The 127,003-nt window shown below is 40.5% G+C and overlaps 4 protein-coding genes across 7 annotated transcripts; all 4 read left to right on the forward strand.

The window, feature by feature from the left end:
* Positions 1–4,350: 4,350 nt before the first annotated feature.
* Positions 4,351–9,949, forward strand: LOC121700719. Its single transcript, XM_042083921.1, has 7 exons — positions 4,351–4,369; positions 5,251–5,426; positions 5,897–6,034; positions 6,607–6,817; positions 7,828–8,057; positions 9,479–9,518; positions 9,654–9,949. The coding sequence occupies exons 1-7, from the start codon at positions 4,351–4,353 to the stop codon at positions 9,947–9,949; spliced, it is 1,110 nt and encodes a 369-aa protein (XP_041939855.1).
* Positions 9,950–10,102: 153 nt separating this feature from the next.
* On the forward strand, positions 10,103–106,664 carry LOC121700720. Its single transcript, XM_042083922.1, has 50 exons — positions 10,103–10,118; positions 10,300–10,566; positions 11,265–11,531; positions 11,667–11,933; positions 12,313–12,579; positions 13,278–13,544; positions 15,291–15,557; positions 15,693–15,959; positions 16,339–16,605; positions 17,304–17,570; positions 17,706–17,972; positions 18,352–18,618; positions 19,317–19,583; positions 19,719–19,985; positions 20,365–20,631; positions 21,330–21,596; positions 21,732–21,998; positions 22,378–22,644; positions 23,343–23,609; positions 24,391–24,657; positions 25,356–25,622; positions 25,758–26,024; positions 26,404–26,670; positions 27,369–27,635; positions 27,771–28,037; positions 28,417–28,683; positions 29,382–29,648; positions 29,784–30,050; positions 30,430–30,696; positions 31,395–31,661; positions 31,797–32,063; positions 32,443–32,709; positions 33,406–33,672; positions 33,808–34,074; positions 34,454–34,720; positions 35,419–35,685; positions 35,821–36,087; positions 36,467–36,733; positions 37,428–37,694; positions 37,830–38,096; positions 38,864–39,130; positions 39,514–39,780; positions 39,917–40,183; positions 40,540–40,806; positions 75,178–75,444; positions 78,395–78,661; positions 90,875–91,141; positions 95,556–95,795; positions 95,957–96,205; positions 104,854–106,664. The coding sequence occupies exons 1-50, from the start codon at positions 10,103–10,105 to the stop codon at positions 105,081–105,083; spliced, it is 13,017 nt and encodes a 4,338-aa protein (XP_041939856.1). The 3' UTR covers positions 105,084–106,664.
* Positions 106,665–108,633: 1,969 nt separating this feature from the next.
* syt5b (synaptotagmin Vb) lies at positions 108,634–121,190 on the forward strand. 4 transcript variants are annotated; one of them, XM_042082404.1, is made up of 11 exons: positions 108,634–108,874; positions 113,838–114,012; positions 115,719–115,883; positions 116,390–116,401; positions 117,459–117,640; positions 117,971–118,063; positions 118,272–118,439; positions 119,037–119,204; positions 119,476–119,593; positions 119,998–120,131; positions 120,270–121,190. In XM_042082404.1, the coding sequence occupies exons 3-11, from the start codon at positions 115,724–115,726 to the stop codon at positions 120,477–120,479; spliced, it is 1,245 nt and encodes a 414-aa protein (XP_041938338.1). In that variant the 5' UTR covers positions 108,634–108,874; positions 113,838–114,012; positions 115,719–115,723; the 3' UTR covers positions 120,480–121,190. The 4 variants fall into 4 exon arrangements, with proteins under 4 accessions (XP_041938338.1, XP_041938339.1, XP_041938337.1 ...); XM_042082405.1 differs by lacking the exons at positions 108,634–108,874; positions 113,838–114,012 and adding an exon at positions 114,212–114,341; XM_042082403.1 differs by lacking the exons at positions 108,634–108,874; positions 113,838–114,012 and adding an exon at positions 114,212–114,336.
* Positions 121,191–122,441: 1,251 nt separating this feature from the next.
* LOC121699883 (serum amyloid P-component-like) lies at positions 122,442–123,956 on the forward strand. Its single transcript, XM_042082422.1, has 3 exons — positions 122,442–122,752; positions 122,882–123,025; positions 123,230–123,956. Exons 1-3 carry the CDS (start codon positions 122,509–122,511, stop codon positions 123,859–123,861), a joined length of 1,020 nt encoding a protein of 339 aa, XP_041938356.1. The 5' UTR covers positions 122,442–122,508; the 3' UTR covers positions 123,862–123,956.
* Positions 123,957–127,003: the final 3,047 nt, after the last annotated feature.

A 127,003-nucleotide genomic window follows, 5' to 3' on the forward strand; every position in this document is an offset into this window, starting at 1 on the left:
TCATCGTGCATGGCTTGAAATGTTTTATATTTCACAGGTCATTGAAGACCATGTTAATGATAATATTCACATGCCCATAATGCATGTTTGGCATAGCGCCACCAACTGGCAACAGAAAGAATGGCAATTATGCTGATTTCACATGATCAATTTGAACATACTCCTCCTAGACGGTTTGTCAGATTCATGTGAAATTTGGCAAACATTATGCCAAGATGTCGCTGATGTTAAATTGTGAAGGGATTTTTGATATGTTAATATCTCACCACAAGAGGAAATAGAGAGGAAATGTGTCATAAATCATTTGATATAATTTTAATATCTCACCACATAAACAGGAAATGTGTCATAAATCACAGTGCATTGAGTGAATGGTCTGAAACTTCTCAGGTTAATAGATATCATGATTATGATGATATCCAGACACCCAATGGGCCTGCCTGACATAGCGCCTCCACCTGGCCAAGCAGGAAATGTGCCAGAAATGGACAATGCCTTAAGTGATTGATCTGAAACTTTATAAAATATCAGATATCATTATTGTGATGATATTCACATTCGTAATTCACAGACCTAGCATAGCGCCACCATCTGGCCAAGCAGGAAATGTGCCAGAAATGCTCTATGCTTTGAATAAATGGTCTGAAACTTCTCATGTTAATAAATATTATAATTATGATGATATCCAGACACCCAATGGGCCTGCCTGGTCAAGCAGGAAATGTGCCAGAAATTGCTAATGCCTTTATTGGTTGATCTGAAACTTTACAAAATATTGGATATCATTATTGTGATGATATTCACATGTGTAATTCACATGCCTAATATAGCGCCACCATCTGGCCAAAAAGTGTATCAGAAAAGTTCTTTGCTTACAATGAATAATCTGAAATTTCTCAGGTTAATATTTATTATGACCGCCGCGCAGCGAAGCGGCGGTCATATAGGTTTAGTCAGATTTTTTTTTTTTTTTTTTTTTTTTTTCTTTTTCGCATGCCCAAATTTCCGTCAATGAGTCCCGGGACACTGAAAGACCGGGGTACACGAAACTTGGTGGGCATGTAACCCCACATGGATAGCATGGAACCATCGTTTTTCGTTTTGATCTGTAGCCCCCCCGCTGGACTAGACCCCCCGAAAGGAGGGTAGGGCAGACACAGTTTTCTGTGAATATCTCGAAAACCGTAGGGTTTAGGAGGACCATTTTTTTTTTGTATGTTGATCTCAAGGGGCCATGTCAACCCATTCCATAACCACTCATTTCATGTATAGCGCCACCTAGTTAAACACAAAAAAGTAAAAATTAGGTGTTGTAATTGAAGGTATCTGTGACCTAACATAGTCAAAACTGCACGAAATTGGAAGTGTAGGATCATTATGACACCCTCTGTATGCACGCCAAGTTTCGTGGAATTCCGTTCATGGGGGGCCACACAATAAATTAATTTATGTTACTATACACCAACTGGCCTGTAGGTGGCCGGAGACAGTTTTCTGTGAATATCTCGAGAACCGTAGGGCCTAGGAGGTCCACCTTTTTTATGTATGTTGGTCTTAAGGGGGCATGTCAACCCATCCCATTACCACTTATTTCATGTATAGCGCCACCTAGTTAAAAATTAAAAAGCAAAAAATGTGGTGTTTTCATCTCAATATCTCTGGCTGACAAGGTCAAAACTGCACGAAATTAAAAGTGTAGGATCATTATGACACCCTCTGAATGCATGCCAAGTTTTGTGTACTTTCGTTCATGGGGGGCCTTACAATAAAATAATTTATGTGTACATTTAGTGACGTACACCAACAAGGATTCCCGGGACACTGAAAGACCGGGGTACACAAAACTTGGTGGGCATGTACCCCCACATGGATAGCATGGAACCGTCATTTTTCGTTTTCATCTGCAGCCCCCCCGCTGGACTGGACCCCCCGAAAGGAGGGTAGGGCAGACACAGTTCTCTGTGAATCTTTTATGGTATGTTGGTCTCAAGGGTCCACATCAACCTGGCTCATAATCACTCATTTGTGATTTGCCCCCCCCCCGGTAAAAAATGAAAATCAGTAGGATTAAAAGAAAGCCAAAATAAATATTCATCATCATCATCATGGCTGCATTTTCAGTATTGGCGAGAAGTAGTCGTTTGTCCACTAGATGGCGCATCGTTGCAGTGAGACGTAATTTTGTTGTAAGTTAAAAGTGGGTTGGAAAAAACAATGGACTCTTCATACAAGGACTGTAATTTACCGCAGCGAACATCTAATAAGGATAGGACGATGTTCACATGAAGTGTAATTCCCATTTCTTCTTGAAGCCGAAATAAATCTGAGGATGTTTATCGGACATGCTTGGTTTTTACTGCAGGTACGTTAATCTTGTAATATCAATAAGGACCTAGGTAATGTTACCGTTAGCGTTGGTTGAGTGATGGAGGCATTTGATTTATTGCATTTGTAGAAAACTATAAATGCGGTTATACCAAGCAAATGTATAGCAGCACTGTTTGTATCTTTCGACTGTCATTTGTTGCACGTGCTACAAAATCATTCTGTGCAATGGAAGATTTACCAACGTTACACCGGTCTGATACAGTTTTGCCTATACATGTGTGAGACTGAGACGCCTGTTTATTTTGTTTTAAGTGCGTGCAGGGTGTGAGAGGGGAATCGATGTGCTTTGATTACAGCTTGGTAGTTGTAGTCTGTGAAATTAAAAAGCACGTGTGTGTGAAGTATCCAAACAATGACACCTTCATTTCATTATGGCTGCTTTAGCAAAACACCTTAAGCTACTGTGTAGTGGGTCCCATTTAGAAGTGGCTACTTCATTCGCGCTTTCCTTGACTCATGGAGCTGCGTGAATGTTATTACAACTTTTCGCCACGATATGACAGTTTAAGTCCGCTTGATACTGTAAGGCGTAAGCCATTGGTTTCCAAAGGAGATTTTATTTGTGTCGCCAGCATAGCCTATTGACAATTTATGTTGTAAATAGGCCTACCTTATAATCCTACCTGTAGCTTAGGGAAGCTTTCTATTAGGATCTAGTTTGTTAGTTACCGTTTTGTCATAACTCCCTGATGCATTTTTGCATTTAGAATAGCCAGAGCGTGTATATCTCAATCGGAAAATTAAACAATATCGGGTGCCTATGGACTAGGCTGGGTGAACCCAGCCTGATCTGCCCGCTATTTATTTTTTGATTTCTTAAAAGATTGAGCTTGGTCTGATGAAAGCCAGACTAGCCATGGACCTCAGTTAAACAATGCAAGGGAACATGAATCAGCCTATATTTGCACTAACAATAACGGACAAAAGCTCTTCAACTTTGGCCCGTTAAAATGTGTATGAACAGTCTAGCGACGCATTTCATCAAGGCCCATTTGGACATGTCAGTTATTTGCACCACTGGTTAGATGTAAAACAGCATTTCGTTTCAGACTAGGCTACTGTTACTTAATTTGTGCATTAACAATAACGTTTCAGACTACTGTTACTTAATTTGTGCATTGACAATAAAGTATTACATGAACTAAAGATGACTAAAATCTTATGTAGAAGAAGAAACATTCACAAAAAATCCATCCATCCAAAAATGACCTTTGTTTTTGATAGCTGTTGAAAACGGCATGGAACTGACAGAGATGTTTTTGTTTAAAAATACATAAAAAATAAATAAATAAATAACATTATGCTGATACCTTTTGCTTTTCCCAAATACAATGTAGCCTACAGGTGTAAGTGACCTTTCATCAATCCAGTTGCAATGGATGAACTGTGATGAACTGCCCTACTTGAGATTGTTTAGAGATTTTAAAGGTTTTATAACAATTCTACATCTTCTTTGGCTATTCTACAATCTATTCACCTTTTCAGCACCAGTAGGGTAATTTCTGTGCAGCCGCACACACACACTCAGGCATGCCAAACAAGCATACACAAAAGTTTCAAGAGTGGGGGATGGAGTAAAATATGGAGACAAATTGAAGTGTGATTTATTTTCGCGGAACGGATGTACAGGACTGAGCGGCGGTCATATTTTGTACCGCTATGCGGTACATCTAGTTATGATTATGATGACACACAATGGGCCTGCCTTGCATTGCGCCCCCACCTGGCCAAGCAAGTAAATGTGCCAGAAAATAACATGCAAAAACAAATAGCACACACATCAAATATGTAAATTTTACAAATGCACCACGTTGGTACTTTGTTGGATTCTGAAATGTCACGGGTTGCGGCCCGCAGGTGCTCGGGCCCGCCATTGCCGCGTGCGGCTATCATTTACATTTATTTTTGTGAATATTCTAAATATATTCGGTCTAATTATTTATTAGATAATGATTTGACAAGATGCATTCCATGGGTCACCGTGAGTGGCGATATCTCAGGACATTCCCACCTGGGAGCTGTTAAATAAAAGCAATATGGCACTCTTAGTTGTGGTGTTGGTAACAGATAGCACCATGGCTGTGATTACCTGTGGCACTCGGACTTTGAACTTCATCACAGCCAAGGCAATATCTGCTACCAATGCCACGCTCACTCATGCCAAATAAAGGTATTTGATAAGAGTGGTTTGTGTTACTCACCACCTTGTGAAATCTGAATGATCAATTCCTCAATATTTATGCTGTCACAGCAATTAGTCATATGACAGAAGTCGGACAGAAATCATGGGAATTGTACGCACGCCTTTGATACTTTGATCACGTTTGATATTATCGCAAGTCATTTTAGTCGTGGCTCATGCAAATAGTGACGTGAACAATATAAAAACCAATAGTGACCTCTCTCCAACAACCAAACAGAAAGGGGCAAAGTAGGCAACTACTGTAGCCTATATGATTATTTGTCATTTCATTTCTTATAAATTATTAGTCGGCTATTCCACGTGACAGAACAACTCTATATCTGTTAGGGATGTCACACATGAAACAATGCTGCAGAAACAAGAAAAAATTACTTCGATATGATTAGGCTATCATACGAGTTCCTGACTGTTGATATGTAGTGGAATGGAAATGGAAATAATTTAAAGGAATCTAGTAGCAGTCTTGTAAATAGTGACACTGCATGATCCCTAGTTGTTGCAAAATCATAGTCTGTGACTCAACAACTCTATCACTTGTCTTTGGATGTGAGAGGGTCTGAGACTGTAGTCTTTCAAAAATATTTTTCAAATCTATGCAAAGTCTTTCAGTGTAAGGAGGGCATATGTTGCTAAATTTGTATCCCTAATTCCTCCTGCAGTCTCCATTCTCCATCCTTCAGCTCCCCCTGATGTTACTCAGGTAAATGTGGTCACCCGCTCTGAGACTCAGCTAGAGCTGGAGTGGACCAAAGTCAACAACAACAATGACTATACCTACATATTGAGAGACCGCAATGGAGAGGCCAACATCACTGGATCAGATGCAGGGACCACAGTGAAGCACACAGTCTCATCTCTCTCTGCTGGGACAGATTACTCTTTTACTCTCTTCACTGTGTTTGAAGGAATGAGCAGCACGGGATTTACCTTCTCAGCAATAACAGGCATGTTCCCTCAAGTTCACTTCCTATAAAATGCATCACATTTCCCGTCTTTGCTGAGCAAAGGTCTTGTGTGAAAGGAATTGATGCCTGTCTCAAATATAAGCAGGTTGAGCTTGGTAATTGATCAAATAAAAGCCTGATCAAGTTTTTACGGATTTCATGAAGAGTAGTTTGTGTCACTCATCACTGGCATTAATTAAACAAACTCCTCCATTTTCATTCCTCAATATTTATGTTGTATTTAATCCAAAATTCCTTCTACACTCTGCAATCTAAATGCAAATCTCTCTCTTGGTGTGACCATCAACTCATCCAAGTTCACGTCTGCTTCCCCCATTCAGTTCCCTCCGATGTTACTCAGGTAAATGTGGTCACCCGCTCTGAGACACACCTACAGCTGGAATGGACCAAAGTCAACAACGACAATAACTACAATTACACACTGAGAGACAACAATGGAGCAGAGGTTGACTTCACTGGATCAGATGCAGTGACCACAGTGAAACACACAGTCTCATCTCTCTCTGCTGGAACAAACTACTCTTTCACTCTCTTCACTGTTTTTGAGGGAGTGAGCAGCAGAGGATTTAACTTCTCAGCAGTAACAGGCATGTTCCCTCATGTTCACTTCCTATGAAATACATCATACATCACATTTTCCATGTTTGCTGAGCAAAGGTTTTGTGTGAAAGGAACTAAAGGCCTGGCCTATGATGTCCCAAATACAAGCAGGTTGATTTTATGTGATTGAAGCAAATATAAGCTTGAGCTATCAATCAAGTTTTTAAAATATGGATTCAATAAGAGTTTGTGTCACTCTTCACTGTCTTCAAACTGAATGAAGTCCATTTTAAATTGCTTAATATTTATGTTTTTTTATCCTAAATTCCCCCTACATTTTGCAATCTAAAGGCAAATCTCTGTATTTGTGTGACCATCAAATCATCTGTGTTCACATCTCCCCCGAAACACACACACACACACACACACACACACACACACACACACACATCAGTTCCCTCTGATGTTTCTCAGGTAAAAATGCGAACCCGCTCTGAGACTCACCTACAGCTGGAATGGACCAAAATCAACAACGACAACAACTACAATTACATACTAAGAGACAGCAATGGAGCAGAGGCTGACATTACTGGATCAGATGCAGGGACCATAGTGAAACACACAGTCTCATATCTCTCTGCTGGAACAAACTACTCTTTCACTCTCTTCACTGTGTTTGAGGGAGTGAGCAGCATAGGACGCACCTTCTCAGCAGTAACAGGTATGTTCCCTCATGTTCACTTCCAATGAAATACATCACATTTTCCATCTTTACTGAGCAAACATTTTGTGTGAAAGGAATTGAAGGCCTGGCACTTATAGTTAACTGTCCCAAATATAAGCAGGTTGAGTTTGCGATTGATCAAATAAAAACCTGAGCTATCAATCAAGTTTTTACGGCATATGGATTTGGTAAATAGTAGTTTGTGCACCTCATTACTCTCATTAATCTAAACAATCTCCTCCATTTTCGATTCCTTAACTCATTGAATGCCAAGCTATTTTCGGAAGCTTTGTCCTAGAGTGCCAGCAATCTAGACCATTGTTGATGATTTTTGTACAGCCACAGCATATTCTGTGTTATAGCTATGAATACATACAATGGCTCGTTTGAAAGGTGAGACTTTAAGCTCTCAGTGGATGCAAACCATGTATTTTTACACGCCTCTGTTCCTGAAAAATCCCAAGCTAAACAGTGGCTAGTTTTCATCAAAATTGCTGTTTTTTTCTAGAAATGGAGATATAACGTCTTTCATGAAATATGAAGTGTTGCCTGTAAAGTTTCCGGGAAGTGACCTGGCGAGACTGCCACCTAGTGATAGACCCACGAAAATGGCCTGGTTTTGAGCTGACGTGCATGCGTCACTAATTCGACCCAAAGCGGCAACCGAGTTATGATAAAATGTTCAGATTGTGCGTTTTCATGACTTTTCGATCGTCATATATTTCATTTCCATTCATCACAGAGTTCCCAAAATCACATATAAGGTGTGTTAGAGTGTCTAGTTTCGTAATTTAAATAAAAAGCTAAAAAAACGTAATATTACGTTTTTGGCACTCAACGCATGGGAAGAAAAAATTTAATATTACGTTTTTGGCACTCAATGAGTTAATATTTATGTTGTTTTAAATCCAAAATGTCTTCTACATTCTGCAATCTAAATGCAAATATCTCTCTTGGTGTGACCATCAACTCATCTAAGTAAATTCATGTCTGCTATCCCTATTCAGTTCCCTCCGATGTTACTCAGGTAAATGTGGTCACCCGCTCTGAGACCCACCTACAGCTGGAATGGACCAAAGTCAACAACGACAATAACTACAATTACATACTGAGAGACAGCAATGGAGCAGAGGTTGACATCGCTGGATCAGATGCAGGAACCACAGTGAAACACACAGTCTCATCTCTCTCTGCTGGAACAAACTACTCTTTCACTCTCTTCACTGTCTTTGATGGAGTGAGAAGCACAGGACACACCTACTCAGCAGTAACAGGCATGTTCCCTCATGTTCAGTTCCTATGAAGTACATCATACATCACATATCCCATCTTTGCTGAGTAAAGATAGACTGGGTAAACCCATCCCAATCTGCCGGCGATTGTTTTCGCCCTGCAGCTCAGGCTGGAAACCTCCACATTTTTCTATCCTACTAGAGTAAAGGCTTTCTGGGAAAGGAATTAAAGGCCTGGCCCATACAGAAGCCTTTCCCAAATATAAGCAGTTTGAGTTTGGTGATCAAAGCACATAAAAGCCTAAGCCTATCTATTAAGCTTTTACAGGATATGGTTTTGATAAGAGTAGTTCATACCTGTCAACATTTATCTTTCCAAAAACGGGAGATTTTTTTGGGGGGTTGGGGGGGGGGGGGGGTCAGTGTTTATACCGGATCTGTGTTTGCATATTTAATACGTTTCATACACGTGTTTCAACACTGCATTTCGGTCGTTGCTTTTACCTTACAATTACCTTACGCATGCCAGTTATGTATCCGCCAGCTGCCTGCCTGCAGTCTACTTCCAAAACTCCAAAGCTGCTTGCTGTCAGATTTGGTTCCGAGGGCACAAGTTCAGTGTATCAACAACACTCAATAACAGTTTATGTGATGTGTTAATCAATTAAATTCCCAACAATTTCACAACAGCTAGTTCTGGAGTAGGCCATTCAACTAGCCCGCTTGCTTATGACGAGACTCAGGCTGCGCAGTCGGCACCCGCTTGCTTATTTGGGTTTTGGGTTGCCAGGTTTTAGCCTATGACAAAATGGTTGAAATTGAAACTAAGTGATTGTGTATGTGTAGGGTGTATTTCATACACAATCTGGTAACCTGAATGGATCAATGATTTTAAAATGAAGTTTGATGGCCATGCAAATTACGGGAGTTTTTCGGAAGAAATAACAAAACGGGAGGGTGCTGGGAGATGACCTTGAAATATGGGAGAAACCTGGCAAAAACGGGAGTGTTGACAGGTATGGAGTAGTTTCTGTCACTTTTCACTGTCGTTCATCTAAACAAATTCCTACATTTTCAATTTCTCAATATTTAAGTTGTTTGTAATGCAAAATGTCTTCTACATTCTCTAATCTTAACACAAATCTCTCTCATGTTGTGACCATCAAATCATCTGAGTTTATATCTGCTTCCCCATTCAGTTCCTCCTGATGTTACTCTGGTAAATGCAGTCACCCGTTCTGAGATTCACCTAGATCTGGAGTGGACCAAAGTCGACAACAACAATAATTATACTTACGTACTGAGAAACAGCAATGGAACAGAGGCCAGTATCATTGGATTAGATGAGGAGACCAGAGTGAAACACACAGTCTCGTCTCTCTCTGCTGGGACAAAGTACTCATTCACTCTCTTCACTGTGTTCGAGGGAGTGAGAAGCACAGGGTATACATTCTCAGAGATTACAAGTGAGTTCCCTCCTGACCCAATTTCATCTCACTGACATCATCTCTGTATAGAAACAAAGGAATTGTTCATTTTATGATCGATGATCGTTAACACTAATTTCCTAATGTTGATAATTGCTCTCCCTGCCTCTTTAGTTCCCCCTGATGTTGCTCAGGCAAATGTCGCAACCCTCTCTGAGACTCACCTAGAGCTGGAATGGACCAAAGTCAACAACGACAATAACTACAATTACATACTGAGAGTCAGCAATGGAGCAGAGACAAACATCACTGGATCAGATGCAGGGACCACAGTGAAACACACAGTGGCATCTCTCTCTGCTGGAACAAACTACTCTTTCACTCTCTTCACTGTGTTTGAGGGAGTGAGCAGCACAGGATTTACCTTCTCAGCAGTAACAGGCATGTTCCCTCATGTTCACTTTCAATGAAATACATCACATTTTCCATCTTTGCTGACCAAAGGTTTTGTGTGAAAGGAATTGAAGGCCTGGCACTTATAGTTTACTGTCCCAAATATAAGCAGGTTGCGTTTGCGATTGAGCAAATAAAAACCTGAGGTATCAATCAAGTTTTTACGGCATATGGATTTGGTAAATTGTAGTTTGTACCACTCATCACTGTCGTTAATCTAAACAAACTCCTCCATTTTCGATTCCTTAATATTTATGTTGTTTTTAATCCAAAATGTCTTCTACATTCTGCAATCTAAATGCAAATATCTATCTTGGTGTGACCATCAACTCATCTAAGTAAATTCATGTCTGCTATCCCCATTCAGTTCCCTCCAATGTTACTCAGGTAAATGTGGTCACCCGCTCTGAGACCCACCTACAGCTGGAATGGACCAAAGTCAACAACGACAATAACTACAATTACATACTGAGAGACAGCAATGGAGCAGAGGTTGACATCGCTGGATCAGATTCAGGAACCACAGTGAAACACACAGTCTCATCTCTCTCTGCTGGAACAAACTACTCTTTCACTCTCTTCACTGTTTTTGATGGAGTGAGAAGCACAGGACGCACCTTCTCAGCAGTAACAGGCATGTTCCCTCATGTTCAGTTCCTATGTAGTACATCATACATCACATATCCCATCTTTGCTGAGTAAAGTTAGACTGGGTAAACCCAGCCCAATTTGCCGGCGATTGTTTTCGCCCTGCAGCTCAGGCTGGAAACCTCCACATTTTTCTATCCTACTTCCGTTACAAATCTGCGGGGACCAGTCACAAACTGGCTTATCCTCCTGGTGCACCCGGATTGTTGGTCTGATTGATTGAAGGACTGTCCAATTCCGTACAGAGTCATTTGAACTATGCCCGTTGATCACGCCTCTTGTGCAGTAGAAAATACAGAGCAAACTCCCCAGACTAATGTTCAATCTTAACAGATTGAGCTTGGTCTGGTAATAGCCAAACTAGAGTAAAGGCTTTCAGGGAAAGGAATTAAAGGCCTGGCCCATACAGAAGCCTTTCCCAAATATAAGCAGTTTGAGTTTGGTGATCAAAGCACATAAAAGCCTAAGCCTATCTATGAAGTTTTTACAGGATATGGTTTTGATAAGAGTAGTTTCTGTCACTTTTCACTGTCGTTCATCTAAACAAATTCCTACATTTTCAATTTCTCAATATTTAAGTTGTTTGTAATGCAAAATGTCTTCTACATTCTCTAATCTTAACGCAAATCTCTCTCATGTTGTGACCATCAAATCATCTGAGTTTATATCTGCTTCCCCATTCAGTTCCTCCTGATGTTACTCTGGTAAATGCAGTCACCCGTTCTGAGACTCACCTAGATCTGGAGTGGACCAAAGTCGACAACAACAATAATTATACTTACGTACTGAGAAACAACAATGGAGCAGAGGCCAGTATCATAGGATTAGATGAGGAGACCAGAGTGAAACACACAGTCTCGTCTCTCTCTGCTGGGACAAAGTACTCATTCACTCTCTTCACTGTGTTTGAGGGAGTGAGAAGCACAGGGTATACATTCTCAGAGATTACAAGTGAGTTCCCTCCTGACTCAATTTCATCTCACTGACATCATCTCTGTATATAAAAAAAGGAATTGTTCATTTTATGATCGTTGATCGTTAAGACTAATTTCCTAATGTTGATAATTGCTCTCCCTGCCTCTTTAGTTCCCCCAGATGTTGCTCAGGCAAATGTGGCAACCCTCTCTGAGACTCACCTAGAGCTGGAATGGACCAAAGTCAACAACGACAATAACTACAATTACATACTGAGAGTCAGCAATGGAGCAGAGACAAACATCACTGGATCAGATGCAGGGACCACAGTGAAACACACAGTTGCATCTCTCTCTGCTGGAACAAACTACTCTTTCACTCTCTTCACTGTGTTTGAGGGAGTGAGCAGCACAGGATTTACCTTCTCAGCAGTAACAGGCATGTTCTCTCATGTTCACTTTCAATGAAATACATCACATTTTCCATCTTTGCTGATCAAAGGTTTTGTGTGAAAGGAATTGAAGGCCTGGGACTTATAGTTAACTGTCCCAAATATAAGCAGGTTGCGTTTGCGATTGATCAAATAAAAACCTGAGGTATCAATCAAGTTTTTACGGCATATGGATTTGGTAAATTGTAGTTTGTACCACTCATCACTGTCGTTAATCTAAACAAACTCCTCCATTTTCGATTCCTTAATATTTATGTTGTTTTTAATCCAAAATGTCTTCTACATTCTGCAATCTAAATGCAAATATCTCTCTTGGTGTGACCATCAACTCATCTAAGTAAATTCATGCCTGCTATCCCCATTCAGTTCCCTCCGATGTTACTCAGGTAAATGTGGTCACCCGCTCTGAGACCCACCTACAGCTGGAATGGACCAAAGTCAACAACGACAATAACTACAATTACATACTGAGAGACAGCAATGGAGCAGAGGTTGACATAGCTGGATCAGATGCAGGAACCACAGTGAAACACACAGTCTCATCTCTCTCTGCTGGAACAAACTACTCTTTCACTCTCTTCACTGTTTTTGATGGAGTGAGAAGCACAGGACGCACCTTCTCAGCAGTAACAGGCATGTTCCCTCATGTTCAGTTCCTATGTAGTACATCATACATCACATATCCCATCTTTGCTGAGTAAAGTTAGACTGGGTAAACCCAGCCCAATTTGCCGGCGATTGTTTTCGCCCTGCAGCTCAGGCTGGAAACCTCCACATTTTTCTATCCTACTTCCGTTACAAATCTGCGGGGACCAGTCACAAACTGGCTTATCCTCCTGGTGCACCCGGATTGTTGGTCTGATTGATTGAAGGACTGTCCAATTCCGTACAGAGTCATTTGAACTATGCCCGTTGATCACGCCTCTTGTGCAGTAGAAAATACAGAGCAAACTCCCCAGACTAATGTTCAATCTTAACAGATTGAGCTTGGTCTGGTAATAGCCAAACTAGAGTAAAGGCTTTCAGGGAAAGGAATTAAAGGCCTGGCCCATACAGAAGCCTTTCCCAAATATAAGCAGTTTGAGTTTGGTGATCAAAGCACATAAAAGCCTAAGCCTATCTATGAAGTTTTTACAGGATATGGTTTTGATAAGAGTAGTTTCTGTCACTTTTCACTGTCGTTCATCTAAACAAATTCCTACATTTTCAATTTCTCAATATTTAAGTTGTTTGTAATGCAAAATGTCTTCTACATTCTCTAATCTTAACGCAAATCTCTCTCATGTTGTGACCATCAAATCATCTGAGTTTATATCTGCTTCCCCATTCAGTTCCTCCTGATGTTACTCTGGTAAATGCAGTCACCCGTTCTGAGACTCACCTAGATCTGGAGTGGACCAAAGTCGACAACAACAATAATTATACTTACGTACTGAGAAACAGCAATGGAGCAGAGGCCAGTATCATTGGATTAGATGAGGAGACCAGAGTGAAACACACAGTCTCGTCTCTCTCTGCTGGGACAAAGTACTCATTCACTCTCTTCACTGTGTTTGAGGGAGTGAGAAGCACAGGGTATACATTCTCAGAGATTACAAGTGAGTTCCCTCCTGACTCAATTTCATCTCACTGACATCATCTCTGTATATAAAAAAAGGAATTGTTCATTTTATGATCGTTGATCGTTAAGACTAATTTCCTAATGTTGATAATTGCTCTCCCTGCCTCTTTAGTTCCCCCAGATGTTGCTCAGGCAAATGTGGCAACCCTCTCTGAGACTCACCTAGAGCTGGAATGGACCAAAGTCAACAACGACAATAACTACAATTACATACTGAGAGTCAGCAATGGAGCAGAGACAAACATCACTGGATCAGATGCAGGGACCACAGTGAAACACACAGTTGCATCTCTCTCTGCTGGAACAAACTACTCTTTCACTCTCTTCACTGTGTTTGAGGGAGTGAGCAGCACAGGATTTACCTTCTCAGCAGTAACAGGCATGTTCCCTCATGTTCACTTTCAATGAAATACATCACATTTTCCATCTTTGCTGATCAAAGGTTTTGTGTGAAAGGAATTGAAGGCCTGGGACTTATAGTTAACTGTCCCAAATATAAGCAGGTTGCGTTTGCGATTGATCAAATAAAAACCTGAGGTATCAATCAAGTTTTTACGGCATATGGATTTGGTAAATTGTAGTTTGTACCACTCATCACTGTCGTTAATCTAAACAAACTCCTCCATTTTCGATTCCTTAATATTTATGTTGTTTTTAATCCAAAATGTCTTCTACATTCTGCAATCTAAATGCAAATATCTCTCTTGGTGTGACCATCAACTCATCTAAGTAAATTCATGTCTGCTATCCCCATTCAGTTCCCTCCGATGTTACTCAGTTAAATGTGGTCACCCGCTCTGAGACCCACCTACAGCTGGAATGGACCAAAGTCAACAACGACAATAACTACAATTACATACTGAGAGACAGCAATGGAGCAGAGGTTGACATCGCTGGATCAGATGCAGGAACCACAGTGAAACACACAGTCTCATCTCTCTCTGCTGGAACAAACTACTCTTTCACTCTCTTCACTGTTTTTGATGGAGTGAGAAGCACAGGACGCACCTTCTCAGCAGTAACAGGCATGTTCCCTCATGTTCAGTTCCTATGTAGTACATCATACATCACATATCCCATCTTTGCTGAGTAAAGATAGACTGGGTAAACCCAGCCCAATTTGCCGGCGATTGTTTTCGCCCTGCAGCTCAGGCTGGAAATCTCCACATTTTTCTATCCTACTTCCGTTACAAATCTGCGGGGACCAGTCACAAACTGGCTTATCCTCCTGGTGCACCCGGATTGTTGGTCTGATTGATTGAAGGACTGTCCAATTCCGTACAGAGTCATTTGAACTATGCCCGTTGATCACGCCTCTTGTGCAGTAGAAAATACAGAGCAAACTCCCCAGACTAATGTTCAATCTTAACAGATTGAGCTTGGTCTGGTAATAGCCAAACTAGAGTAAAGGCTTTCAGGGAAAGGAATTAAAGGCCTGGCCCATACAGAAGCCTTTCCCAAATATAAGCAGTTTGAGTTTGGTGATCAAAGCACATAAAAGCCTAAGCCTATCTATGAAGTTTTTACAGGATATGGTTTTGATAAGAGTAGTTTCTGTCACTTTTCACTGTCGTTCATCTAAACAAATTCCTACATTTTCAATTTCTCAATATTTAAGTTGTTTGTAATGCAAAATGTCTTCTACATTCTCTAATCTTAACGCAAATCTCTCTCATGTTGTGACCATCAAATCATCTGAGTTTATATCTGCTTCCCCATTCAGTTCCTCCTGATGTTACTCTGGTAAATGCAGTCACCCGTTCTGAGACTCACCTAGATCTGGAGTGGACCAAAGTCGACAACAACAATAATTATACTTACGTACTGAGAAACAGCAATGGAGCAGAGGCCAGTATCATTGGATTAGATGAGGAGACCAGAGTGAAACACACAGTCTCGTCTCTCTCTGCTGGGACAAAGTACTCATTCACTCTCTTCACTGTGTTTGAGGGAGTGAGAAGCACAGGGTATACATTCTCAGAGATTACAAGTGAGTTCCCTCCTGACTCAATTTCATCTCACTGACATCATCTCTGTATATAAAAAAAGGAATTGTTCATTTTATGATTGTTGATCGTTAAGACTAATTTCCTAATGTTGATAATTGCTCTCCCTGCCTCTTTAGTTCCCCCAGATGTTGCTCAGGCAAATGTGGCAACCCTCTCTGAGACTCACCTAGAGCTGGAATGGACCAAAGTCAACAACGACAATAACTACAATTACATACTGAGAGTCAGCAATGGAGCAGAGACAAACATCACTGGATCAGATGCAGGGACCACAGTGAAACACACAGTTGCATCTCTCTCTGCTGGAACAAACTACTCTTTCACTCTCTTCACTGTGTTTGAGGGAGTGAGCAGCACAGGATTTACCTTCTCAGCAGTAACAGGCATGTTCCCTCATGTTCACTTTCAATGAAATACATCACATTTTCCATCTTTGCTGATCAAAGGTTTTGTGTGAAAGGAATTGAAGGCCTGGGACTTATAGTTAACTGTCCCAAATATAAGCAGGTTGCGTTTGCGATTGATCAAATAAAAACCTGAGGTATCAATCAAGTTTTTACGGCATATGGATTTGGTAAATTGTAGTTTGTACCACTCATCACTGTCGTTAATCTAAACAAACTCCTCCATTTTCGATTCCTTAATATTTATGTTGTTTTTAATCCAAAATGTCTTCTACATTCTGCAATCTAAATGCAAATATCTATCTTGGTGTGACCATCAACTCATCTAAGTAAATGCATGTCTGCTATCCCCATTCAGTTCCCTCCGATGTTACTCAGGTAAATGTGGTCACCCGCTCTGAGACCCACCTACAGCTGGAATGGACCAAAGTCAACAACGACAATAACTACAATTACATACTGAGAGACAGCAATGGAGCAGAGGTTGACATCGCTGGATCAGATGCAGGAACCACAGTGAAACACACAGTCTCATCTCTCTCTGCTGGAACAAACTACTCTTTCACTCTCTTCACTGTTTTTGATGGAGTGAGAAGCACAGGACGCACCTTCTCAGCAGTAACAGGCATGTTCCCTCATGTTCAGTTCCTATGTAGTACATCATACATCACATATCCCATCTTTGCTGAGTGAAGATAGACTGGGTAAACCCAGCCCAATTTGCCGGCGATTGTTTTCGCCCTGCAGCTCAGGCTGGAAATCTCCACATTTTTCTATCCTACTTCCGTTACAAATCTGCGGGGACCAGTCACAAACTGGCTTATCCTCCTGGTGCACCCGGATTGTTGGTCTGATTGATTGAAGGACTGTCCAATTCCGTACAGAGTCATTTGAACTATGCCCGTTGATCACGCCTCTTGTGCAGTAGAAAATACAGAGCAAACTCCCCAGACTAATGTTCAATCTTAACAGATTGAGCTTGGTCTGGTAATAGCCAAACTAGAGTAAAGGCTTTCAGGGAAAGGAATTAAAGGCCTGGCCCATACAGAAGCCTTTCCCAAATATAAGCAGTTTGAGTTTGGTGATCAAAGCACATAAAAGCCTAAGCCTATCTATGAAGTTTTTACAGGATATGGTTTTGATAAGAGTAGTTTCTGTCACTTTTCACTGTCGTTCATCTAAACAAATTCCTACATTTTCAATTTCTCAATATTTAAGTTGTTTGTAATGCAAAATGTCTTCTACATTCTCTAATCTTAACGCAAATCTCTCTCATGTTGTGACCATCAAATCATCTGAGTTTATATCTGCTTCCCCATTCAGTTCCTCCTGATGTTACTCTGGTAAATGCAGTCACCCGTTCTGAGACTCACCTAGATCTGGAGTGGACCAAAGTCGACAACAACAATAATTATACTTACGTACTGAGAAACAGCAATGGAGCAGAGGCCAGTATCATTGGATTAGATGAGGAGACCAGAGTGAAACACACAGTCTCGTCTCTCTCTGCTGGGACAAAGTACTCATTCACTCTCTTCACTGTGTTTGAGGGAGTGAGAAGCACAGGGTATACATTCTCAGAGATTACAAGTGAGTTCCCTCCTGACTCAATTTCATCTCACTGACATCATCTCTGTATATAAAAAAAGGAATTGTTCATTTTATGATTGTTGATCGTTAAGACTAATTTCCTAATGTTGATAATTGCTCTCCCTGCCTCTTTAGTTCCCCCAGATGTTGCTCAGGCAAATGTGGCAACCCTCTCTGAGACTCACCTAGAGCTGGAATGGACCAAAGTCAACAACGACAATAACTACAATTACATACTGAGAGTCAGCAATGGAGCAGAGACAAACATCACTGGATCAGATGCAGGGACCACAGTGAAACACACAGTTGCATCTCTCTCTGCTGGAACAAACTACTCTTTCACTCTCTTCACTGTGTTTGAGGGAGTGAGCAGCACAGGATTTACCTTCTCAGCAGTAACAGGCATGTTCCCTCATGTTCACTTTCAATGAAATACATCACATTTTCCATCTTTGCTGACCAAAGGTTTTGTGTGAAAGGAATTGAAGGCCTGGCACTTATAGTTTACTGTCCCAAATATAAGCAGGTTGCGTTTGCGATTGATCAAATAAAAACCTGAGGTATCAATCAAGTTTTTACGGCATATGGATTTGGTAAATTGTAGTTTGTACCACTCATCACTGTCGTTAATCTAAACAAACTCCTCCATTTTCGATTCCTTAATATTTATGTTGTTTTTAATCCAAAATGTCTTCTACATTCTGCAATCTAAATGCAAATATCTATCTTGGTGTGACCATCAACTCATCTAAGTAAATTCATGTCTGCTATCCCCATTCAGTTCCCTCCGATGTTACTCAGGTAAATGTGGTCACCCGCTCTGAGACCCACCTACAGCTGGAATGGACCAAAGTCAACAACGACAATAACTACAATTACATACTGAGAGACAGCAATGGAGCAGAGGTTGACATAGCTGGATCAGATGCAGGAACCACAGTGAAACACACAGTCTCATCTCTCTCTGCTGGAACAAACTACTCTTTCACTCTCTTCACTGTTTTTGATGGAGTGAGAAGCACAGGACGCACCTTCTCAGCAGTAACAGGCATGTTCCCTCATGTTCAGTTCCTATGTAGTACATCATACATCACATATCCCATCTTTGCTGAGTAAAGTTAGACTGGGTAAACCCAGCCCAATTTGCCGGCGATTGTTTTCGCCCTGCAGCTCAGGCTGGAAACCTCCACATTTTTCTATCCTACTTCCGTTACAAATCTGCGGGGACCAGTCACAAACTGGCTTATCCTCCTGGTGCACCCGGATTGTTGGTCTGATTGATTGAAGGACTGTCCAATTCCGTACAGAGTCATTTGAACTATGCCCGTTGATCACGCCTCTTGTGCAGTAGAAAATACAGAGCAAACTCCCCAGACTAATGTTCAATCTTAACAGATTGAGCTTGGTCTGGTAATAGCCAAACTAGAGTAAAGGCTTTCAGGGAAAGGAATTAAAGGCCTGGCCCATACAGAAGCCTTTCCCAAATATAAGCAGTTTGAGTTTGGTGATCAAAGCACATAAAAGCCTAAGCCTATCTATGAAGTTTTTACAGGATATGGTTTTGATAAGAGTAGTTTCTGTCACTTTTCACTGTCGTTCATCTAAACAAATTCCTACATTTTCAATTTCTCAATATTTAAGTTGTTTGTAATGCAAAATGTCTTCTACATTCTCTAATCTTAACGCAAATCTCTCTCATGTTGTGACCATCAAATCATCTGAGTTTATATCTGCTTCCCCATTCAGTTCCTCCTGATGTTACTCTGGTAAATGCAGTCACCCGTTCTGAGACTCACCTAGATCTGGAGTGGACCAAAGTCGACAACAACAATAATTATACTTACGTACTGAGAAACAGCAATGGAGCAGAGGCCAGTATCATTGGATTAGATGAGGAGACCAGAGTGAAACACACAGTCTCGTCTCTCTCTGCTGGGACAAAGTACTCATTCACTCTCTTCACTGTGTTTGAGGGAGTGAGAAGCACAGGGTATACATTCTCAGAGATTACAAGTGAGTTCCCTCCTGACTCAATTTCATCTCACTGACATCATCTCTGTATATAAAAAAAGGAATTGTTCATTTTATGATCGTTGATCGTTAAGACTAATTTCCTAATGTTGATAATTGCTCTCCCTGCCTCTTTAGTTCCCCCAGATGTTGCTCAGGCAAATGTGGCAACCCTCTCTGAGACTCACCTAGAGCTGGAATGGACCAAAGTCAACAACGACAATAACTACAATTACATACTGAGAGTCAGCAATGGAGCAGAGACAAACATCACTGGATCAGATGCAGGGACCACAGTGAAACACACAGTTGCATCTCTCTCTGCTGGAACAAACTACTCTTTCACTCTCTTCACTGTGTTTGAGGGAGTGAGCAGCACAGGATTTACCTTCTCAGCAGTAACAGGCATGTTCCCTCATGTTCACTTTCAATGAAATACATCACATTTTCCATCTTTGCTGATCAAAGGTTTTGTGTGAAAGGAATTGAAGGCCTGGGACTTATAGTTAACTGTCCCAAATATAAGCAGGTTGCGTTTGCGATTGATCAAATAAAAACCTGAGGTATCAATCAAGTTTTTACGGCATATGGATTTGGTAAATTGTAGTTTGTACCACTCATCACTGTCGTTAATCTAAACAAACTCCTCCATTTTCGATTCCTTAATATTTATGTTGTTTTTAATCCAAAATGTCTTCTACATTCTGCAATCTAAATGCAAATATCTCTCTTGGTGTGACCATCAACTCATCTAAGTAAATTCATGTCTGCTATCCCCATTCAGTTCCCTCCGATGTTACTCAGGTAAATGTGGTCACCCGCTCTGAGACCCACCTACAGCTGGAATGGACCAAAGTCAACAACGACAATAACTACAATTACATACTGAGAGACAGCAATGGAGCAGAGGTTGACATAGCTGGATCAGATGCAGGAACCACAGTGAAACACACAGTCTCATCTCTCTCTGCTGGAACAAACTACTCTTTCACTCTCTTCACTGTTTTTGATGGAGTGAGAAGCACAGGACGCACCTTCTCAGCAGTAACAGGCATGTTCCCTCATGTTCAGTTCCTATGTAGTACATCATACATCACATATCCCATCTTTGCTGAGTAAAGTTAGACTGGGTAAACCCAGCCCAATTTGCCGGCGATTGTTTTCGCCCTGCAGCTCAGGCTGGAAACCTCCACATTTTTCTATCCTACTTCCGTTACAAATCTGCGGGGACCAGTCACAAACTGGCTTATCCTCCTGGTGCACCCGGATTGTTGGTCTGATTGATTGAAGGACTGTCCAATTCCGTACAGAGTCATTTGAACTATGCCCGTTGATCACGCCTCTTGTGCAGTAGAAAATACAGAGCAAACTCCCCAGACTAATGTTCAATCTTAACAGATTGAGCTTGGTCTGGTAATAGCCAAACTAGAGTAAAGGCTTTCAGGGAAAGGAATTAAAGGCCTGGCCCATACAGAAGCCTTTCCCAAATATAAGCAGTTTGAGTTTGGTGATCAAAGCACATAAAAGCCTAAGCCTATCTATGAAGTTTTTACAGGATATGGTTTTGATAAGAGTAGTTTCTGTCACTTTTCACTGTCGTTCATCTAAACAAATTCCTACATTTTCAATTTCTCAATATTTAAGTTGTTTGTAATGCAAAATGTCTTCTACATTCTCTAATCTTAACGCAAATCTCTCTCATGTTGTGACCATCAAATCATCTGAGTTTATATCTGCTTCCCCATTCAGTTCCTCCTGATGTTACTCTGGTAAATGCAGTCACCCGTTCTGAGACTCACCTAGATCTGGAGTGGACCAAAGTCGACAACAACAATAATTATACTTACGTACTGAGAAACAGCAATGGAGCAGAGGCCAGTATCATTGGATTAGATGAGGAGACCAGAGTGAAACACACAGTCTCGTCTCTCTCTGCTGGGACAAAGTACTCATTCACTCTCTTCACTGTGTTTGAGGGAGTGAGAAGCACAGGGTATACATTCTCAGAGATTACAAGTGAGTTCCCTCCTGACTCAATTTCATCTCACTGACATCATCTCTGTATATAAAAAAAGGAATTGTTCATTTTATGATCGTTGATCGTTAAGACTAATTTCCTAATGTTGATAATTGCTCTCCCTGCCTCTTTAGTTCCCCCAGATGTTGCTCAGGCAAATGTGGCAACCCTCTCTGAGACTCACCTAGAGCTGGAATGGACCAAAGTCAACAACGACAATAACTACAATTACATACTGAGAGTCAGCAATGGAGCAGAGACAAACATCACTGGATCAGATGCAGGGACCACAGTGAAACACACAGTTGCATCTCTCTCTGCTGGAACAAACTACTCTTTCACTCTCTTCACTGTGTTTGAGGGAGTGAGCAGCACAGGATTTACCTTCTCAGCAGTAACAGGCATGTTCCCTCATGTTCACTTTCAATGAAATACATCACATTTTCCATCTTTGCTGATCAAAGGTTTTGTGTGAAAGGAATTGAAGGCCTGGGACTTATAGTTAACTGTCCCAAATATAAGCAGGTTGCGTTTGCGATTGATCAAATAAAAACCTGAGGTATCAATCAAGTTTTTACGGCATATGGATTTGGTAAATTGTAGTTTGTACCACTCATCACTGTCGTTAATCTAAACAAACTCCTCCATTTTCGATTCCTTAATATTTATGTTGTTTTTAATCCAAAATGTCTTCTACATTCTGCAATCTAAATGCAAATATCTCTCTTGGTGTGACCATCAACTCATCTAAGTAAATTCATGTCTGCTATCCCCATTCAGTTCCCTCCGATGTTACTCAGGTAAATGTGGTCACCCGCTCTGAGACCCACCTACAGCTGGAATGGACCAAAGTCAACAACGACAATAACTACAATTACATACTGAGAGACAGCAATGGAGCAGAGGTTGACATAGCTGGATCAGATGCAGGAACCACAGTGAAACACACAGTCTCATCTCTCTCTGCTGGAACAAACTACTCTTTCACTCTCTTCACTGTTTTTGATGGAGTGAGAAGCACAGGACGCACCTTCTCAGCAGTAACAGGCATGTTCCCTCATGTTCAGTTCCTATGTAGTACATCATACATCACATATCCCATCTTTGCTGAGTAAAGTTAGACTGGGTAAACCCAGCCCAATTTGCCGGCGATTGTTTTCGCCCTGCAGCTCAGGCTGGAAACCTCCACATTTTTCTATCCTACTTCCGTTACAAATCTGCGGGGACCAGTCACAAACTGGCTTATCCTCCTGGTGCACCCGGATTGTTGGTCTGATTGATTGAAGGACTGTCCAATTCCGTACAGAGTCATTTGAACTATGCCCGTTGATCACGCCTCTTGTGCAGTAGAAAATACAGAGCAAACTCCCCAGACTAATGTTCAATCTTAACAGATTGAGCTTGGTCTGGTAATAGCCAAACTAGAGTAAAGGCTTTCAGGGAAAGGAATTAAAGGCCTGGCCCATACAGAAGCCTTTCCCAAATATAAGCAGTTTGAGTTTGGTGATCAAAGCACATAAAAGCCTAAGCCTATCTATGAAGTTTTTACAGGATATGGTTTTGATAAGAGTAGTTTCTGTCACTTTTCACTGTCGTTCATCTAAACAAATTCCTACATTTTCAATTTCTCAATATTTAAGTTGTTTGTAATGCAAAATGTCTTCTACATTCTCTAATCTTAACGCAAATCTCTCTCATGTTGTGACCATCAAATCATCTGAGTTTATATCTGCTTCCCCATTCAGTTCCTCCTGATGTTACTCTGGTAAATGCAGTCACCCGTTCTGAGACTCACCTAGATCTGGAGTGGACCAAAGTCGACAACAACAATAATTATACTTACGTACTGAGAAACAGCAATGGAGCAGAGGCCAGTATCATTGGATTAGATGAGGAGACCAGAGTGAAACACACAGTCTCGTCTCTCTCTGCTGGGACAAAGTACTCATTCACTCTCTTCACTGTGTTTGAGGGAGTGAGAAGCACAGGGTATACATTCTCAGAGATTACAAGTGAGTTCCCTCCTGACTCAATTTCATCTCACTGACATCATCTCTGTATATAAAAAAAGGAATTGTTCATTTTATGATCGTTGATCGTTAAGACTAATTTCCTAATGTTGATAATTGCTCTCCCTGCCTCTTTAGTTCCCCCAGATGTTGCTCAGGCAAATGTGGCAACCCTCTCTGAGACTCACCTAGAGCTGGAATGGACCAAAGTCAACAACGACAATAACTACAATTACATACTGAGAGTCAGCAATGGAGCAGAGACAAACATCACTGGATCAGATGCAGGGACCACAGTGAAACACACAGTTGCATCTCTCTCTGCTGGAACAAACTACTCTTTCACTCTCTTCACTGTGTTTGAGGGAGTAAGCAGCACAGGATTTACCTTCCCAGCAGTAACAGGCATGTTCCCTCATGTTCACTTTCAATGAAATACATCACATTTTCCATCTTTGCTGATCAAAGGTTTTGTGTGAAAGGAATTGAAGGCCTGGGACTTATAGTTAACTGTCCCAAATATAAGCAGGTTGCGTTTGCGATTGATCAAATAAAAACCTGAGGTATCAATCAAGTTTTTACGGCATATGGATTTGGTAAATTGTAGTTTGTACCACTCATCACTGTCGTTAATCTAAACAAACTCCTCCATTTTCGATTCCTTAATATTTATGTTGTTTTTAATCCAAAATGTCTTCTACATTCTGCAATCTAAATGCAAATATCTATCTTGGTGTGACCATCAACTCATCTAAGTAAATGCATGTCTGCTATCCCCATTCAGTTCCCTCCGATGTTACTCAGGTAAATGTGGTCACCCGCTCTGAGACCCACCTACAGCTGGAATGGACCAAAGTCAACAACGACAATAACTACAATTACATACTGAGAGACAGCAATGGAGCAGAGGTTGACATCGCTGGATCAGATGCAGGAACCACAGTGAAACACACAGTCTCATCTCTCTCTGCTGGAACAAACTACTCTTTCACTCTCTTCACTGTTTTTGATGGAGTGAGAAGCACAGGACGCACCTTCTCAGCAGTAACAGGCATGTTCCCTCATGTTCAGTTCCTATGTAGTACATCATACATCACATATCCCATCTTTGCTGAGTAAAGTTAGACTGGGTAAACCCAGCCCAATTTGCCGGCGATTGTTTTCGCCCTGCAGCTCAGACTGGAAACCTCCACATTTTTCTATCCTACTTCCGTTACAAATCTGCGGGGACCAGTCACAAACTGGCTTATCCTCCTGGTGCACCCGGATTGTTGGTCTGATTGATTGAAGGACTGTCCAATTCCGTACAGAGTCATTTGAACTATGCCCGTTGATCACGCCTCTTGTGCAGTAGAAAATACAGAGCAAACTCCCCAGACTAATGTTCAATCTTAACAGATTGAGCTTGGTCTGGTAATAGCTAAACTAGAGTAAAGGCTTTCAGGGAAAGGAATTAAAGGCCTGGCCCATACAGAAGCCTTTCCCAAATATAAGCAGTTTGAGTTTGGTGATCAAAGCACATAAAAGCCTAAGCCTATCTATGAAGTTTTTACAGGATATGGTTTTGATAAGAGTAGTTTCTGTCACTTTTCACTGTCGTTCATCTAAACAAATTCCTACATTTTCAATTTCTCAATATTTAAGTTGTTTGTAATGCAAAATGTCTTCTACATTCTCTAATCTTAACGCAAATCTCTCTCATGTTGTGACCATCAAATCATCTGAGTTTATATCTGCTTCCCCATTCAGTTCCTCCTGATGTTACTCTGGTAAATGCAGTCACCCGTTCTGAGACTCACCTAGATCTGGAGTGGACCAAAGTCGACAACAACAATAATTATACTTACGTACTGAGAAACAGCAATGGAGCAGAGGCCAGTATCATTGGATTAGATGAGGAGACCAGAGTGAAACACACAGTCTCGTCTCTCTCTGCTGGGACAAAGTACTCATTCACTCTCTTCACTGTGTTTGAGGGAGTGAGAAGCACAGGGTATACATTCTCAGAGATTACAAGTGAGTTCCCTCCTGACTCAATTTCATCTCACTGACATCATCTCTGTATATAAAAAAAGGAATTGTTCATTTTATGATTGTTGATCGTTAAGACTAATTTCCTAATGTTGATAATTGCTCTCCCTGCCTCTTTAGTTCCCCCAGATGTTGCTCAGGCAAATGTGGCAACCCTCTCTGAGACTCACCTAGAGCTGGAATGGACCAAAGTCAACAACGACAATAACTACAATTACATACTGAGAGTCAGCAATGGAGCAGAGACAAACATCACTGGATCAGATGCAGGGACCACAGTGAAACACACAGTTGCATCTCTCTCTGCTGGAACAAACTACTCTTTCACTCTCTTCACTGTGTTTGAGGGAGTGAGCAGCACAGGATTTACCTTCTCAGCAGTAACAGGCATGTTCCCTCATGTTCACTTTCAATGAAATACATCACATTTTCCATCTTTGCTGATCAAAGGTTTTGTGTGAAAGGAATTGAAGGCCTGGGACTTATAGTTAACTGTCCCAAATATAAGCAGGTTGCGTTTGCGATTGATCAAATAAAAACCTGAGGTATCAATCAAGTTTTTACGGCATATGGATTTGGTAAATTGTAGTTTGTACCACTCATCACTGTCGTTAATCTAAACAAACTCCTCCATTTTCGATTCCTTAATATTTATGTTGTTTTTAATCCAAAATGTCTTCTACATTCTGCAATCTAAATGCAAATATCTATCTTGGTGTGACCATCAACTCATCTAAGTAAATGCATGTCTGCTATCCCCATTCAGTTCCCTCCGATGTTACTCAGGTAAATGTGGTCACCCGCTCTGAGACCCACCTACAGCTGGAATGGACCAAAGTCAACAACGACAATAACTACAATTACATACTGAGAGACAGCAATGGAGCAGAGGTTGACATAGCTGGATCAGATGCAGGAACCACAGTGAAACACACAGTCTCATCTCTCTCTGCTGGAACAAACTACTCTTTCACTCTCTTCACTGTTTTTGATGGAGTGAGAAGCACAGGACGCACCTTCTCAGCAGTAACAGGCATGTTCCCTCATGTTCAGTTCCTATGTAGTACATCATACATCACATATCCCATCTTTGCTGAGTAAAGTTAGACTGGGTAAACCCAGCCCAATTTGCCGGCGATTGTTTTCGCCCTGCAGCTCAGGCTGGAAACCTCCACATTTTTCTATCCTACTTCCGTTACAAATCTGCGGGGACCAGTCACAAACTGGCTTATCCTCCTGGTGCACCCGGATTGTTGGTCTGATTGATTGAAGGACTGTCCAATTCCGTACAGAGTCATTTGAACTATGCCCGTTGATCACGCCTCTTGTGCAGTAGAAAATACAGAGCAAACTCCCCAGACTAATGTTCAATCTTAACAGATTGAGCTTGGTCTGGTAATAGCTAAACTAGAGTAAAGGCTTTCAGGGAAAGGAATTAAAGGCCTGGCCCATACAGAAGCCTTTCCCAAATATAAGCAGTTTGAGTTTGGTGATCAAAGCACATAAAAGCCTAAGCCTATCTATGAAGTTTTTACAGGATATGGTTTTGATAAGAGTAGTTTCTGTCACTTTTCACTGTCGTTCATCTAAACAAATTCCTACATTTTCAATTTCTCAATATTTAAGTTGTTTGTAATGCAAAATGTCTTCTACATTCTCTAATCTTAACGCAAATCTCTCTCATGTTGTGACCATCAAATCATCTGAGTTTATATCTGCTTCCCCATTCAGTTCCTCCTGATGTTACTCTGGTAAATGCAGTCACCCGTTCTGAGACTCACCTAGATCTGGAGTGGACCAAAGTCGACAACAACAATAATTATACTTACGTACTGAGAAACAGCAATGGAGCAGAGGCCAGTATCATTGGATTAGATGAGGAGACCAGAGTGAAACACACAGTCTCGTCTCTCTCTGCTGGGACAAAGTACTCATTCACTCTCTTCACTGTGTTTGAGGGAGTGAGAAGCACAGGGTATACATTCTCAGAGATTACAAGTGAGTTCCCTCCTGACTCAATTTCATCTCACTGACATCATCTCTGTATATAAAAAAAGGAATTGTTCATTTTATGATTGTTGATCGTTAAGACTAATTTCCTAATGTTGATAATTGCTCTCCCTGCCTCTTTAGTTCCCCCAGATGTTGCTCAGGCAAATGTGGCAACCCTCTCTGAGACTCACCTAGAGCTGGAATGGACCAAAGTCAACAACGACAATAACTACAATTACATACTGAGAGTCAGCAATGGAGCAGAGACAAACATCACTGGATCAGATGCAGGGACCACAGTGAAACACACAGTTGCATCTCTCTCTGCTGGAACAAACTACTCTTTCACTCTCTTCACTGTGTTTGAGGGAGTGAGCAGCACAGGATTTACCTTCTCAGCAGTAACAGGCATGTTCCCTCATGTTCACTTTCAATGAAATACATCACATTTTCCATCTTTGCTGATCAAAGGTTTTGTGTGAAAGGAATTGAAGGCCTGGGACTTATAGTTAACTGTCCCAAATATAAGCAGGTTGCGTTTGCGATTGATCAAATAAAAACCTGAGGTATCAATCAAGTTTTTACGGCATATGGATTTGGTAAATTGTAGTTTGTACCACTCATCACTGTCGTTAATCTAAACAAACTCCTCCATTTTCGATTCCTTAATATTTATGTTGTTTTTAATCCAAAATGTCTTCTACATTCTGCAATCTAAATGCAAATATCTATCTTGGTGTGACCATCAACTCATCTAAGTAAATGCATGTCTGCTATCCCCATTCAGTTCCCTCCGATGTTACTCAGGTAAATGTGGTCACCCGCTCTGAGACCCACCTACAGCTGGAATGGACCAAAGTCAACAACGACAATAACTACAATTACATACTGAGAGACAGCAATGGAGCAGAGGTTGACATAGCTGGATCAGATGCAGGAACCACAGTGAAACACACAGTCTCATCTCTCTCTGCTGGAACAAACTACTCTTTCACTCTCTTCACTGTTTTTGATGGAGTGAGAAGCACAGGACGCACCTTCTCAGCAGTAACAGGCATGTTCCCTCATGTTCAGTTCCTATGTAGTACATCATACATCACATATCCCATCTTTGCTGAGTAAAGTTAGACTGGGTAAACCCAGCCCAATTTGCCGGCGATTGTTTTCGCCCTGCAGCTCAGGCTGGAAACCTCCACATTTTTCTATCCTACTTCCGTTACAAATCTGCGGGGACCAGTCACAAACTGGCTTATCCTCCTGGTGCACCCGGATTGTTGGTCTGATTGATTGAAGGACTGTCCAATTCCGTACAGAGTCATTTGAACTATGCCCGTTGATCACGCCTCTTGTGCAGTAGAAAATACAGAGCAAACTCCCCAGACTAATGTTCAATCTTAACAGATTGAGCTTGGTCTGGTAATAGCTAAACTAGAGTAAAGGCTTTCAGGGAAAGGAATTAAAGGCCTGGCCCATACAGAAGCCTTTCCCAAATATAAGCAGTTTGAGTTTGGTGATCAAAGCACATAAAAGCCTAAGCCTATCTATGAAGTTTTTACAGGATATGGTTTTGATAAGAGTAGTTTCTGTCACTTTTCACTGTCGTTCATCTAAACAAATTCCTACATTTTCAATTTCTCAATATTTAAGTTGTTTGTAATGCAAAATGTCTTCTACATTCTCTAATCTTAACGCAAATCTCTCTCATGTTGTGACCATCAAATCATCTGAGTTTATATCTGCTTCCCCATTCAGTTCCTCCTGATGTTACTCTGGTAAATGCAGTCACCCGTTCTGAGACTCACCTAGATCTGGAGTGGACCAAAGTCGACAACAACAATAATTATACTTACGTACTGAGAAACAGCAATGGAGCAGAGGCCAGTATCATTGGATTAGATGAGGAGACCAGAGTGAAACACACAGTCTCGTCTCTCTCTGCTGGGACAAAGTACTCATTCACTCTCTTCACTGTGTTTGAGGGAGTGAGAAGCACAGGGTATACATTCTCAGAGATTACAAGTGAGTTCCCTCCTGACTCAATTTCATCTCACTGACATCATCTCTGTATATAAAAAAAGGAATTGTTCATTTTATGATTGTTGATCGTTAAGACTAATTTCCTAATGTTGATAATTGCTCTCCCTGCCTCTTTAGTTCCCCCAGATGTTGCTCAGGTAAATGTGGCAACCCTCTCTGAGACTCACCTAGAGCTGGAATGGACCAAAGTCAACAACGACAATAACTACAATTACATACTGAGAGTCAGCAATGGAGCAGAGACAAACATCACTGGATCAGATGCAGGGACCACAGTGAAACACACAGTTGCATCTCTCTCTGCTGGAACAAACTACTCTTTCACTCTCTTCACTGTGTTTGAGGGAGTGAGCAGCACAGGATTTACCTTCTCAGCAGTAACAGGCATGTTCCCTCATGTTCACTTTCAATGAAATACATCACATTTTCCATCTTTGCTGATCAAAGGTTTTGTGTGAAAGGAATTGAAGGCCTGGGACTTATAGTTAACTGTCCCAAATATAAGCAGGTTGCGTTTGCGATTGATCAAATAAAAACCTGAGGTATCAATCAAGTTTTTACGGCATATGGATTTGGTAAATTGTAGTTTGTACCACTCATCACTGTCGTTAATCTAAACAAACTCCTCCATTTTCGATTCCTTAATATTTATGTTGTTTTTAATCCAAAATGTCTTCTACATTCTGCAATCTAAATGCAAATATCTATCTTGGTGTGACCATCAACTCATCTAAGTAAATGCATGTCTGCTATCCCCATTCAGTTCCCTCCGATGTTACTCAGGTAAATGTGGTCACCCGCTCTGAGACCCACCTACAGCTGGAATGGACCAAAGTCAACAACGACAATAACTACAATTACATACTGAGAGACAGCAATGGAGCAGAGGTTGACATAGCTGGATCAGATGCAGGAACCACAGTGAAACACACAGTCTCATCTCTCTCTGCTGGAACAAACTACTCTTTCACTCTCTTCACTGTTTTTGATGGAGTGAGAAGCACAGGACGCACCTTCTCAGCAGTAACAGGCATGTTCCCTCATGTTCAGTTCCTATGTAGTACATCATACATCACATATCCCATCTTTGCTGAGTAAAGTTAGACTGGGTAAACCCAGCCCAATTTGTCGGCGATTGTTTTCGCCCTGCAGCTCAGGCTGGAAACCTCCACATTTTTCTATCCTACTTCCGTTACAAATCTGCGGGGACCAGTCACAAACTGGCTTATCCTCCTGGTGCACCCGGATTGTTGGTCTGATTGATTGAAGGACTGTCCAATTCCGTACAGAGTCATTTGAACTATGCCCGTTGATCACGCCTCTTGTGCAGTAGAAAATACAGAGCAAACTCCCCAGACTAATGTTCAATCTTAACAGATTGAGCTTGGTCTGGTAATAGCTAAACTAGAGTAAAGGCTTTCAGGGAAAGGAATTAAAGGCCTGGCCCATACAGAAGCCTTTCCCAAATATAAGCAGTTTGAGTTTGGTGATCAAAGCACATAAAAGCCTAAGCCTATCTATGAAGTTTTTACAGGATATGGTTTTGATAAGAGTAGTTTCTGTCACTTTTCACTGTCGTTCATCTAAACAAATTCCTACATTTTCAATTTCTCAATATTTAAGTTGTTTGTAATGCAAAATGTCTTCTACATTCTCTAATCTTAACGCAAATCTCTCTCATGTTGTGACCATCAAATCATCTGAGTTTATATCTGCTTCCCCATTCAGTTCCTCCTGATGTTACTCTGGTAAATGCAGTCACCCGTTCTGAGACTCACCTAGATCTGGAGTGGACCAAAGTCGACAACAACAATAATTATACTTACGTACTGAGAAACAGCAATGGAGCAGAGGCCAGTATCATTGGATTAGATGAGGAGACCAGAGTGAAACACACAGTCTCGTCTCTCTCTGCTGGGACAAAGTACTCATTCACTCTCTTCACTGTGTTTGAGGGAGTGAGAAGCACAGGGTATACATTCTCAGAGATTACAAGTGAGTTCCCTCCTGACTCAATTTCATCTCACTGACATCATCTCTGTATATAAAAAAAGGAATTGTTCATTTTATGATTGTTGATCGTTAAGACTAATTTCCTAATGTTGATAATTGCTCTCCCTGCCTCTTTAGTTCCCCCAGATGTTGCTCAGGCAAATGTGGCAACCCTCTCTGAGACTCACCTAGAGCTGGAATGGACCAAAGTCAACAACGACAATAACTACAATTACATACTGAGAGTCAGCAATGGAGCAGAGACAAACATCACTGGATCAGATGCAGGGACCACAGTGAAACACACAGTTGCATCTCTCTCTGCTGGAACAAACTACTCTTTCACTCTCTTCACTGTGTTTGAGGGAGTGAGCAGCACAGGATTTACCTTCTCAGCAGTAACAGGCATGTTCCCTCATGTTCACTTTCAATGAAATACATCACATTTTCCATCTTTGCTGATCAAAGGTTTTGTGTGAAAGGAATTGAAGGCCTGGGACTTATAGTTAACTGTCCCAAATATAAGCAGGTTGCATTTGCGATTGATCAAATAAAAACCTGAGGTATCAATCAAGTTTTTACGGCATATGGATTTGGTAAATTGTAGTTTGTACCACTCATCACTGTCGTTAATCTAAACAAACTCCTCCATTTTCGATTCCTTAATATTTATGTTGTTTTTAATCCAAAATGTCTTCTACATTCTGCAATCTAAATGCAAATATCTATCTTGGTGTGACCATCAACTCATCTAAGTAAATGCATGTCTGCTATCCCCATTCAGTTCCCTCCGATGTTACTCAGGTAAATGTGGTCACCCGCTCTGAGACCCACCTACAGCTGGAATGGACCAAAGTCAACAACGACAATAACTACAATTACATACTGAGAGACAGCAATGGAGCAGAGGTTGACATAGCTGGATCAGATGCAGGAACCACAGTGAAACACACAGTCTCATCTCTCTCTGCTGGAACAAACTACTCTTTCACTCTCTTCACTGTTTTTGATGGAGTGAGAAGCACAGGACGCACCTTCTCAGCAGTAACAGGCATGTTCCCTCATGTTCAGTTCCTATGTAGTACATCATACATCACATATCCCATCTTTGCTGAGTAAAGTTAGACTGGGTAAACCCAGCCCAATTTGCCGGCGATTGTTTTCGCCCTGCAGCTCAGGCTGGAAACCTCCACATTTTTCTATCCTACTTCCGTTACAAATCTGCGGGGACCAGTCACAAACTGGCTTATCCTCCTGGTGCACCCGGATTGTTGGTCTGATTGATTGAAGGACTGTCCAATTCCGTACAGTCATTTGAACTATGCCCGTTGATCACGCCTCTTGTGCAGTAGAAAATACAGAGCAAACTCCCAAGACTAATGTTCAATCTTAACAGATTGAGCTTGGTCTGGTAATAGCTAAACTAGAGTAAAGGCTTTCAGGGAAAGGAATTAAAGGCCTGGCCCATACAGAAGCCTTTCCCAAATATAAGCAGTTTGAGTTTGGTGATCAAAGCACATAAAAGCCTAAGCCTATCTATGAAGTTTTTACAGGATATGGTTTTGATAAGAGTAGTTTCTGTCACTTTTCACTGTCGTTCATCTAAACAAATTCCTACATTTTCAATTTCTCAATATTTAAGTTGTTTGTAATGCAAAATGTCTTCTACATTCTCTAATCTTAACGCAAATCTCTCTCATGTTGTGACCATCAAATCATCTGAGTTTATATCTGCTTCCCCATTCAGTTCCTCCTGATGTTACTCTGGTAAATGCAGTCACCCGTTCTGAGACTCACCTAGATCTGGAGTGGACCAAAGTCGACAACAACAATAATTATACTTACGTACTGAGAAACAACAATGGAGCAGAGGCCAGTATCATTGGATTAGATGAGGAGACCAGAGTGAAACACACAGTCTCGTCTCTCTCTGCTGGGACAAAGTACTCATTCACTCTCTTCACTGTGTTTGAGGGAGTGAGAAGCACAGGGTATACATTCTCAGAGATTACAAGTGAGTTCCCTCCTGACTCAATTTCATCTCACTGACATCATCTCTGTATATAAAAAAAGGAATTGTTCATTTTATGATTGTTGATCGTTAAGACTAATTTCCTAATGTTGATAATTGCTCTCCCTGCCTCTTTAGTTCCCCCAGATGTTGCTCAGGCAAATGTGGCAACCCTCTCTGAGACTCACCTAGAGCTGGAATGGACCAAAGTCAACAACGACAATAACTACAATTACATACTGAGAGTCAGCAATGGAGCAGAGACAAACATCACTGGATCAGATGCAGGGACCACAGTGAAACACACAGTTGCATCTCTCTCTGCTGGAACAAACTACTCTTTCACTCTCTTCACTGTGTTTGAGGGAGTGAGCAGCACAGGATTTACCTTCTCAGCAGTAACAGGCATGTTCCCTCATGTTCACTTTCAATGAAATACATCACATTTTCCATCTTTGCTGATCAAAGGTTTTGTGTGAAAGGAATTGAAGGCCTGGGACTTATAGTTAACTGTCCCAAATATAAGCAGGTTGCGTTTGCGATTGATCAAATAAAAACCTGAGGTATCAATCAAGTTTTTACGGCATATGGATTTGGTAAATTGTAGTTTGTACCACTCATCACTGTCGTTAATCTAAACAAACTCCTCCATTTTCGATTCCTTAATATTTATGTTGTTTTTAATCCAAAATGTCTTCTACATTCTGCAATCTAAATGCAAATATCTATCTTGGTGTGACCATCAACTCATCTAAGTAAATGCATGTCTGCTATCCCCATTCAGTTCCCTCCGATGTTACTCAGGTAAATGTGGTCACCCGCTCTGAGACCCACCTACAGCTGGAATGGACCAAAGTCAACAACGACAATAACTACAATTACATACTGAGAGACAGCAATGGAGCAGAGGTTGACATAGCTGGATCAGATGCAGGAACCACAGTGAAACACACAGTCTCATCTCTCTCTGCTGGAACAAACTACTCTTTCACTCTCTTCACTGTTTTTGATGGAGTGAGAAGCACAGGACGCACCTTCTCAGCAGTAACAGGCATGTTCCCTCATGTTCAGTTCCTATGTAGTACATCATACATCACATATCCCATCTTTGCTGAGTAAAGTTAGACTGGGTAAACCCAGCCCAATTTGCCGGCGATTGTTTTCGCCCTGCAGCTCAGGCTGGAAACCTCCACATTTTTCTATCCTACTTCCGTTACAAATCTGCGGGGACCAGTCACAAACTGGCTTATCCTCCTGGTGCACCCGGATTGTTGGTCTGATTGATTGAAGGACTGTCCAATTCCGTACAGAGTCATTTGAACTATGCCCGTTGATCACGCCTCTTGTGCAGTAGAAAATACAGAGCAAACTCCCCAGACTAATGTTCAATCTTAACAGATTGAGCTTGGTCTGGTAATAGCTAAACTAGAGTAAAGGCTTTCAGGGAAAGGAATTAAAGGCCTGGCCCATACAGAAGCCTTTCCCAAATATAAGCAGTTTGAGTTTGGTGATCAAAGCACATAAAAGCCTAAGCCTATCTATGAAGTTTTTACAGGATATGGTTTTGATAAGAGTAGTTTCTGTCACTTTTCACTGTCGTTCATCTAAACAAATTCCTACATTTTCAATTTCTCAATATTTAAGTTGTTTGTAATGCAAAATGTCTTCTACATTCTCTAGTCTTAACGCAAATCTCTCTCATGTTGTGACCATCAAATAATCTGAGTTTATATCTGCTTCCCCATTCAGTTCCTCCTGATGTTACTCTGGTAAATGCAGTCACCCGTTCTGAGACTCACCTAGATCTGGAGTGGACCAAAGTCGACAACAACAATAATTATACTTACGTACTGAGAAACAGCAATGGAGCAGAGGCCAGTATCATTGGATTAGATGAGGAGACCAGAGTGAAACACACAGTCTCGTCTCTCTCTGCTGGGACAAAGTACTCATTCACTCTCTTCACTGTGTTTGAGGGAGTGAGAAGCACAGGGTATACATTCTCAGAGATTACAAGTGAGTTCCCTCCTGACTCAATTTCATCTCACTGACATCATCTCTGTATATAAAAAAAGGAATTGTTCATTTTATGATTGTTGATCATTAAGACTAATTTCCTAATGTTGATAATTGCTCTCCCTGCCTCTTTAGTTCCCCCAGATGTTGCTCAGGCAAATGTGGCAACCCTCTCTGAGACTCACCTAGAGCTGGAATGGACCAAAGTCAACAACGACAATAACTACAATTACATACTGAGAGTCAGCAATGGAGCAGAGACAAACATCACTGGATCAGATGCAGGGACCACAGTGAAACACACAGTTGCATCTCTCTCTGCTGGAACAAACTACTCTTTCACTCTCTTCACTGTGTTTGAGGGAGTGAGCAGCACAGGATTTACCTTCTCAGCAGTAACAGGCATGTTCCCTCATGTTCACTTTCAATGAAATACATCACATTTTCCATCTTTGCTGATCAAAGGTTTTGTGTGAAAGGAATTGAAGGCCTGGGACTTATAGTTAACTGTCCCAAATATAAGCAGGTTGCGTTTGCGATTGATCAAATAAAAACCTGAGGTATCAATCAAGTTTTTACGGCATATGGATTTGGTAAATTGTAGTTTGTACCACTCATCACTGTCGTTAATCTAAACAAACTCCTCCATTTTCGATTCCTTAATATTTATGTTGTTTTTAATCCAAAATGTCTTCTACATTCTGCAATCTAAATGCAAATATCTATCTTGGTGTGACCATCAACTCATCTAAGTAAATGCATGTCTGCTATCCCCATTCAGTTCCCTCCGATGTTACTCAGGTAAATGTGGTCACCCGCTCTGAGACCCACCTACAGCTGGAATGGACCAAAGTCAACAACGACAATAACTACAATTACATACTGAGAGACAGCAATGGAGCAGAGGTTGACATAGCTGGATCAGATGCAGGAACCACAGTGAAACACACAGTCTCATCTCTCTCTGCTGGAACAAACTACTCTTTCACTCTCTTCACTGTTTTTGATGGAGTGAGAAGCACAGGACGCACCTTCTCAGCAGTAACAGGCATGTTCCCTCATGTTCAGTTCCTATGTAGTACATCATACATCACATATCCCATCTTTGCTGAGTAAAGTTAGACTGGGTAAACCCAGCCCAATTTGCCGGCGATTGTTTTCGCCCTGCAGCTCAGGCTGGAAACCTCCACATTTTTCTATCCTACTTCCGTTACAAATCTGCGGGGACCAGTCACAAACTGGCTTATCCTCCTGGTGCACCCGGATTGTTGATCTGATTGATTGAAGGACTGTCCAATTCCGTACAGTCATTTGAACTATGCCCGTTGATCACGCCTCTTGTGCAGTAGAAAATACAGAGCAAACTCCCAAGACTAATGTTCAATCTTAACAGATTGAGCTTGGTCTGGTAATAGCTAAACTAGAGTAAAGGCTTTCAGGGAAAGGAATTAAAGGCCTGGCCCATACAGAAGCCTTTCCCAAATATAAGCAGTTTGAGTTTGGTGATCAAAGCACATAAAAGCCTAAGCCTATCTATGAAGTTTTTACAGGATATGGTTTTGATAAGAGTAGTTTCTGTCACTTTTCACTGTCGTTCATCTAAACAAATTCCTACATTTTCAATTTCTCAATATTTAAGTTGTTTGTAATGCAAAATGTCTTCTACATTCTCTAATCTTAACGCAAATCTCTCATGTTGTGACCATCAAATCATCTGAGTTTATATCTGCTTCCCCATTCAGTTCCTCCTGATGTTACTCTGGTAAATGCAGTCACCCGTTCTGAGACTCACCTAGATCTGGAGTGGACCAAAGTCGACAACAACAATAATTATACTTACGTACTGAGAAACAGCAATGGAGCAGAGGCCAGTATCATTGGATTAGATGAGGAGACCAGAGTGAAACACACAGTCTCGTCTCTCTCTGCTGGGACAAAGTACTCATTCACTCTCTTCACTGTGTTTGAGGGAGTGAGAAGCACAGGCTATACATTCTCAGAGATTACAAGTGAGTTCCCTCCTGACCCAATTTCACCTCACTGACATCATCTCTGTATAGAAACAAAGGAATTGTTCATTTTATGATCAATGATCGTTAACACTAATTTCCTAATGTTGATCATTGCTCTCCCTGCCTCTTTAGTTCCCCCTGATGTTGCTCAGGCAAATGTGGCAACCCTCTCTGAGACTCACCTAGAGCTGGAATGGACCAAAGTCAACAACGACAATAACTACAATTACATACTGAGAGTCAGCAATGGAGCAGAGACAAACATCACTGGATCAGATGCAGGGACCACAGTGAAACACACAGTGGCATCTCTCTCTGCTGGAAAAAACTACTCTTTCACTCTCTTCACTGTGTTTGAGGGAGTGAGCAGCACAGGATTTACCTTCTCAGCAGTAACAGGCATGTTCCCTCATGTTCACTTCCTACTAAATACATCATACATCACATGTCCTATCTTTGCTGATCAAAGGTTTTGTTGTACAGTATATGGATTCGATGAGAGTAGTTTGTGGTACTCACCTAGGAAATTTTTATGGTATGTGGACTTGAGTAGTTTGTTGCACTTTTCATCGTCTTTAATCTATATGACTCCATCTTTTTCAATTCATCAATGTTGTTTGTATTGAAAATTGTCCCTGCATTCTGCAATCTAAATGCAATTCTCTCTCTTGGTGTGACCATAAACTCACGGGTCTTCATGAATACCCCCCCCCCCCCCCCCCTCAAAAAAAAAAAACTAAAAACACACGCACACACATCTTTAGCTCCCTCTGATGTCACTCAGGTAAGGCTGATAACCCGACCTGAGACTCACCTAGAGTTGGAATGGACCAAATTCAACAACAACAATAACTACGATTACATACTGAGAGACAGCAATGGAGCAGAGGTTGACATCACTGGATCAGATGCAGGGACCACAGTGAAACACACAGTTTCATCTCTCTCCGCTGGAACAAAATACTCTTTCACTATCTTCACTGTATTTGAGGGAGTGAGAAGCACAGGATTTCAGTTTTCAGAAGTAACAAGTAAGTTTCTTTTTTATTCAATTTCACCTCACTCACAACCTCTTTGTATAGAAAAATGGAAATATTCATTTTATGATTGATGATCATTAACACTATTTCCTTAATGTTGATAATCGCTCTCCCTGCCCTCTTTAGTTCCCCCTGATGTTACTCAGGTAAATGTGAGAACCCTCTCTGAGACTCACCTAGAGTTGGAATGGAACAAAGTCAACAATGACAATAACTACAATTACATACTGAGAGACAGCAATGGAGCAGAGACAAACATCACTGGATCAGATGCAGGGACCACAGTGAAACACACAGTCTCAGCTCTCTCTGCTGGGACAAAATACTCTTTCACCCTCTTCACTGTGTTTGAGGGAGTGAGAAGCACAGGATTTACCTTCTCAGCAGAAACAGGCACGTTCCCTCATGTTCACTTTCAAAGAAATACATCATACATAAAATGTCCCATCTTTGCTGACCAAAGGTTTTGTCTAAAAGGTATTAAAGGCCTGTCCCATATAGATACCTGTTTCAATTATAGGCAGGTTGAGTGTTGCGATTGCTCAAATAATAACCTGAGCTCTCAATTCAGTTTTTACGGTATATGGATTTGGTAAATAGTAGTTTGTGTGACTCATCACTGTCGTTAATCTTAACAAACTTCTCCATTTTCAATTCCTCATTATTTATGTTGTTTTTAAATCCAGAATTTCTTCTACATTCTGCAATCTAAACACAAATCTCTTTCTTGATGTGTCCATCAAATCATCTGAGTTTATGTCTGCTTCCCCATTCAGTTCCTCCTGATGTTACTCTTATAAATGTGGTCACTCGTTCTGAGACTCATCTAGATCTGGAGTGGACCAAAGTCAACAACGACAATAACTACAACTACATACTGAGAGACAGCAATGGAGCAGAGACCAGCATCACTGGATCAGATGCAGGGACCACAGTGAAACACACAGTCTCATCTCTCTCTGCTGGGACAAAATATCCTTTCACTCTCTTCACTGTGTTTGAGGGAGTGAGAAGCAAAGGATTTCAGTTTTCAGAGGTTACGGGTATGTTGCCTTGTGATTCAATTTTACCTCACTGACATCATCTCCAAATAGAAACAAAGGAATTGTTAATTTTATGATATGATGATCATTAACATTATTTTCCTAATGTTGATAATTGCCCTCCCTGCCTCTTCAGTTCCCCATGATGTTACTCTGGTAAATGTGGCAACTCTCTCTGAGAATCAACTAGAGCTGAAGTGGACCAAAGTCAACAACGACAATAACTACAACTACATACTGAGAGTCAGCAATGGAGCAGAGACCAGCATCTCTGGATCAGATGCAGGGACCACAGTGAACCACACAGTTGCATCTCTCTCTGCTGGGACAAAGTACTCCTTCACTCTCTTCACTGCGTTTGAGGGAGTGAGAAGCACAGCATTTACCTTCTCAGCAGTAACAGGCATGTTCCCTCATGTTCAATTCCTACGAAATACATCAAACATCACATGTCCCATCTTTGCTGGTTTTGTTGTAAGGTATATGGATTTGATGAGAGTAGTTTGTGCTACTCACTAATCAAGTTTTTATGGTATATGGTTTTGGGTAGTTTGTTTCATTTTTCACTGTCTTTAATCTAAATAACTCCTCCTTCAATTCTTCAATATATTGTTTGTATTCAAAATTATCCCTGCATTCTGCAATCTAAGTGCAATTCTCTCTCTTGGTGTGACCATAAATTCATGTGTGTTTATGACCCCTCCCCCCCGCCCACACACACACACACACACACACACACACACACACACACATCTTCAGCTCCCAGTGATGTTACTCAGGTAAGGCTGATAACCCGCTCGGAGGATCACCTAGAGTTGGAATGGACCAAAGTCAACGACAACAAGAACTACAATTACATTCTGAGATACAGCAATGGAGCAGAGAACAGCATCACTGGATCAGATGCAGGGACCACAGTGAAACACACAGTCTCACATCTCTCTGCTGGGACAAAGTACTCATTCACTCTCTTCACTGTGTTTGACGGAGTGAGAAGCACAGGGTATACATTCTCAGCAGTTACAAGTAAGTTCTTTCCTATTTGAAATCCCTGTAAAATACAGTAGGGTCACTGCAAAAACAAACCAGATGTTAATTGTATATTACTTGTATTTTTCTCAATGTGTCCCATTAAAAAAATATTTTATTCTAGTAATTCAAAATACATATACTTTGGAGTTGATTTGGAGATTATTTTTTACTGTGATAATTCCTCTCAATATCTCAGTAATCTATCCTCCTTTTTAAAATGTGCAAATGTAATTTCTTTGTATCCCAAATATTTCCCTTGTATCCCTCCTGTTGTCTCTGTTCATTTTAAAGGGGAACTATGCAGGTTTTTTAGCTAAATTTACGTTAACTGAACAGCTTCGGAGTCATTGGAATGGTTATATGACTTTTTTCGGGTTGAATGGTGGCCATCTTACTTTCCCCTAGCGCCTGTGAGCAGAAAAACCACCCTTGCAACTTTGGGCCTGCAGGCTGACAGCCTCAGAGACAGAAAGTCTTGCAGCCTCGCGATGTAACAAATTGCTTTATTGCACTACACACATGCACGCCATGCACCGGCTACAACAAGGTAGTGATTGAGTTTCTCAGACATTTGTCATGGCAGAGCCAGCGAAAAGAAGCAGAAAGTGAGTAAACCGTTGTCAGAGGAACAGGGAAAGAGGAAACGGCAGACTGACGATTGAGGAGTGTCGTAAAAAATATATACCGTATTTTCTGTACTTCTGCCATGATGGATTTTCCGCCATTTTGGATTTCATCAAAAACACTTAAAATGTATCAGGGGTCACATACTTTCTCTGATTCCCACCAAATTTTACACAGATCATCTTCAGACCAAGCCTCACAAAAGTTATCACTTTTCGTCTTCGGAAGTATTACCGTTCGCCCGTAACAGCCAATCAAAATTTGCGGCGAAACCGCCAAACAGGAAGTGAGCTCAGCAACCCTTGCAGTCATCAAATCCAAACTTGGTATATGGACTCATGACCCCATCAGGAGGACGCTCTAGAAATTTGGTGACCTTTGATCTCTAGGGGGCGCTGTAAATCAGTAACATGCCTTTTGGACTGTAGCTGCTGTTGTGCCTAGAATTACAATGTACTAGTGGTGTCTGGTAATACTGTGGAAGATCCTTATGTCGACAGATGGCAATTCATGACATCAACATAATTGATTTGGCCGCCATATTGGATTTAATCAAAAACACGTACGAATTTTCGCAGGTCACAATTTTCAGCGGATCCTCACCAAAATTGGCAGAGAACATCTTCAGACCATGCCTTATCAGTGCATCGCTTTTTGGAACGATCGAAACTTGCGGCGAAGCCGCCAAACAGGAAGTGAGCTCATATCTCAGCAACTCTGCCATGTATCATAACCAAACTTGCTACATAGGTTCAGGACCCCATTAGGAGGACGCTCAAAAAATGTGTTGACCTTTGACCTGTAGGGGGTGCTGCAATTAGCAATATTGCATTTTGATCTGTAGTTGCGATGTGTTTTATCGATCTTTTATTTTTGGATGTGAAACTGATGACAACATGTTCCATCCAGTTCATTCTAATGTGTGCGTGGTAGGGCGGGGTGGGACGGGCAGGGGTGATTAGGTGGGGGGGCTGGCTGGCGGAGGCGGTGGCAATACTCAGCCCTGTTTCAGCCCTACAAAATCAGTTATGTTTGTTGTGACACTTGTTGAAAGTGTTGATCGCGAGTGTCTGCTGAGTTATATCTTGTCGCCGTGGCTACTCCGGCCTATTCTGCTTGGCCCCCTCATTGCTGCTTGCAGCTATATTTATTATATGCAATGGGAGTCTATGGCAGCCCATAGAACCGTATGGTAAAAAGTTGGGAAATTGGCACACTGATTGGGGACGGTCCCATGATTCATGTCACCAAGTTTCATGTCGGCAACTCGAACCCTCTAGCGCCACCAACAGGCCAAAGTTGGATGTGCGTTCATGCACGTAACTTTTGACCTGTTGGTCCGATTTTCAAAAGTCAGGTATTGTTGGAATAACTGGACCAAGCCGAGTTCAACACACCCACGTCATTTTCCGCCATGATGGATTTTCTGCCATTTTGGATTTCATCAAAAACACTTAAAATGTATCAGACATACTGTCTCTGATTCCCACCAAATTTGACACAGATCATCTTCAGACTAAGCCTCACAAAAGTTATCACTTTTTGTCTTCGGAAGTATTACCGTTCGCCCGTTAAAGCCAATCAAAATTTGCGGCGAAGCCGCCAAACAGGAAGTGAGCTCATATCTCAGCAACCCTTGCATGTATCAAAACCAAACTTGGTACATTGACTCATGACCCCATCAGGAGAACCCTCAAGAAATTTGGTGACCTTTGACCTCTAGGGGGCGCTGTAATTCACAAACATGCCTTTTGGCTTGTAGCTGCTGCTGTGCTTAGAATTAAATTGTACTAGTGATGTCTGGTAATACTGTGAAAGGTCCTTAGGTCAACTGAGGGCAACTTGTCACATCAATATAATTTATTCGGCCGCCATATTTGATTTGATCAAAAACACCAACAATTTCGCACAGGTCACAAATTTCATCTGATCTTCACCAAAATTGGCACAGACCATCTTCAGACCATGCCTTGTCACTTAATTTATTTCTGTAACAATTGATAGAAGCGTTCGCCCGTCACATCCAATCGAAATTTGTGGCGAAGCCGCCAAACAGGAAGTGAGCTCATATCTCAGCAATCATTGCATGTATCAAAACCAAACTTGGTACATGGACTCATGACCCCATCAGGTGAATGCCGAAGAAATTTTGAGACCTTTGACCTCTAGGGTCACTGCAATTAGCAAAAATGCATTTTGCCTTGTAACTTTTGACGTGCTAGACGTGAAACTTGCTTTGACAGCTTATGGCCATACGTCTGATTGCAGCATTGAGCTAACAGCATTTCGTTGCCATGGTTACTCATCGCTGCTTGCAGCTATATTTGCTCATTGATATTACTGCACTACCGATAACGGAAAGAGGGGCTGTTTACATTTGGTTGTAGTCTTCCGCGACACTTTCTTTTACTGTCTATGCGCTAGACACCGAGTTCCGTACAGCTTCCTTATACGGCAAAGTGGTTGTCGCCATCAAGTGGTCGGGAGTGTGCTAACGCTTCAGACTCAAATATCGAGCGGAACTTTATACGCAGTTGTGATGTATCTGAAAAAATAGTTCCACACTTGCAAATAATATGGATGGAAATCATACATTGCGCCGATATATTTGTTTTTAATCATCAACAAACACCACTAACCACTCAGTGAGTTGCACAGTTTTGAAAACGAACGTTAAGGGTTGTTTTAAGGACAATACCGAAATTATCGCTTGATCTTTCTAGATTACCAGGGTCTCGATTATCCAGGCTATATAAGTCGCACCTGACTATAAGTTGCAGGACCAGCCAAACTGTGAAAAAAAGTGTGACTTATAGTCAGGAAAAAAACGATACTCTGAAGCTGTAGGGGGAGCTCTGCAGAGAAACGAGCGAAGAAATTGGCAAAACGGCATAGTTTCTCTTTAAATCTCTCTTTTGCCATGACCTGACAATCAACTTCTCTGTGTTTCTGGCTGTTGTCGCCACCCCCCTTTAGGTCACTCTGATGTTACTCAGGTAAATGTAGTCACACGCTCTGAGACTCAGCTAAAGCTGGAGTGGACCAAAGTCAACAACAACAATAATTATACTTACATACTGAGAGTCAGCAATGGAGCAGAGACCAGAATCACTGGATCAGATGCAGGGACCACAGTGAAACACACAGTCTCATCCCTCTCTACTGGGACAAAATACTCTTTCACTCTCTTCACTCTGTTTGAGGGAGTGAGAAGCACAGGATTTCAGTTTTCAGAAGTTACGGGTAAGTTCCCTCTTTATTCAGTTTCACACCACTAACATTATCTCCAAATAGAAACAGCGGAAATGTTCAGTTTACGATTGATTGAAGCGTAATTCTGGAGTGATTTCAACCCAGGGTCTATTTCACCATGACAACAAGTCAAACACTAGCCTGGTCCTACCAGACTCTCGTACATTTCATAATGTACAGAGAGTCTGGCCACTTTCCAAGCGTTAACTTTCTTGAAGGTGAGTACTCTGTTTAGTTTAAAACTATTGGATCTGCCCAGAGCCACTCTGGATCTGCCATAACCAGTCGCTAACGTTTGGTCGTGACGTATGTCTGGCTCAAACTAGCGCATGACCTCAATGTCATCGTTCTCAGCCACTCCCTCTGTTTGCTGATTGGACCTGCAGATTTTTGCAGGAGAAAATCCATGAATATACCGCAGACCCAGACGATGTACTAAAGGGAAATGAAAATTGAGCGGAAGTACGTAGGAGGCAAGGGCGGAGTGGCAATCAGGACGATCGGGAGTTTTCCTGGTCGGTCGGCCGAGGAGTGTGACTAATTAGTGGGCCACTCAGGCTGATAAATGGTTTGTGGAACTCGTTGGAACTGTCTATATAAGCCTACATATGCCTACTTTAATCGTTCTCTACAAACCTATTCAAAGTGCCTGGTTTTTCAATTATTTAATTACTTGTGTTATTAGGTTGACATTGTCTGTAGGCTAGGCCTTTTTTAAATGTACAGGCAACTATTGGAGCGCTATGATAGGCCTACCCAGATATGTCCTTGCATGATGCTTGACATTTCCATCCACCCACAAAGCTGTTTTTATACTGCACTTAAATATCTAGTTCCTTACACATTTTTTGAAAGTGCCTGGTTTGTCGTTGATTGGCTTGTTGCATTAGCACTATCCATAGTTTCTTTCTCCAAATGTAGCCTATACGTAGCCTAGAGTTTTCAACAGGCCTGAAAATTACAACCCGACCCGACCCGGCCCCTGGCTTTTAAAGCCCGGAACCGATGTAACCCGACACATCAACATGAATTATCTGCCCGAACCCAGCCCGCGGCCCGACGTAAAACATACGTTTTGACTGTTAAACCCTGACTTTATTTAGGTGAAGATTCAATACATTAGCGTGACAATTTACTTAAAACGGTGATTTTCTCCTCTTCTGGCGTAGGCTATGGTGACGGAAGAACCATGCGAACTTTGGATGCGGTTATCTTAGCGATGCTTTTTGCAACACCCTCGATATAGGCTACATGTCGTTGTAAAGCTTAGTTTATGGCCGTTCATGTGAGCACAATAACTTAATTTTGTAAATTTTACCAAAGCGACTGGTTTCGCCTTGCAGGGTCACATATTTCATCAGCACCTTGCATTTTGAGCATTGCACATAACCTGTAGAATTTCCATCAAAATCCAGCACCACTCCAAACACTTTCCAGACCTCTGATTTTCCCACTCCTGTAGGAGCGACGGTGAATTCACCTGCGGCAAGTTTACTTTTCACCAACTCCATCTTCTTATCCAGGCTAAAGGCGTGCACGCAGCGGTGTCAGGTCTGCCCCTGCCCCTCTCCATGATGCACGTTGCACGCAGCAACCAGACTTTCTTTACGGTAAACAGCAGCGATGATTAATAAAAAAAAAAAATTCACTGAGCGGAAAAGATTAAGCCCGAGGTCCGACCCGACCCGAGTCATTTCCTTATATTTTCGACCCGAATCCGGCCCGAACCTGCGGGTCCCGTCGGGTTTGTCGGGCCGACCCGACCCGTTGAGAACTCTAACGTAGCCTATTAGTATTTTAAATTGACATATATTTTGTTTGTGCTATTGATGTGTGTGTGTGTTGGGGGGGAATGGGGGCGGTGCCGTCAGAATTTTCCCAGTGGATTTTAGTGCCCCACTCCGCCCCTGGTAGGAGGGCGGCGCCAGGCTAGTCAAACACCTTCAAGAGCTAGATTACATTGACCAAAGGAGTATCGGGTTTGACCGGCTTCAGCACCTCCAGCCAAAAGGCTAACAGTGGAAGTGCTTGGGGCAGGCTGCCAAACAAATCCAAAGGAACATTTTTAACCACTTATCATGCTAAAAATAGCACCATACTTCTGCAGTAGAATGAATAGGGCCCCTACACATAAAACGAAGCATCAATAACTTAGTAAGTGTACCGGGAGTTTATTTAAAAATACTGTTTTACAAGACTTACCTACCACCTTCGGTCACCTCCATGTTGTGGAGATTGGGAAAGTCTGTTTATTAGTTGATTACTGAATGTAATGCAAAAGGAAGGAGTCCATAGAAGCTTAGTTCCAGAAATGCTGTATACTTTGCTGTTTTTGGCAGTTTGGTCAAATATCAGGTAATAATAGTTAGTGAATTATACATTCACAAACTTTCCTCATTGAACTGAACTTCGTTGCATTTGGTAATTGATTTGTATGGACTTTCCCCAGATGGAGGCGACCATAAGGTAGGCTACCGACTTGTAAAACAGTCTTTTTTAATAAACTCCCGGTAGACTTGCTAAGTTATTGATGCTTCATTTTATGTTTAGGGGCCCTATTAATACTACTGCAAAAGTATGGTGCTATTTTGAGCATGAGGGTGTGTTCGACTCATTGTCATGGTGAAAGAGTTGAAATCGCTCCAAAATTACGCTTAAACACTATTTTCTTAATGTTGATAATTTCCCTCCCTGCCCCCTTTAGTTCCCCTTGATGTTACTCAGGTAAATGTGGTCACCCGCTCTGAGACTCAGCTGGAGCTGGAGTGGACCAAAGTCAATAACAACAGGAACTACAATTACATACTGAGAGACAGCAATGGAGCAAAGACCAGCATCACTGGATCAGATGCAGGGACCACAATGAAACACACAGTCTCACCTCTCTGTGCTGGGATAAAATACTCTTTCACTCTCTTCACTGTGTTTGAGGGAGTGAGCAGCACAGGATATAAATTCTCAGTTGTTACAAGTAAGTACCCTCCTGATTCAAATCTATGTAACACATATGGTCACTTGGCAAAAACACAGCAGATTCTCCTGCAAAGTCATGTCCTTTCTAAAAGCCACAGTTCAGTTTCATGGTAGTCAAATGATTTGGTGTAGACTGAGGGAAAGTAAAGGACATAGATGTAAATAATTACAACTGATTAACACAGTGTTTCAGGAAGATGGCAGGGAGAAGTGTAATTTACTTAGAAATATCAACAATATAAAATACGGACAACAGCTTTTTGTGCTCATTTTATTTTTGTCTAGGCCTATATTACCCAGTCAACCTCTTAACATTCTGACCAGCACATCATTTTGACTTTTTATCTTAAAAATATGAATAGATGGATTTTGTTTCTAATCTATTCAAATTTGTACAATTAAAAACACTTATTTTTTCTTGTATCAAAGAAATCAACTGTGCTGCCTCACGGTGGAACGTCAGCAACTCCACCATTGAGGCAGAGGTTTTAGGGCTGTTCTCCATGGCAACAGCTCATAATGGGAGTGATGGTGATGTGACTGGCACTGTGAGGAGAAAGAAAGTGTCCTTCTCTAACCTTTACCCTGGGGCTACTTACAATGTGTCGCTCTATTATCAGTTAGATGAAGAACAACTTTTACAATGTTCACACAGTGTAACATTAGGTGAGTTTGTTACTTTACTAGTCTTTGATTACTATTTACTAGTCTTTGATTTAGAACATTCACAATTCTTGATGCACACCAAGAGTACAACCAATTTGAATAGCCTATGTGTATACATGTTTATATTATACATGTTATAATTGATTAATTAATTGATTTGAATTGAGTGAAAGACATCTATCTGTCTATCTATCTATCTATCTATCTATCTATTACAATATTAAAGGAGAATTCCGGTGTGATATTGACCTAAAGTGTATTGAAACATGATACCGAGTGTGAACGTATGTCTCATAGCCCATCTCGGCTTGTCCCCTGCACTCCAAAATCTGGCGCTAGTTAGCCGATGCTACCAACAGCTTTTTCAATAGTGGTGCTTCGGCATCGGGCTAGCCATGCAAATAAATCACTGTTTTACACCCATTTACGAGGCTCAATGTATCTCCACACTTCATTGGTAGACTTCCGAGGGCCCTGACATTTAAAACGAGGTCTTTAGGTCAATATCACACCGGAATTCTCCTTTAAAGGTTGATATATATACAATAAAAGTGATACTGCTAGTGCTGAAATGTCTTTAATCTGTTATTGTTCATCTCTACAGTTCCAGCAACAGTGACCAGTTTGTCCTGTGAAAGCAGAAACCATTCTGTGTTTTTGAAGTGGGAGGAACCATTTGGTCTCTGGACTGAAGCAGAGGTGAATGTGATTGGTATAGGGTCTCAGTTAGTAAGGAGAACAGATGTTAAGATAGCTGGACTTGAGCCTTCTCGGACCTACAATATCAGTGTCACATCACTCTCTGGAGCTGTGAGGGGTCCAAATCAGTGGACCAGCTGTCAAACAACAAGTTCAAGTAAGAACCAGCAAACTATCACCCTATTACAACAAACAACAGACCAAACTATTGACATCAGACACATGTCTAATTTAGAATTAAATTGTTCTGGGCCCTGTCAGTTAATGTTTGATTTTCCAAGGAGTGAAATCAGAAGTTACATTTTTAGGGATTTGGTTTTGTAGGCTTAGGCTACAAAAGTGCCCCAAAGGTGCTACTCTCTGTGTCACTGTATAATTTCCGCCTTATATTGGAAAAGTGGCCAGTTTTTGAAATTGGTTTCAATGAGAGAGGGTTTAGACAGATCTGGCAGAACAAATGTAATGAGCTCTTAGATTCATCAGGTTCCCATGCTAGGAATCAATAAAGTAAACATTTGGTGTAATGTTATCTCTTGTGTTTGTTTTTGATATCTCTTGTGTTCTTGTCTTCTTGTCTGTTCCCCTCAGTGGTGGTCTTGGTACCAGAGGTTGTCATCATGCTGCTGGGTCTCCTGACTTCAATGGGATATTTTTAACAAATAGCCATCAAGTTGGTTTGTGAGACACTACACAAACATTTACTGCAAGTTTTTTTTGCAAAAAATCCAATACTACAACAGCATTCTGTATTACCATAAACTATCCACTGCAAACAACCAGATTGTTTTTTTTTTTCAAATTTTCTTTACACTGTTTGTGGGACTGTAATGTGTTACCCTGCAGTCCCTCTTTCAAACAGTGTAAACAAGTACTGTATGACTAGAAGTTGTAAGCCTATTGAAATTATCATCATTTTTTTTACGGTAATATTAATAGTCTTCATTTCAAATTAAAAGTACTGTATATAAAAGTGAACCATCTCTGTCTGTCCGTGTGTCTATTCTTCATTCTTCATATTCTTCACACTTACATCATAAGTCAGGTTTAATTATTCTGATTTTAAATGTGTAGTGGCAGTGCAGAAATTGTGGTGACATTTCCCTTAAGCATTTACAGGTTAAATGTTCTAGGATGTGAACCCCAGAAAATTTATTTAACAGCACCCGAGCGGGGATTTGCTGAGATACCACAACTTGTGAGGACCTGGAATGCCTTTAGTCCAATCTGAAATTAATAAATAGTTTGCTGTATAAGCAATACAGTGGGCAATACAGTCGGTTTCTATTTGTTTTTGTACATAACCTACTGTAAATAAAACATAAATATGGAGATACTGAGTTTGTGACTTGCTTTTGTTTCAGTTGTGTATTTTAGCTAGGTTGTAGCCACCTAGCTTGCGACGCTATACGTTAGCCTATAGGCCTATGCTGTAACTGTAGCCTGGCTACATTACAGTACAGCAAGGAAAATGAACAAACAGAATAGTCACAAAGAAATAACTCTAGTAGGCTACCAAATAGCCTATTTAAACTCCCAAAGTGAACTGGCAAAATGTAGGACTCACCACTCTAGCATCATCATTACATGACACCGTACATCCCACCTCACGCTACAGTACATCAGCTTCAAACATCACCACTCAACAGATGGCCGATCTGGAGTCCTGGAGATGGGAGGCAAGAGGCACAAGAGCCAGCCACACTCGCCTCTCCGTCAAGAGGTCACTTACTGTGGACCAAAGCATCACATACCCTACTTCAATGAGGACGATCCCTGCCAGTTTGCCTGCTTGAGGTTGGCCCTGCAGACAGCATCCTGTCCACTGAAACCACATATAGCAACAGTAGGTAGTAGGTACCCCTTACGATGGAGAGCTGTATGACAGCCTCACAAACTGGCCCTGCAGCACATCAATGAAGTGCTGGTGGAACCACCAGTCAGAAGTGGGGACAACACAGGGTTCCGCCTGTTTGCTCTGAAGATGAGAGCCCTTGTGGGAATGTTGGACCAGCTGGGGAATGAGGGAAGAACAGACTTTGAGTGTGGGTCACACGTGTCACGCTGTCCAAGCTGCTTCATGACAAGCAAGCGCGCTTTAAGCATTTTGTCAACAAACCTTTGCACGCCCATCCCGACTCTGCTGGACTTTGCAGAGTGGGTGGAGTATAAAGTCCGCATCCAAGAGGATAATGGCTTAATTAGTCCCTCTGAGGCCCAGTGAAGAGGGAACCAGACCGTCGTTGACTATGACACCATGATGAAGTTAGTTTCACTTTGCCTATGCGTTCAAATAACAGATGAGTGCAGATGTGTGAAGCCTATACTCTGCTAGGTTTTAGAAAAGCATGGTTTAGTGTAATACCTGTTTCATACGGTCTTGCATGCAAGCAGATTCCTTCAAGTGCTTTGCTGACTATCAAAATACCGATGCGGTGTTTGAAGTTGCACTGCTTGCTGTTAAAGGGAATGACAGATGTCATTCTCATTGGTTTAAAGAAGCCCTATGCAACAATTTTAGCAAAAATTACCTTAATTATACAGGTTGAGAGTCGTTGTGATGGTTCTACAACACTTTCTGGGTCGTTTGGTGTGTGCTTCGTCTCCCCCTATCGCTTCTCCAATCGGTTACACCATTTGACATTTCTACTTAAAAGCAAAATTTGCAGGCATTATTATGGACAACTATGTACACACTTGACCTTTATGTGAATATTCAAACACAGTTTTTACATTAAATTCAATATTTTATGATTATTATGATTTATCAATATTTTCAAGAGGTCATACCATTTAACATGTAACCTAAGCTTACCTGACCATGGCCTAAAACACTATTTTGTTACTAACCTTGACTCATAGCAGTGTGGGTCTTCAAGGGTCCTTCTCTGACATAATTTTCTGTCACATGATCCTGTCACATAATAGTACTTACAAAATGGCTCCTTAAATGGTGGTTACACCACTTGACATTTCAAGTGGTTGATGTGACAGACATGATTCCCCATATTAATTAAAACATTCAGAACAATGGGATTTCATTACTTCTATTGAACATTGAAAAGTTGTTGTGCAAGATCATGCCAGATTATTTTAGAAGGGATTTTGGAGAGAATTTCACTTTTTTTTTCAGCAAGTGTAATTATTTGGTTCATGTTTTTGTGGTTATACCGTATTGACATTTTTACCCAAATTCAGTTAATACTCTCTCCAAATTTAATAAATCCAAAACTTTAAGATTGGGGTTTGATGAAAATGATGTTTGAAATTAATTTGTCACATTATTTTCAAATTTTAACAATTTTAAATGTATCTAACCCATATGTACACAAAAAATGAGCGTCACATCATTGACCCATTTATGTATTAAACTACTGTGTATTTTACAAAATCTAAGTAGGAAAAGGCCAATCAAATAAGATTAATATTTCAGCAAAGCAGTCAAGGAAACGGCATAGTCATTGCGTGGAGTCGAGCATGAAACATGAAGGGGGATAACGCCAGAAATGGGCAATACCTTAACTGATTGATCTGAAACGTTACAAAATATTAAATATCATTATTCTGAGGATATTCACATGTGTAATTTCCATGCCTAACATAGCGCCACCATCTGGCCAACCAAAAAGTGTATCAGAAATGTTCTTTGCTTAAAATGAATGGTCTGAAATTTCTCAGGTTAATATATATGATGACACCCATGGGCCTGCCTTGCATTGCACCCCCACCTGGCCAAGCAAGTAAATGTGCTAGAAAATAACATGCAAAAACAAATAGCACAAGCATCAAATATGTAAATTTCACAAACGGAACACGTCGGTGCTTTGTTGGATTCCGAAATGTCACGGGTTGCGGCCCGCAGGTGCTCGGGCCCGATATTGCCGCTTGCGGCTATATTATTATTATTAGTAGTATTATTATATTCTATATTAGGCTATATTAATTTCAAATGGCAGCACAATTTATTGCAGTAGTTTTACCGTCTTTGTTTAGCCTTACTTAACAACATGCTTTTAATATATCCTGTTTATTCTTCAGTTTGCCTTTAAACAAGCTGGTCATAGCCTTGGAACACCTAGACCTTCACATTTGTAGGCTACAGTTGGGAGTGCATGGGTCTGAAAAAGGTTCATGGTGAGAGGTGCTGTACACATTAAAACTTTTTGCCTTTTATCTTGATTTTACCTGCATTTCAGTACTGAAAACAAACACTCTTGATGGTCTTTAAATGTTTTTTTTCAGCAGCTGAAAAGTCTTGGTATGTGTAATACAGTCTTCTATAGCTCCATTAAACAACATGAATAAAATTGAAGAGTACTGTAGCAGCAATATAAGGAAATCATTTTAATCAGGGTTTTTCCCCATATCAAGTTAATGTTCAGTCAGTCTATTGTTTATCAACTTCTATGTAAATTTGCAGAAGGATGTTGATAGGGGAAGAGATTGCAAATCTCACACAGTTTCTTGGTATTTTACTGCCACCATTGCTGAAACACAACTGACATAGTTGTAACCATGGAGTTTATAGTGTGGTTCCTTTGTATGTGTGCAACTTCTCTGTGGGTAAGCAATCTTTCCTAACAATGTTGTGTACTTGACAGAAAATGTAGTTATTACTTATAGATTATAACTGCAATTTGTATTGTAAGTTTTTTTTTTATTTATAAAATTGTGTTAATTAAATGAGGAATGCATTAAGTTAATGTTCGTTACATGGGAGTGTACAAAAAGACTTGCATCACAATTCTAACAAACTGTTGCGTTTATTGAACTATTGGGAAATGTTATCCGAAGTTTGTGTTAAACTATGCACTGCATTGAATGGTGGCGGCACCTGTGAAAACAAACAACAAATTAATCCAGTCTATTATTAGTCGTATCAAAACAATATGGCACTTACGATAAGATAAGATAAGATAAGATATGATAAGACTTTATTGATCCCACAGCTGGGAAATTTACTTGTCACAACAGCCCAGTAGTATTTAAACTAGATGTACCGCATAGCGGTACAAAATATGACCGCCGCTCAGTCCTGTACATCCATTCCGCGAAAATAAATCACACTTCAATTTGTCTCCATCCCCCACTCTTGAAACTTTTGTGTATGCTTGTTTGGCATGCCTGAGTGTGTGTGTGCGGCTGCACAGAAAGTAGCCTACTGGTGCTGAAAAGGTGAATAGATTGTAGAATAGCCAAAGAAGATGTAGCATTGTTATAAAACCTTTAAAATCTCTAAACAATCACAAGTAGGGCAGTTCATCACAGTTCATCCATTGCAACTGGATTGATGAAAGGTCACTTACACCTGTAGGCTACATTGTATTTGGGAAAAGCAAAAGGTATCAGCATAATGTTATTTATTTATTTATTTATTTTTTATGTATTTATAAACAAAAACATCTCTGTCAGTTCCATGCCGTTTTCAACAGCTATCAAAAACAAAGGCCATTTTTGGATGGATGGATTTTTTGTGAATGTTTCTTCTTCTACATAAGATTTTAGTCATCTTTAGTTCATGTAATACTTTATTGTCAATGCACAAATTAAGTAACAGTAGTCTGAAACGTTATTGTTAATGCACAAATTAAGTAACAGTAGTCTGAAACGAAATGCTGTTTTACATCTAACCAGTAGTGCAAATAACTGACATGTCCAAATGGGCCTTGATGAAATGCGTCGCTAGACTGTTCATACACATTTTAACGGGCCAAAGTTGAAGAGCTTTTGTCCGTTATTGTTCGTGCAAATATAGGCTGATTCATGTTCCCCCTTGCATTGTGTAACTGAGGTCCATGGCTAGTCTGGCTTTCATCAGACCAAGCTCAATCTTTTAAGAAATCAAAAAATAAATAGCGGGCAGATCAGGCTGGGTTCACCCATATTGGTGAATATACCCCGATATTGTTTAATTTTCCGATTGAGATATAAACGCTCTGGCTATTCTAAATGCAAAAATGTATCAGGGAGTTGACAAAACGGTAACTAACAAACTAGATCCTAATAGAAAGCTGTTAGCTTCCCTAAGCTACAGGTAGGATTATAAGGTAGGCCTATTGACAACATAAATTGTCAATAGGCTATGCTGGCGACACAAATAAAATATCCTTTGGAAACCAATGGCTTACGCCTTACAGTATCAAGCGGACTTACATATCGTGGCGAAAAGTTGTAATAACATTCACGCAGCTCCATGAGTCAAGGAAAGCGCGAATGAAGTAGCCACTTCTAAATGGGACCCACTACACAGTAGCTTAAGGTGTTTTGCTAAAGCAGCCATAATGAAATGAAGGTGTCATTGTTTGGATACTTCACACACACGTGCTTTTTAATTTCACAGACTACAACTACCAAGCTGTAATCAAAGAACATCGATTCCCCTCTCACACCCTGCACGCACTTAAAACAAAATAAACAGGCGTCTCAGTCTCATGCATGTATAGGCAAAACTGTATCAGACCGGTGTAACGTTGGTAAATCTTCCATTGCACAGAATGATTTTGTAGCACGTGCAATAAATGACAGTCGAAAGATACAAACAGTGCTGCTATACATTTGTTTGGTATAACCGCATTTATAGTTTTCTACAAATGCAATCAATCAAATGGGCCTCCATCACTCAACCAACGCTAACGGTAACATTACCTAGGTCCTTATTGATATTACAAGATTAACGTACCTGCAGTAAAAACCAAGCATGTCCGATAAACATCCTCACTTCATCCTCACTTACACTTCATGTGAACATCGTCCTGTCCTTATTAGATGTTCGCTGCGGTAAATTATAGTCCTTGTAGGAAGTGTCCATTATTTTTTCAACACACTTTTAACTTTCAAAAAAATTACATCTCACTGCAACGATGCGCCATCTAGTGGACAAACGACTACTTCTCGCCAATACTGAAAATGCAGCCATGATGATGATGATGAATATTTATTTTGGCTTTCTTTTAATCCTACTGATTTTCATTTTTTACCGGGGGGGGGCAAATCACAAATGAGTGATTATGAGCCAGGTTGATGTGGGCCCTTGAGACCAACATACCATAAAAGATTCACAGAGAACTGTGTCTGCCCTACCCTCCTTTCGGGGGGTCCAGTCCAGCAGGGGGGCTGCAGATGAAAACGAAAAATGACGGTTCCATGCTATCCATGTGGGGGTACATGCCCACCAAGTTTTGTGTACCCCGGTCTTTCAGTGTCCCGGGAATCCTTGCTGGTGTACGTCACTAAATGTACACATAAATTATTTTATTGTAAGGCCCCCCATGAACGAAAGTACACAAAACTTGGCATGCATTCAGAGGGTGTCATAATGATCCTACACTTTTAATTTCGTGCAGTTTTGTCCTTGTCAGCCAGAGATATTGAGATGAAAACACCAAATTTTTTGCTTTTTAATTTTTAACTAGGTGGCGCTATACATGAAATAAGTGGTAATGGGATGGGTTGACATGCCCCCTTAAGACCAACATACATAAAAAAGGTGGACCTCCTAGGCCCTACGGTTCTCGAGATATTCACAGAAAACTGTCTCCGGCCACCTACAGGCCAGTTGGTGTATAGTAACATAAATTAATTTATTGTGTGGCCCCCCATGAACGGAATTCCACGAAACTTGGCGTGCATACAGAGGGTGTCATAATGATCCTACACTTCCAATTTCGTGCAGTTTTGACTATGTTAGGTCACAGATACCTTCAATTACAACACCTCATTTTTACTTTTTTGTGTTTAACTAGGTGGCGCTATACATGAAATGAGTGGTTATGGAATGGGTTGACATGGCCCCTTGAGATCAACATACAAAAAAAAAATGGTCCTCCTAAACCCTACGGTTTTCGAGATATTCACAGAAAACTGTGTCTGCCCTACCCTCCTTTCGGGGGGTCCAGTCCAGCGGGGGGGCTACAGATCAAAACGAAAAACGATGGTTCCATGCTATCCATGTGGGGTTACATGCCCACCAAGTTTCGTGTACCCCGGTCTTTCAGTGTCCCGGGACTCATTGACGGAAATTTGGGCATGCGAAAAAGAAAAAAAAAAAAAAAAAAAATCTGACTAAACCTATATGACCGCCGCTTCGCTGCGCGGCGGTCATAATAAGAGAGTAAGAAAGTTGTATACAGTTTGCCCAGCATACAAGCACACCTAAAAAACAAAAATCACACAGTGATTGCAACACACCTTAGGGTTTCACCAATACTTTGAGGCAGAGTGAACCAATATATATGGTGAATAAAAAAGCTTCACAACACATGTACAGTGGAAAATGCACATATTAATAAAGTTCAGACACTACATGACAACACATTAACATTACAGATTTTCATGACAGTGGTGTTATACTGTACATTCTGATGGCAGATAGAATAAAACACCTGTGAAAGCGCTCCTTCTTACATGATGGGTGTAGTAGACTGTTACTAAAAGAACTGCTTTGTGCAGCCACTGTCCCATGGAGAGGAATTGGCCATGATGGATGCCAATTTGTCCAACATCCTCCTCTCCCCAACCACCTCAACAGGCTCTAGTTGGCAGCCCAGGACAGAGCCGGCCCTTTTCACCAGCTTATTTATTCTCTTCCTGTCCCTCTCAGAAAACCCACTACGCCAGCAGACATGGCATAAAAAATAGCTAACTGTGACTGTGTCATAAAAAGTCCTTAATAATGACCTGCACACACCAAAAGACCTCAGTCTTCTTAGCTAGTGGAGACGACTTTATGTGACAATGTCTTCTGTTGGCTTATACTGATAAATAACACATTCACATTTGAGAGCTACCATGTTTAAGAACATTTTCCAAAAGTAATGAAACAACTTAATACGTTATGGTATATTCCAATTTATAAATCTCTTTTGATGAATGCTCCTGAAGAAGTTCTTCTGTTTTTGCAGGAGAAAGAGGCGTTAGCAATGGCATCACTCCAAGGTAAATTTCCCAGCAATTCTCTAAACCACTTCCTGCATGTGTATTTGATCAAACTGTGTGTGGAGGTTTATCCATTTGTTTCAGTGTGTGTGTGTGTGTATACTAATAATAATACGTTATGGCTTAAGCATACCTGGGTAAAGACTTTACCTGCCTTTCAAATTAGGGTCCAATGTCTGTCTGTTATGTGTGGGAATTACCTGCACTGCTGTTGAAAAGGTTGTAATTACATGCAGAAATATAACACTGCATGTAACTAGATGTACCGCATAGCGGTACAAAATATGACCGCCGCTCAGTCCTGTACATCCATTCCGCGAAAATAAATCACACTTCAATTTGTCTCCATCTTTTACTCCATCCCCCACTCTTGAAACTTTAGTGTATGCTTGTTTGGCATGCCTGAGTGTGTGTGTGCGGCTGCACAGAAAGTAGCCTACTTGTGCTGAAAAGGTGAATAGATTGTAGAATAGCCAAAGAAGATGTAGCATTGTTATAAAACCTTTAAAATCTCTAAACAATCACAAGTAGGGCAGGTCATCACAGTTCATCCATTGCAACTGGATTGATGAAAGGTCACTTACACCTGTAGGCTACATTGTATTTGGGAAAAGCAAAAGGTATCAGCATAATGTTATTTATTTATTTATTTATTTTTTATGTATTTATAAACAAAAACATCTCTGTCAGTTCCATGCCGTTTTCAACAGCTATCAAAAACAAAGGTCATTTTTGGATGGATGGATTTTTTGTGAATATTTCTTCTTCTACATAAGATTTTAGTCATCTTTAGTTCATGTAATACTTTATTGTCAATGCACAAATTAAGTAGTAGTCTGAAACGTTATTGTTAATGCACAAATTAAGTAACAGTAGTCTGAAACGAAATGCTGTTTTACATATAACCAGTGGTGCAAATAACTGACATGTCCAAATGGGCCTTGATGAAATGCGTCGCTAGACTGTTCATACACATTTTAACGGGCCAAAGTTGAAGAGCTTTTGTCCGTTATTGTTCGTGCAAATATAGGCTGATTCATGTTCCCTTGCATTGTGTAACTGAGGTCCATGGCTAGTCTGGCTTTCATCAGACCAAGCTCAATCTTTTAAGAAATCAAAAAATAAATAGCGGGCAGAACAGGCTGGGTTCACCCAGCCTAGTCCATAGGCACCCGATATTGTTTAATTTTCAGATTGAGATATACACGCTCTGGCTATTCTAAATGCAAAAATGCATTAGGGAGTTATGACAAAACTGTAACTAACAAACTAGATCCTAATAGAAAGCTGTTAGCTTCCCTAAGCTACAGGTAGGATTATAAGGTAGGCCTATTTACAACATAAATTGTCAATAGGCTATGCTGGCGACACAAATAAAATCTCCTTTGGAAACCAATGGCTTACGACTTACAGTATCAAGCGGACTTAAACTGCCATATCGTGGCGAAAAGTTGTAATAACATTCACGCAGTTCCATGAGTCAAGGAAAGCGCGAATGAAGTAGCCACTTCTAAATGGGACCCACTACACAGTAGCTTAAGGTGTGTTGCTAAAGCAGCCATAATGAAATGAAGGTGTCATTGTTTGGATACTTCACACACACGTGCTTTTTAATTTCACAGACTACAACTACCAAGCTGGAATCAAAGCACATCGATTCCCCTCTCACACCCTGCACGCACTTAAAACAAAATAAACAGGCGTCTCAGTCTCACGCATGTATAGGCAAAACTGTATCAGACCGGTGTAACGTTGGTAAATCTTCCATTGCACAGAATGATTTTGTAGCACGTGCAATAAATGACAGTCGAAAGATACAAACAGTGCTGCTATCAATTTGCTTGGTATAACCGCATTTATAGTTTTCTACAAATGCAATCAATCAAATGGGCCTCCATCACTCAACCAACGCTAACGGTAACATTACCTAGGTCCTTATTGATATTACAAGATTAACGTACCTGCAGTAAAAACCAAGCATGTCCGATAAACATCCTCACTTCATCCTCACTTACACTTCATGTGAACATCGTCCTGTCCTTATTAGATGTTCGCTGCGGTAAATTATAGTCCTTGTAGGAAGTGTCCATTATTTTTTCAACACACTTTTAACTTTCAAAAAAATTACATCTCACTGCAACGATGCGCCATCTAGTGGACAAACGACTACTTATCGCCAATACTGAAAATGCAGCCATGATGATGATGATGAATATTTTGGCTTTCTTTTGATCCTATTGAATTTGTAATTATGTATCGGCCGTTCTAATACCGATAGTATGTGGGTGCCTGTGTGTGTGCATGTTTATATGTGTGCACCGCCATTTACAGGCCAATGAGTGTACAGTCACTAAATGTACACATAACCTAATTTTTTTAGCCCCCCCCATGGATGAAATTCTACGAAACTTGGCATACCCCCAGACCCCCAGAGAATGCCAGGTCAATCATACACATAAAATTTGGTGCAGTTCTGAACATCTTAACTGAAGATAGGGGCGATTAAAGCAGAATAATATTGCATTTTCATTTTTGACCGGGGCGGGGGGGAGGGGGGCAAATCACAAATGAGTGATTATGAGCCAGGTTGATGTGGGCCCTTGAGACCAACATACCATAAAAGATTCACAGAGAACTGTGTCTGTCCTACCCTCCTTTTGGGGGGTCCAGTCCAGCAGGGGGGCTGCAGATGAAAACGAAAAATGACGGTTCCATGCTATCCATGTGGGGGTACATGCCCACCAAGTTTTGTGTACCCCGGTCTTTCAGTGTCCCGGGAATCCTTGTTGGTGTACGTTACTAAATGTACACATAAATTATTTTATTGTAAGGCCCCCCATGAACGAAAGTACACAAAACTTGGCATGCATTCAGAGGGTGTCATAATGATCCTACACTTTTAATTTCGTGCAGTTTTGACCTTGTCAGCCAGAGATATTGAGATGAAAACACCTAATTTTTTGCTTTTTAATTTTTAACTAGGTGGCGCTATACATGAAATAAGTGGTAATGGGATGGGTTGACATGCCCCCTTAAGACCAACATACAAAAAAAAGGTGGACCTCCTAGGCCCTACGGTTCTCGAGATATTCACAGAAAACTGTCTCCGGCCACCTACAGGCCAGTTGGTGTATAGTAACATAAATTAATTTATTGTGTGGCCCCCCATGAACGGAATTCCACAAAACTTGGCGTGCATACAGAGGGTGTCATAATGATCCTACACTTTCAATTTCGTGCAGTTTTGACTATGTTAGGTCACAGATACCTTCAATTACACCACCTCATTTTTACTTTTTTGTGTTTAACTAGGTGGCGCTATACATGAAATGAGTGGTTATGGAATGGGTTGACATGGCCCCTTGAGATCAACATACAAAAAAAAAATGGTCCTCCTAAACCCTACGGTTTTCGAGATATTCACAGAAAACTGTGTCTGCCCTACCCTCCTTTCGGGGGGTCCAATTCAGCGGGGGGGCTACAGATCAAAACGAAAAACGATGGTTCCATGCTATCCATGTGGGGTTACATGTCCACCAAGTTTCGTGTACCCCGGTCTTTCAGTGTCCCGGGAATCATTGACGGAAATTTGGGCATGCGAAAAAGAAAAAAAAAAAAAAAAAAAAAAAAAAAAATCTGACTAAACCTATATGACCGCCGCTTCGCTGCGCGGCGGTCATAATTACCAGAGGATCAAAGTAAGGTCAGGGGGGTGTTTGCTCAAAAAAGGTTGAGAACCACTGCTATAGAGTGTTTTGTAAATTTATCAAAAATACATTGAAGATTTTTAGTATAACAAAGCCTACCACCAGATGATTCACTTGAGCCAGTTCAATGCTGCTTAGATCATTCACACGTATGTTAGAGTAAATGGCACTGCTTAATTAGTTCCCAGCTTTATTCTCATAACATTCTGACTTTATTCTCGTAAAATGGCCATAAAGTCCAAATACGTGTACATTCCTTGATTAACTAGATGAAAAAAAAAAAAAAAAAAAAAAAAAAAATCTGACTAAACCTATATGACCGCCGCTTCGCTGCGCGGCGGTCATAATTACACCGTAATCAATGTGACAGTATTTCCCTCCTTTACTGAGCAAAGATTTTGTGTGAGAGGAATCGAAGGCCTGGCCCATATACAGTAGACACCAGTCTCAAATATAAGCAGGTTGAGTTTCGCGATAAAGCAAATAAAAACCTGAGCTATCAATCAAGTTTTTACAGTATATAGATTTGATGAAGAGTAATTGGTGTCACTTATCTCTCTTTAATCTAAACAAACTCCTCAATTTTCAATTCCTTCCTAATGTTTTTTTTTTAATGCAAACTTTCTCCTACATTCTCCCCCTGCCCCCTTCAGTTCCCCCTGATGTTACTCAGGTAAATGTGAAAACCCGCTCTGAGACTCACCTAGAGCTGGAGTGGAACAATGCTGACAACAAGAAGTACAATTACACACTGAAAAAAGGCAATGAACCAGAGGTGGACATCACTGGATCAGACCATGGGACCAAAGTGACACACACAGTCTCATCTCTCTCTGCTGGAACAAAATACTCTTTCACTCTCTTCACTGTGTTTGAAGGAGTGAGAAGCACAGGACACAACTTCTCAGCAGTAACAGGCAGGTTCCCACATGTTCACTTCACTTGAAATACATTGGGGTCTATGATCTATGCAATACATTAGGGTCATCACCACACAAAAATAAAGCAGATGTTCAAATGATGTAGACCTATTTATTGTTTTCTTTATTTTCTGCCAAGGGCTTTTATTTCTAATTATTGAAGAAAACCTTTTGGAGATTTTGCTATTAGTTTGTGTTTCTGATCACTTCTAGTCATCTGAATTTTCTCCTCCATTTTCAATTTCTCAATATTTATGTTGTTTGTATCGTACTTCTGATCACACCCAAAAATATACAGTGCAACTGGAAAGTTTTCAGACTCTTTCAAATTTTCCACATTTTGTTATGTTTCAAAGACTCTTAAAATGGATTCAATTATTTGTTTCTTATCAAACTACACACAATAGAGTGTTATGTAAATGTATCAAAAATACATTGAAGATTTTTAGTTGTATACAACTTCTTAAAGCCCACCACCAGATCATTCACTTGAGCCAGTTCAATGCTGCTTAGATCACACACACATATGTTAGAGTAGATGCCACTGCTTAATTAGTTCCCAGCCGTTCAATTTATGGAACAGTTCCCCCCCTCTACCACCTCCCCCAAGTCATTTTAATGCATCATGTTGTTGTGTAGCATAGTCATCTTATACACCATTTGAAAGCTTGGACCATTTGAAAGCTTGGGAATCAATATATGACAACATATGTCATGTAAAATATGTGTAGTACTTTACATGATCAAATTTATCTCATTATGTCAATTAAAAATGTCTGATGCCCAAAATGGCCAATGTTGGTGCTTCCCTACCCTCTACCCTTGTGTATATCCTTAGGGAGAAGTAGATGTAGCATATTGGGTCTTGAAATGTCCACAAGAATCCATAGATTGGAATATCCATTTTGTTTCATCCAATATATCAGTTGTGTAGATACTATAGTCCATCTTATACACACCAATTGAACCAACATAAAATTGCGAAAATAGATATTTGTGTGTAATTATTCACTATTTTTTGTAATAATTCCATATCACAGCCCCTGACAATCCAAATGCAAGCATGAAACTTCAGAGTGTTACCTTTCATTTGAGACCAAGATTATTTGATTGTCAGCATGCATTTTGGGCAACCAAAAGACCTATGGGGAGTTTCCGTAGGGCATTTTACAAAACGCATGAGCATATCCTTGCAAATAGTGCTCTAAAATGCTCATATTTTCATTCTATATTGATCTACTTTTACACACAGCTCCACAAGACCTGGTGCTAAGGGCTCAGTTGTGTTTCAAAGTCATATCAAGTGGTTAAGTAGGGGGCAGCCGTGGCCTACTGGTTAGCGCTTCGGACTTATTACCGGAGGGTTGCCGGTTCAAACTCCGACCAGTAGGAACGCCTGAAGTGCCATTCAGCAAGGCACCTAACCCCTCACTGCTCCCCGAGCGCCGCTGTAGCAGGCAGCTCACTGCGTCGGGATTAGTGTGTGCTTCACCTCACTGTGTGTTCACTGTGTGCCTAGTGTGTTTCACTAATTCACGGATTGGGATAAATGCAGAGACCAAATTTCCCTCACGGGATCAAAAAAGTATATATACTTATATACTTATATAACTGAGACATTGACATTCTGTAGAAAATATTACAGATTCACGCCCCCCAGGTATTGATTCGAATGGCATTATACATGTGGATGAGTCTGAGAATGTTTTCTGCAGGGTAACATACAATACTACTACCATAGATCAAGCTGTGTCATGCAATAGCATGACTTATGCTTATAGTTCTATTCCAACGTTGATTTCTACCCAACGTATAGTAAAAAGAAAAGACAAATTTAAAACTAGAAACCTAACAAATATTCTTTCCATACCTCAGCATATTCCTCAAAAGCCAGAGGCATTTTCAGCTAACATGGGTTTACTAAATATAGGTGCACTTACTACCAAAACCTTTGCAATCAATGATTTTATTAGTGAAAAAAAATTGGATTTTCTGTTTCTTGTTGAAACCTGGCTGACTTCAGACAGCGAAGCTGTTCTTGTTGAGACTTGTCCCCCAAATTATAATTTCTTCCACTCAATTAGACAAGGCAAACGAGGTGGTGGAATTGCCTCCATTCTCTCAAACAAATATAGTTGCACACGAGTCAACTTTGGCGAATTCGCTTCCTTTGAGTATATTGCCCTCACTCTGAAGGCTGACCCAGCTGTACTTCTATTAACCTTATACCGCCCTCCTAAACTATGGACTGGCTTTCTCGACCAGTTTTCTGAACTTATGTCGCTCATCATCACTAGCTATGATCGGATAATTGTAAATGGCGACTTCAATATTCATGTCAATAAGACAACTGATGCTAAAGCCAGTAAGTTCCTTAATGTGTTGGACAGTTTAGAGCTAAAGCAGCATGTTACAGGACCCACCCACAACCTTGGCAACACCCTCGATCTAGTCATATCCAGAGGGATAGAAGTCACAGACTTATCAGTAAATGATATAAATATGTCTGATCATCATTGTGTATCTTTTAATATTGTACTACATACTCCAAAAATTCATCCCGAAATTGCAATCAAATCGCGACTCTTGGACATTAGAGCAGAACAGCAGTTCATAGCTCTTATAGACTCCATAAATTTAGATATTTTACATCATCCCATTGATCAAATGGTAGAGGCTCTCAATCGTGAATTAGGCGCTCTGCTTGACAGAGTGGCACCCTTAAAGACTAAAAAAAGGCTCTGTAGCAAACTGACACCTTGGATGAACGAAAATATCCATGATCTAAAAAGATCATGTAGGAAAGCTGAGAGAACATGGAGAAAAACTAAGTTACAGGTTCACCGTGCCATTCTAAAAGAAAAAATTGCAAATTATAATAGAGCTATTCGGAATGAGAGGAGGAACCACTTCTCTAAGGTAATTGCTGAAAACAGTGGAAACTCTAGGGTGTTGTTCTCTACCATTGATAGGCTATTGCATCAAACACCTTTTGATACACTCAGTCAGGCATCCTCTCTAAGATGCGAAGAATTTGCAGACTTCTTCAAAAACAAAGTCATTTCTATAAGGGAGGCTATTGGTAACACAAGTAATATGTTTGATAGTACACCCAAAAACAGCCCCCCAAAATTAAGGTCCTTTAGCACTATTACTCAATCTGAGCTTGGTAAAATTATAACTCAAACCGGCTCCTCAACATGTGTTTTAGATCCAATCCCTACTACATTCCTCAAAAAAGTATATGATGGCTTAGCTCCCTTTTTTCTCAAGGTAATAAATACCTCATTAGAAACAGGTATATTTCCAACTGCTTTTAAAACCGCTGTTGTGAAACCTTTACTTAAAAAGTCAAATCTTGACCATACCAATCTGAGCAACTACAGGCCTATATCAAATCTATCGTTTTTGAGCAAAGTACTTGAAAAAGTTGTTTGTAATCAGTTAAATACCTTCCTCAACGAAAACAGTATCCTTGAAAAATTCCAATCAGGTTTTAGATCAAATCACAGCACAGAAACGGCTCTAGTAAAAATAGTCAATGATCTCAGACTAGCTACCGACTCAAACAAAGTCTCAATCCTTATTCTTCTGGATTTGAGTGCGGCATTTGACACCATTGATCATAGCATCCTAATTCACCGCCTTGCGAAGTGGGTGGGTCTCTCTGATAATGCTCTAAACTGGTTTCAAACCTACATTACTGGCAGAGATTTTTATATCAGTCTAGGAGATCATGTATCTGAAAAACATGACTTGCCTTTTGGTGTGGCCCAGGGGAGCTGCCTTGGTCCCCTGCTATTTTCTCTATATATGCTTCCATTGGGAAACGTCATAAGTCAACATAATGTAAACTTCCACAGCTACGCAGATGATACCCAATTGTATCTTTCTGTTGAGCCAACTAACCCAGATGGCCTTTGCTCCCTCACTGCATGCCTAACCTCCATTAATCAGTGGATGAGCAAAAACTTTTTGAAACTAAATGATGACAAAACAGAGGTACTTCTGGTTGGACCAAAACTAAAGCGAGATATTATTCTTAGTAATCTGGGGAACTTGGCACACCAGGTCAAACCAAAAGTAACAAGCCTCGGTGTCATCTTAGATGCAGAGTTAAGTTTTAAGCCCCATATCAGTAAAGTTACTCAGACAGCCTATTTCCACTTGAGAAACATTGCCAAAGTGCGGCCCTTTTTAACTCAACAAGATGCAGAAAAACTAATTCACGCCTTTATCACTAGCAGGTTAGACTACTGCAATGCACTTTTCACTGGTCTTCCCAAAAAACATCTAAAGAAATTGGCACTCATACAGAACTCTGCGGCTAGACTTTTAACTAAGACTAAGAAGAGAGAACACATCACCCCTGTGTTGGCTGAACTGCACTGGCTCCCTATTTCCTATAGAATTGATTTTAAGGTTATGTTAATTACTTACAAAGCTCTGAATGGCATAGCACCTTCATATATCTCTGAGCTTTTAATATCTTATCAACCACAAAGGAAACTTAGATCATCCAATTCTAATCTTTTAATCGTACCCAAAGTGCTCCACAAACAAAGTGGAGAAGCTGCGTTTATCCATTATGCCCCCAAACTATGGAACACCCTGCCTCTGTACATCAAGCAGGCGAGTTCAGTAAATATTTTTAAAAAAGATCTGAAAACATACCTGTACAGGAAAGCTTTTAGTTAACTCATCTTATCCTGTAGACTACATTTTCAGATTATTCTACATCTGCTACTATTGGAGGGCGCAGCCAGCCAGAAGCAGATGGGCTCCCCCTATTAAGTCAGGTTCTGCTCAAGGTTTCTTCCTGGAATATGGGAGTTTTTCCTTGCCACAGTTGCCATATGGCGTGCTTGTGGGGGGTAAGAGGGTTAAGGCTGCCAGTCTTATGACGTCATTTTCTATATTTTTGATATGTTGCTGAGCATATCATAAACAGCAAAGAAAAGTGATTGATAATGACTGACTGACTACTATTGTGTTACATGCTTCAAATGTAAAGCACTTTGAGCTGCATTCTGTGTATGAAAGGTGCTATACAAATAAAGCTTTATTATTATTATTATTATTATTATAAGTGACATACAATGTGGTCAGTTCAGAGATGCTTGTTTTTCAGCAGAAAGAAAAAACAATATTATTCTAGCCTGTGTAACTCTGTCACACAGTGATTCTGATTGTTTCTGATTGAACTCCTCCACTTTATATTCCCCCCCCCCACCCTTCTTAGTTCCCTATGCTGTTACTCAGGCAAATGTGACAACCCGCTCTGAGACTCACCTAGAGCTGGAGTGGACCAAAGTCAACAATGACGATAACTACAATTACACACTGAGAGACAGCAATAGAGTAGAGACAAACATCACTGGATCAGATGCAGGGACCACAGTGAAACACACATTCTCATCTCTCTCTGCTGGAACAAAATACTCTTTCACTCTCTTCACTGTGTTTGAAGGAGTGAGAAGCACAGGACACAACTTCTCAGCAGTAACAGGTATGTTCCCTTATGTTAACTTCCAATGAAATAGATGAGGGACATCACAACACAAAAACTGATTATTGATCACTTTCTCTTTCTGTCATCTGAATTTTCTCCTCCATTTTCAATTCCACAATGTTTGTGTTGTATATGTGTCCCAAATTCCATCCTGCAATTTAAAGCAAAACTCTCTCTTTTGTTGTGACCATCAAACATTTGTGTTGATATCTGTTGCCCCTTTCAGCTCCCTCTAATGTTCCTTTGGTAAATGTGGCAACGCGCTCCGAGACTCATCTAGAGCTGGAGTGGAACAAAGTCAACAACAACAGGAACTACAATTACATACTAAGAGACAGCAATGGAGCAGAGACCAGCATCCCTGGATCAGATGCAGGGACCACAGTGAAACACACACTCTCATCTCTCTCTGCTGGAACAAAATACTCTTTCACTCTCTTCACTGTGTTTGAAGGAGTGAAAAGCACAGGACACAACTTCTCAGCAGTAACAGGTATGTTCCCTTATGTTAACTTCCAATGAAATAGATGAGGGACATCACAACACAGAAACAAAGCAGGTGTTCAAATTATGTAGCATACTTGATTTTTCCATTTTATTTTCAGTATCATTCTTCCAAATTAAAGTTTTATTTCAAATTATTGAAGTAAACTAATTATTTAGGATAAGAACAGTTTGTATTATTGATCACTTTCTGTCATTTGAATTTTCTCCTCCATTTTCAATTCCTCAATATTTATGTTGTATATGTGTCCCAAATTCCATCCTGCAGTTTAAAGCAAAACTCTCTCTTTTGTTGTGACCATCAAACATTTGTGTTGATATCTGTTGCCCCTTTCAGCTCCCTCTAATGTTCCTTTGGTAAATGTGGCAACGCGCTCCGAGACTCATCTAGAGCTGGAGTGGAACAAAGTGAACAACAACAGGAACTACAATTACATACTAAGAGACAGCAATGGAGCAGAGACCAGCATCCCTGGATCAGATGCAGGGACCACAGTGAAACACACACTCTCATCTCTCTCTGCTGGAACAAAATACTCTTTCACTCTCTTCACTGTGTTTGAAGGAGTGAAAAGCACAGGACACAACTTCTCAGCAGTAACAGGTATGTTCCCTTATGTTAACTTCCAATGAAATAGATGAGGGACATCACAACACAGAAACAAAGCAGGTGTTCAAATTATGTAGCATACTTGATTTTTCCATTTTATTTTCAGTATCATTCTTCCAAATTAAAGTTTTATTTCAAATTATTGAAGTAAACTAATTATTTAGGATAAGAACAGTTTGTATTATTGATCACTTTCTGTCATTTGAATTTTCTCCTCCATTTTCAATTCCTCAATATTTATGTTGTATATGTGTCCCAAATTCCATCCTGCAGTTTAAAGCAAAACTCTCTCTTTTGTTGTGACCATCAAACATTTGTGTTGATATCTGTTGCCCCTTTCAGCTCCCTCTAATGTTCCTTTGGTAAATGTGGCAACGCGCTCCGAGACTCATCTAGAGCTGGAGTGGAACAAAGTGAACAACAACAGGAACTACAATTACATACTAAGAGACAGCAATGGAGCAGAGACCAGCATCCCTGGATCAGATGCAGGGACCACAGTGAAACACACACTCTCATCTCTCTCTGCTGGAACAAAATACTCTTTCACTCTCTTCACTGTGTTTGAAGGAGTGAAAAGCACAGGACACAACTTCTCAGCAGTAACAGGTATGTTCCCTTATGTTAACTTCCAATGAAATAGATGAGGGACATCACAACACAGAAACAAAGCAGGTGTTCAAATTATGTAGCATACTTGATTTTTCCATTTTATTTTCAGTATCATTCTTCCAAATTAAAGTTTTATTTCAAATTATTGAAGTAAACTAATTATTTAGGATAAGAACAGTTTGTATTATTGATCACTTTCTGTCATTTGAATTTTCTCCTCCATTTTCAATTCCTCAATATTTATGTTGTTTTTGTCCCAAATTCCCTCCGCATTTTGCAGTTTAAAGTAAAACTCTTTCTAGTTGTGACCATCAAACATTTGTGTTGATATCTGTTGCCCCTTTCAGCTCCCTCTAATGTTCGTTTGGTAAATGTGGTCAACCACTCTGAGACTCACCTAGAGCTGGAGTGGAACAAAGTCAACAACAACAGGAACTACAATTACATACTAAGAGACAACAATGGAGCAGAGACCAGCATCCCTGGATCAGATGCAGGGACCACAGTGAAACACACACTCTCATCTCTCTCTGCTGGAACAAAATACTCTTTCACTCTCTTCACTGTGTTTGAAGGAGTGAGAAGCACAGGACACAACTTCTCAGCAGTAACAGGTATGTTCCCTTATGTTAACTTCCAATGAAATAGATGAGGGACATCACAACACAGAAACAAAGCAGGTGTTCAAATTATGTAGCACACTTGATTTTTCCATTTTATTTTCAGTGTCATTCTTCCAAATTAAAGTTTTATTTCAAATTATTGAAGTAAACTAATTATTTAGGATAAGAACAGTTTGTATTATTGATCACTTTCTGTCATTTGAATTTTCTCCTCCATTTTCAATTCCTCAATATTTATGTTGTTTTTGTCCCAAATTCCCTCCGCATTTTGCAGTTTAAAGCAAAACTCTCTCTAGTTGTGACCATCAAACATTTGTGTTGATATCTGTTGCCCCTTTCAGCTCCCTCTAATGTTCGTTTGGTAAATGTGGTCAACCACTCTGAGACTCATCTAGAGCTGGAGTGGAACAAAATCAACAACAACAGGAACTACAATTACATACTAAGAGACAGCAATGGAGCAGAGACCAGCATCCCTGGATCAGATGCAGGGACCACAGTGAAACACACACTCTCATCTCTCTCTGCTGGAACAAAATACTCTTTCACTCTCTTCACTGTGTTTGAAGGAGTGAGAAGCACAGGACACAACTTCTCAGCAGTAACAGGTATGTTCCCTTATGTTAACTTCCAATGAAATAGATGAGGGACATCACAACACAGAAACAAAGCAGGTGTTCAAATTATGTAGCATACTTGATTTTTCCATTTTATTTTCAGTATCATTCTTCCAAATTAAAGTTTTATTTCAAATTATTGAAGTAAACTAATTATTTAGGATAAGAACAGTTTGTATTATTGATCACTTTCTGTCATTTGAATTTTCTCCTCCATTTTCAATTCCTCAATATTTATGTTGTTTTTGTCCCAAATTCCCTCCGCATTTTGCAGTTTAAAGCAAAAGTCTCTCTAGTTGTGACCATCAAACATTTGTGTTGATATCTGTTGCCCCTTTCAGCTCCCTCTAATGTTCATTTGGTAAATGTGGTCAACCACTCTGAGACTCACCTAGAGCTGGAGTGGAACAAAGTCTACAACAACAGGAACTACAATTACATACTAAGAGACAGCAATGGAGCAGAGACCAGTATCCCTGGATCAGATGCAGGGACCACAGTGAAACACACACTCTCATCTCTCTCTGCTGGAACAAAATACTCTTTCACTCTCTTCACTGTGTTTGAAGGAGTGAGAAGCACAGGACACAACTTCTCAGCAGTAACAGGTATGTTCCCTTATGTTAACTTCCAATGAAATAGATGAGGGACATCACAACACAAAAACTGATTATTGATCACTTTCTCTTTCTGTCATCTGAATTTTCTCCTCCATTTTCAATTCCACAATGTTTGTGTTGTATATGTGTCCCAAATTCCATCCTGCAGTTTAAAGCAAAACTCTCTCTTTTGTTGTGACCATCAAACATTTGTGTTGATATCTGTTGCCCCTTTCAGCTCCCTCTAATGTTCCTTTGGTAAATGTGGCAACGCGCTCCGAGACTCATCTAGAGCTGGAGTGGAACAAAGTGAACAACAACAGGAACTACAATTACATACTAAGAGACAGCAATGGAGCAGAGACCAGCATCCCTGGATCAGATGCAGGGACCACAGTGAAACACACACTCTCATCTCTCTCTGCTGGAACAAAATACTCTTTCACTCTCTTCACTGTGTTTGAAGGAGTGAGAAGCATGGGACACAACTTCTCAGCAGTAACAGGTATGTTCCCTTATGTTAACTTCCAATGAAATAGATGAGGGACATCACAACACAGAAACAAAGCAGGTGTTCAAATTATGTAGCACACTTGATTTTTCCATTTTATTTTCAGTGTCATTCTTCCAAATTAAAGTTTTATTTCAAATTATTGAAGTAAACTAATTATTTAGGATAAGAACAGTTTGTATTATTGATCACTTTCTGTCATTTGAATTTTCTCCTCCATTTTCAATTCCTCAATATTTATGTTGTTTTTGTCCCAAATTCCCTCCGCATTTTGCAGTTTAAAGCAAAACTCTCTCTAGTTGTGACCATCAAACATTTGTGTTGATATCTGTTGCCCCTTTCAGCTCCCTCTAATGTTCGTTTGGTAAATGTGGTCAACCACTCTGAGACTCATCTAGAGCTGGAGTGGAACAAAGTCAACAACAACAGGAACTACAATTACATACTAAGAGACAGCAATGGAGCAGAGACCAGCATCCCTGGATCAGATGGGACCACAGTGAAACACACACTCTCATCTCTCTCTGCTGGAACAAAATACTCTTTCACTCTCTTCACTGTGTTTGAAGGAGTGAGAAGCACAGGACACAACTTCTCAGCAGTAACAGGTATGTTCCCTTATGTTAACTTCCAATGAAATAGATGAGGGACATCACAACACAGAAACAAAGCAGGTGTTCAAATTATGTAGCATACTTGATTTTTCCATTTTATTTTCAGTAGGCTATCATTCTTCCAAATTAAAGTTTTATTTCAAATTATTGAAGTAAACTAATTATTTAGGATAAGAACAGTTTGTATTATTGATCACTTTCTGTCATTTGAATTTTCTCCTCCATTTTCAATTCCTCAATATTTATGTTGTTTTTGTCCCAAATTCCCTCCGCATTTTGCAGTTTAAAGCAAAACTCTCTCTAGTTGTGACCATCAAACATTTGTGTTGATATCTGTTGCCCCTTTCAGCTCCCTCTAATGTTCGTTTGGTAAATGTGGTCAACCACTCTGAGACTCATCTAGAGCTGGAGTGGAACAAAGTCAACAACAACAGGAACTACAATTACATACTAAGAGACAGCAATGGAGCAGAGACCAGCATCCCTGGATCAGATGCAGGGACCACAGTGAAACACACACTCTCATCTCTCTCTGCTGGAACAAAATACTCTTTCACTCTCTTCACTGTGTTTGTGGGAGTGAGCAGCACAGGATTTACCTTCTCAGCAGTAACAGGTTAGCCTGGCAAGCCAGACCCACATCAAGAAGTTGGGTCTGGGAACACACCATTGGCAGGGCTCAATCCGAGGGGCGGGATAAACGGTTGAATTACAAATTCCCTCTGCAAGCAATAGGATAGCGCTATAGTTATGACTTCAGTGCCGTTCTTTGTTCTATTCTCAAAGAAAAGCTTAACTCCAATTCTTTAAGAGTTGCGACAAAAGCCGATTCGAAAGACCGCTGTTCGGCGGCAGCAGCAGCAGCGGTCTTCTTTGTTTTCAAGGAGAAGGGAATTCACACGGAACTGTCGCAACTCTTCAGTCATTATGTTAATCCCGCCCACCGACTCTACATGATGTGATTGGCCTGACCAGAGTTTGGTTTTTCCAGTTTGCAAGCCAATGGAGAGTTGCTAGATGACCCTGGCTGCAAATTCGATTTGCCGCCCCTAAGGTGCCGCTAGATTTCTAGGCTAGTAACAGGTATGTTCCCTCATGTTCGCTACCAATGAAATACATGAGGAACATCACAACACAAAAAACAAATAAGATGTTCATATTATGTAGGTTTTTTTAAGGAATTAAAGGCCTGGGCCCAGTTCTCCAAAAGCATCTTAAACCTAAGAGCATCGTAAATTCCCTCTTACGAACGTGTTAAGATTTGCCGACTGTTTCCCGAAACCATTGTAGCTTAAGAGCGTCGTGAAAACACTCGTAGATCTACGAGTGCTCCAGAGTTCTCGTTACCGGCTAAGAGCATCTTAACAGTACTTCTCACTGAGGTCACCAACAGGACATACAGAGGAATTACAACTTAGAATACATAATCCAACGTACGTTCCTATTCTTTATTGTGTTTACCTGTGATTAATCAGATTTTAGCGTGCAAATTAAATAGCATAGCCTACATTTAATGGTCATAATAATGTGATGAAAAGCGGACAAAAATGCAATCCAGTTATGAAACGAGACGTTGCCAGAATAGTTTGCCATTATCTTTGCTAAGTGAAGGCTATATTGTATTAGGCCTATGAGGTAAAAAGCAGAGAAAGCAACATGTGGTTTAGTCTGTACTGCATCAAAATCTAAGCCTACACATTTCCTCACTTTCTTACTCGACTTCTTTCTTATCTTCAAATGTGTTCTTAAGTGACACCTCGAAAAATTATTGCATGGTGCAACAATCTAATCTTAAATAATTACAATTATTTATGTCTGTGTGTGGTATATAACCTACTCGGGATGCTTAAATGCAGATGTCAAAGTGTTACTATTTTCGTATTGATGTGAATTAATGTGTAGATCCGAAGTTTAAACGGTAGGCTTATAGCTGTGACGTGCAGTCACCTGACATCACCGTCAAATTAGAGAATATTTCAGAACTATTAACGTGGACAGCTCCCCTTAAGAGCATCTTAAGAGCAGTGCATGCACGTTCACGCTACGAGCATATTCGAGAAACAGTCGGAAAAACCAAATGAACAAATAAGATAAATAAGATTAATCGTAGAAAACCCTCGTAAGAGTGTGTCTCCGTCGTTATCAGGAAACTGGGCCCTGGACCATATACTGTAAATGCCTGGCCAGTAGGTTGAGTTTGGGAATTGAAGCATTCAATCAAGTTTTGATAAGACTAGTTTGTGTTTGTGTTACACATCACTGTTTTTAATCTGAAAGAATTCATATTAATGTTGTTATTAGTCTGAAATTTCTCAGACATTTTGCAATCTTAATGCAATTATCTCTCTTGCTGTGACCATCAAATCATCAGAGTTTATCCCCCCCCCCCAGTTCCCTCTGATGTTACTCAGGTAAATGTGGTCAACCGCTCTGAGACTCACCTAGAGTTGGAATGGAACAAAGTCAACAACAACAATAATTATAATTTCATACTGAGAGATAGCAATGGAGCAGAGACCAACATCACTGGATCAGATGCAGGGACCACAGTAAAACACACAGTCTCATCTCTCTCTGCTGTGACAAAATACTCTTTCACTCTCTTCACTGTGTTTGAGGGAGTGAGTAGCACAGGACACAACTTCTCAGCAGTAACAGGTATGTTCCCTCATGTTCACTTCCTATAAAATACATTAGGGACATCACAACAAAGCAGACAACATCACAACAAAGCAGATCTTCATATTATGTGATGTGCTTGATTTTTTTTCTTTATTTTCAATGTCTTCCATCCAAGACTTTTATGTAAGGGATAATGTATTGTCCGCCGTTAATTATCAGTAAATAAGTCCCGACAGGGAGAACAGAACCCCGACGCGCAGCGGAGGGGTTTTGCTTCGACCTGAAGGGACTTATTTTCTAATAATTACCGGCGGACAATACATTATCCCGCTTATTACACGGCTACTTGTCAAAACGAGAAAAGAAACCTAACACAATGAATCTTTAAAAATGATTTTGCTACCGTTTCGTATCTTTCGCTGACAAAATAAATAGTTCGCTACACAGATAGAACTTGACCGTTTCAGGTGTTGCGTGGCAACGTCTTACTAGCTTACTTTCCCTTTCAATGAAATTCCATTGCAATAAGCGAACGGACGTCTTGCGGAGGGATATGAAAGACGTTAATCAATCCGTTGCCATTGACAGCGGTGATGTATAGAACGCCGGTCATTACTGGGAAAATAAGTCCCGACAGGGCGAACCGGACCCCGACGCACATGCAGCGGAGGGGTCTTGTTCCGCCCTGAAGGGACTTATTTTCACAGTAATGACCGGCGTTCTATACATTATCCCGCTTATTATACGGCTACTTGCCAAAACGAAATAATAAACTCCCCACGATATGACTTTAGCCTACATAACCTAGCCTATTTGTCATCGTGGCATTTGCTGAGAAACAAATAGTTCGCAACACACGCTGCTGAACTTGAATCAAACATTCTTTAGAACACAGCTGATCAACCGTCTGCTTTCACGTTTGAATGAAGTTCCAGTCCTTGCGTAGTGATATGAAAGACATTAATCAGAAGCACAAAACCCGTTGCCATTGACAGCGGTCATTAAATGCTTTGCCGGTGATTTATGTAGATTTAACATAGGCCCGAACGTTGGGAAGGCCCATTCATGTGAATGGAACGTTCTGCAGCACTCTGAAGAGCCGTGTAATAAATAGATTTAACATAGGCCCGAACGTTGGGAAGGCCCATTCATGTGAATGGAACTTTCTGCAGCACTCTGAAGAGCCGTGTAATAATTCAAATTATTACACGGCTCTTCACAATGCAAGTAGAACACTCCATTGTCTTGAATGGGATTTCCCAAAGTTCTAGTGGTCATTATTTTCGACTAGAGGATGTAATGTAATGTAGAGGAAATAATGATCGCTGTCAATGGCAACAGAGTTTGTGCTTCTAATTCAGGTCTTTCATATCACTCCGCATCTTCTGGAACTTGATTCAAAAGTGAAAAGCAGACGGTTCATCAGCTATGTTCTAAAGAATAATTGATTCAAGTTCAGCGTGTGTTGTTTGCGAATTATTCTACTGCTTGATTCGGTTTTCCATTGTGAAGGTTCTTTAGAACGTGCAATTACAAATCGTTTTTTTGCACGGCTATGAACCAGTTCAATTTTTTTGACCTTCTTAGGCCTACATATTTTGTATCAATTCACCCGAGTTCTTTAGAACGTTCAGTGAAAATTACCGTTAATTTGTAACATTGTATCAAGGAAAAACCTCGAATGTGCATTTATTTTCGGATAATTTAATGGAGTGTCTTCCATTATCCCTTACCTATTTGTTTCTCAGCAAAACCCATGATGAACGGTAACAAATAGGCTATAGCCTAGGCCAGGGGTTCCCAAACTTTTCCATGACAAGGCCCCCCAAAGACCACTAGGTTCTGGCTAAGGACCCCCGTGATGTGTTAATAAACCCATCGAGAATACTACGGCAAATGTAAAAATACATTAAGCTAATCCTAATAATTATTTTAGCCACAAACACTTCGCGATGGAGCATACAGTGTGTAAAAATTGTATTTGGGGCTCTCTTCTATATGAGAGCTATCACTTTACTATTATTCCCAGTCATTATCATGGAAAATATAATGTTCAGATATGCGACACATTATTATAATGGCATTGTATAACAACCCTCATAGTAATAGGTATATTTTAAAATTTTCAAATGTATTTATTTGTTGCTTTTATTTTTCCTTCCAACTTGCTGAGGCCCCTCTGGCACCCCCTCGCGGCCCCCCAGGGGGCCCCGGCCCCCACTTTGAAAACCACTGGCCTAGGCTATGTAGGCTAAATAGTCATATCAGGGGGAATTTATTGTTTCGTTTTGGCAAGTAGCCGTATAATAAGCGGGATAATGTATAGAACGCTGGTCATTATTGGGAAAACAAGTCCCTTCAGGGCGGAACAAGACCCCTCCGCTACGCGTTGGGGTCTGGTTCGCCCTGTCGGGACTTATTTTCCCAATAATGACTGGCGTTCTATACATTATCCCTTACTTATTAAAGTAAAGTCCTTATTGAGGATAAGAGCAGTTTGTGTCACTGATCACTTCCTGTCATCTTCCTGTCAATTTTCTCCTCCATTTTCAATTCCTTAATATTTATGTTGTATGTGTCCCAAATTCTACCCTGGAAATCCAGAGTTCTCGCGAGAGCACAATGGAATTGTCTCTGCGAGACACTCTGGCAAAGAGCAATGATGCACGTTACTTTTACCCCAACATTCCGGGAAACCAGCTAAACTGATGAAGACAGCGCTGCAACGTTGGAGGACAGTACACATTGGTCGTAGTGTTATCCGATTGCATCAAACTCCGAAATAATTCAGAGTAAAGTAAAATGCATGCTTGTTGCCACCCCTCGAGTTGGGCCATTACATTGTTCTTTGCCAGACCCTTAATCTTTCTAGATTATCAGGGTCTGGATTTTCCAGGCTACCCAAATTCCATCCTGCAGTTTAAAGCAAAACTCTCTCTTGTTGTGACCATCAAACATTTGTGTTGATATCTGTTGCCCCCTTCAGCTCCTTCTAATGTTCCTTTGGTAAATGTGGTCACCCGCTCTGAGACTCACCTAGAGATGGAATGGACCAAAGTCAACAACGACAATAATTATAATTACTTACTGAGAGAGAGCAGTGGAGCAGAGACCAGCATCCCTAGATCAGATGCAGGGACCACAGTGAAACACAAAGTTGCATCTCTCTCTGCTGGAACAAACTACTCTTTCACTCTCTTCACTGTGTTTGAGGGAGTGAGAAGCACAGGATACACCTTCACAGCAGTAACAGGTATGTTCCCTCATGTTCACTTCCTGGGAAGTTTCACAATCAGGGTGTGTGCTTGACATTGACACAAGCAACAATATTCCTTGGACCAATTTGATATACTTCTGGAAAATCACCCAAAACTTAACCATCATAGTTTTCCGTCAAACTCTGTCCACTCCAGCACATTAGAATTCGCAATACGAATTCCACATAGGCTACTGTATATGTTGCCACATGTTCTTTTTCTTACATTATATAGATTGTGATACCATAAGGAACATTATTCCACTGCTTGGTTGAATTTCCCATTGTCCTACGTAATTTAGAACGACCATTAACCGTAGGCTATGTTATCAGCACACCTATGAAGTAGATCCATTTTTTTGGCCGTATCACACTTGTTAATTCGCCGAACTCGTTGTGAAGTTTAAATGAACTGTCACGTTGCATCCGAGCTGTAAAATGCAGACGTTCAGAACATTGCAACATGGTAGCATATGACGGAGGTGGCTTTTAGCTAGATGGATGACAGCAGGCTAAGTAAAATAGCGATGTTTCAAAGCTAAAGTTCATCAGAATCTTGGGATACGCCCGCTTGACAACGGGAGAGATAGAACTAACGACTGGCCTTTGGCCGTAGCAACCATCCATTTAGAACTAGTAATGGCAGTTTGTCCTGTGAGTTGAGTAATTAGTTGATATGTGTGTCGGAAGAAATTAGTTCTACAAACAAGACAGTTTTAGCGATTAAAACGTTTAAATTGTAATAGGAAATTAACACAACGCAAGTGGCAACAGTGAAATAAGCGGGATAATGGACTCCACGGTGGTCTGTTCACAGAAGTTAATGCTACGAGGTTTAAACGGCCGTTTTACAACCTCGACCGTGCATTAACTTCTGTGAACAGACCACCGTGTTGTCCATTATCCCTTACATAATAAACCATACAAAGAGTTTGCACCAATATTTAACCTCTTACTAATGGCAAGAAATTGCCTTCGTTTCTATTGTCCACTCCAACACATTTCAAGTGTAGTGTTTAGGGTTATGGTAACCGTACATTTTCAGGATGAACTTATGTTGTTTAATGCTATCATGCAGTTAACAAGCATATTTTACCAGTTGGTGCTATATACAAAGCCTGGCTACACCTACCTTTCTCCTTTCAGGGAGATACTATCTGAAACACCATACTGTAGTTCAGTTTCCCTCAGACAAAAAAATGTCATGCCAATCAGCGATGAGAGGGGATGGTGAAATCGAAACTGACTGTGGTAAAGCAATGCCTGTAAGGCTGCAAACATTACAAATCGTAGTTTGGGAAATGCAGAAATCTATTTACAGTAAAGGTAGGCTCACATAAAGTACATTGTTTTCTGACTGCCGATTAATAGTTAATAAAGTTTAGGCGAATCTCTGATCAATGTGATTGGTTAGGGTGGACTAAAGATTTCAAAGTTGATATGTCTACGCCCTTCACCATGCTAGTGACTATTCACTTGTGAATGAGTTTGGCTTACCAGGCAAGCTATTCTTTCACACAAACATATGGGCATTTGTGGATATTTGTGGGTGGTAATAGCCTGGCTAACGTCAGACCTCATCTCATTGAGATGGGGTCTGGGAACTAGACATTGATTTTCTCGTATTTGAAACGTGGTTTATGAATGCCCAGAGCCGTTAATTGGGCGCTACGAATGTCTATCAAATGCGTCTGTACGTAGCTCATAACGGCTTCGGTGTGTCGTCATCGTCTTGCTGCCCTCCCTCTGTTCTGTGATTGGTTCCTTCGTTGAGGTGAAAACGAAGTCCATAGAATCCAGGCTGCCTAGCAGCGTGAATAAGCGCGCGTAAGGCAGCATAGGTAAAACCCAGGCTAGGGTGGTAACAGATATGCCATGTGGTTGGAGGTGCAAACAAACGCAATATCGCCATTGAGATCACATAGAAAGGAGCTGGCTCAAGGGTTATAAAAGTATTTTGTCATATTTAGTTGTATAATGAAAGCAGTTTTTATAGCTAACCATGTGTGTTCACTTCTGGCTCCTTAGCAATAATTTTGGTAACTATAACAAGCTATTTGACGTCTTTAGAAAACTAAACATATCGGAGGTGCCTAATGTTTAGTTACTCCAGTCTAGATTGGTTTACGTTAATCACTATAATATCTATTGCTATTTTCTATCCAAAGCAAGGTGCCTGTTTCGAAGTGAACTGATGGTCAAATCAAACGAAACTCCAATATTGTTTGCAATTGGTCTGTGACGTAAGCTTGTGAGAAAGAATGTACTCCTCAAAAGATGAAATAAACAGTCATGTTTTCATAACATAAGAGGCTTACCTTGGTGCCACCTTATCTGTCCCTTTTAATCATTTGTTCACATTTGGAGGGATTTCTGCTCTTTAGATTCCACACATACACTGCCAGTCTGCTTTGACCATGGGGTTTTATCATGGAATCCACAGGTGATTGGTTTTAATCGATCCCTGAGTTTAATCCATTGAGTCCACTATTTATCACCTTCTTACCGCAAAGGGTGAAGCACAGTAGATTGAAGTTATACAATTGTCAGCATTTTACCATTTTAGTAACATATTAATTATCTGTGTGTTTAGACAAAGAAACACCAACATTTCCACTCCAACTCAAATGTTTGACAGTCCCTCAGACACAGCTCAATCAATATACATCCCAAAAAATATTTCACAGTTTACAGTTTTACAGTTACATCAATGAGAGGCAAGCAATCATTTAAAAGTGTGCAAAACAAATTACACAAGAATAGTTTTAGAATTATGCCTATTATATCCCATATATACATAAAAATGACAGAATATTCCAAAGATGGAATATTTTACTCATGTAGACAGACAATCTTTCAATGTTCGATCTTTCATACGTTTTTCCCAATATCCCTTATCGAATGTTTTTTTCAGAGTTATACATGTGCTGATGCCTTGAAACTTTTTTTTATTTTTATTTGTTGTAATGCAATGTTTATTGATTTTTCAACATAGGGAAGTATACACAGCATTTGTCAACAATGGTCAAATTTTCCCTTAAACCCCCCCCCCCCCCCAATCCCTTACCAACACATGGATCAAGAGTACAAATACATGTCTGAAGCAATCATACAAAATAAACGCACACACGCATTATAGAAAAGGATTGAAAGGAAAAAAAGGGGGAAAAAACCTAAACAAAATGACCAACAAACACACAACAAGCATTGTTACCAAATAGCAGGTTGCAGATAACGATTTTATTAGGGGAAATCCGGTGTTAAATGGGTTTTACATACAGTGCAACCGGAAAGTATTTAGACCCTCTCAAGTTTTCCAGATTTTGTTATGTTTCAGGCTCACCTTAAAACAGATTCAGTTATTTTTTTCTCTCATCAATCTACACATAATAGTCCAACACTCAACAAAAAAATCTGATGTTTGGAGTGTTTTGTAAATTTATAAAAAATAAAAGTCTGAAATACTAAATTTACATAAGTATTCAGACCCTTAGTTATGACACTTGCAATTGAGCTCTGGTGCATCCTACTTCTATCAATGGTCTTTGAGGTGCTTCTACAACTTCCAGAGTTCACCTGTGCCTAAATTAATTAATTGGCCATTATTAGGACAGGCAGACATCTCTTTATATAAGGTCTCACAGTTGATGGTGTATGTCAGAGTGAAAACCAAGCCGCAAGGTCGAGACAATTGTCCGTAGACCTGTGAGACAAGGTTATGTGAAGACACAGATGTGGGCAAGGATACAAAAACAATTCTCTGGAAGTTGCAATTAAATATTTCAGACTTATTTTTTATAAATGTACAAAACACTCCAAACTCCTGATTTTTGTGTAGACTGATGATAAAAACCCCAAATTGAATCCATTTCAAGATGAGTGTGAAATATAACAAAATGTGGAAAACTTGAAACTTGAACTCACGTGCACAGTCCTCCTTCCGTCAACAACACGAGATTCACGTTTGTCGATAGACTTATAAATAGCACTATAGTCTTATGGAAGAATTGGTAAAAATTGGCTAAGTTCGAATGCTTCGGGTCTGGATAGGGCAGGGGTGGGCAAACTGCGGCCCGCGGGCCGGATCCGGCCCGCCAAGCACTTTCATCCGGCCCGCCGAGCATTTCATTTGGTTATCAGGCTGCTCGCTATTTTTTTCCCTGCGATAGTTGGTTAGCTTTACTGCAAACTGCTTTTCACTCTCCTTAGAGAACGTTTACAATGTCAATGTCAAAACATCATGTTAAATAGAGATAACATCATGTTAAACTAAGTTAACTCTTAATTATCTCCTTTGCAGCAGATCTAACGTGAACATTATGCGATCCATTTAATTGGGAACGCGTCTGCACTCAGGAGAGAGAGCCGCAGGTTCTGGCTTGTCATTGTTGATAAGTGATATGTCCTTCTTATAAAAAACTTTTAAAAGGAAATCATGAAGTTCCCACTACTGACCATTTAAAAACTGTGAGAGGGCCCAGCCGTAGGTACCACACCAGAGATGTTAGGTAAGGGATAATGCCCGACGAGGTGTCCATTATCAGAAATAAATGAACGACGCGGAGGCGTGTACTGTCGGTTGCTTCTGCGAAGTCCATTTATTTCTGATAATGGACGCATCGAAGGGCATTATCCCATAATACCATGGTCACTTACGAAATAAATATGAAATCAATTATTAATACTAAATGAGTTTTAGAGTTAAAATCATTCGTTTTTTCAGCTGTTTTTGCAATGCTGTGGAATGTTGATAAGTCACAGCTGAGCGGACTAACTCAGGTGTTGTCAAGCAACGTCATAATAATTTTATAGGTGTAATATATCACTTTTTAAATGACACCCTTTTCAACCTAGACCATGGTATAAGCTTTAAATATAGGCTAATAATCAGGCTGCAATGATCTCGCAAATAATTTCTGAATAGCCTAAAGTGTGTCGTCTCCACAGCAAGTATGTGTCCTAATTTCTATCTTAGCGACTAGGATAGTGAAATGATTTCACTAGCTATACATTTATTAGTTTCTTTCAGCTTATCCATGATTTTTTTGAATGTGTAAATCGCATAGAATATGTAGGTCTATATCAACCGTAGGCCTAGGCTATACACTTGATCGCTATCACATAGCTGAAACCACGCTACGGTTCTTACAGTAACTGACTCACGTTCACGTTGATCTCTATAACTGTTAATTTTTAGTAGCCTATATTCGAACCTATCCATAACCCTTTTTTGCTATTTGACTCATCATTTCACATACAAAAATATAAATAATGTCAGACAGCGAATTAGTAATTATTTAAAAAAATATATAATCATTTTTAAAAATCTATCTCCTGCCAGCAGGGGGTGCTGCAGCACCCTCAGCACCCCCCTTCCCGCGCCCTTGGTCTTACTTAACATATCTAAAACCCATTTAACACTGGATTTCCCCTTTAAATTGTTACTGAGAATACATGTGATGTTTACCTGGGCCATAGTTCGGTCAGTAGCTTGATGCTCATGATGGGGATGGTAATGAGGTAGTGGTGGTGCTGCTGCTGCTGGTAGAGGGATCATTTGACCTAAAATGTTACTTCAACAGTGTAGTCGTTTATCAAAACTAGAAGGAATGATGTTAGGCTCTTTAATCTAGTCTGTTGTCTGACATTATTGTGATGTTATCTTCCGTGTGTAGGAGAACCAGACTGTTTATTGAGAAATAAAACAAAAGTTTACTAGAAATAATACTTCAGGCAGGTGACATGAATACAGATGTATCGTTAACCGATACATCATGTAATATGGCAGTGTTTTTCAACCACTGTGCCGTGAGAGATCATCAGGTGTGCCACAGAAAATTACCCAAATGTCACTAACTGGTCCAGAAAAGCAACTGTTGCATCAAAGAATTTATAACCACAGGCTCTCATTGATTGTATGATTGCACTATTTGTGGTATGCAGGGATTGTACAACGGGGGCCCCATATCCAGTATTCACAGAATCATCACATATCCAGTTCATAACAACAATTAAATTAGATATAGTCACCTACAAATGAAACAGAGGGCGCTTGTTTTATTGAGCAGGTCTTGCATAGAAGCCATAATAAGGCCATATCTGTGTATTATTTGAAATTATAGGCTATGGTATGTTTATTTTTTCTTCACACAGGATGTTAGTGTGCCGTGGGACATTTTAAGTGTCAAAAGTGTGCCGTGGCACAAAAAAGGTTGAAAAACACTGTAATATGGTACCGGGCTTCTTCATATGTAATATGTAACAGAACATAACGGCAGACAGTCACACTATATACTGTATCACTATCATAAAGCACCTTATAATGTTGTACACATTATACAACAAACATTACAATTATGGTAATATACACACAAGGAGTAAAATAGTCTGAGCTCTAATTTAAATGCAAAGTGCAAAGTCAGTCTATGGTCATCCTAGTTGTCCTTCATGAACTACAGGCATCATGTGATGAGGAAGTTTTTAACTAGCTCCAGCTCCAGCTCCAATGGCGGTGGTCTGTCCACCATCCCCCAGCCCCCACCCTCACACCCCCTCAATACCAGCGCAACACTCACCTCCATCATCACAGGCTATCGTACCCCCACCATCACTGGATTTTGCACCCCTCCCCCACATGGTGATCACAAACAATGAGGTGACAACGACCTCAGTCAACAGCCATCAGACACACAGATCCCAGATGCACCCCTCCCCCTCCCCTCCCCTTACACCCCTCACCATTACAAAGGATCAAGTGACAGTCCAACTTAAGAAATTGCGCAGCAATAAAGCAGCTGGGCCTGACAGACTGTGCCCAAGGCTACTCAAGGCCTGTGCTGCTGAACTGGGGGAACCACTGAAGCACATCTTCAATTTGAGCCTACGCCTTGGACAAGTTCCAACACTGTGGAAGACATCATGTCTCACCCCTGTCCCTAAGAAGCCACACCCTAGTGAGCTTAATGACTACAGACCTGTCGCTCTTACATCACATGTGATGAAGACAATGGAGCGATTGGTCTTAGACATGCTCAGACCCCAGGTACGCCATGCACTAGACCTGTTACAGTTTGCTTACCAGGAGAAAGTGGGCGTGGACGATGCCATCACTTATCTTCTACACAGGACACATTCCCACCTGGACAAGGGGAAAAGTGCTGTGAGAATCATGTTCTTTGATTTCTCAAGTGCTTTTAACACCATCCAGCCCCTCAGATTGGGAGACAAGCTCTTGCAGATGGGTGTGGACGCTCGCCTGGTAACCTGGATTACAGATTACCTGACCAAGCGACCACAGTTCGTCAGACTGAAGAACTGTCTCTCTGACACTGTGATCTGCAGCACCGGAGCGCCACAGGGAACTGTGCTCTCTCCAGTCCTGTTCACCCTGTACACATCTGACTTCTGCTACAACACCGAGTCATGCCACATGCAGAAGTTTTCTGATGATACTGCAATTGTGGGGTGTATCAGGAACGGGCAGGAGGAGGAGTACAGGAGCCTGGTGGAGGACTTTGTGCAATGGTGCAAACTCAATCATCTTCAACTTAACACTTCAAAGACCAAGGAGATGGTGGTGGATTTCCGCAGGTCTAAGCCCACTCTGCTACCAGTTCACATTGATGGGGTCAATGTGGAGGTGGTTAGTACCTACAAGTATCTGGGTCTCCACCTGGACAATAAACTGGACTGGTCAGCCAACACTGATGCACTCTACAAGAAAGGGCAGAGCAGGCTGTACTTCCTGAGGAGGCTGCGGTCCTTCAATGTGTGCAGTAAGCTCCTCAGGATGTTCTACCAGTCTGTTGTTGCCAGCGTCCTCTTCTATGCAGTAGTATGCTGGGGTGGAAGCACAAGGAAGAAGGATGTGGGGCGAATTGACAGGCTGGTAAGGAAAGCTGGCTCTGTAGTGGGAGCTGAACTGGAGTGTATCACTTCACTATCTGACAAAAGGACCCTGAACAGACTGATCAACATCTTGGACAATGAGTGTCACCCACTCCACAGCACTATTGTTAAACAGAAGAGCCTGATCAGCTGGAGACTTCGCTCACTGCCTTGCACAACTGACAGACTGAGAAAGTCATTTGTCCCCAGGGCCATTGAACTGTTCAATGCCTCACTTAAGGGAAGAGGAGAGATAGACTTCTCTGCATAGTCTGTCTGCCTCTTCATCCCCTCCATGTTTGGTACTGCCTGTCCACTAGCCACTTGTACCACTGTCTTTATGCCTCACTGTTTGCGTGCTGTATTAGCACATTAGCACATATGCATAACCCCCCCCCCCCCCCTCCATGCCACAGCCGAACTGTGGCCACACTTATACATTTTCTTAAATAGTTAAATATATAGATATATAGACTTTCCTTTACTTTATTTCTGCATTGTTGCACTGTTGACTTACTCATTTGCACTACCACCATGACCACTATCACCATTGCACTACCACCATGACACTCATTCACACAGAGCACCTTAGAGCACCTTACCATACCTTACTATGCACAGAGAATCACAGGCTCAGTCCCTGCCTCAGTCATTGCAAGCGCCTCTGATTTATTAATCACCACTATGTGGATACTGTTTTTAGAATTGATTTAGATTAAGTGTTAGTATAATTTGTAATTTTGTTATTTGTATTTTAGTATATTTTTATATATTGTATTAAGTGTTAGTATAATTTGTATTTTAGTATATTTAGCATATTCTTTATCTTCTACTGTCCTTACTGCTTAGTTGTGTTTTTATATTATATACTTTAATTACTCTTCTGCTGTTAAAGAATGTGTTTGTCTTGTATGTATGCTGCTGAGACCTTGAATTTCCCCTGGGGATCAATAAAGTATCTATCTATCTATCTATCTATCTATCTAACTAACCCACTGTTGTTTGCGCTTAGGACATTTCTCATGGTTAGGGTTATTGATGTATTAGAAATGATTAACTTAAAATAATAATGGGAAGGCATATTGACTTGTCTCAGCCAATCTCAAGGAGAGGCTGCCAAACCAAAGGTATTCTAGATTGTGAGGGAGACAGACAGAACATGATGATGTTGTAGGTGGCATGTTATAGCCTATTTGTACATGATGTAGCCTACACAGGTAGCCAAACAGAAATAACAGCATAATTGACATAGCCAAGCCTTATTTCCATATTTCACATCACATATTGACCCCACAAGCACAGGTGCCATGTTTTTAAGTGGATAACACATCCCGTTTCAGAGGTCCTTTTCCACAGGGTGGGCCATATTGAATCTGTATAGAGATAGACATGGTGTGGAGATAGGGCAGAGAAAAAAGAATAATTTAACATTACTGAGGTGGGTGGCTATATATTTTGACTGAGACTGGAGAGGGTTATTATATGAGTGTTTTACTTTCTGGGACTTCACTTGGTAGAAACAGCAACGCTACAACATTAAGTTGCACAGTTGAAAACATCAGAGCCCACGTTAACAGAAACATTAGGCTACATTAACATGAACTTACTAACGGATAGCTGCTAACATATTAACGTTGCGTTCATAACAGCTAACATTAGTAACACAAACTCAACCATTTCTATGAACACTTAACTGTAACTTAACCGTAAAAATAACGTTAAGCCTAGACAATAATGTTGGCAGCCACTGCCAGCCAGCCAGCCAGGTATACACTAAGTTAGCTGAGAAATGTCACCTGCTAAATTAACGTCGACTTAGCTAGTTTTTTTTACCACAGATTGAGTTCAGGTTGAACAACGGTGTAGCCTACATTACAATGGTATTAACAGGTTAGGTTTCACACTGTGTTTTTCCAACAAGACAATGTTACTTAAATCCCCCACTAAGTTGTAAAAGTTACAATACAACATTGCCGTGTGATAAAATGTACTTACTTTTAAGCTGCCTCGGCTGTGTATGTTGTGTGCGCCTTCCTCCTTCCACCACCTGGCAGCATATTGTTCACGCGCACCTGGATGTCATCATTGGCGCGCGCAAAATCAACCACATCTTCTCAAGCACATAACCACAGCATACCGCCAGAGCCCGTCTTATTAGACATTCTCTGATACCGCTCTAAAAACATTAGCCTACTAAATGGTTATACAAATAAAATACCAAAAAACAACTAAGTAGCAACGTTGTGCGAAAAGAATAATGCAACCATTATATAATGTTTCTTTTTTTTAGTTTAAAAAACATTATGGGAGTGTTACTTTGCTTGATAACCTGGAGATACCGTTATCTAAACGTAGAAGATTACTGAAAAACTATCCACAGGAGAACCATAGGCTAACGTTACTTAAAGGAACCATATGTTAACCTGACTCTCGCCAGATGAATTTCGTTCCGCTTAGCTCCGCCTAGCTTCACTCAAATCCATCTGGGACCTCTTCCATTGAAAGTCGTTTCTGCAACCGATTTTATGGTACAGCCAATCAGGACACAGGGCGGGAGTTTCATAGATGTGACATAGCGTAGAAGCGACTGTGAGACTGTTATCAGCGTCACAGGTTGGCTTCGATGTGAGTGGTTGAAGTAGCACGTCAATAGATGACGGACAAGTGGCTTATTCAATCATATGCAAGCATTTTTTGATTAGGCGCAGCCTTCTGAAGCAACACTTCAATGGATCGGTTCCAGATGGATGAGTGGAGCTAGGCGGAACGAAATTCATCTGGCGAGAGTCAGGTTAACCATATGTACGATTGTGGCCAAAAATGGTACTGCAATCACTTTCAAATTACTGTAGAGCGGTGTATCCCCTCCCCCTCCCCCCTGACTAGAGGTTGCCAACACGGATGGCGAAACACTGACTTTGTGATTAGTAGATAGGTGGAGGGTGGCGCATCAGGCCAAAACACAACAAGACATGACAAAACACAACATCAACATAAGTTGAGGGCTGCAATTTCACTTTTTAAATGACAATATCCTGGCCGGACTACTGTTGTCAGTGATATAAATATTTGAAATGAACATGATTTCTTAATGTCTAGTGACATATCATGGCCATTTTATGATTAATTGAAATACATTTCTTACATACGGTTCCTTTAAAGTTAGTAGAACGTTATGTGCGTAGCCTTTCTTGCACCTTGCAAAATCGCTTGACGGTCAGGATACCGAAGAAGTCGGAAGATCATCGTGCTGGCTCTATCATGGGCTCTATCAATCTCCAGTGGCAGGGTTGCCACAGCATGGCTTTCAGGTACCCAGCGGCATCCTCGCCTTCGCTCCCACAGGTAAGTTCACGATTCAGATGTTGTTACATCTTGATCTGTCTTCTGGCTCGTCAGTCTTAAGCTGCAATTTGCTCAGTTCAGTAATGCAGTGGTTAGCTTCTCTTTTTACTTGACGAACAGAGCCTTGGAGGCCATCTACTTTAGTGGTTATAGCCTCAACTTTAGCTGCTTGGCAGTCGATGTTGTCTTGAAGAGAATGTAGCAGGGCTCTGTTCTCCGAGATACAAGCGCTGAGAGGCGACAGTGCTTTATCTAAAGTCTCTGTTAGCATGGCACTTACCACCTCTCGCAGAGTCTCTCTTTCTGCCTTTAATTAGCAATGCTATATCCTCATGTGGCAAACTAGCCTTAAAGCGCTTATTAACAATTTCATGCTGCTTTTGAGGAGAACTCGCAGGATTTTTGTTCGGCATCGTTCACCGAAATGTAGGTATTGTATCTGAAGTCAGAACTACACTTTCAAAGTAATAGGCGTCAAAAAAAGGTTAAGATGTGGCAGGAGCTCAGTGTGGCAAGACCAGACGCAGCGTGGCTCACGAGAAGTCCCTTTTTTATCCTACTGAAATATTGAATGTTAACAATGACATTTTGAGATGGTTTTATTTTTGACCGTTTTTGAAACAAAGCACACACCCTGATTGTGAAATTACCCTCCTATGAAATACATTAGGGTCACCATCACAAAAAAACAAAGCAGATGTTAAAATTATGTCGTTTTTTAAAAGGAATTAAAGGTCTGGACCATATAAAAGCCTGTCCCATTAGGTTGAGTTTGGCGATTGAAGAAAATAAAAGCCTGAGTTATCTATCAAGTTTTGACAAGTTTGTGATATACATCATTGTCTTTAATCTGAAAGAACTCGTCCATTTAATTAATGTTGTTATTAGTCTGAAATTTCTCAGACATTTTGCAATCTTAATGCAATTATCTCTCTTGCTGTGACCATCAAATCATCAGAGTTTATCCCCCCCCCCCAGTTCCCTCTGATGTTACTCAGGTAAATGTGGTCAACCGCTCTGAGACTCACCTGGAGTTGGAGTGGAACAAAGTCAACAACAACAATAACTACTATTACACACTGAGAGACAGCAATGGAGGACAGACCAACATCACTGGATCAGATGCAGGGACCACAGTGAAACACACAGTATCATCTCTCTCTGCTGGAACAAAATACTCTTTCACTCTCTTCACTGTGTTTGAGGGAGTGAGAAGCACAGGACACAACATCTCAGCAGTAACAAGTATGTTCCCTCTTGTTCACTTCCTATGAAATATATTAGGGACATCACAACACAAAATCAAAGCAGATATTCAAACTATACAGCACAGCAGTACAAAATGTTAAAAATATTTAAAAAGTTTATACTTTTTGAGAAATAGGGGATTACATTTTTTTTAAAAGCTCATTTTCCCCCCATAGACTTGAATTGCTGTGATGTCATAATGGCCTAAAGCCAGCTGCGCTCGTTAAGCTCCCAGAGTAGTTCCCGGGCTATTCAGATCACTGGCACAGATGTCACCTGTAAATCCAACTGTCTCAGCTTCTAATGCATACAATCTGGCGCTCCCTAAAACTACACATCCTGTTTAAGTGTTTCCTGTGTGTCAAAATTAGTCACAGCCATATCTCATGCTTTGCACATTATATCTCCAGAACGACGTGACGCATGCTTCAAATTTGGTACAAGTGTTTGTATGGACTGAAAGATGAATTGAGTTGATGTTGGAGGTCAAAGGTCAAGTCCATGAATACTCTGAGCGTGATATCTCAAGAATGCCTTGACATACATGCCTGAAATTTGGTACGAGTGCTTGTATGGACTCAAAGATGAAGTGAATTGATGTTGGAGGTCAAAGGTCAGGTCATGGTCAAAAACACCTTGAGTATCATATTTCAAGAACGCCTTGACACACAAGGTCTTTTGGTACAAGGGTTTCAAAGATAAAGTGATTCAATGTTTTTTTTTTTCCAGGAATCTCCCCACCAACATTAAGCCAGCAGCTTTCCATCCACTATTGTAATTTCTCTGGCATTACATTTCTAGTTATTATTTGTTATTATTTATAGTAATTATATATATTTATAATAATAATTATAAATAAGTCCCGGCAACCCTTCTCTCAACTCCACCATCTACAGGCTGATTGGTGTACAGTCACTAAATGTACACGTACAGTAGGTTGCATAAGTTTACAACCCCATGCTAAAGTTGACTAAAAAGAGGAATAAAAAAATCTTCTTTTGGAAATTGGCATGGGGTACATTCCATAGGATCATCTCTCAATGCAAATCAAACCAGCTATTAGGCTAACTGAAATAAAACCATGCCAATCTCTAGGTATGGTGAAGGGTATGTCAGGAATCATAATATCCTGGATCCATGAAATAACTGGCCTTTAAAAATAAAAATCTGCCTGCCTCTATGGGAATTTAACATAGGGGGTGTATACTTATGCCCACTGTATTTTAATAAAGAACATTTATTTATTTACAATACAATTTTCATTTACAAAGAAAATTGGTGTCCTTGCAAAGAAAACTGGTGTAAAGATTAGATTTTTCCTCATTTTTTTTATTAAGACATTAAGATCAATTTCCAAAATATTATTTTTATTCCTCTTTTTAGTGAGCATGGGGTGCAACCCACTGTAAATTAATTTCTTGTACATATCATAGTGTAAGAAAAACACAAGGTGTTCAAAAAAAAAATTAATGTTTCTTTGGTTAATGCAGCTTTAATCACAGAGGCGCGTACTTCCGGGGCACCGATCTTGTAGAGTGAACCTTTATGAGTGACTTGATGAGTGAGCCTAGGGGCTGTATTTTGCACACTTGTTTTAAAACTCGTTTTCCACCCGGTGCGAAGTTTAATTCCTTATTTTGCACGTATAATTTTTAAACTATGCGCCCAGGGGTGTGGCAATTAACAACTTAGGGAGTGGCTTAGCGCATTGTCTAAAAATCGCTATTGTACACCTGGTCAGAGGTCTATGGCGAGTTGTTTATATGTTATTTTAAGAGCGCATTGTCAACAGTCATATTGGCGGGTGCACCTATCATCCATGAACGCACACCAGCGCACATCCAAATGCGCCATTGAATGTCAAAATACCAATTTATTAGACATTGCGCTTTGCGCCGTTAAAGGGAATGACAGATGTCATTCTCATTGGTTTAATTGATGTAACGCCCCAAACACACCCATGACTGATTAAAAAACCTAGGAACACCTTGATGCGCCATGCGCTCGGCGTTTGATAACGAAAACCCTGCCAATGTGGACTGGACACATCCTGCTAAATTTGAATAAGCTTTTGACAAGTGACGATGCGCTTTTGACTGTCATGATAGGGCCCTAGAGCTTCTCGAACTCTTGGCATAATATTCTGTTTCAAAAGTCCCTCCTACACTCAAAGGGGCCTATCTTAACAATCTGAAACGCAAGTATCAAGCGCAAAGTGCAAGTATAGCTTTGTGGGCGGATCTTAGGCACTGCCACGGTTAGGCACACCGGCAGGATAATGGACTGTTGTGCCCGACGCAAATCTAAAATGGGGTGGTCTGAAGTAGCTACATTACTCATGGGTGTGGTTTGGGCATAAGGTGCAATAAACCAATCGGAGCGTCCTCTGACATTACCTTTAACAACAGGTGCGCTTGTTCCATGGCGGATTTGATTGCTATTTGATTGCTATTATGATGGTGGATTTGCCAGGTGTTCCAGGAGCGGTTCACAGTGCTATAAGGACTGCTCAGATGGAAACAGTTTGCTATTGATTTCTCTTCTTGACAAAATGTAATACAGAAATGTCACAAAGACATACTTAAAGGGACACCAGGCAACGTTTTCGTGTTAATTAATCATCTTCGTAAGTCGGTATATGTTTAAATGACTCATTACGGGGCGAATGAAGGCTCTCTGGGAAATCAGAATTCTACGATAGAATTAATCAGAATTCTACGATATGCCCGCTTGACAATGGCAGAGATAGAACTGGCCTTTGGCCATAGCAACCATCCATTTGGAACGATTGGCTTTCATAGCAACCAAAGATCTGAGCCAGAGAGGGTTAAAGCGGAGCGGAGTAATCAAGGATCTTTGTCTGAGCTGTGTTGCAATGAGAGGCACAGTATAGAAAGGTGATGAAATATACAGAGACAGGTCAAAAAATATAGTGCAATGTAGACAGTAGTATACAGTTGATTTACAGACAGTGGTTTAGAGTAATATGAAGTATTTCTTTATTCTGAGATACATCTGAGATAGGCTACATCAATAGGCTCTCAAAACAACCCCAGGCTCACAAAACAATCCCAAACAGACATAAGGTCTTTATAGAGCAAATCCATATAGATTATTTGTCAAATAAACCAGTAAAACAGAATTAGGGGATGGAATATATAACATTCACACTCATAGCTCATATTTTTAAAATAAATCAGTGAAAAAGTATCCTGACAAACAAGCAGCATTTTAATGCCTTGGTCATATTTCATAATTTCAATTATTCTCTAGGTTACCTGATAGCCCAGTTTGAGAGGTGCAAGGCGCGTGACATTATTTATTTTTGCAGCCAATCACTGCTGTTGTTTTATTTTATTGATTTGATTTTAGTCATAGAAGCTAAATTCGAAGGCAGGCCACAGGTAAAATCCAACAAACCGCATTCACCCCGCAAGCCAATAGTTGAATAGCCCTCTCCTAGAGCTTTAGAGGTATTGCCACTGCTCCAACACTGAAAGGTACTGTTAGAATGCTTGGATCAAGCCAGGTTCAGCATAGCGTATGCCACTGTCTGCTCACATTGGTGACCGGACCAGGGCAAGCACACTTTCGCAGTTCCCGCCGGAAATGCAGTCTAGTTAGGCATTGTTGTTGTAAAGATATTGCATGTGGATGTTGTACTACAGTATATAGGCTACTTTTTAGGTGACTAATGCACGAAAAAAACAGTGCCTAATGCACAAACAAATATTATCAAGGCTTTTAATGTTTCTGTATGTGCACTAGGGTGTCTGTAGATAGGTGTGCATAGCATTCATTCCTGCAGGCGCCCCTGTGGCCATGTATGCACCCTTAAAATAGCATCTGAATAAGCGCCACTGACTTTAGAGAAGGTTTTTCCTGGTCTGACAGAATTTTTCTCTGAAACTGCAAAATGTCACCAGGGAACGTTTGCGCCGAAACACGCCTCCTCTTTTCGCTGAACCACCCTCGTGAGTGCAATTGCATTCCTTAATTTACCGACATTTGCCTGTGGAGGGGAAATTCCAATATGCACCGAATGCAAAATAGGAAAGACACAAGTGCTAGTGTACAAAGTCAATTGCACTTGAGTGAACGATAGGGCCCTAAATGTTAATGAGTTGCTAATACCATGGTCTAGTCACATTTTATTCTGTATGATAATTAAATCTCCACCTTTGGATGGTTGTGCCCTAAGGGGAACTAAGGGGGCCGAACACTGCTTACCATCCCCTGTCTGTGTTTCTGTCTGTTTTTATCCGCAACATTAAGTGTTCATTTGAATTATTTATATTACCCCGTCATGTTCTTAACATTCTGACATTATTTTGACCTCCAAAATGGATTATGTTTCTAATCTATTAAAATGTTTTGATTGGTTCAAACAACACTTCTCTGTCTTTGTCAGAAATCAACTGTGCTGCCTCACGGTGGACCATCAGCAACTCCACCATTGAGGCAGAGATTTTGGGGCTGTTCTCCATGGCAACAGCTCATAATGCGAGTGACGGTGATGTGACTGGCACTGTGGAGGGAAACAAAGTGTCCTTTTCTAACCTTTACTCCGGGGCTACTTACAATGTGTCACTGTATTATGAGTTGGGTCAGGAGAAACTCCCACAGTGCACAGTGGACAGTTTAACTTTAGGTGAGCTTGTTACTTTCCCAAGTCTCACAATTCAATATTCAATGTACAATATATTTGACTTTTTCAACACACTTTTTAATCAACATGGCGTGTTTGTCCAGGTTTCTTTTGATAACATTTACCTTTACTGAAATCACTCTGATTTCTGTTGCTCGTAACAGTTCCTGTGATAGTGCCCCATTTGAGTTGTGAGCCTGGAGACTACTCTGTGAGTCTGAAGTGGGTGGAACCATTTGGTGTGTGGACTGCAGTGGAGGTGAATGTGAGTGGAGAAAGTTCTGATTTAGTATCAGGAACAAAGCTGATGGTGGATGGACTTCAGCCTGCTCAGACCTACAGCATCAGCATCACAACACTCTCTGGAGCCACGAGGAGTTCCCCTCTGTGGATCAGCTGTCAAACTCATTCAAGTAAGAATCAATATATTGATGTACTTCTGTGAGTGTATTAGATATTCTAATCAGTTTGCCTTTATTAATAGGGCTGGGCTATAAAACACTAGACATATATATATCACTATAGACGTGTAATCAATATCAATAAAACTAGATGTACCGCATAGCGGTACAAAATATGACCGCCGCTCAGTCCTGTACATCCGTTCCGCGAAAATAAATCACACTTCAATTTGTCTCCATATTTTACTCCATCCCCCACTCTTGAAACTTTTGTGTATGCTTGTTTGGCATGCCTGAGTGTGTGTGTGTGTGCGGCTGCACAGAAAGTAGCCTACTGGTGCTGAAAAGGTGAATAGATTGTAGAATAGCCAAAGAAGATGTAGCATTGTTATAAAACCTTTAAAATCTCTAAACAATCACAAGTAGGGCAGTTCATCACAGTTCATCCATTGCAACTGGATTGATGAAAGGTCACTTACACCTGTAGGCTACATTGTATTTGGGAAAAGCAAAAGGTATCAGCATAATGTTATTTATTTATTTATTTATTTTTTATGTATTTATAAACAAAAACATCTATGTCAGTTCCATGCCGTTTTCAACAGCTATCAAAAACAAAGGTCATTTTTGGATGGATGGATTTTTTGTGAATGTTTCTTCTTCTACATAAGATTTTAGTCATCTTTAGTTCATGTAATACTTTATTGTCAATGCACAAATTAAGTAACAGTAGTCTGAAACGAAATGCTGTTTTACATCTAACCAGTGGTGCAAATAACTGACATGTCCAAATGGGCCTTGATGAAATGCGTCGCTAGACTGTTCATACACATTTTAACGGGCCAAAGTTGAAGAGCTTTTGTCCGTTATTGTTCGTGCAAATATAGGCTGATTCATGTTCCCTTGCATTGTGTAACTGAGGTCCATGGCTAGTCTGGCTTTCATCAGACCAAGCTCAATCTTTTAAGAAATCAAAAAATAAATAGCGGGCAGATCAGGCTGGGTTCACCCAGCCTAGTCCATAGGCACCCGATATTGTTTAATTTTCCGATTGAGATATACACACTCTGGCTATTCTAAATGCAAAAATGCATCAGGGAGTTATGACAAAACGGTAACTAACAAACTAGATCCTAATAGAAAGCTGTTAGCTTCCCTAAGCTACAGGTAGGATTATAAGGTAGGCCTATTTACAACATAAATTGTCAATAGGCTATGCTGGCGACAAATAAAATCTCCTTTGGAAACCAATGGCTTACGCCTTACAGTATCAAGCGGACTTAAACTGCCATATCGTGGCGAAAAGTTGTAATAACATTCACGCAGCACCATGAGTCAAGGAAAGCGCGAATGAAGTAGCCACTTCTAAATGGGACCCACTACACAGTAGCTTAAGGTGTGTTGCTAAAGCAGCCATAATGAAATGAAGGTGTCATTGTTTGGATACTTCACACACACATGCTTTTTAATTTCACAGACTACAACTACCAAGCTGGAATCAAAGCACATCGATTCCCCTCTCACACCCTGCACGCACATGCAACAAAATAAACAGGCGTCTCAGTCTCACGCATGTATAGGCAAAACTGTATCAGACCGGTGTAACGTTGGTAAATCTTCCATTGCACAGAATGATTTTGTAGCACGTGCAATAAATGACAGTCGAAAGATACAAACAGTGCTGCTATCAATTTGCTTGGTATAACCGCATTTATAGTTTTCTACAAATGCAATCAATCAAATGGGCCTCCATCACTCAACCAACGCTAACGGTAACATTACCTAGGTCCTTATTGATATTACAAGATTAACGTACCTGCAGTAAAAACCAAGCATGTCCGATAAACATCCTCAGATTTATTTCGGCTTCAAGAAGAAATGGGAATTACACTTCATGTGAACATCGTCCTATGCTTATTAGATGTTCGCTGCGGTAAATTACAGTCCTTGTAGGAAGCGTCCATTGTTTTTCCAACCCACTTTTAACTTCCAACAAAATTACGTCTCACTGCAACGATGCGCCATCTAGTGGACAAACGACTACTTATCGCCAATACTGAAAATGCAGCCATGATGATGATGATGAATATTTACTTTGGCTTTCTTTTAATCCTACTGAATTTGTAATTATGCATCGGCCGTTCTAATACCGATAGTATGTGGGTGCCTGTGTGTGTGCATGTGTATATGTGTGCACCGCTATTTACAGGCCAATGATTTACAGGTCCCCGGGGACGAAATGAAATTTTTCCGTAAAAGTCTAGTGGGGCTACATTCCCACCAAATTTCAGGTATCCTGGTTCGGTGTCCCGGGTATCAATGACCAAAAATTAGAATCTAGAAGTAGATGACGGGAAAAATTCTTGAATTGTGTGCATGTGTGCGTGTACAAGTTTATGTTTATGTGTGTGTGTGTGTGTGTGTGTGTGTATGTGCGTGCTTGTGTGTTTGCCTACGTATGTGTGTATGTGCATGTGCATGCATGCGTACATATGTCTACTGTGTGAGTATGTGTCATACGTATGATTACTGTAAATGTATGTGTGTGCGTGTGTATCTGTTTATGCACATGTGTGCACATGGAATGGGTTAACATGACCCCTGGAGGCAAACATACGGAAAAAATTGGTCATCCTAGGCCCTACAGTTCTCAAGATATTCACAGAGAACTGTGTCTGCCCTACCCTCCTTTCGGGGGGTCCAGTCCAGCGGGGGGGCTACAGATCAAAACGAAAAATGACAGTTCCATGCTATCCATGTGGGTGTACATGCCCACCAAGTTTTGTGTACCCCGGTCTTTCAGTGTCCCGGGAGTCCTTGTTGGTGTACGTCACTAAATGTACACACAAATTATTTTATTGTAAGGCCCCCCATGAACGAAAGTACACAAAACTTGGCATGCATTCGGAGGGTGTCATAATGATCCTACACTTAAGTCTAAATTTCCGTCAAGGATTCCCGGGACACTGAAAGACCGGGGTAGACGAAACTTGGTGGGCATGTAACCCCATATGGATAGCATGGAACCATCGTTTTTCGTTTTGATCTGTAGCCCCCCCGCTGGACTGCACCCCCCGAAAGGAGGGTAGGGCAGACACAGTTTTCTGTGAATATCTCGAGAACCTAAAGTTTAGGAGGACCATTTTTTTTTTGGATGTTGATCTCAAGGGGCCATGTCAACCCATTCCATAACCACTCATTTCATGTATAGCGCCACCTAGTTAAACACAAAAAAGTAAAAATGAGGTGTTGTAATCGCAGGTATCTGTGACCTAACATAGTCAAAACTGCACGAAATTGGAAGTGTAGGATCATTTTGACACCCTCTGAATGCACGCCAAGTTTCGTGGAATTCCGTTCATGGGGGGCCACACAATAAATTAATTTATGTTACTATACACCAACTGGCCTGTAGGTGGCCGGAGACAGTTTTCTGTGAATATCTCGAGAACCGTAGGGCCTAGGAGGTCCACCTTTTTTTGTATGTTGGTCTTAAGTGGGCATGTCAACCCATCCCATTAACACTAATTTCATGTATAGCGCCACCTAGTTAAAAATTAAAAAGCAAAAAATTAGGTGTTTTCATCACAATATCTCTGGCTGACATGGTCAAAACTGCACGAAATTGAAAGTGTAGGATCATTATGACACCCTCCGAATGCATGCCAAGTTTTGTGAACTTTCGTTCATGGGGGGCCTTACAATAAAATAATTTATGTGTACATTTAGTGACCGTACACCAACAAGGATTCCCAGGACACTGAAAGACCGGGGTACACGAAACTTGGTGGGCATGTAACCCCACATGGATAGCATGAAACCATCGTTTTTCGTTTTGATCTGTAGCCCCCCCCCCCCCCGCTGTACTGGACCCCCCGAAAGGAGGGTAGGGCAGACACAGTTTTCTGTGAATATCTTGAGAACCGTAGGGCCTAGGATGACCAATTTTTTCCGTATGTTTGCCTCCAGGGGTCATGTTAACCCATTCCATGTGCACACATGTGCATAAACAGATACACACGCACACACATACATTCACAGTAATCATACGTATGACACATACTCACACAGTAGACATATGTACGCATGCATGCACATGCACAAACACACATACGCAGGCAAACACACAAGCACGCACACACACACACACACACACACACACACACCCACACACATAAACATAAACGTGTACACGCACACATGCACACAATTCAAGAATTTCTCAGAATTATGAACAGGCAAGATGGGGGTGGGGTTGTATAAAATGAATTTTACATGTGAAATCTATGAACTAATCATGTTTTGGTACTTGTTGTCTAGCAGATACCAGTGAGAATTGAGTGTGGATAATGCAATTTAGTGAGACAGTTAGAATCATATAGGCCTTTCAGCGTGATTTATTTTTGTGGAAAAAATGTGCTGGACTGGGCGGCGGTCATATTTTGTACCGCTCTGCGGTACATCTAGTTACACTAGTGGTGAATGCAGTCACAACAAATTGCCAATACACCCTTTAAATAATGTAATATAATAATCATGTTTATTTAATAATAATAGCCACGTCGTAAAAGTGACAACCAAAAAGCTGACAACTGTCAGCGAGTGAACAATTCACTCTAACGTTAAGGTTAACAGACTTTAGCTAAAGGTTGGCCAACACAGTTAGCTTAAGCTAAACACTTATCGTCACCAGTATGAAAGACAGACGACAATACACAAATTAAGTTAAATCACCATACACAAATCACAACAATAGTATTAACCATATAATGCAATAAAGATAGCCCCAACCCCTGGCCGTTGGAGCTCGGTGGTGCACAAATGGCAGCTCTCTGAGGTGCAGGCAGAACAGCAACCGCTGAACGCCCCTCCAACTCGCCAGTGATCCAAGCAAGACAATAGAACGAGTGTGTGTGTCAGTGTAAATGCAGTAGACGTTACTCACAACCGATCACTCAGAACCGGGAGATTCCGCTCAGTCCTGACTCAGAGGAATCGGAGGCAGCTATGTCCCAGCTAGCCGAGGATGCGACTCCGGTGGAGGATGTTGCTGCAGTCAGCCTGCAGCGCACACCTCAACAGCAGCAGCAGGTAGTTGGCGGTTGGCACTTCCGGTGGGCTCAGCCCTGGAGGCAAAACACAGTCGTCCCTGGGAGGTCTAGCTCCGGTGGGCCCAGCACCGAAGCACAAATCGAGTCCGTCTCCGAAGGAGAATGCAACAGGAGCTAGCTAACAATTCAGCTACCCAGGTCAGGATAGCTTCAGCTACAATATAGTACCTAGCACTGAACAAATAGCTAGCGGAAAGTCTGACCAGCACTTGACCCGTAACTTAAAAGAGAAAATCTAAGGAGTAAACAAGTACAGTACGATGCGCCGATGTTACGGAGTAAGTGGGCCTATGAACTTGTCCAATGGTCTCCACAAACTACAGGCAGCAAAGTCTCCTCTCTCTCCAGTGCACTCGGACCCAGGACTGATGAGCCTTCTCCTCTCTGAGGAGATGGAACCTTCACATTCCCCACGATTTCGCGGGCATAAACAAATAACAAATAATGATTGGCTGAGTATAAAATTCAAATAAAAGCAAACAAACAAAGACATTTGATTGGTTGACATGTATAGTATTCCATCCCAACATAACCATGACAAACCCAAAGCATTGTGGTCATTGTAGTGACAAAAATCAAACAGTGCAGTAATAAACACTAAACAGATTTTACAGGTGCTTACACACGGTTTCTCATGCCAATGCCATGCAGATGACAAACAGCTCTATCTGTCAATTCCACCTGATGACCCCTTGGTCTCTGTACAGATCTTTCGATTGCCTCTCAGACATATCTATATGGATGAAGGCACACCACCTCCAGCTAAACCTCTCAAAAACCGAACTGCTGGTCCTCCCAGCTAAACCTACTATACACCATCACATCAACATCAAAATTGACTCTCTGTTGCACCTACCAGGGTTGCAAGAAATGTAGGAGTCATGCTTGATAACCAACTAACCTTCTCCGATCATGTTACCGCAGTAGCCCAGTCATGCCATTTCACACTTTACAACATGAGAAAAACCTGGCCTTACCTGAGTGTGGTAGCCACGCTCGTTTGTTTCCGGTGGAGCCAGGTGTGTTTGAACCTGCCGCTATTGTTAATGTAATTAGGGACCGTTCGGTATTTATGGAATGGACCACCGGAGGAAAATAGGGGAGGGTCATGTCTTTTTATTCTTTGTTGAGGGGAGGGTCACCTAACTTTTTTAGTCTGGGGGGGGTCACCCAACTTTTGTAATCATGAGCAAACAGCAACATTTCAAAGTGGCCTGTTTGGTGTTTGGTGCATATTTTTCCATGTAGCTCTCAGTCTCAGTCTTCACACTTCTGCACACCATGTTTGCCCCTCATTTCCTTCTTTCTTGCAGAGTAGAACACTATGCAAGGCCAATGAATCGTACTCACGACAATCATGCTGTTAAACTGAAATAGGTTAACATCACTCTAAGTTCGCCTAAGGAAAAACGATGATTTGAAGACATCTGTTTCGTTAGAAGGGCAAGGGGGTAGCAACAGGGCAACACAGAGACAGGCCCGATAGCAGGGCTAATGTTATGAGAGTATTAAAATATGGGATATTCTACGGGAAAGTATTAAAACGGCAAGACAGCGGGGGGAAAAGTTAAAATACGTGATAAACACGGAAAAAGTTGGCATGCATTGTTTCGGTCCCTGTGCAGGGATTATTTGTTCCATTCATTATCACATAAAAATTATTTGTGAAATTGTGCAAACAGGTGCAACACATTTGAAAAGGAAGGACTGGTAGCATGCAAGCTCCCGGGAGAGATTGATTTAGGAACGTTATCACAGTGTGTCTTCATGGCGCAAAGCAGCGCGGTCGGAAGACAGCGACAATTGGCAGGGGAGGGTCATGTCTTTTTTGACAATTCTGTCAGAGGGTCATTGAAAAATGTCTAGCAGGCAAGGGAGGGTCATGCAACTTTTGACTGAAGCACTCAAAATCCCTCCGGTGGCCCCTTCAATAAATAACGAACAGTCCCTCAGTCTAAATGGACCTGGTTGGATGTTGCATTTGGGAATCAGCATGTTTACGATAAAGAAGGATTTATGCATATGCTAAAATTTTAATTATTGGGCAAAAAAGATATTCAGTGTCAGACTGAAGATGTAAGGTGCAGAATATAACAGAAGATGTCGTTACAACACAGTTAACGCTCCACCTGATATTATAAACATAAAAGAAGGGCCTGTCGTGCACATACTGTAGTCTATTGTGGCTGCCAAACCCTTCTGTAATTGACATGTTAACTGTATTTAACTGTGTGATCATTTTGAGAAAACGTGTTATCCTAAGGTTAGCTTCTGCTCGCCTGGTGACACATTTAGCTAGGAGACATCTAGCACGGGAGACAGTTTGTAGTTTAATGTTTTTTCGCTGGTAGCAGAGGCATAGCAACAGTCATATTTTAAGTATTCAAGAAACTGTTCCAGCATATTGTTTAGGAGAGTTTCAATTGCACGGGAGGGAGGGGGAGGAAGTAGTGAGATAGCTTTCTGTTTTGTTTGAACGTCAACAGAAGTGACGTTACCAAGCATCGCTTAGAGTGCCTTTAAAAGGAAACAAAGGTGGGGACTCGCAAGCAGTTATTTAACTATTGGAGGCATTATTTTTTTATGATTATGATTCACTCATGTTTTTCTTTTGTACCTGATCAGGCAAAAATTCATATAACATATAAAAAATGACGGTAGTTACTACCACACTCTATGTGCTACCCAACTCCTGGTACAGCCTAATAGTCATCTCACGTCTTGATTACTGTAACACCCAACCCCTTTAGATGATCCAGAATTCTGAGGCGCGCCTGGTCTTCAACCAACCCAAAAGGACACGTTACCCCGCTACACTGGCTTACTATGGCCACCCGTATCAAAGTCATTAACGCTTACCTAGCCTACCTTAACACTCCCCTTGCCCAGTGCTCTCTCTCTCTCTCCCTATCAATGGACACACCCCTCCTCAGCATGCATATGTATACTACCTTTATGCCAGACGTAACCTCGGTAGACCCGACATTAAAAATCCCGACCTCCAAAAAAAAAGTGTCTCGGGTGAGTGTTTCTATCTGAATAAAGTATTTTCCAAGACTCAAAAGGGCCTATCCCAAAGAGAAAAAAGTATTTGTTTGAAACTTAAACACACGTGGGGAAACTGAACAGTAGACTATGACAAAGTAGCCAATCAGGCTACTATGTTTACAATTTCCAGGCTTTAACCAATGCTGCTGACAGCTGAAGCAGCAAGAGACGGAAAGAGGTAGAGATGTTGGAGCCTATTGTAATAGTAACAGAAGCCTACCTATAATATCTGGATAATGTGTGCTGTCATGAATAAATGATCATATAAAAGGAGTTAAGTTTAAAATAAAAATGTATAATTAGAAAAAAAAAATCCTCCTTATTTCAAATAGAAAAAAAAATTGTTAATTGTCAATATCAACTGATATTGACACTTTTATTGTGATACAGTTTTCAACCATATCGCACAGCCCTACTGTATGTATTAATATGTCATAATGTGATATATTTAACGTTTTCTCAGATAATAAGATCTCCTGTGTTCTTGTCTGCTCCCCTCAGCGGTGATCTGGGTACCAGTGCTGGTGGTCATCATTCTGCTGGGCCTCCTGTCTGCTGTAGGAGTGGTTCTACTGTGTCGACACTGGAATCAGGGGGGTGTAGGGGCCAATAGCCCACCCACTTTTGCCCGGTCAAAGTCTGATAATGACCAACACCATGCTACTAGGTTGCCTAGTAACAGGGACGCTGGTCAGGTGTGCCACTCCGTTTTGCGTGTTACTTTAGTTTGATTTATTTTCACTATTTTCATAATATTATGTAAATGTTTTTTGATTTATATAGCTTATATTTGAGTTAAGATCATTTGTTCTTCATTACCGTTGTTGTTTTTCCCATGGCAGTGATTTTATCAGATTGGCTTATTTGTAGTAAACACTTACCACTAACTAAAAGTTTACTACAACTGCTTGCCAGAAACCTAATTTGGATTTTAAAATATGACCTTGCCACAACTTTGCGGCAACTGTTCGCCAGAAACCTGAAATTTCTGTAAGGGTAGTTCCAGACTCCAAACTCAAACTGAGCGTAGCTGGGACGTGAGCAACCTGTCTGAAATGTGTAACTCTTCTGGTAGCTGCGTAGCCTGGAGGACCAGACCCAATCTGAAATATTAAGGGTCTGGCCACGAATAACCTAATGAAACGAATAACTCATTTGAAAATCTCATTGCACGCAATTGGATAACACTATACGATCAATGGTAACTGACTGATTCTGGACTTCAATTGGATAACATACGTCTGTCATCTGTTTAGCTCGCCTTTGGCCCACCTATATCAGATACACAGATATGATTGGTTCCCTGCGATGCAAGGGGCAAAAGCTACGTGCATCATTACTCGTTGCCAGAGTCTCTCGCTAAGCAAATGCTCCCGCGACAACTCTGGATTCCCAGGGTAGTAGCTGCGCTGAGAGAAATCAGAATCAAGCATAGATCTGTGGATGAATAAATTGTTATGGGACCGTTCGGTATTTATGGAATGGACCACCGGAGGAAACCCGCTGTTCAATAAAATCTGTAAAAATGTCAATTTATAAACTTGTTTGAAGCCTGAATAAAATTGACGACTGAATCATATTAGACATACCAGGACCTTTTCAGTTGCTGAAAAAAAAGAACTTAAAAGACTATCAAGAGTGACAGACTGACAGAATTGTATTTTTTTACTGAGCCGACAGTTCTGCATTGACACCATTGAAGCTATATACTGTAGCCTAAACGAATGCTATAGGTTTTTTTTAACATGTATATGCTCCATTTTCTGCTTTACTTGTTAATGAAGTTGTGGCCTATGGCGCAGGAATCGTGCCAAAAACCTTCCGACTGTCCATCTGATCAACCAACCAATCGACCAACCAAACGTCATACCACCAGCCTTACTGACATGTATCAGAATAATTGCCTTCTGATAAGCAGCGTACATATACAGTACCTACATAATAAACTTACACATATCCAACATGTGCCCAGAATTGCAACATGTACTTATTCTGTTGGAACATGATGATACATGTAAAGCAATGAACGTGCTAGTCGGCGTTTGTCATGACGTTTGATGGATCCACCGGTTGGGAGGGTTTTGGCATCATTCTCGCGCTATAGTAGCCTACTTTCCTTTGTTCAATGTTCTTGTTGAACAATGCTGGCAAGTGTGTCCCTGTTCCCCTGTCATCATGTCATTGCTTGTTGACTCTCGGGTTGCTGGTTGTAATCTCACCCGAAATTGCTGCACCTTCCAATGAACGTTGTCTGAACTGTTAGAACATCTACATCTACTTCCTTGTAATAAAATGGGCTGATACTCAGGGATGGGCAGTATTTCTGATACATGTATTTAAAATATGTATTTCAAATACAAAACAGTATTTTGTAATTTTGTATTTTATTGGGTTGAAGGAAATGGTTCTGTATTTTGTATCAAAATACTTTATTGGTGTGTATTTTTGTAAAAAAACTGCAAAATGCTCTTTATTTGATGACGTCATAAAAGCACAAAATGATGCAAGGAGCCTGAAAATATCACTGCACGCAATTGGATAACAAGGTGCTGGCTTATAGCACTGCTATTTTAGTCCGCAATCAATCATTGTTGGATCCGACAAACATTTGAATCTGGTCTGTGCAGTTAATATACAGTATATATATATATATATATATATATATATATATATATATATATAGATAGATAGATAGATAGATATATATAATGTAGATGTGAGTGGATGGAGTGTGGGCACACAGGAAAAAAACTGATACTACACACAAGTGTAATGAATAATTACACTTGTGTGTAGTATCTATAATTAAAAAGCCCTGGTGTGAAGTTGTACGCAAGTAAAGATGAGCAAGTTTATCTGTGCAAGTTCACAGAGCAAAGGACACCGACAAAGGCAACCAATCTATCTATTACCTCTATGCCAATCTTTAACCGAAGAATGACATATCTCAATGAACCCTAATGACATCAATAGATGGTAAGGTGTTGAGTGTGTTTGAATTCGCTTCTTTGTAATATCTCTTTCTGCATTCCACAGTGGGGAGAAGTTCACCTTGTCTAAATAGCAATTATATTTCCTTATTAGCTGCATACTTGAGGTTGGAGATATTTAGGTCCATCAATTTTCTCACATACATGCACTTCAAGATACATAGCCTTATGATTTCCTTATTCAGTTCTGCACTGGACTTGAATTAGGAACCTCAGCACAGATACACAATTATGATTTTGGCCTATTGATTATAATGTGCTTAATTGAAAGCTCTGTCAGTCGCTTTGGATAAGCATCAGCTAAATGACTAAATGTAAATTCTTGAATGATTCTGAATTCTGATCACACTACATGAACGTGCATACAGTATACTATTTGGTATCACAGGGGCCAAATTGTATACAGTGTATAGTTGTAATAGAGTAAAGAATTTGGATACAAAAAAAGCTTTTTTTGCAGTACCATACTTCCATACTCCCTTGAAAAAAGTAGTTTGAGTATTTTCAAAATACAAAAATACAGTACACTGTAAAAAGTTTAACGTAAAATTTACAGCAACTTGCTGGCAGCAAATAACCAGTAAGTTGTTGTATTTCACTCTACAGTACACCTACTATATATGAAATCACAGTACCTATGCCTGATACTGTAAATGCAGTACTACAGTAGTACTACCAGTGCTGTAATGTATACAGTATTGAATTGTCTACCGTATTTTTAATCACAGTACTTATGGATCATACTGTAACTAAGTACAGTAGTAATACCAGTGCTGTAATATTATATACAGTAATTTTGGGAAATTCATATCCTACTTTATCTACAGCCAGGATAAATTTGGCTATTTATTTTGATACATAATATGGTTACTGTATTTTATAGTTTATTTTGATACATTAAAAATGAGGGTATTAGGGGCCCATCCCTGTTGCCCAGAGCACTACTGTTTACCCTCGCAGTTGCACCATGAGTGTTTAGAAATGCAACATTGAAAAGGGTCTCGTCTGAAACAGTGTCGCACGGCACAGCGTTCCGAGCATTGTGTAATCAGATACACCGTATGGCGGTATATTAAAAATTCATATAATAATGAGAATATACACCGGTATTTGATGTGAATCGGTATACCGCCCAGCAATAGCATGTAGGCTATAAAATTGAAGACTGAATTGTATGAGAAATACCAACTGGACTTGATATTTGGAGTATGAGGAAATAATAGTTAACAGGGTTTCTTAATGTTTAGTCACAGTCTATTCATCATTAACTTAATTGTAATTGTTAAAACAGGAGGGTGCTGGTGAAGAGAGGAAGAGATTTTGACACAGGGATTTTACTGCCACTTCCACCCCTTGTTGGTCCATCATTTAATTCAGTATCATACATTCTAAGACAGAATCTTGAATTTCCCCTGGGGATCAATAAAGTATCTATCTAGAATCAGAGTCAGAGCCATAGCTGCACAACTGACTTGGCTTTAACCATGGAGTATATGGTGTGGTTCCTTTGTCTGTGTGTATGTCCTCTGTGGGTAAGCAATCTTTCATAATAATGTTGTGTACATGACAGAAAATGTAGTCATCACTTACAGTATAGGTGATAACTGAAATTTGTATTCTAAGTTCATATTTAAAACTGTGTTCATTAAATGATGAATGCAAGTACACAACCCTGTGATATTTTTACTGTTTCATAACAATTGTCGGTGTAGAATTTAGCAATGGGGAATACAAATAACATTTTTAAAATGTGATTAACAAAATGTACACAACTACAGTGACTTTCTCAGATAGTTATGGTGGAGTAATGAGTATTTACTGGATTGTTAATAAACTATTGCTTATCAAACCCATGGGGCAATTTATCTGACAATGTCTTCCGTTGGCTTACTGACTATACTAATAAACACAATAACTTTTGAGAGTGACTCGCCATGTTTAAGAAAATTTCCCAGAAGTAATGAAAATATGGTATCTTCATAGTCCAATTTATGGTTCTTCTGTTTTTGCAGGAAAAACAAGTGTTAGTACAGGGCTGCCAACTTTTCAAAAAACCTTGGAGTGAGATTTGGTGGGGCCAACCAAAATTTTGCTGCGGAAATTTTTGTCTGGCTCATTCAGCATTATACCGTACAGGACCAGGCATGGACGGATAATGTACTTTCGGGCCCCTGGGCCCAGATGTATTAAGGGCTCCCCACTAATTGTCACATATGTGGAAGGGGGGTTTGGGGGTACTCCCCCAGAATTTTTTTAATTTGTTTAATGTGATTTCCTGTATTCTGGTGCATTTTGGGGATGGGCATACTAAATTCAATCAGATTCATAGCCTACATCCTGATGTGTTGATGATGTGTCCATGCAAAGGCTTGGGCTTCAGGGCCCCCTGACACCTTGGGTCCCTGGGCCTGGGCCCGGAAGGCCCGTGCAGTAATCCATCCCTGGGACCAGGGTCCCAGAGTTTAAATAACATACTACTAGGACTATGGGCGTTGGAGGCATTCTGAAAGTGGGTAAGACATATCAGGGGGGGGGGGGGGGGGATTTTTTTTTTGACTAGATGCTATTTCCTGAATTCTGGTACATTTTAACAGGTTATTTAGATACTTCTATATAACAAAATAAAGCCAGCCTACGAAATTAATAAAAAGTAAATCATGCATAATAACTCAATATATAGGCTACTTGGCTATTCAATAAGGTTTCCATAACAGCACCGCGGACGTTCAATGAACGCATGAAAGCGGATGGTTTGTTTGAAATCCCGACACTCTTTCAACTACATGGAATGTAATAGTGATCACCAAATACCTCCCCAAATTTCAGTGCCCATCAGTCCCAACATTTAACAATATAATCAAACAGTCCAAAAGTAAATTAAATATCAAACTAAACCGAAAATGTCATGCTTTTGAAGGCCTACCAGTATGCCGCTCCAAGAAACGCATGTCTCAAAATAAAACTTGCATAAGAAATAAAGGGCTGTCTCGAATACAATCCTGCCCCTAAAGGCCTGTACTTTGTCTTAAGACCCTGGCCATAATTTGAGGATTTACAGTATCTAAGTAGACAAACTGGCTTCAGATATCCAACAGTGAATAGAGATTGTGCAGTCTTAGCTGTGGTTAGTGACGTGATGCTGTTAATGGGGAGTTTTACCTAGCCTAGCGTAAACCTATAGGTTACTATTTATTTGGCGTACCTATAAGGCTTTTTACCTTATCAAAAGTGAGGGGGACGACTGATCTCTTCAACACTTCAGCGGGGATTTGGCGCTTGTCACTGTGTGTGTGACAGAAGTGGAATGGGAGAATGCGTGTAACAAAAAAAAAAGTTTATGAGCGATTTACACGCAAATGGGAGAATCCAATGAAAATGACAATGAAGCACTAAACAGATGCTGAAAACAGCACTGGTATTTCGCACGGCAAAAGTGTGTGTGTGTGTGTGGGGGGGTCCAAACTTAACAAACTTAAAAGTGGGTGGGTGTTTTGTAAGAATTTAAGAAATGTTTGTATATTTTAACTTTTAAATGCCTCAATCAGGTGGACTTTCAAAATAAATTCAGAGGTCAGACTTGCTTATTTTTATGGAAATATTTGTGCTGTAGCCTCAGCTATTTTGCACTTCAGAATTATAACCATGCACACACAGGTGGAATAGTTATGGTGATATTGCAATAAGTTCACAACCACAAAAACATATGCTACATTTCACATTTCAGAAATGTTCAAAAATGTGTGTACATTTCAGCACTCCATGAAATTATGCAGAAGTGGTTACCTGTGTTATTCAGCTATAGTTGTAATGGTCATTGTAATGGCCATAGCCTATAGCCTACATGCTATTCCTTTTTCAGGATGTACCCATATCTGCATGATGTGAATGTTTGCATATGGCTTATGTCAGGCTTTATATCAATATTTGTGTTTCGTTATTTGATTTTCTTCATATTTTTGCATTAATGTCACTAGGAAGCATGCCATATTCATTTATCTGTAATGGGATTGGCTGGAACCTGACAATATAAGAACCATGATAGTGGGATAATCTATGGCTGAGCAATTTACAAAAATGTATGTAGGCCTACTGACAATAGTTTACATTAGAATACATTATAATTTCGCCCCAAAGAGGCTATGTAGAAATGTGTTGCAATTTCAAAACCGGATTAGTCTACTCAGGAACCACTTATTGCACAGAGGCATGCTTTATATCCTCGTATTCGGTACGGTTTGCTGTTTATTGTGATATTGGGTTTGCCACGTGTTGTGTGAAGGGTTAGTGAAATATTAAACCGAGAGTAATGGGTGTGCACTGTGTGCAAAATGCAAATATGATTAGCCTACAGTAAATTGCACGTCGGTTCAATGGTAATTTTCGCGAACCATTTATCACAGCAACTTGACGCCAGGGGCGCCTGCAGGAATTAGGCTAATGCTATGGTACGCACACCCATCACCCCCCCCCTCCGCAAAAAACAATTCACTCGTGAACAATATTTGTCCGTTTTAGGTCCGTGCATTGGTCAGTCAGCAAAAAAGTAGCCTACATAGCATAACAACATCCACATGCAATAACACAACGACAACGTCTACAATGACCTATTCATTTGGACAACTTGATACAGCCCTGTACAGGCTAAAGTTACCTTTAGTTTTGTTCTAGCGTAACGTGACGTTTGGCTTTAGTGCAGTCTAACGTTCTGGCAAGCACACCAATTGCCTACCTTGTTCTTGTCCATCTGGAATAACTCCTAGCTTTGCTGCCTCCATCCTTTCTGTTTTCGTTGTTTAAAACTTGTGATATCCATGATGAGTATTGAGTTAGTGAATTAGCTCAACATTGTGTGCTGATAACCATATATAGATAGCCGAGTAAAAGAAAACAACAAGTAGCCTATTGCGTGCCTGCGTGCGTATTCTCTCTCCTGCTCAAACAAAATGTGTGCACGTTAATTTTGATAACGTGTTCACTAACTTTACGTAATAGAAAATGGTAAATAGCCTGATGGCATGCAGCTAATGGGATACTGTGCATAGTTGGGAAGGTATGATATGCCAATTTGGTGTGAATACACACACACACACACACACAAGGGACATTTTCTCTCGCTGTTGAGTAGCCTGATGGTACGCACAGTGCGTACGGACGTACACCTGCAGGCGCGCCTGCTTGGCGCTATATCATTGGAAAGCCTAGATTCCGCACGTTCATATGATGTGTGATATCATATGTATAGGTTTAGTTTAGTTGAACCTCATCTGCCAGGTATTTGACATACCAGGTTGACACTTCAGCGTGAAAAATACTCAATAATACTCAAAGCATACCTGAAGCCGGGGAAATGCGGGGAGAATGCGCCTGGGATGGCTTCTGAAGTAGCATCGCAAGTGAGAGAAAAATTAGAAAATTCCACAGACAGGGGGTGCTCTTGAACCTTCTCACCGTCTCTGAAAGCATAACCGTAGCTCAACAGGTAGATCTATAGATAGGCTAAACTCATTTTTCAGGCATCTGACCGACCGGGTTGACACTGACACAGCGTGAGAAATCGGGGGTGTGGCGTGTGAGTGTGTGAAACTAATCAAACGCGTGTGTCTCACGGCCATTGCGTGAGAGTTGGCACCTATGTTATTAACTAGTATGTCAAGCCTACTGCTCATAAAACTACCTGTGACGTCTCGAGTAAGTGCAGGGTGAAAGGTGAAGGTGTTTGGGAGAAACCAAGTAGCCTATTTTATATCCCTGTCAGTGCTGCACTGTTTTTCAATTATTCAAAAACAACATGTATCTAGGCTAACTTTGAATAGTCAGTGTGCAAAGACTGCCTTGCGCACAGTCATTAACAAACATCGCTGTGAGGGATTAGTTAACTCCAGGACCTCTGACCTGAAGAGAACACACATCCCATCCCTAACAGCGAATGGAAACTTTTTGCAAAAAACAAACTGCCTAAATAAATGAGGCTGCTAATAGCAAATGTTCTGTCAACTTCTAATGAAAGGTAAAGGTGGCTACTTCAGTAAGAATAGGCTACACGTTTCTTATAATGTTGTTACGTCCTGTCCTTAACCCCCAGCTCATCAATTTCAAGCTGGTTGAGTGCTTAGCAAAATCACTTAGCTAATGAGTAAAGCTCCAGTGCTGCATGTATAGAGCCCAGCACAGTACAGTTGTGTTATTACACAGAATTTGACGTTATGCCAAAGACTTTAAAAACGTAGGCTATAACTTGGAGCAAATTGCAACACTCTTATAACCCTGTAGATTTCCAAATGTGCCTGGTGACAACTGGCTGGTGCAAATTATACTTCAATAGACTACTGTACATTATGTGGATTATTTATGACGAAAACAAAATTGCAAGAAAACCTGAGATCACAGATCACCCTGTTTAGCCCACTGGTGGTCTGATAGATTATAAGGGGCTGTTGAGACGTGCTTGTTCTCACAGATGGCTGAATAACGATGGGACTATGCTTTATGTCGCAGGGATTAGCGGGCGGTGGGAGGCAACCGATGCACTTCAATTTGCGGCTTGACAGTTAAAGAGGACCATGGCTGGAAGCGCCCGTGTGTAAGCTAATGAACCACGACGAATGAGATTCATCAACAATTTCAAAAGTGCTTTAGATACACTTTTATCGATCTCAAGCCCAAACAACACGTGAGTAAAACTGCATTCTATTGTTTGTTTGAAATCTATATTTATTGAAATATGTGACCGGCAGCAGATGCGGGGGGTGGGGGCGAGGGAGATTACAGCCAAGCTCCGATTTAGTGATTTGACAGCGCTTTAGCTTAAAGAGATGGGGAGGGGATTCGTAGGATGACAGCCATCGGAATGTTGACAGGAAGAAAGGTGAAGGAGTGAATGTTGCAGTGATATTAAGACGTCAGTCTGTGTAGGTGCGCACTCTGCAGTGCAACAGTTGGTTACTCGCTAGCCAGTAATCAATAGCGCGCTGAGGAAGGGGGGAAGAGCCTACGGGTAAGGTGCTTACCACTTTTTCAGAAAGGTCGTACATAAATGAGTGATGAATAGCCTATAATGTTACAGTTTGAGCCCGTGCATTAATGGAAAAACGGTTGCCATATCAGCATTTGTTGGCCAAGTCTATGACTAACCTGTTGCAGTCAGTTAATGCGCGCGCATCTCAGACTTTCTTAATAATAATAATAATAATAATAATAATAATATAAACATTTGCAATTCATGGTCTATTCAATTGCCCCGTTCAAGTTTCGCTTCTTCGTGCAACGAGTTGACAGCAATTGAAGTGCAGATGAGTGAATGACTTCAAAGATCAATGTTTTTCTATTTAATTGAAGAAAATGTTGCAATTGCATTTAGGCTAATAATTAACGATATAACCATTTCTAATGATAATCACCGTAAATAGCCTATGTGACCGTCATTTATTAATTTAGACAGGCATTTAGAACCGTTTCATAATTGATATAAAGCAGATCTGCTTTAGAAAAAACGATATAAAACCATACATTCTTGCCGTACCATACACCGCCTTTCACATAATAGAACCATTATACCTTACACAAATTGCACGTCAAACAGACCAGAACATGGTTGTTGCAACATTGTCAAGGCACGTTTTTGATGGCCACGGAGACCGTGACTGCCATCGAAACCAGGTGCATGGTGAAATCTTATGTAATCCATACACAGAAGAACGATGTAAACATCCACTAACCCACTGGGCACAAGCTATGTTTTTTTCCCCAATCCCATCAAGTCCACACAGCTGTGCATCATTCTGCACTGAAAGGGGTTTGGGAGGGGGGAGGGGGGCAGAGGTGGATAGCAAGTTGAGTTTGTGGTCTTGAAGAGGTGAGGCTTCCCCTATTTACTTAGGGTCTGGGTGTGGATTAATTTTGCTCCTAATCTTGTTATGCTTCAGCAGCTGAAGGAGGATATGTTTGCAGTCTGTGAGTGTGTGTGTATGCTAGAGAGAGGGAGAGAGAGAGAGAGAGAGAAAGAGAGAGAGAGGGAGAGATGGAATGTAATGAAAGGATTAGGGTCAGCCAGGGCTTCCCTGAGATATATTACTACACAAACGCGCGTACACACACACACATACACACACACACAAACACATGAAAAGCTATACAAATAAATGGACAGCATGCATCTCTTTTATGCCCAAACTCACTAAATGGCACATCTATTTCATGCAACCTAATGTGGTAAAATGCCAGAAGTGTTGTGCTTAAAAAAACATCACAAATAACAGACAAATGAACCACTACGAGATTGCATCATAACTAATGCTGGTTGACTAGGGTCAGATTTGCCTCATTTTGACCTTGTTTCCCTATGATTCACCACATGTTCCTACATGTTCCTCTGTGTAGCCAGGATGAGGATTGTCAGCGTGGGGCAGCGCAGCAGGAGGGCGGCAGAACCCGTGGAACCGGAGGAGGAACCCCGGCACCCACCCCCTCCCCCACATCTGTCCCCACACCACAATTATGATCACATGAAGTCGAAGTTCATGAATGAGGTTGGCCACCTACCAAGTGAGTATGCCACCTCCATACTGTAACTTACTCAAAATTCCCATCCCACCCACAGGCCTACTGATTTACATAAAAACAAATGACTATAGGTGATTTGGCATTGGTAAACATTTGTTAAATATATTAATTAATTTGTGTTTTATATTCATTTCTACTGCTTAACGTTTCAGTGAATAAGAGAGTGACAGTTGATCAGTCGGTAGATGCTCATCATTTCCCGTGATAACCTTTTCAGTAACCCATGAAGCTTTACTGAATCTAAATCCTCTTAACCATCTCAAGCATTTACTACACAGCCTTTAAAATCACAACAATGTGTGTGTGTGTGTGTGTGTGTGTGTGTGTGTGTGTGTGTGTGTGAATGAGAGAGGGGGGGAGAGGGAGAGAGAGTTACATTATTAATACAGAGCACTCAAGAGGTATTACTGTACTCAGGTGTTATTCCATATTATTCATAAACAAATCTCACCTCAACATCACTACCATTTTTTAATGTATTTTAACAGAACACAGCAGAAGTAAGTTTTTGTCTATTTGCTATCCTTGTTTTTTGGTAGTTAGCCATTCTTCTCCCTAGTACAGTAGCTCTCCTCTGTTATCCATGTTCTGTAGACTGTAGAGTTTCAAGTCAAATGTGTTGCCAGGTAGATAAGTCAACCTACAGTATACAGTAGTGTTACTCTTTCTCAGTACATAGCAACACTATATTCCTTAGCAGCAGTTTATTTTAAGTCTTGTTTTAGTCTTGTCTTCTTCCTGTTACTAGGTAGTGGAACCTGTATAGTTTCTGCCATCACATTTCACACTTACATATGTGGCTATATAAATGCTTAAAGCTGCAGTTGGCAAGATTTATTTGATCATATTCACTGAAACTGAAACTATGCTCCGCCAGAACAACATAAATCAGCCGGTTTTAGACCCACCTCTACCTCCACCTAGAGCCTGTTTTGCAAAAATCGACAGCTCCCGGTTCTTCTGGTCCAATCAGAGCAGGGCTGTGTGAGATCTGACTGTCAATCACAGTCTGGTGCACACTGACGAGCACAAACTCAATGAGAGGGTGCTCGGTGGTAGTGGGGGGAGGGCATGAGAGTTGTAAACATTCAAAATTTTGGCTAAGTCCCCTCAATCGGTCAGACTTGCCAACTGCAGCTTTAAGTTTAAAAATATTATTTTCTGTTGACATAAATTAATCATTTCCAAATATACCTTTAATGCAGCCATACACATACAATACTTGTGGTTGCATAAGCATGTATAATGAATGTATTTTTGTCATGTCATTTCTATACACAAAATCATACACACATGTACAGTACAAACATGAACCTATAGCAATACGATCACACAGGAAGACACACAAAATTAGCCCTTTTAACTGATAAATCAGTTAAAGCTCTTGTAGGATTATGAACACCCATTTTTGTGTCATGTCAAAAAAAATTGACCACCCCCATTTTTTTACGGTCCTGATTCAAATCTCAAGGGCAGTTCTCTGCTCCACATGAGAGATGGCATTGAATTGGACAGTTTGGTGTGGACGCTTGTAACCTTTGCTTGCCTCGGCTGCAGTGCCCATGTGGGCTGTGGGAGCCATTGTGGTGGTGGTCCTGACTCTGGCCGGGTGCTTCGCATTCTGCATCTTCAAGAAGTGCTCTGGACAGAAGAAGAAGTCAAAGAAAGTCCGGGAGAGGAAAGGAGGAGGCCGCAGAAGGAAGGGAGATGATCAAGGAGAGGGGGGAGGAGAGCAGAAGGTGCAGTAATGATGAAGATGGCTGAGGGGATGTGGTGTTGGTCATGATGAATATAGATGTACAGTAGCTCTGTAGATTAAATGTTGAAATGCTTAAATGTTAATGTAATTCTATTGCTGTGGCTGTAGCTCTGTAGATTAAATGTTAAAATGCTTAAATGTTAATGTAATTATATTGCTGTGGCTGTAGCTCTGTAGATTAAATGTTAAAATACTTAAATGTTAATAGCTTAAGTAATTATATTGCTGTAAGTCACTTTGGATAAATGTGTCTGCTAAATGAATAAATGTGAATGATGAGTATTTCACAACTCCTTGATCTACTCTGCAGGAGGAGGGAGAAAAAAAAGAGGGAGAAGAGGAGGAGAAGGAAAATTTGGGAAAGCTGGAGTTCACTTTGGACTACAACTTCACAGATGGCCAGGTATGGCTCAAGACAACTGAAGTGATTTTGACCCAAGTCGCTATAATGTCAGTTGATGTCTATTAATGTATCCATTGATTAATTAATCCATCCAGTATTTTAGTTCGTTGTGATCAAACACAAATAGTTTTTGTAGCAACTTGAAGAAAGCTATGTGTTTATGCTTTATTTATACATATATAATGCTGTGCTTATTGTGTATCCACAGCTCACTGTAGGAGTTCTGCAGGCTCAGGATCTGCCAGCTATGGACATTGGTGGCACATCGGACCCCTACGTTAAAGTGTACCTCCTACCCGACAAAAAGAAGAAGTTTGAGACCAAAGTGCAACGCAAAAACCTGTGTCCTGTTTTCAACGAGACATTCGTTTTCAAGGTTGCAAAGCAGTAGTTTTTACGCACATGTTTGTGTAGTGGTGTGTGTGTGTGTGTGTGTCTGTGTGTGTGTGTGTGTGTGTGTGTGTGTGTGTGTGTGTGTGTGTCTGTGTGTGTCTGTCTACTATCAGTGTGAGAGCTGATCCTTCTGCAGTAGTCTGAATGTAGCTGCTGTAGATGTGTGTTTAGAAGTTTAGAGGCATGTCCACGTCTGCTGTTTTCTCTCCCTGTCTTTGTCTGTCTGTAGTGCTTGTCCTCGTGTTCCAGGATGTTGATGATGTGTCTACATGTGTAACGCCCTGAGCTCCCAGACGTCTGTGCTCCTCCCCCTCAGTAGTTTGTCTGTCATTCTCTGACTGACAGCAGTGAAGGTATCCCTGGATGTGTTCAAAAATACCAAATGCAATGTGCATTTCTCCATCATTTTCTGAAGGAATGTGCCATGTATATTTACAGTATACTCTGTTTTGGTATTCACTATTCACATTGAAGGGTACATTAAGTATACAGCAATAATCCCATGATTGCTAGCAATGTTTGTTATGGTTATCACTTAAATGCCCTAACCAGATCTAACATATTCCTCACTCCACACTAGATTCCATACGCTGAACTTGGAGGGAAGACTCTGGTGCTCCAGGTGTTTGATTTCGACCGCTTCGGGAAACACGATGTGATCGGTCAGATTGCGATCCCCATGAACAGCATAGATATGGCCCAGCCTCTTCATGAGTGGAGGGACCTGGAGAACGGAGAGAAAGAGGAGGTCTGTGCTGCTCTGACCTCCTTCTCATCAGATCATCATTCTTGTTTCCTCTCTGAGCCTATGATGTGTGATGTGACCGTTATATACCCTTTTGTCTTTCCTCCTCCTCCTCCTCCTCCTCCTCCTCCACATCCTCCTCCGCCTCTTCCTCCTCCTCCTCCTCCTCCTCTTCCTCCTCCTCCTCCTCCTCCTCCTCCTCCTCTTTCTCCTCCTCCTCCTCCTCTTCCTCCTCCTCCTCCTCCTCCTCCTCCTCCTCCTCTTCCTCCTCCAGCAAGAGAAGCTGGGTGACATCTGCATTTCTCTGCGCTACGTCCCTACAGCGGGCAAACTCACTGTCTGCATTATGGAAGCCAAAAATCTCAAGAAGATGGATGTTGGTGGATTATCTGGTAATGTTTATTTCAAGTTTCATTATCCTTTCTCTTCTTCAATTTAATCCATTACAGTAATTGCCTGTGTATTAGCGGGATTATGTATAAGCTGCAGGACAGTGTTTTATGCAAGTCAAAAGAAACAATACCATATTAACTGCCCCTGTGTATTAACCTCATAACTGAACAAATTTTGCAAAATCAATGTATAAGACGCAGCTAATAGTTGGGAAATTACGGTAAACAGTTAAACATATGGCTCTTGCTATGAATCTCTGTATAAATGTGTTTAAAGTGCACTCAAAGTGGTGGCATGATTACAGAAGAATAATGCTATACATTAACTGTGCAGTGTACCAGAATGCTTTTCTAGCTTCATTCTTTACTAGCTTCATGACCGTTGGGATCCCTGTCTTCCCCAGATCCTTTTGTGAAAATCGTGCTGCAGCACAATGGCAAACGGCTGAAGAAGAAGAAGACAACAGTAAAGAAGAACACGCTAAATCCATATTTTAACGAAAGCTTCAGCTTTGAGATTCCCTTTGCACAAATACAGGTAAACTTCCCTTATTTGCCGTTTTCACACATGTGAACCTGTACGATATATTCATGAATAAAATGAAAAAGTGCATGTACCCAGTGAGTGTTTTCGGATGATTTCATTAAAAATATATATGTTTTTTCTCCCATTCAGAAAGTTCAGCTTATCGTCACAGTGTACGATTATGACAAGCTTGGCAGCAACGATGCCATTGGTAAAATTTTCATCGGCTACGGTGCCACAGGTGTGGGCCTGCGCCATTGGTCAGATATGCTGGCCAATCCTAGGCGCCCGATTGCCCAGTGGCACACCCTCCAGCCCGAGGAGGAAATTGACGCTGCGCTCAAGGCACCAATTCGCTAGACCCATTTCTACTTCCTGCTCAAGACTTCCACTCCACATGTTTTGTGCTTCTACCCTGGTGTCATGAAATCCATTCCAGCTATAAAGCTCATTTCCATTATGCTTTTTTTATTTATTTCCCACACCCAGCCTGTTTAACCTTGAGTGCAGATCGCAAAATGTAAGTGATTGTGTCATGCGCTGACTTTCTTGTAAATTTCAGCAATTTATGAACATTTTCCCTCGATTGAGCTGTTTTGTATTTGTTTTGCATGGTTGGCAATTTATGTTCTGTCTTTGGGTTATGTTCTGTCTCTGTTCTTGACAGAGGATAGCAAATGATAGCAAATAAATGTTATGAGGTTTATCTAATGTTGGATGTTATGATTAAAAGGGTGCTTGCTTTCTGTTATCATCAATAACTTAATGATATTTGTACAATTTGTACAATTGAAGTATTATATTTATGAGTTAAAGTGTTAATACAAATTGGGCTGCTTCACAGTTGTAATACATCTTTACTGGTGAGTTTGCTTTTGGATGTCATTGATACAGGTTCATTTGTTTCTTTGTTGAATGAATGCAATGCAAATCACAAGCTGTGCTTTATTGTTAAAAATCCATCGTGGTTAGATAGGACAGCATTTAGAGATGTAGACGATTCAATCAGCTGTTTGTCTGTCTGCCTATATGTGACATAGAGAAACATAAATAAAGCTGTGTTTTAAAGTATTGTGTACTTTTAGTCTAGTGAAAGTGTGGAAGTGTGAGGGGCGGAAAGAGTTCTCCTCTCTCCTTAGCAAAGTGGTTAAAGTGTGTTCAAGCTTTTTCAGTGTAACTGAACTGCATCTGAGACATGTTTATATTTTCGACACAGAAGTTTTATCTGTCTCTTTTTGTAACACTTATGCAAATTGAGGTGCTGTACAGTCAACCAATGTAATATTTTGTAATATTAGTAATATTAGTAATATTTTGACTCAAGGAACAGAACCATGTCATTTGAATTTGATCTTAAGAAAGGAAGTGTTTTACCCTTACCCTCAACAGGGAGGCATTGAGAAGGTATTGCCCTCTGGGGCCTCATTTATAAAACGTATGTATGCACAAATTTAATTTTAAATGTGTGCGCACTCACAAATCCATGCCAAAGTTCAGATTTATAAAAACTGTCATTGACGTGGAAAAGTAGTCAACTCCACATCAGCTTCCAATTTAGCATACGCCCATTTCCTTGTGGTAATGTCGGGATACTGCAGGTACTAGTCTGAGGTTCATAAGCATTTCTTCAGAGATTCAAGACCAACAATCTCACTAAGAGGTTTTTGTAGTAGTTGACTGTACGCTGCTTAATGTTTCATGGTTTGACATGAAATTGGCAATAAGAGGTAGCTGCTTAATGTTTCATGGTTTGACATGAAACTGGCAATAAGAGGTAGCCTTCTTAATGAAGTTAAAAAAAACTGTACCTAGCCTATAGCTTACTTTTTGTATAAAAGATTAATCAAATATTAATTATACATATGTGACTCAATTTAGAAGAAAATAAGAGTTAGTAAATCATCTGAACGTGAAATGTTACCGTATAGCCTACCAGTAATCACCCTAATGCCAATTTACTCCACCAACATCCTCATCCACATCCATTGAGGATCAATACCAGATATAGCCACAAGGTGGTGGTACAACACACATGACATCAGAGCCGACTGCTTTATATATATATATATATTGGTCATGTGTGTTGCTTGTTACGCTCATAACAATTTATTAGAATGATTAACTGATGTGATGTTTTGTTAATGAATAGCATGCAGTGTTTGCTTTTGATGTTTGTGTACAGGTAAAATACATTTAGTAATGGGAATGTGCCAACATTGGCCTTCATCATTCTGTTCAGGGTCATGTAGTTCAGCGTCGACTGTTTTGGTGCTTCTGATTGTCCAAAGGTGAGTGAATGACTGAAAAATATACACGACTGAGCGTTACATATTAACTGAGGAATGACAAAATTATCTGTCTTCTTTGGATCCATGGATACATTTAGGTCATGTTATTAGTAGACTGTCACAGAGAAATAACCACAATTAAGATCTCTCAGAACACACAGAACTTAGATTTTATTAACGTTTTCAGGATATCTGGTTCAACAGCAGTTGAAATGAGGGCAGAGGAGCAATATCAGAACCTTACAGATGAAGAGTTAGTTGAGAATGGTGAGACAATCTTGGATACAAAATCGCAGGACAACAATGTCTACATGGTAGTAAATTCTGGCAGATCTCAACACACAGGTATGAACACACCATGAACACCCTAGCTCACACACACATAAATTCTATATATATATATATTATACACACACACACATAAATAAGCGCATATACTTTATCTAAATTTAGTACAATACTATATTCATACAGGCCGTGAACGGAGTGTACTCAGAGCACTGGTAGCAGTGTTAGGTCTACTGAGTGTTCTTCTGCTGGCTGGCAATATTGCGCTTTTGACCCAGAAGCCTGGAACACTGGGAGCACACCCACTGCTATCCAAAAATGGTGGCCAAGGTAAGATTCATAAATTGATAACTTGGCAAAATGTAGAATTCTCTCACCGTCCCTATTCTTTCAGCTTATATGACCTCTTCATCTTTAGCTCATTACCCCTCCACCTGTATTTCTATTCCTGCTCAAATTTTAAATGATTTCACAGATATTTTTTGAACTGACTTGCCCAAAGGATTTGTAATTATGGCTGTTTCTTCCGGACAGATATGCAGGATCAGACATTTTGTTTTGCCAAGCACACTGACACGGATTATGTCAAGATAATACCAAACTATACAGAGCCCCTTGTCCATCTGAGTTTATGCATGAAGTACAAGACCAAGTATCTCCGAAAAGAGCAGTCTCTGTTCTCTCTTGCCAACCATCACTACCAAAATGCTTTCTTGCTGTTCATCGAAAAAACAGGAAAGTTTTCATTATCTGTCAATAATGAACATAGGCTCACAAACATCTTCAGTCTAGTTAATCAGTGGAACTCCGTGTGTGCAAGCTGGAGCAGCTGTGGTGGCGAATCATATTTATGGCTGAATGGACAGAAGTTTTTCCTCGGACAAATCGCCCAAGGTCAAACCATACAGAGCGAATCCATAGCAATGTTAGGTCAAGAACAAGATAGCCATGGCGGCCATTTGGACCTTACACAGTGCTTTGTAGGAGTGGTCAGTGATGTTTATCTTTGGGGATATGGGACGACAATTCCTCTTGTCACAGACTTCATGCAGAGGAAGCTGTCATCAAATTTCAATGATTTTTTGATTAACTGGACAGCATTAAACTACACCCTGTCTGGAGACGTCTCTGTGATGTCCAGAGCATCTACATGCACTGAAACATAATGAACTACCACTAGGTCCACTAGCCAACTAATTGGCTGACTTGAATTGGCTGCCTGTCTAGATAATGCAGTGTATAATAAATAATGGGATTTTGACATCTGGTTCTTCTGTGTTCTGTCTCATATAATAGTTTCACACATTTGTAGTGTCTAATAGTGTCCGATTGTTGGATTGTTTTGGCTTGTTGTCATTTTCTGCATTAGTGTCTCTATTTTCTTCCTCAACATTCACCTTCCAGCACACTGTCTTGTTGTTCATGAAAAAGACCTGCAAGTTTTCATTTTAATCACATTAATAATGCCATCCAATGTACAAACATTGTGCCAGTTGGAGTAGCTTTGGTGGAGTCTATTCATGGCTAAGTGAAGAAAAAAAAAAACATCAGATACCAAATACCTCACCACCACCCAGAGCACACCCACAAAACCTAAAATTCTGCCTGGCGCAAGATTCAGTTGCAATTTTGACATCACTCCGTGTTTTGTAGGTGAGGTCAGTGATGATGTCCTCTGGGGCAACGTCTATTGTCACAGATTTCAGTTGTAGTCATGAAAAAATCGGTGATGTTTCGATCAACTGGAGAGCACTAAATTACAACCTGTCTGAACATATTTCTGTGATGTTTCGAACATCTGTGTGCAATGACTGATGGCTCATCTGTCTGAAAACATTGGTGTACAGTAGATGAGGAGTAAATTAACACTATGCAAATTAGTTGAATGTATTTAAAACAAAGGTTCATAGCATGACTTAATTATCAAAGCTTTCTGTCATGGAGTTGCAAGGGACCAGTTATTTGATACAGAGGGTTGCATAACTAAGAAATGCTTTGTTGTCCTTTAATGCCCAAAAATACATATTCGATGCATGGCAGAGAATGGTGAAAATCCCATCTATCTCTTGCTGATATTTTAGGCTAATAACTTCTGTGTGTGTACCAAAGCCGTAATCATAATATACTTAAAATTCATAAATGTTAAAATATCAACACCTAAATTGTTAGGCTACAATATCATTCACTGGTGTGCAAAACACACTGGGAAATGGTTTAATATCTGACAGCGCAGAGTGCTGAGGTGAGATGATCTCATTTAAGTGAAGAAACTTGATTACAGTAACCTAGAAATCTAGACGCACCCTAGCGGCAGCAAATTAAATTTGCTGCCAGGGCTAGTCTAGCAACTCTCCGTTGGCTTGTGAGCTCGAAAAATGAAACTTCTATCAGGCCAATCAAATCGTGTATGGATTCATAAGGCGGGCTTAACATAATGATTGATGGCAGAGTTGCAACGGTTTGGCTTGAATTCCCTGCTACTTGAAAACAAATAAGGTAATGTTGCTGTTGGCGAACAGTGTGACACGAGTTAAGGTTTTATTAAGTTGGCAAAAGTTTGAACTAGCCAACTAGCTCCGCTGGTGGGAAACATGGGACTCATAGCGCTGTCCTATTGCGTGCAGAGGGAATTTGAAAGACAACCGATTATCCCGCCCCTCAGACTGAGCACTGCGAATGGTGAGTGCCCAGACCCTACATTTTAATGTGGGTATGGCTCGTCAGGCTATGATTACAGAGCATTTCCAGGAAAATGGCAATCGGCATGCACAAAAGCATACCCAGAAAGCACATGCAGATATAATATACTCAACCTGTCTGCATATCTGTATCTATCTATTGGATTCATACTCAATGTGAAATATTTCAGTGTTTTTTGACATGAATGAAATTGAAAAAGACAAGTTGTGAATCTGCTTTTATTAAAATATTAGTGGTTAGGCAGTGTGTCGTCAATAAATGAGAAAACGCATATGCATCAAAAGCTACATGACCAAGCAAAAAAAAAAAAAAGTGAAACGTAAACATATTTTAAACAATGTTGCCATTTTAAACCACTAACTATTACATGTGAATTCTATTTTAAGCAAAATAAAGTATAATAATGATGAGAATGCATTGGAGCACTGTATGGCAGCAGAGATTCACATTGTTACAGTATAAACAATGCAATAAATGTACACAACAGGAAATATTTGGGATAAGAGGGGGACTCTATGGCTCCTGTTTCTTCTCCTGCAAATAATATAATACTGCAAAATCTATTTGAAGATATAATGAGAAAATAGTTACATGTGTGTTTTCATGTTACTTCACAATCAGTTTATGAGTAACACTTATCTTAGAGCTGTCGGGCTAGTTTTAATTGTGCCTGTAGAAAATTTGGTTCTACATGAAACCGTTTTGTCTTGAAAATATACCTCCATGCCCGATAGCTCTATTCAGCAATTAAGCCTCTTCTGTGAAGTATCTCTTACATACAGTTTAGCACATAATTCTTGCTAAAGAGACAAGAGAATCACTAAGAACTTCTTCTAGACATCTGAATACATTTTTAGTTTTCTATTCTCAATGTCATAAAAGTTCCAAAGGAGTAATACCTGCATGTTAAGGGAAAACTATAACAAGCCACCTGACCCGACAGGTATGTTTACAGTAGATTAGTATGTCTCTTTAATCCTGATCCACATCCACCCCACTTTGCCCAGATGGTAGTTCAACTACCACACATAGCCAGAAGGTGGCGTCAAAATATTACTTATGATGAACACATTCTAGACTAGAGTGTTTCGGACGGGGGAAACTACTGTTACTGGGAAACAGTAAAGTGACGAGTTTCGTTTTTTAAAGATCTCTATTCCTCTTTTGTTCCTTTTCATTATAATTTGATAGTACTATGAAATAATCCACAAAAAGGAACTCAAAGGAATCATTGTTTAAGAATGAACTGTTTTTTTTTTTTTTTTGTTCAAAGTTGACCCGTCATGGAAATCTCTCAGACCTTCATTTAACATCACCTATAAATGATTCATTTTTATCGACTAGATTCTTCCTCCGCCTTGATGGCTGAGTGTCAAACAGCTGATATTTTCCTCAGCCAATGACTGCAATGTCGCCATTCACTTATCAAATATCACATATCAGACTGCTTTAACACTGAATGCAACAAAGACAAATACACACACAGCTTACAGTGTTCAAAAATCAGAAAGTCCCCAAACAAACTGACTGTGCCACGAAACAACAAAGAAACTGTAAATAAGCATAAAAAGCTATAAAATAAACAGTTGCATACCACATAGAGGTTGC

The sequence above is a fragment of the Alosa sapidissima genome, chromosome 24 (genome assembly GCF_018492685.1).
Source record: "Alosa sapidissima isolate fAloSap1 chromosome 24, fAloSap1.pri, whole genome shotgun sequence".
NCBI classification, from domain to species: Eukaryota; Metazoa; Chordata; class Actinopteri; order Clupeiformes; family Clupeidae; genus Alosa; species Alosa sapidissima.

Coding starts and splice junctions, on each gene's coding strand:
- syt5b (XM_042082404.1), top strand. CDS start 115,724: ATGAGGATTGTCAGCGTGGGGCAGCGCAGCAGGAGGGCGGCAGAACCC. Junction 117,641..117,970: donor AGGGGGGAGGAGAGCAGAAG/GTGCAGTAATGA, acceptor TCTACTCTGCAG/GAGGAGGGAGAAAAAAAAGA. Junction 118,064..118,271: donor ACAACTTCACAGATGGCCAG/GTATGGCTCAAG, acceptor GTGTATCCACAG/CTCACTGTAGGAGTTCTGCA.
- LOC121700720 (XM_042083922.1), top strand. Junction 15,960..16,338: donor TACCTTCTCAGCAGTAACAG/GCATGTTCCCTC, acceptor ATCCCCATTCAG/TTCCCTCCGATGTTACTCAG. Junction 34,075..34,453: donor TACCTTCTCAGCAGTAACAG/GCATGTTCCCTC, acceptor ATCCCCATTCAG/TTCCCTCCGATGTTACTCAG.
- LOC121699883 (XM_042082422.1), top strand. CDS start 122,509: ATGTTATTAGTAGACTGTCACAGAGAAATAACCACAATTAAGATCTCT. Junction 122,753..122,881: donor TGGCAGATCTCAACACACAG/GTATGAACACAC, acceptor ATATTCATACAG/GCCGTGAACGGAGTGTACTC. Junction 123,026..123,229: donor ATCCAAAAATGGTGGCCAAG/GTAAGATTCATA, acceptor TCTTCCGGACAG/ATATGCAGGATCAGACATTT.
- LOC121700719 (XM_042083921.1), top strand. Junction 5,427..5,896: donor GATCAGATGCAGGGACCACA/GTGAAGCACACA, acceptor GATGTTACTCAG/GTAAATGTGGTCACCCGCTC. Junction 8,058..9,478: donor TCTTCACTGTCTTTGATGGA/GTGAGAAGCACA, acceptor ACTGTGTTCGAG/GGAGTGAGAAGCACAGGGTA.